The sequence below is a fragment of the Balaenoptera ricei genome, chromosome 12, assembly GCF_028023285.1.
Source record: "Balaenoptera ricei isolate mBalRic1 chromosome 12, mBalRic1.hap2, whole genome shotgun sequence".
NCBI lineage: Eukaryota > Metazoa > Chordata > Mammalia > Artiodactyla > Balaenopteridae > Balaenoptera > Balaenoptera ricei.
Window position 1 is genome coordinate 56,934,305 of NC_082650.1, and position 144,179 is coordinate 57,078,483.

General features: G+C 34.6%; 1 pseudogene; it reads right to left on the reverse strand.

Annotated features, from left to right (window-relative positions):
- Positions 1–26,233: 26,233 nt before the first annotated feature.
- Positions 26,234–94,251, reverse strand: LOC132376095 (cerebral cavernous malformations 2 protein-like; annotated as a pseudogene).
- Between the last annotated feature and the right edge of the window lie 49,928 nt (positions 94,252–144,179).

Consider the following 144,179-nt stretch of genomic DNA (forward strand, 5'->3'; position numbering starts at 1 on the left):
AATACACTGTAGTTACTATTATCATTAATGTTACGGTTACTTTTCAATAAAAATATAGAAACTTAGCACAGCTTTCCCTATTATGTCTCTATATTGTGAAATTATCCTATCAAAAAAGTATTCAACTACAATGAACTTTCTCAAAACTCCAAAGTTTATATCTGTGTTATTCTCTACTAATAGAAAACATAAAGTATTAACATTCCTGTACTTTCTGTCTATAGTGAGTGCTCTTGATTTTTAGTTTATCCACTCAACAGACATTTATTAAGTGCCAACAATATGACCATGTCTCTCTCTCTCTCTCTCTCACACACACACACACACACACACACACACACACACACAGAAGGGTCGGGAGGGAGAGGGACAAAGAGAGAATGTGGGGCCCAAATTGGAAAACATATTTTAAGTGAAAATATTGCACAAGTAACTCATTTTTAATATTGTGATAAGTGCTAAAATGGAATATATGGTATTGTGAGTTTTGGGGAACAGGGTCATTGAGAAATGCCATTACGACTTGGGCATAAAGTATGAGTAAGAGTTAACCAAAGAAGGGGTAGATTATTGGGAGAGAGGCAAACATTTCAGTAAGGGGAATGATGTGTGCAAAGTCAAGTCGCTGAAAGCCAGCCAGTGTGAGTACACAGTGAGAGGGAGAAAACCTGATAGAAAACAATTCTGGAATAATAAAAGCCTTGGATTATACCCTAAACACAATGGTCTGACACTAAAATTAGCAGTGTGAGAAATGACTCAATGAAACTTGGACTCTTCAAACATGAGTAGGCACACACTTCTTCTGGTGGTTTCATGGAGATGGTGAAGTGCATAGCATTTAATATCTATTCTGAAAGCAGATTTATAGGATTTAGCGATCATCTTGATTTGGGAAATTTTTCTTAGAGAAAGTCCATACTTCTGAGCAGAAATTTGGAAGAGCCTGCCTTATCTAGTAATTACAGCTGCTTGCAAGATGTGGTAGTCATTTCCAGTAAGAGGTTTTCTGCATAAGAATAATCAAGCTGATCTACTGGAAAACTTTCACTAATTTTCTTCCCATTTTTAACGGTAAATCATGATAATGGTTTTAACTGTTTCTTTAAAATGTCTTTTTGAGCCATCTGGGTTTGCTGTTGAGAAACCAATAATATCACTTGAAATATTTTAATCTATTTGTTTTTGTCTCCCTCCATTCTTAAAAACATGTTGCCCTTGCATCAAAATAGAATCTCAAAAAACAGAAATAAGCTTTCAGCCAGTCTTTCGCTCATTTCAAACTTGATTATCAATAAAAAAAGAAAAGGATCTAGGAATCAAATAATGTTGAAGTCACCAAACCAGACCATAAGGTAACACACTATAAATCATTTTCCCCCAAAATCTCAGTGTGTGATCAATAGAACACAAAGTATGTTACTAATTTATAGAATTAGAATTTAATCAGAAAAGCATTAAATTATCATTTATACTTGGAGTTATTACAGCTAGAATTGATTTAAACTACTAGTTTTGACTTATTCAGGATGACCCCCTATATATACACATATAGATATATAGATAGATAGATAGATAGATAGATAGATAGATACAGACACATATATATACTTTATTTTTGATTGTTATTTATATATATTAACATAGGACATCTATAGGACATCTACATATATCTCTAGCTTTCACTGGTTCTTTCAATAATGAATGTGAAATTAGCCTTTGTGAAGCCTACAATAGTCAGTCTGTTTGTTATGGGCATCAAGGAGATTTTTAATAGTATAAGTATCCATTCCTGGAAATGGAACTGCTAACAGAATCAGGTTTATTCAGGATTTTCATCCAAGGTTTTTATCCTGACAATCATTCTTCTGTTTTCTTCAAATACCTTAAAAATCCCAACATATCCCTGGCTATAGTTTATTCAAGCAACCATTTCTACAAACAAGGGATATGCCTCTCCAGCTGCAATACTGTTTATATTGCCCTTAATGATATCAAATCTTTCCATTTTATTAATTGCATGCTAATATTTATTGTCTATTTCCTCAAAGGCAACTTGAGCCTTGGGAAACTTGACCCTTTGGAAATGAAAACCTGCATTAGGTCTTTATTTTGTTTTCTTTGTGCACAAAAGTTGTCTGCCACTGTGGGTAAAAATACTTCACCAGGACATAAAATAAATAAAAGAAAGAGAAGCCACAAAGGGATAAGCAGTACATGTTGCAGAATGTAGTCAAATCATAACAGCACCATAGAATATGATTGCTGATTGGCTTGTTTACAGTGTGGTTTACTAGTGCCCTTTGATCCAGAGAGTACAGTACAATCTGCAGCTGTAGCTCTCCTACATGTAGACCTTTCCATGGCCTTCTGAGAATCGAAAATAAACATACAATACCCTTAGCAGTTTACTGTTTTTCAGTATACTGGTACTGCTTTGTTTGTTTTTGAAGCAAAACATTTTAAAACAAATTGTGTTATAATGAAACAAAATAGAGGGAGAAAACAATACTTAATAGGATATACTAGAAATGTATTGAGAGACAGAGTAAATAGATTATTCAAGAAAGAGTAAAATTAATAAATGTCAGTAAACTTTATCATTTTGTTTGTCCCACTAATGGATAGAAAAGCATGAGTTTTCTGATGCACATAAAAACAATTTGATATTAAAGATTCATGTGTAGTAGGAGATATCTAATTGTTAAGACAATTTATGGAACTAGCTTCTTTCTAAGCTATTGTTGAACTATACAGAATTAATGTCTCAGATGTTGAACTTCTTGAGAGGTATATCTATATCATGAAATATTCCTGGAAAGACAGTGGGATCACTGTGAGCCATCCATGTTAGCAAAACTGAGAATTTTAGTTATGATGGACAGCATTCCTGGCCTACCTACAGTATTTCCCTTTATCCATGGGTTTGCTTTCTGTGGTTTCAGTTACCTGTAGTCAACCAAGGTCTGAAAATATTATATAGAAAATTCCAGAAATAAACAATTTATAAGTTTTAAATCACAGGCCATTCTGAGCAACATGATGAATCTCGCACCATCCCACTCTGTCCCTCCCAGGAAGTGAAGCATCACTTTGTCCAGAGTATCCATGCTGTATATGCTACCCACCCCTTAGTCACTTAGTGGATGTCTCAGTTACCAGAGCAACTTCGAGGTATCACAGTGCTTATATTCAAGTAACCCTTATTTTACTTAATAATGGCCCCAAAGCAAATGAGTGGTGATGTTGGGAATTCAGATATTCTCTTACTGTGCTTAATTCATAAATTAAACTGTATCATAGGTATGTATGTATAGGAAAAAACATAGTATATATATAGGATTCAGTACTATCCTCGGTTTCAGGCATTCACTGTGGGTATTGGAATGTATTCCCTGTAGATAAAGGGGGGCTACTGTGTTTTATTTGAGTGCAGATTGCTCTCCCCAGCTAAATGTCTGACCTCATAGATAATTAGATGATAAATAGGTAGGTAAATAATTAGAAGATGTTTGTAAGAGAGCAAATAATAAAAAGGAAATGAAATAATAACAATGCAATAGTTATAATACTAAAATTACTTTTGCATACGTTTTGTGTTCAGATATGTATGTATTTGATTTATATCCACTATAGCTAAGATGCTATATAAAAAGCATGGAATTTGGAGAGATGGTAATTTACTCCCTCTCTTTATCTTCTTAACACTTTTTTTTTTTTTTTTTTTTGGCCACACAGTGGGGCAATGCAGGGTCTTAGTAGCAGGATCTTAGTTTCCTAACCAGGGATCGAACCCATGCCCCCTGCATTGGGAGTGCAGAGTCTTTTTTTTTTTTTTGGCTGCGTGGGTCCTTGTTGCTGCTCATGGGCTTTCTCTAGCTGTGGCGAGTGGGTGTTACTCTTCATTGCGGTGCGTGGGTCTCTCATTGTGATTGCTTCTCTTGTTGTGGAACACAGACTCTAGGCACACGGGCTTCAGTAGTTGTGGCATGCAGGCTCAGTAGTTGCAGCACACGGGCCCTAGAGCATATGGGCTTCAATAGGTGTGGCACGCAGGCTCAGTAGTTGTGGCTCGTGGGATCTAGAGCACAGGCTCAGTAGTTGTGGCGCACGGGTTTAGTTGCTCCACAGCATGTGGGATCTTCCTGGACCAGGGATCAAACCTGTGTCCCCGGCATTGGCAGGCAGATTCTCAACCACTGTGCCACCAGGGAAGTCCCGGGAGTGCAGTCTTAACTACTGGACCACCAGGGAAGTCCCTCCTTAACATCTTTAATATCATTAATGTACACTGTAATCAACCTATCCCATACCAGAAGTAGTCTTTCTTTGAGCAACTAATAGCCTCATGATTTTGCTCCTGAAGGTTCTCCTTTTACTCCCATCCAATCATTTAGGAACACTATTTTAGACAAAGCATAAAGAAAGTTTAAGAATATCTACTAATACAAAATTATAAAATGAACCAATACCTAAATAGTGCCAGTCATATTCCCAACCACCTCTTCCTAAATTAATGTGGAGTGAAATGTGTTGAAAATCTCTACATATATTCCATGTAATTATAAATTTACTTATATGTTAGGAAAAATCTAGACTTTTTTTAAAGCAGGAAAATGAGAAGGATCACACAATGTATTGTAAAATCTGTCTAATTGCAATTAAATGAAGAATCAATACGAAATAAAACTACGTTCTTAGTTTACTGTTAATGTATTTTTTTCTATAGTGAATTCTTCTAATGGAATTATAAAGTTTTTTCAAATTAATAGGTCATTAAATCAGGGCCTTATAAAAGAAAATTCACCTGACTTTACCACATAGCTTATTAAAAGATAGGCAACTTAAAAAAAAAAAAAAATTAACATAGAGTATATTCTGGGTAAAGTTAAGTGTATAGATTGAAAAATCTCAGCCGATACTGTAGAAATGCACTGCGCTGCCATAATATGGTAGACATTATTACTTATCATTTGATGTAGACACACAAAAGGCATAAAAAAGACAAGTCCTCCTGGAGGCCTACAATCTTAGGAAGTAAGTTTAGCAAGTAAAGTAGGTGAAACAAAATTACTTCACGTGAAACTTTTATTCCCATTCTCCCTTTGTCTTAACCATCTGTTAAAACAGCAATTTGAACGTAGTTCTGCTTTAGAGGAATGACCAGTTAGCTACAGACCTTGATACTATAGGTACTGGAAGTTTGTATTTAGTGAAAAGGGTACCCTTGAGCTGCAAAAAAGCACTGGTGAACTATTCTTTCAGAAGGCAAGATTTTACGGTATTAAATTATTTTCTGTAACATTGAATGACTCAGAAATACACTATTGATCACTGTGGCTATAACATTTCAGTTCCAGTGGAGACATTTGCTCCACATATGAAAACTGAATACAATTGCATATATTACAACTAGAGAAAAGAATACTGAAAATTGTTAGTGAGACCGGGAGTCAGTAAGAAATGAAAAACAAAGCAAAACAAAAAATTTCAAGGAGAAGTGACACTTGAAGAAGAGAAACTGGGACAGAAATGACCATAGTGGTTTGTGGAAAAGTGAACAGACTGACCTGAGTGTGATGAAAGGATAATTATGAGAAGTGGGAAATAAATTTGGAATGCCAAACAGAGTAATAGTTTGGGGGATCTTAGAACCAGGACAATGAGATTATGGGCAACTCCTGTCACCCCTCTCATTGTCAGGAGAAAGGATAAGTAATATATTTAAGGTAGCAATTCTTAGAGTCAGTCTCATATTAAAATAAATGGATATTCCTTGAGGGTAAGATTCCTTGGTTTAATATCGTTGGATATTCTTTTAGGTGAACTTGATTTGAGTTCGATGAATCATATTTTAGCACAATATTAATTGATAAGACAGGAAAATATTCTGTGGCTAAAACAGAGCAGTAGAAGTTGTGCTCAAATAGAGATACAGAATTTATTCAATCCACTCAGAAACACACAGAAGCATGTATTCACACACAAAGGGACTTAGATATACAGGATGTTTTATATTAAAAGGGCTAACCAATTGCCAAATTGTGTAATAAAAAATAGCTTTATATTATTTTCTTTCAGTATATATAATTGGTATAATGATATAAACTGAATTGAATCAATATGTGAAAGTATAATATATATAAAAATATATTATTGAAATAGATTATTATTTGCAAAGCCTGTTCCTATAATGAGTCTGCGTACTATATTAGTAAGACTTTTCTGAGACAAGTAATCCTAATTGCACAGCTCAGTCATTTACTACCTTTGTGTATTTATTTTTGTCATTATTTAATATGGGAATTGCACTAGATAATATTGTCTCATTCTCAGTATCAATATATTCATGTATATAAATTTACCTGATTAAATATCATCTTGCATTATTTCCTTGTTTAGTATTTGTGAATTTTGCCTTCCGGATTGATTTTTTTAGGTTTTTAGTATTCATGAACTATAACTTCTGGTCACTTTTCTTTGCCTAGAATATAGATGTGCATGAGTTTCACACTTTTCTCCCCGAAGGTTAATTATAGGCATCAATATTCTATCATCAATTAATTCAAAACTACCTACTGAGTCTCTCCTAGTTGCCTGACGCTATATCAAGTTCTGGAGCTCTGAAAAAATTGGCAAAGCCTATACTCTTGAGAAACATATTTTGTAGAAGGAGAAACAGACAAAAAACAGATGTGTACATGGTTTTACATAAGTCTGATATAAAGCTAATTTAGAAATCCGCAAATTGTTATCTAAGGTTTACAGGCAACAACATAAGAATCTGATAAAAATTAAGGTGGTGGAGGAGCTTCAAGATGGCGGAAGAGTAAGACGCGGAGATCACCTTTCTCCCCACAAATACATCAGAAATACACCTACATGGGGAACAACTCCTACAGAACGCCTGCTGAACGCTGGCAGAAGACCTCAGACCTCCCAAAAGGCAAGAAACTCCCCAGGTACATGGGTAGGGCAAAAGAAAAAAGAAAAAACAGAGGCAAAGAATAGGGCCGGTACCTGCGCCAGTGGGAGGGAGCCGTGAAGGAGGAAAGGTTTCCACACACTAGGAAGGCCCTTTGCGGGCCGAGACGGCGGGTGGCGGAGGGGGGGAGCTTCGGAGTCACGGAGGAGAGCGCAGCCAGAGGGGTGCGGAGGGCAAAGCAGAGAGGTTCCCACACAGAGGCTCGGCACCGACCAGCACTCACCAGCCCGAGAGGCTTGTCTGCTCACCCGCTGGGGCGGGCGGGGGCTGGGAGCTGAGGCTCGGGCTTCGTAGGGCGGATCCCAGGGAGAGGACTGGGGTCGGCTGCGTGAACACAGCCTGAAGGGGTTAGCGCACCACAGCTAGCCGGGAGGGAGTCCGGGAAAAGTCTGCAGCTGCTGAAGAGGCAAGAGACTTTTTCTTGCCTCTTTGTTTCCTGGTGCGCGAGGAGAGGGGATTAAGAGCACCACTTAAAGCAGCTCCAGAGATGGGCGCGAGCCGCTGCTATCAGCGCGGACCCCAGAGACGGGCATGAGACGCTAAGGCTGCTGCTGCCGCCACCAAGAAGCCTGTATGCGAGCACAGGTCACTCTCCACACCGCCCCTCCCGGGAGCCGGTGCAGCCCGCCACTGCCAGGGTCCCGTGATCCAGGGACAGCTTCCCCGGGAGAACACATGGCGCGCCTCAGGCTGCTGCAACGTCACGCTGGCCTCTGCTTCCACTGGCTCGCCTCGCATTCGTACCCCTCCCTCCTCCCGGCCTGAGTGAGCCGAATCAGCTGCTCCTTTAACCCTGTCCTGTCTGAGAGAAGAACAGACGCCCTCAGGCGTTCTACACGCAGAGGCGGGGCCAGATCCAAAGCTGAACCCCGGGAGCTGCGCAAACAAAGAAGAGAAAGTGAAATCTCTCCCAGCAGCCTCAGGAGCAGCAGATTAAATCTCCACAATCAACTTGATGTACCTGCATCTGTGGAATACCTGAATAGATAACGAGTCATCCCAAATTGAGAAGGTGGACTTTGGGAGCAATTATATATATATATTTTCCCCTTTTCCTCTTTTTTGAGTGTGTATATTTATGCTTCTGTGTGTGATTTTGTCTGTATAGCTTTGCTTTTACCATTTGTCCTAGGGTTCTGTCTGTCCTTTTCTTTTTTTCTAATTACTTAAAAAAATTTTTTTTCTTAATAATTATTTTTTATTTTAATAACTTTATTTTATTTTATTTTACTTTATTTTAATTTATTTTATCTTCCTCTTTCTTTCTTTCTTTTCTTTCTCCCTTTTATTCTGAGCCGTGTGGAGGACAGGCTCTTGGTGCTCCAGCCAGGAATCAGGGCTGTGCCACTGAGGTGGGAGAGCCAAGTTCAGGACACTGGTCCACAAGAGACCTGCCAGCTCCACGTAATATCAAATGGTGAAAACCTCCCAGAGATCTCCATCTCAACACCAAGACCGAGCTCCACTCAACGACCAGCAAGCTACAGTGCAGGACACCCTATGCCAAACAACTAGCAAGACAGGAAGACAACTCCATCCATTAGCACAGATGCTGCCTAACATCACCATAAGGCCACAGACACCCCAAAACACACCACCAGACGTGGACCTGCCCACCAGAAAGACAAGATCCAGCCTCATCCACCAGAACATAGGCACTAGTTCCCTCCACCAGGAAGCCTACACAACCCACTGAACCAACCTTAGCCACTGGGGACAGACACCAAAAACAATGGAAACTACGAACTTGCAACCTGTGAAAAGGAGACCCCAAACACAGTAAGTTAAGCAAAATGAGAAGACAGAGAAACACAGCAGATGAAGGAGCAAGGAAAAAACCCACCAGACCTAACAAATGAAGAGGAAATAGACAGTATACCTGAAAAAGAATTCAGAATAATGATAGTAAAGATGATTCAAAATCTTGGAAACAGAATGGAGAAAATACAAGAAACGTTTAACAAGGACCTAGAAGAACTAAAGAGCAAACAAACAGAGATGAAGAACACAATAAATGAAATTAAAAATTCTCTAGAAGGGAAAAATAGAAGAGTAACTGAGGCAGAAGAATGGATAAGTGGCATGGAAGATAAAATAGTGGAAATAACAATTGCAGAGCAGAATAAAGAAAAAAGAATGAAAAGAATTGACGACAGTCTCAGAGACCTCTGGGACAACATTAAACACACCAACATTTGAATTATAGGGGTCCCAGAAGAAGAAGAGAAAAAGAAAGGGACTGAGAAAATATTTGAAGAGATTATAGGTGAAAACTTCCCTAATATGGGAAAGGAAATAGTTGATCAAGTCCAGGAAGCACAGAAAGTCCCAAACAGGATAAATCCAAGGAGAAACACACCAAGACACATATTAATCAAACTATCGAAAATTAAATACAAAGAAAAAATATTAAAAGCAGCAAGGGAAAAACAACAAGTAACAGATAAGAGAATCCCCATAAGGTTAACAGCTGATCTCTCAGCAGAAACTCTGCAAGACAGAAGGGAGTGGCAAGACATATTTAAAGTCATGAAAGAGAAAAATCTACAACCAAAATTACTCTACCCAGCAAGAAGCTCATTCAGATTTGATGGAGAAATTAAAAGCTTTACAGACAAGCAAAAGCTAAGAGAATTCAGCACCACCAAACCACCTTTACAACAAATGCTAAAGGAACTTCTCTAGGCAGGAAACACAAGAGAAGGAAAAGACCTACAATAATAAACCCAAAACAATTAATAAAATTGTAATAGGAACATACATATCGATAATTACCTTAAATGTAAATGGATTAAATGCTCCAACCAAAAGACATAGACTGTTTGAATGGATACAAAAACAAAACCCATATATATGCTGTCTACAAGAGACCCACTTCAGACCTAGGGACACATACAGACTGAAAGTGAGGGGATGGAAAAAGATATTCCATGCAAATCGAAATCAAAAGAAAGCTGGAGTAGCAATTCTCATATCAGACAAAGTAAACTTTAAAACAAAGACTATTAACAAGAGACAAAGAAGGACACTACATATTGATCGAGGGATCAATCCAAGAAGAAGACAGAACAATTGTAAATATTTATGCACCCAACATAGGAGCACCTCAATACATAAGGCAAATGCTAACAGCCATAAAAGGGGAAATCAACAGTAACACAATCATAGTAGGGGACTTTAACACCCCACTTTCACCAATGGACAGATCATACAAAATGAAGATAAATAAAGAAACACAAGCTTTAAATGATACATTAAAGAAGATGGACTTAATTAATATTTATAGAACATTCCATCCAAAAACAACAGAATACACATTCTTCTCAAGTGCTCATGGAACATTCTCCAGGATAGATCATATCTTGGGTCACAAATCAAGCCATGGTAAATTTAAGAAAATTGAAATCATATCAAGTATCTTTTCCGATCACAATGCTATGAGACTAGATATCAATTATAGGAAAATATCTGTAAGAAATACAAACACATGGAGGCTAAACAACACACCACTTAATAACCAAGAGATCACTGAAGAAATCAAAGAGGGAATCAAAAAATACCTAGAAACAAATGACAATGAAAACACAATGACCCAAAACCTATAGGATGCAGTGAAAGCAGTTCTAAGAGGGAATTTTATAGCTATACAAGCCTACCTTAAGAAACAAGAAACATCTCAAATAAACAACCTAACCTTACACCTAAAGCAACTAGAGAAAGAAGAACAAAAAAACCCCCAAAGTTAGCAGAAGCAAATAAATCCTAAAGATCAGATTAGAAATAAATGAAAAAGAAATGAAGGAAATGATAGCAAGATCAATAAAACTAAAAGCTGGTTCTTTGAGAAGATAAACAAAATTGATAAACCATTAGCCAGACTTATCAAGAAAAAAAGGGAGAAGACTCAAATCAATAGAATTAGAAATGAAAAAGGAGAAGTAACCACTGACACTGCAGAAATACAAAGGATCATGAGAGATTACTACAAGCAACTATATGCCAATAAAATGGACAACCTGGAAGAAATGGACAGATTCTTAGAAATGCACAACCTTCTGAGACTGAACCAGGAAGAAATAGAAAATATGAACAGACCAATCACAAGCACTGAAATTGAAACTGTGATTAAAAACCTTCCAACAAACAAAAGTACAGGACCAGGTGGCTTCACAGGCGAATTCTATCAAACATTTAGAGAAGAACTAACACCTATCCTTCTCAAACTCTTCCAAAATATAGCAGAGGGAGGAACACTCCCCAACTCATTCTACGAGGCCACCATCACTCTGATACCAAAATCAGACAAACATGTCACAAAGAAAGAAAACTACAGGCCAATATCACTGATGAACATTGATGCAAAAATCCTCAACAAAATACTAGCAAACAGAATCCAACAGCACATTAAAAGTATCATACACCATGAACAAGTGGGTTTTATCCCAGGAATGCAAGGATTCTTCAATATACGCAAATCAATCAACGTGATACACCATATTAACAAATGGAAGGAGAAAAACCATATGATCATCTCAATAGATGCAGAGAAAGCTTTCAACAAAATTCAACACCCATTTATGATAAAAACCCTCCAGAAAGTAGGCATAGAGGGAACTTTCCTCAACATAATGAAGGCCATATATGACAAACCCACAGCCAACTTCATCCTCAATGGTGAAAAACTGAAACCATTTCCACTAAGATCAGGAACAGGAGAAGGTTGCCCACTCTCACTACTATTATTCAACATAGTTTTGGAAGTTTTAGCCACAGCAATCAGAGAAGAAAAAGAAATAAAAGGAATCCAAATCGGAAAAGAAGAAGTAAAGCTGTCACTGATTGCAGATGATATGATACTATACATAGAGAATCCTAAAGATGCTACCAGAACAGTACTAGAGCTAATCAATGAATTTGGTAAAGTAGCAGGATACAAAAATAATGCACAGAAATCTCTTGCATTCCTATACACTAATGATGAAAAATCTGAAAGTGAAATTAAGAAAACACTCCCATTTACCACTGAAACAAAAAGAATAAAATACCTAGGAATAAACCTACCCACTAGGGAGACAAAGTACCTGTATGCAGAAAATTGTAAGACACTGGTGAAAGAAATTAAAGATGATCCAAATAGATGGAGAGATATACCATGTTCTTGGATTGGAAGAATCAACTTTGTGAAAATGACTCTACTACCCAAAGTAATCTATAGATTCAATGCAATCCCTATCAAACTACCACTGGCATTTTTCACAGAACTAGAAAAAAAAATTTCACAATTTGTATGAAACACAAGAGACCCCGAATAGCCAAAACGATCTTGAGAAAGAAAAACGTAGCAGGAGGAATCAGGCTCCCTGACTTCAGACGATACTACAAAGCTACAGTAATCAAGACAGTATGTTACTGGCACAAAAACAGAAATATGGATCAATGGAATAGGATAGAAAGCCCAGAGTAAAACCCACGCACCTATGGTCACCTTATTTTTGATAAAGGAGGCAAGAATATACAGTGGAGAAAAGACAGCTTCTTCAGTAAGTGGTGCTGGGAAAACTGGACAGCTACATGTAAAAGAATGAAATTAGAACAATTCCTAACACCATACACAAAAATAAACTCAAAATGGATTAAAGACCTAAATGTAAGGCCAGACACCATTGAACTCTTAGAGGAAAACATAGGCAGAACACTCTATGACATAAGTCACAGCAAGATCCTTTTTGACCCACCTCCTAGAGAAATGGAAATAAAAACAAAAATAAACAAATGGGACCTAATGAAGCTTAAAAGCTTTTGCACAGCAAAGGAAACCATAAATAAGACGAAAAGACAACCCTCAGAATGGGAGAAAATATTTGCAAATGAAGCAACTGACAAAGAATTAATCTCCAAAACGTACAAGCAACGCATGCAGCTCTATATCAAAAAAACAAACAACCCAATCCAAAAATGGGCAGAAGGCCTAAATAGACATTTCTTCAAAGAAAATATACAGATTGCCAACAAACACGTGAAAGAATGCTCAACATCATTAATCATTAGAGAAATGCAAATCAAAACTACAATGAGATATCATCTCACACCGGTCAGAATGACCATCATCAAAAAATCTACAAACAGTAAATGCTGGAGAGGGTGTGGAGAAAAGGGAACCCTCTTGCACTGTTGGTGGGGATGTAAATTGATACAGCCACTATGGAGAACAGTACGGAGGTTCCTTAAAAACTAAAAGTAGAACTACCATATGACCCAGCAATCCCACTACTGAGCATATACCCTGAGAAAACCATAATTCAAAAAGAGTCATGTACCAAAATGTTCATTGAGCTCTATTTACAATAGCCAGGACATAGAAGCAACCTAAGTGTCCATCGACAGATGAATGGATAAAGAAGATGTGGCACATATATACAGTGGAATATTACTCAGTCATAAAAAGGAACGAAAGTGAGTTATTTGTAGTGAGGTGGATGGACCTAGAGACTGTAATACAGAATGAAGTAAGTCAGATAGAGAAAAACAAATACCGTATGCTAACACATATATATGGAATCTTAAAAAAAAAAAAAAGGAAATGGTCAGAAGAACCTAGGGGCAAGACTGGAATAAAGATGCAGACCTACTAGAGTATGGACTTGAGGATGCGGGGAGGGGGAAGGGTAAGCTGGGAGAAAGTGAGAGAGTGGCATGGACATATATACACTACCAAATGTAAAATAGCTAGTGGGAAGCAGCTGCATAGCACAGGGAGATCAGCTCAGTGCTTTGTGACCACCTAGAAGGGTGGGATAGGGAGAGTTGGAGGGAGGGAGATGTAAGAGGGAAGAGATATGGGGACATATGTATATATATAACTGATTCACTTTGTTATAAAGCAGAAACTGACACACCATTGTAAAACAATTATACTCTAATAAAGATGTTAAAAAAAAATTGATGGTGGTGGTGTGTGAAGAGAGTCTACATACATAGGACAACTATGGAAGGTCTCTCTGAGGTGTGACAACTAAAAGGTGAGGAGGATCAATCATGCTTGAAATGGAGAAAGAACATTGGTATTATAAAGGAACTGACGAGCTACAGATTTGAGAGCTGGGGAGACTTGTATATGATGAGCTTGGAAAGAGTATGATGAAAGTGTCTCAATGTCCTCCATAGCTTTCATTTTTGTATTTTTCCAAAGATATCTTCATTTTCCGTTTTCAAATTCACCCCTCTTCAAACTCCCCATGAAGGTTGAAAATGTTTACCCCACCTTGACCTCTGAGGTAGGCCAAGAGTATCTTCAACCAAACATTAAACTGAATTATGTTGTTCACAGTGATTGGGTCAGGAAGTTTATGACCCGGTTCTGGCCAGTGAGAGAGAAAGCATCACACAGTATCATGGAAAAAGAGAAAGAGACTCCCTTTTCCTTGCATGATGTTTGCTGTTTGTGGCAAATAATATTGTATCAGATGGAGAGGGAGTGGGAGGAAACCTATTTTGAAGAACCATACTACCTTTGAGGAAAACAATTATTTTTAAAATAAATATAATATAGCTTGGTATATTTTAAAGCTCCCAATTAATGCTGATTAACTTTAAATCTTCTTATTTATACTGACCATATGAGAATTAGTAAGTAGCATAATAGAAAAATCATTCTGGTAAATATTCATATACTTAGTCAATTGCTTAGCCTGTCTTTAATACTGAGTCTGATATTTTTCTGAGGCTGATGTAATTTTTAACCTGGAATCATGTTTAAAATTTTCATAAAATATTTTCGTCCTAATATTTTGTCTTTTAAATTGTCTTGTCATTTAAAATTGTGTATATAATGTATTTCCAATACACAAAAAGCATAGAAAATAATATGACACAAATGGAGGGCTGATTATAGGTCATATGCTAATTTTCAGCTGTGCTGAGGGTTGGTGCCCCTAACTCCAGCACTGTTCAAGGTCCAATGGTATTTTGGATATTAATCCCTTATCAGATAGATGGTTTGCAAATATTTCCTCCCATTTTTTAGACTGCCTTTTCATTATGATGTTTGTTTCCTTTGCTGTGCAGAAGGTTTTAGTTTGATGTAGTCTCACTTGTTATTTTTGCTTTGTTGACTGTGCTCTCAGTGTCATATCCAAAAACGTCATTGACAAGACCAATGTCAATTTTTTTTTCTTCCTTTCTTGGAAGGGAGTTTTACAGTTTCAGGTCCTGTGTTGAAGTTTTTAACTCACTTTGCATTTATTTTTGTGTATTGTGTAACAGTTCAATTTCATTCTTCTGCATGTGGCTGTCTAGTTTTCCCAACACCATTTATTGAAGAGATTTCCCTTTTCCCTTTGTGTATTCTTGGCTTCTTTGTTATACATTAATTGACCAGACACATGTGGGTTTATTTCTGGGGTCTGCATTTTGCTCCGTTGGTCTATGAATCTATTTTTATACCAGTGCCATATAGTTTTGATTGTTATACCTTTGCAGTATAGTTTGAAATAAAGAAGTGTGATGCCTCCAGCTTTGTTCTTGCTCAAGAAAGGCTGTTCAAAGTCTTTTGTGATTTTTTTGCTGTTTCTGTGGAAAATACCATCACAATTTTGAAAGGGATTCTATTGACTCTGTAGATCACTTTGGTAGTATGGGCATTTTTTTTTTTTAATAAATTTATTTATTTATTTATTTATTTTTGGCTGTGTTGGGTCTTCGTTTCTGTGCGAGGGCTTTCTCCAGTTGCGACGAGCGGGCACCACTCTTCATCGTGGTGTGCGGGCCTCTCACTGTCGTGGCCTCTCCCGTTGTGGAGCACAGGCTCCAGACGCGCAGGCTCAGTAGTTGTGGCTCACGGGCTTAGTTGCTCCGTGGCATGTGGGACCTTCCCAGACCAGGGCTCGAACCCATGTCCCCTGCATTGGCAGGCGGATTCCCAACCACTGCGCCGCCAGGGAAGCCCTGGGCATTTTAACAATATTAACTCTTCCTATAAGCTCAGAATATCTTTTGATTTATTTCTTTTTATTTCAATTATTTTTATCAATGTCTTACAGTTTTCAGGGTACAGATCTTTTACCTCCTTAGTTAAATTTATTCCTAAGTATTTATCTTATTTTATTTTTGATGCTATTGTAAATGGGATTGTTTTCTTAATATCTTTTTCAGACAGTTGTTGTTAGTGTATAGAAATGCAACTAATTTTTGTATGTTAATTTTGTATCTTACAACTTTAATAAATTTGTTTATTAGTTCTAATACCTTTTGGTGGAGTCCTTAGGGTTTTCTATACATAAGGTCATGTCTTCTGAAATCAGAGACAATATATATTCTTCCTTTACAATCTGGATGTCTTTCATTTATTTTTCATGCCTAATTGCTCTGTCTAGGACTCTACGTACTATGTTGAATAGAAGTGGTGAGACTGGGTGCCCTTGTCTTGTTCCTAATCTTAGAGATAAAGCTTTCAGATTTTCATCTTTGAGTATGATATTAGCTGTGGGCTTGACATACATAGCCTTTATTATGAGGAGGTATACTCCTTCTATACCTAATTTTTTGAGAGTTTCTATCATGAAAAGATGTTGAATTTTGTCAAATATTTTTTCTGTATCTATTGAGATGATCATATAATTTTTATCCTTCATTCTATTAATGTGGTGTATCACTTATATTGATTTGCATATGTTGAACCATCCTTGCACCCCAGGGATTAATCCCACTAGATTATTCTGTATGATCTTTTAAATGTACTGTTGAATTTGGTTTACTATATTTTGTTGAGAATTTTTGCATATATGTTTAGCAGGGATATTCTTTTCTTGTAGTGCCCCATCTTGTTTGATATCAGAGTATTCTGGCCTCATAAAATAAGTTTGAGTCTGTTTCCTGTGGCATAGGCATGCATGACTCCTCCAGGGTCCCTCTGTGGGTGGAACTGGAGACACAGTCAAGGCCAAACAGAGATGTAGCTGAGTCCATAGGGAAATGAGGCTATTTCTGTGTCTGTAGCCAGGATCATAGTCATTAAGTTTGCCACCAGAGCATGGACCCATCTTCTCAAAGTATCTCTCTGCAGTCTTGGGCTTTGTCAGGTTTCATAACCTCTTACCTGGATCTCAATGCTCACACAAAGGCACTTTTGTCCATGGATAGATGCTAAGTTATTATTGCTCTGGGGAGACACAAGTGGGGAACCTCCTATTCTATCATCTTGCTGACATCACCCCTCCTTTATTAACACTTTTCAATAACTTCATCGAGTGTACATTTTCTAGTCAGGACTATGTTATTGCAGTAATGTGCCTATGTGCCTGTACCTATCTTGGTGGATATCATTTTATATATGATTCTAAAAGTTAGTATGCATTATGTACTGTAAACACAAAACAATTTCATCAATTTATCAGAAGAAAAAAATTGCTTACCCTATTAAAAGCTATCTACTTGAAATTTATAGCATACATAATACTCAAAGTTGAAAAGTATATGCATTCACAATTACAAACAAGGCTGGCATTTATCACTATTACGGTTTAAGATTGAAGTACAGGTTCTGGGGCAATAATACAAAAGAAATAAACCAGTAAATACAGAAAAAAAAAAAATCAAAAGCCATAAAGAAAGAAACTAATGAAAAGCAACTCAACTACCAATCTTACTCATAAATGCAACTGTAAAAGTAAAAATAGCATATGATCCAATGAATCCAAACAGTGCTTTGAAAGAACATGTCATATCCAAAGTTTATCCTACCAATATTCAAGGTTGATTGGACTACTTTTTGTGCAATTGGACAACATGTTCTCCATTTGCTGCTTCAGAGACTTCTCTACCCTTCTGTTCCCTATTCTAGGCCTAGGGCGGCTGACAACTATTGATCACATGACTTTTTTCCGGGCACTCTGGCTGCCCTTTGTGTTTGGCTAATGGAAGAGGCTGACAAGAGAATCAAGTGTACTTATTTCCTTGATTCTTCTTTCTAGGGCTGCAATTTTAGCAGGATCCATTCCTCTTCCAGTGGCTGCAACTCCTGGTAAGGGATTTATTTTGCAGACTTGAATTTTTCCCAAGTTCCAATAATACAATTCTTTTTACCTTCCACTTATGGGAGGTAATGGAGTTCTTCAGTTTTTAGTCCCTAGGGGCCTCACCAACTGTGGTTTGTTCCTTTAATCCTAACCACAAATCTATGTATTGAATTTTTGTTTAATTTATTTTCAATGATCTTACAAAATTATTGATATATGCATGTATTCTACTTATTCTTCAGGAATTTTTTAATTTATATTTTTCACTGAATTAAGTCCTTTCATCTCTATTTTAAGATTATTAATGTAAACATTTTATAATTGTTTATTTAAAATCTCATTGCCTTACATTTATCTACTTTCCTTTTTGAAATATTTATTTTTTTCACCCTTTTCTTAGTTCATAAGTGTCTATGCAGCTGCTTAATTTATACAGGTTTTCTGATAAAATATTTTGGTTTTGTTGATGAGTTATACCCTGTGATTTTCCTTCATGTCAATATATGTTCATATTTCTTTAATTTTAAGGTTTATCTTGTCATATTTTTCTAACTCCTTGAGTTAATGTCTTTGTGCATTATTTTAATTTTTTCTTATGTTTCAATAAAGATATTTAAGTCTGTAAATTTCCACACAAGCTCTGCAATAAAGTTTTATTTATTTCAAAAAATTTAAACTCTATTTTGATTTCATTTTTATATAAAATACATACTTGGCTTTTGCCTGTTACTTGCATTAAATACCTTAGTGGGAAGATTTTGTTGTTTGGCTGTCTCTTTGTTGTTAATCCTAATATAATACTAGTGAATTCTAGTCAGTGAATGTGTGTTGTAAGATTTTTCCTGTTTGTAGGTTAATGGTTTATCTTCACGATCAAATGTATGGTTTTTGTTTGGATTTCTTGTGTATTTGCAAGTCCAAGTTTTGCATTTGTCCTCTATGTCTTATTTATTTTAGGTCTGCTTGAAGATTTTTTAAGGATTTGAAGTTATCTCCTTTTTTAGTTTATTTTTACTTTCATATGTTTTGTTCAAGCAATCCAGTTTCATTAACATTTCTTCCTCAGTTTATACATTTCATGAGTTTTTTAATTTATTGAACGGAATTTTTCACATTGCACTTCAAAATCTTTTCATGGGTTGATTATGCTAGTAGTAAAATGGCCTAAATTAAATATTGCCGTTCTTCCAAAAATAGTACTACTAAATAAGAAATTATGAGAAAATGAAAATTGCAACTAAGAAAACTTAAGATAATTGAGAAACTCGTTTGTAATAGAGCTAAATAAAAACTCACTTTGACATTCTAACACAGTGTGTGCAGTCCTCTGTAAATGACCAATGATGTTATTCTGTCATTATTAATTGACTGTGACTTTTGAACCAATTTCCTAATAGTTAAGATGATTTTGTGTTGACCTGAGCACAGGGTCCTATTCAAGCTCTCCTGCAATGTATAGCTCTCATTTTAGGGTTAGACAAGGTTGTGTCATCTATGGCCATGGCTTAATTTGTCGTGGCACTGCAGTACACTTGGTGCCAGTACTTTTCTTTAAGTCTATTTTCTGCATGATTCACACTAGTACATGAAAGGATTATAGAATGTCATAACAGAAATGCAGGAATTTTTTTTAATAGATCTTTATTGGAATATAATTGTTTCACAATACTGTGTTAGTTTCTGTTGCACAACAAAGCGAATCAGCCATATGCATACACGTCCCCATATCCCCTCATCCCCTCCCTCTTGAACCTCCCTCCCATCCTCCCTATCCCACCCTTCTAGGTCATCGCAAAGCACCGAGCCAATTTCCCTGTACTATGCTGCTGCTTCCCACCAGCCAACTATTTTACATTCCGTGGTGTATATATGTCGATGTTACTCTCACTTCGCCCCAGCTTCTCCCTCCCACCCCATGTCCTCAAGTCCATTTTCTATGTCTCCCTCTTTATTTCTGCCCTGCAACTAGGTTCATCAGTACCATTTTTTTTTTTTTTTAGATTCCATATATATGTGTTAGCATACGGTATTTGTTTTTCTCTTTCTGACTTACTTCACTCTGCCTGACAGACCCTAGCTCCATCCACCTCACTACAAATAACTTAATTTTGTTTCTTTTTATGGCTGAGTAATATTCCATTGTATATATGTGCCACATCTTCTTTATCCAGTCAAATGTAGATGGACATTTACGTTGGTTCCATGTCCTGGCTATTGTAATAGTGCTTCAATGAACATTGTGGTACATGACTCATTTTGAATTATGGTTTTCTCAGGGTATATGCCCAGTGTGGGATTACTGGGTCATATGGTAGTTCTATTTTTAGTTTTTTAAGGAAACTGCATACTGTTTTCCAAGGTGGTTGTATCAATTTACATTCCCACCAACAGAGCAGGAGGGTTCTCTTTTCACCATACCCTTTCCAGTATTTATTGTTTCTAGATTTTTAAATAATGGCCATTCTGACTGGCGTGAGGTGATAACTCGTTGTAGTTTTGATTTGCATTTCTCTAATAATTAGTGACGTTGAGAATCTTTTCATGTGCCTCTTGGCCATCTGTATATCTTCCTTGGTGAAATGTCTATTTAGGTCTTCCACCCATTTTTTAACTGGATTGTTTGTTTTTTTTGATATTGAGCTCCATGAGCTGTTTGTATATATTACAGATTAATCCTTTGTCTGTATTTTCATTTGCAAATATTTTCTCCCATTCTGAAGGTTGTCTTTTTGTCTTGTTTATGGCTTCCTTTGCTGTGCAAAAGCTTTTAAGTAAGTCCCATTCGTTTATTTTTGTTTTTATTTCTGTTACTCTAGGAAGTGGGTCAAAAAAGTTCTTGCTGTGGTTTATGTCAAAGAGTGTTTTCCCTATGTTTTCCTCTAAGAGTTTTTATAGTGTCTGGTCTTCCATTTAAGTCTTTAATCCATTTGGAGTTTATTTTTGTGTATGGTGTTAGGTAGTGTTCTAATTTCTTTCTTTTACATGTAGCTGTCCAGTTTTCCCAGCACCACTTATTGAAGAGGCTGTCTTTTCTCCATTGTATGTTCTTCCCTCTTTTGTCGTAAATTAGCTGCCCATATGTGTGTGGGTTTTTCTCTGGCCATTCTATCTTGTACCATTGATCTATATTTTTGTTTTTGTGCCAGTACCATACTGTCTTGATTACTGTAGATTTGTGGTATAGTTTGAAGTCAGGGAGCCTGATTCCTCCAACTCCATTTTTCTTTCTCAAGATTGCTTTGGCTACTCGGGGTCTTTTGTGTTTCCATATGAATTGTAAAATATTTTGTTCTAATTCTGTGAAGAATGCCATTGGTATTTTGATAGGGATTGCATTGAATCTGTAGATTGCTTTGGGTAGTATAGTCATTTTCACAATATTGATTCTTCCAATCAAAGAACATAGTATATTTCTCCATCTGTTTATGTCATCTTTGATTTCTTTCATCAGTGTTTTACAGTTTTCTGAGTACAATTCTTTCACCTCCTTATGTAAGTTTATTCCTAGGTATTTTATTCTTTTTGTTGAAATGGTAAATGGGATTGCTTCCTTAATTTCTCTTTCTGATTTTCGTTTCTGGTGTATAGGAATGCCAGAGATTTATGCACATTTATTTGTATCCTGCAACCTTACCAAATTCAATGCTTAGTTCTAGTCGTTTTCTGGTGGCATCTTTCGGATTTTCTATGTATAGTATCATGTCATCGGCAAATAGTGACAGTTCTACTTCTTCTTTTCCAATTTGTATTTCTTTTATTTCTTTTTCTTCTCTGATTGCTGGGGTTAGGACTTCCAAAACTATGTTGAATAAGAGTGGTGAGAGTGGAGATCCTTGTCTCGTTCCTGATCTTAGTGGAAATGCTTTCAGTTTTTCACCATTTAGTATGATGCTTGCTGTGGGTTTGTCATATATGGCCTTTATTATGTTGAGGTAGGTTTCTTCTATGCCCCTTTTCTGGAGAGTTTTTATCGTAAATGGGTGTTGAATTTTAGCAAAAGCTTTTTCTGCATCTATTGAGATGATCATATGGTTTTTATTCCTTAATTTGTTAATGTGGTATATCACATTGATTGATTTGCATATATTGAAGAATCATTGCATCCTTGGGATAAATCCCACTTCATCATGGTGTATGATCCTTTTAATGTGCCGCTGGATTCTGTTTGCTAGTATTTTGTTCAGGATTTTTGCATCTATTTTCATCAGTGATATTCGTTTATAATTTTCTTTTTTTTCGATATATTTTTCTGGTTTTGGTATCAGGGTGATCAGGGCTTCGTAGAATGAATTTGGGAGTGTTTCTCCCTCTGCAATATTTTGGAAGAATTTGAGAAGGATTGGTGTTAGCTCTTCTCTAAATGTTTGATAGAATTCACCTGTGAAGTCATCTGGTCCTGGACTTTCGTTTGTTGGAAGATTTTTAATTATGGTTTCAATTTCATTACTTGTGATTGGTCCACTTGTATTTTCTAATTCTTCCTGGTTCAGTCTTGGAAAGTTGTACCTTTCCAAGAATTTGTACATTTCTTCATGGCTGTCCATTTTATTGGCATATAATTATTTGTAGTAGTCTCTTATAGTCCTTTGTATTTCTGCATTGTCAGTTGTGATTTCTCCTTTTTCATTTCTAATTTTATTGATTTGTGTCCTCTCCCATTTTTTCTTGATGAGTCTGGCTAAGAGTTTATCAATTTTGTTTATCTTCTCAAAGAACCACCTTTTAGTTTTATTGATCTTTGCTATTGTTTTCTTTGTTTCTATTTCATTTATTTCTGCTCTGATCTTTATGATTTCTTTCCTTCTACTGACTTTGGGTTTTCTTTGTTCTTCTTTCTCTAGGTTAGATTGTTTATTTGAGATTTTTCTTGTTTCTTGAGGTGAGATTGTATTGCTATGAACTTCCCTCTAAGAACTGCTTTTGCTGTGTTCCTTACGTTTTGGGGTTGTCGTGTTTTCATTGTCACTTGTTTCAATGTATTTTTTTATTTCTTCTTTGATTCCTTCAGTGATCTCTTAGTTATTTAGTAGCTCACTGTTTAGCCTCCATGTATTTTTGTTTTTTCATGTAATTGATTTCCAATCTCATAGCGTTGTGGTCAGAAAAGGTGCTTGATACGATTTCAATTTTCTTAAATTTACTGAGGCTTGATTTGTGACCCAAGATGTGATCTATCCTGGAGAATGTTCCATGTGCACTTGAGAAGAAAGTGTATTCTGCCACTTTTGGGTGGAATGTTCTATAAGTATCAATTAGATCTATCTGGTCTATTGTGTCATTTAAAGCTTGTGTTTCCTTATTTATTTTCTGTTTGGATGATCTGTTCATTGATGTAAGTGGGGTGTTAAAGTCCCCTCCTATTATTGTGTTACTGTCAATTTCTCCTTTCATGGTTGTTAGCATTTGCCTTATGTATTGAGGTGCTCCTATGTTGGGTGCATAAACATTTATAATTGTTATATCTTCTTCTTAGATTGATCCTTTGATCATTATGTACTGTCCCTCCTTATCTTTTGTAACAGTCTTTATTTTATAGTCTATTTTATCTGATACGAGTATTGCTACTCCAGCTTTCTCTTGATTTCCATTTGTATGGAATATCTTTTTCCATCCCTTCACTTTCAGTCTGTAAGTGTCCCTAGGTCTGAAGTCGGTCTCTTGTAGACAGCATATATATGGGTCTTGTTTTTGTATCTATTCAGTGAGCCTGTGTCTTTTGGTTGGGGCATTTAATCCATTTACATTCAAGGTTATTATCAATATGTACATTCCTACTATCATTTTCTTAATTGTTTTGGGTTTGTTTTTGTGGATCTTTTTCTTCTCTTGTGTTTCCCACCTAGAGAATTTTCTTTAGCACTGGTTGTAAAGCTGGTTTGGTGGTGCTGAATTCTCTTAGCTTTTGCTTGTTGGAAAAGCTTTTGACTTCTCCATTGAATCTGAATGAGATCCTTGATGGATGGAATAATCTTGGTTGTAGGTTTTTCCCTTTCATCACTTTAAGTATATCCTTCCACTCCCTTCTGGCCTGCAGAGTTTCCGCAGAAAAATCAGCTGATAACCTTATGGGAATTCCTTTGTATGTTATTTTTTGTTTTTCCCTTTCTGCTTTTAATATGTTTTCTTTGAACTTAATTTTTGTTAGATTGATTAATATGTGTCTTGGTGTGTTTTTCCTAGGGTTTATCCTGTATAGGATTCTCTCTGCTTCCTGGACTTGGGTGGCTATTTCCTTTCTCATGTTAGGGAAATTTTCAATTATAATCTCTTCAAATATTTTCTCAGACCCTTTCTTTTTCTCTTCTTCCTCTGGGACCCCTATAATTCAAATGTTGGTGTGTTTAGTGTTGTCCCAGAGGAATTTTTGAAAATCAGTACTTTAGATTACTTGAAATGACAATATAAAAGAAACAGTTACAGAGGAAACACTTCAATATTAAAGAAACAAGGTTCCTAACCCAAAACCATATAGAAATAGAAATTTATCTCACATGTGCATATATCTATGTATGTATGTGTGTATATATATATATATGTTTCTGTGTGTGTTTGTTAAGTATTTATTTTTTTCAATCTGAAAGAAATGTATCCAGAGCACGTGATATTATCTACTGAAAGTAATATCAGAAGAAGAAACAACAATTGTTTATAAACTAAAAAAAACTAGCAGTTTTACTCAGCTTTCTATCTCTTTCAAACTTATAAATCTGGGGATCTGCTAGTACAAGTGAAGAGTATAGATAAAAACAAGAATGCCCTGTGTAAGAGAGGATAATGAGTCACATAATTTTCTAGCAGTCTTGAGTAAAGGCATAGGAGTATGGAGCCTCGTTATGAATTTCATTTATCTGTCACTTCTCCCAAGCCATGACCTTCCTTGCCTTCAGGGAAATTTGCAAAATTTGGAGAATGGCCTTTTGTGGAGAGGGACACACACAGTGCCCATTTGGAATAACAGTTTTGCCTCTCTTAAAGCCATTTGGCTTGATTTTAGAGGAAAGAAAATCCTTAGTAGATTTTAATGAAAGTATCAGTAAAGGGCCCATCTTCTTCTGATGATAAATTTTCACAAATTTTCTGATGTAGAAAGGAATCTCAGCAAAGAAGAGTAGATATACTTTATGCCTACTCCACTCTGTGGAATCTCTTCTGGTGTTAATCATAGATTGAACCAATAATAAAATGTTTAGTTACATAGTGCAATGAACTATTTCTTGATGTAAAAGTCTGATTTAGAACTTTCTATTGTTCGTGTATTAATTGATGCAAAGTCAGGACTAGTACAATAATTTTTGATAAGCCTAGGAAGCTTTCACTATAACATCACCCCTCTACCTCTACCAAAAACCCTGCACTTTAGGAATCTCATTGATTTTTTGTCAGTTAACTTGGAAATAAAGAATTTTTACTGCCGATATCTACATTTTTCGGCAATGAACATGTCAACAAAATATATATTTCTCCAAAATTGTGATATTACCTATGGGACTATCAGAAAATTTTCTTACATGAACCCTCCTCACACATAACTGGTATCCAAAGAATTCTTCTTGAACAAATAAATTAATTAAAAATATGTAGCACTGTATCTTTACAAAATATTTTATGGAGGATGTGAGTAATAAGGAAGGATTTCTAAAATGAGGTGGCAGGAGAAAGAATAATTCAGTCAATGTAGCAGGAAATGAAAATATCTGCAAAGTTTAGCTTAATATGATCATAAATGAGTTATTTTATATTGCTTTATATATTGTTTCTCAATATAGAAGTGCTCCTTAACAGCAGAGGGACACCTGTGCCTGGAATTTGTCACCCAGCCCCCAGCCCAGCCCAGGGATAGGAAGTGTGGATACACAGAGGTCACAGGAACCTCTTCCTGGGAAGGATGGGCCAAGACTAAGGGAATGGGTGGGGACGGCAAAGTGCCCAGGCCTTACCCCTACCGTGATGATGCATGCGGTCACCGTCCATCACCCTGATGGTCTCCAGGAAGTCCTCCAAGTGCTGGCTGTCTTTCTGAGGGATAAGGGGCCTCAGCCACAGCAGCAGGAACTTGTGGCTGTCTGCATTGAGCTGCCGCTTGTGGATGGCGAACTCTGGACTGAGGCCCTTTGTGGTACTGGGGCCCCAGGGCAGCCAACTGCTGGGTCTCCTGGGAGGAAAGCTGGGTGTACTGCGTCAGTGCAGAGGCCATCAGCAGCTAGGGGTCCAGCGCTCTGAGCGCTCTCATTGGTGGTCAGGGCACTCTGCGACGTCCACACGCAGGAGGCCAGGCAAGGTGCCGCCTGTGCACGCACTTACTTAGGAAGGTGCCTGCTTCAGCCTCGTGGGGTCCTCTAATGTTCACTTTTGTGAGAAAACCTGTCATTTTTGTGATGGGACAGAAGTGGTGGTAGGTATCGAGACCCCTTCCAATATTGCTCTGCCCTGAAAGTCCATGGTGGACTCCACATAAAGTATGTGGAAGACTTGGTGGAATGGGAGCCAGGATCACCAGGCAACTGGGTCCACAGGCCCCACTCTGCTCTCGGACACGGAGCCTTCCCTGAGGCCTCTGGAACTTTCCACAGACAGACTCGGGCTGAAGGAATGCCAGGGTCCTGGGCTCTTCAGTCTCACCAGGTGCAAGGCATCATACTGGAGGTGGGAGATGGAGACAGTGTCATGGATAGGACCTGAGATGGTGTCCTGCTTGTCCCACCAGGCCAGCCGGACATTGTAGGCAGACAGGCTAGTCATGGCATCGTGCTTGGAGAGCTGGTGGGCTCTTTGCACCATCAGTGAAGTGCAGGATTTCCTTACTACTGGAGGCAGTCAGGTGTTCTGGTACATATTGTACGTTAACTGACCTCAGCGCTTCACTTCCTTCTCCGGGTACTGGCTCAGCAGTACGTGGGGCTTGGCGCGCTTGGCAGGGATAGCACCACTGTGTCCAGGTCTTTCTGTCACCTTCACCTAGGCTTTCTCGTCTCCATATTTTCACCTTTTAGGAATACTCATTTAAATGGCAACACAATTCCAGGTTTCTTGATTTTCTTGCCCCCTCTTCCATGTCTCCGCAAGCGGCCGCAGGTCAAAATTGAGTGAGATTAGCATAAATTTTATTCATCAAATTAATACATTAACCGTGTCTCAATTCAGTGTTTTGTCCTAGTCATAGAGAGGAGGATTTGGGGCTTTATTATAAGGAGTACAGTTTTTACAGATCTTATATACAAAAGGCAGTTGATAGCAGTTTGCATGTTTGGTAGTTTATAAAGTTAAAAACTCCACAGTTCAGGAGTTCTGTACCATTTTGTCTTTAATTTCATTTTAAGTATACAGATTTAATCTATTCATGGGCATAATAAAACTAACACACTGAGGCACACAAAAGATTTTTTGTAACAAATTTAAAAGACATTCTTAGATATCAATATTTACTATGATAGATTTTAAATATTTTCCAGATGTTAAGCAATAATATGTAGAAAAGTTTTTAAAAAACTGATGAATTAATATGTTGCTACTAAACCTGAACTACCAAGTATCTAAAATTCATTGACAGAAATAGTATTATGTTATACATTTTAATTTTACTTAACAGGATAATATGCATAATTTCCTCTTCCATTGAAGTCCCCCAACAATTAAGTCTAGTAAACTGAGAAAGAATGAGGCACTATTTAAATAAAATAACTCAGATAATTCAAAATTATATCAACATATTATAGTTTCTATTTAAATTTTTTCCAACATTAATAGAAATACTTTTATCTCATGAAAAAAATTAATTATAACCTTTCCAATTTTTTTCTCTGCTATGTAATTTAGATTCAAATTTTTAATGAAAATTATAAAACTTAAAGATTTTTTCATCTTTAAATAAGACATTACCCAATATTGACAATGATGTTTAAAATAAAATGGTAAAAATTTTAAATTAAAATTATAATAAATGATGTTAAGCAGTACATATTTAGTGTTTGAATAGTTATGTCTAAGAGTAGTTCATTATTACACATTTGTGAGTCATTTCAAATCCTCCTGATTCCAAAACATTTCTGTGGTTTTATTGACATCATTCACCAGGAATTTATAATATAATTTACTGTTTTTGTGTATTTCTGTAGTTTTTTCATTATACTCTGATTTTTTAATATCAATGAAATTTTCCATCATGTTATATATGTGTCTATGCAGTCTTTTATTTAAATGAACAAAATAATTATCATTTTAATGTTGAAGAATTACTTCAATTACTTTAAATAACTTTATAGAAATATGTAATTTCAAAACATTTTTCCATGTCTACATTTTTGCTTTAGTAACCTCACTATAATTTAAGTAGTAAATGTGTACTTTGATGCTATACATTTATGCGATAAAACTTTTCCTGACAGAAAATTTTTTTTACTCTATGAATATGTTAATAAAAAGTAAAAATATGTCTGAACAGATGCTTATAAAAATAATTCTTAAGACAGTCTATGAATAAAATATAAATTCAGAGTATTTTCAATCATACTGGTTATATTTTACTTTCAAAATTGGAATGTGGTGTCTTCATTAATTTGTCTTAGTGATGTAGAGAAGAGCATAAAAATACTTTTCAGAGTATTTTTACATATACCATATTGGAAATCAGGGATCATAAACAATATGGAAATTCTCATGGCATTCTGTTTTTGCATTTAAACTCTCCACATATGTTATTACCTTACAAAGAGTGCTATTTCATCTAAATGTTTCACCCTATTTGTTTACTAACCATTTTAAATTGGTTATGGTTAATTTCTTTATTTTCATTTTACCTACTAAAAAAGCAAATAAATACATACAAGAGGTCAAAGATAACATATGATTTTGGAAACATTTTCCAAAGAAACCTGTTCTAAGGATCAAACCACTGAATGCTCAACCTTGAACATAATGCAGATAGCTAAGCATAATGCAGTTTTTCAAATTTGGAATTTTTCAGTAGTACATGTAAAAGGTGTGTGTATGAAGAAGGGACCAAAAGTAATGAAAAGCCAAAATTTGATAAGTGTCCAGAGAATTCAAATTCCTGTAGTCAGTTATTATTACTTTAATTTATTCCTGGCATAAGCCTTGGGCCACATCTAGGACTATCAAGATCTCTCTTGCATGCTTAAGATTGGTTTAAAACTAATTTGCAATCCTGCTGGCCGCTGTTAAAATGTTTCTGCATAGAAGCCCTAAGGTCAGGGGAGTCATACTGGAGTATGTGTAGGATAGAGCTGATTTTCAGCTGGTCTGGGAAAATTCTATCCTTATCTCTGGGGATACTGGAGGTTGGCTTTGAACAAGAGAAGCACTGTGGGATTTATCATGCGTAGTTTAAAGTCTAAAAATCTCCTAGATACTCCTAGGGCTTGGTTTACTGATGGTTTTTACCTGGTATAGCCTATGAGCTATGGCAATGTTTAACTACATTTCCAGACATGTGTAATCGCCCTTCCTTACTTCTGCCTTGAGTGCTCATGAGACCCAGGTTCCTTGCACAGATCTTGATGGCTCAACTGATGTTGAAGCCTGACCCATGTGCATTAAGGATTCTGGGGAGATTGTACCTGAATATATTTCAGACCTCCAAAACTTGCCTGTACTCTCTTTCTATTGTTATGTCTTATTGATTCTTTCACCTTTAAATAAAGAGCATTATGTGAGTATGCTTTGGGAAGCCTCGTGAGTCCTTTGAAACATCCAAACTTGGGAAATCTGTGTAGTATTTAATTCAACTTTTCTTGTTCAGGACTAGGGTGAGGCCAGGCAAGAGCCTAGGACACAAAATTTAAGGAGGCACTCACTTTCAAGAATCTGAGAGTACCTCCTTTAATTCTGTACCTCATTTCTTATCCTAGTCCAAGACCTGCTATCTTTATAGTCTCAAGTATCTTTCCAATTAAATACTTAGGATAACTCAGATTTAGACTTCTAGCAACGTGTCTTTATTGTCTTTCCTGCCTTTGTGTTATTACCAAGGTAATCTTTATAAATTTTCAACCACTTCTTCATTTAAATCTATTGATATCATATCTATTAATCCTCTCAACACCACTGCCATTAAAACAATTTTAAACACTCTGTTGAAATAAATAATGCTAAAATTTTAGTGAGAAAAAAATTGTTTAGAACCTGCCTCAATGATTTTGTTAATTCTAGAATCCTTTATTTAATGGCTGAATCTAGATACTATTCAGCCATTAAACAAAGGAAATTCTGCCATTTGCAACAACATAGATGAACAACATAGGGCATTGTGGTTTTTGTTTCTGATCCAGAAGTTTGATGCTAATGATGGCAATATCTTGCACAGTCAAATGCTTCGGAACACTTGGGCAAACTATTCAGTGTAGAATTCTACACATTAGAGAGTAGTTTAAAGCCTTGAACTACAAATAATCCTCTTCAAGGTAAGAGCATTAACATCAGGTCTATAGCACTTGTTAAAATACACACGTAATATTTAGCTGATGATTACTGTGTATTAAAATAGAAAATATAATAAACTATAAGAGTTTATAAAAAATGTCACAGATGCAGAGTATTACAGACAATTTCAAGTTTGAAATATTCTTTGTAACCTCTGTTGATATCCTTCTTGAGTTAGTCTCTACAAGGATTCATAAACCTAAGAGATTCATTTTAATTGTGGTGGCATTTTCCCACCATGAGCTAGTCCATTAAAATCACATTGAATGAGATTGCAGGTAAAGTGCTCAGCTGTTGGTTAATTCTTAAGCCAAGATAAAATCATTTAACTCCACATATCCTGCTATGATTTAAAGTAACTATCTCAAACACTAGTCAGTGAAATGTGAAACTGTTAAGTACTTTTCTTGGAGGCTTGATATCTAGCACAGTAATATATTTTCAATTTAGAAGAACATTCAGAATAAAATTCTAGGAAAATATTTCCGTTTTTTATTTTTAGTAATCTATTTAATTCTTAAAATAATTTAATATTACAGTTTACTTCAACCTTTTTTTCCCCTAGTAAGAAAGCAAGGATTTTTAAAATTATATCTTTATTTCCTAAATACTAATTTCCCATATAGCCCATCATTTGTCAATGACAAAGTATTTCACATTGATAGAGATTCATTTAAATATATCATGCTTGATACCCATATTCATGATACATAGAATAGTATTCTGATATCTAGATTAGATTATTCTTATCCATGAAGAGTTTTATATCCCCAAAGCACTCATAACATAGATATAAAGTCTAATTGTTAACTATATATTAATTTTATAAACATGTTATGTATTCAATCTTCATTTTTATTATAATGTTTACAGTGCACTGTTACATAAAACACAGAATAAGTATGGAACAATGACATGGATTTTGGAAGCACTAGCTAATTTTCAAACTTCAGTGTATATTTTCTTGGTAAACTTTGTCAAAAATTTTTCCTCCTTGAGCATCAGTTTCTTCATCTAAAATGGGAATACTACCATACAGGAATATTTTAAGATTAGGCTTCCTATTTTGCAAATCATAAGATATTACAGCAATATAAGTGAAACTCATGGAATAAATTACATATAAAAGTAAACAAAAGGAAAAATTATCCTAATAGACAAAATTTATTGAATCCAGTTATATGTGGATGATGAGCTACATTAATGTTTCAATCTTGATTCATAAACTAAATAAAATGTGTATATGAACTTCCATCTTCCACCATGATTTTAGAAATCTGGAGGAAGTGTTGCTAGCACTCTTTCATAAAAAAAGAATAGAACAAACAATTTCATTAACAGATGAATATATATATATATAGATCTAGATACTATTCAGCCATTAAATAAAGGAAATCCTGCCATTTGCGACAACATAGATGAACCTTGAGGATATTATGCTGAATGGAATAAGTCAGAGAAAGACAAACACTGCATAATCTCACTTATATATGGAATCTGAAAAAACAAATGAATAAAAACAGAGATCAAGATGGTGGTTGCCAGAGGTGTGGGTTAGGGTAAGATAATGGGTGAAAGTGGTCAAAATGTACAATGTCCAGTTATAAATAAAATTTGGGGATGTAGTGTACAACATGATGACTACAGGTAACAATACTGTACTATATATTTGAAAATTGCTAAGAGACTAGATTTTAAAAGTTCTCAACACAGGAACGAACAATTTTAAGTATGTGAAGTGATTGATGGATTTAAAGATTCAATATCACTGATATACTAGTCTTCCCCATTTGATGTATAGAGCCAATGGAATTCCAATCAAATTCCCACCATATTTTTGGACCTTGAATAGCCTTAACAACTTTTCAGAAAGAAAAATAGGGCTTCCCTCGTGGCACAGTGGTTAAGAATCCGCCTGCCAACGCAGGGGACACGGGTTTGAGCCCTGGTCCGGGAAGATCCCACATGCCGCAGAGCAGCTAAGCCCATGTGCCACAACTACTGAGCCTGCGCTCTAAAGCCTGTGAGCCACAACTACTGAGCCTGCCTGCTGCAACTACCGAAGCCCATGTACCTAGAGCCCGTGCTCTGCAACAAGAGAAGCCACCGCAGTGAGAAGCCCGTGCATCACAACGAAGAGCAGCCCCCTCTCGCCACAACTAGAGAAAGCCTGCGCCCAGCAACGAAGACCCACCGCAGCCAAAAATGAATAAGTAGATTTATAAAAAAAGAAAAGAAAAATAAATATGAAAGACTCAGAGTACCCACTTTCAAATCTTATTATAAAGTTATGGTAATCAAGACTATACACAGGAAGAACTAAGGGATTTTTTTTTCCTTTCTTTTTTTTCATAGTGAGAAGCTGGTGGGGATCCCGAAGGTAAAACTCATGGAATTTTGGTGGCCTCCCTAACACTGGGATCCCCAGAGGTCATAACTTTCAAGATACTCCACACTGAGCTGCCAGCAGTTCTTCAATTATAGTTTAAGCCTGCCTACTTGTACTGGTGCCAGAAGTGGCTTCTGCTCCAAGTAAGTTGTGATTTTCTGTGATTCTCCATATCTGAGTCTATTCAGGTTTTTGGGCAGCAGCTTGCCCTTTGACCTCAATTCTCTGAGTTGTTTTTCAGCTTGTTTAGCATTTTTTATTGTGAGGATGGAAGTGCTAACATCCACACTATTTACATGTCAGAGCAGAAATATAGGCATTTATTTTTTAGAAACAAAATAGTCAAAGAGACTTAAAATTTTCAAATGTTATTCTATGGAAAATATTTTTCAGTGTATCACAAAAGCTAATAATTGAATGGACGCTTCTGATTTGGTGTTATATGTATTAATCACATGTATACCTAAGAAAGCTACACAATGTGGAAAGTGCTGCTTTAGTTTGTTGACTATCTGGAAAATTGAATCTAATTTGCTGATTCATTAAAATTTTTTAAAAATTATCTATTCTATGCAAGTTCAAAGGGACTATTGCCATTGCACCAGATTTTTCTTATATATATACATAATCCCCAATTTTAGAATCATCTTCAAATGCTTTACATTTTATCTCTGCCCAGATATCTTTTATTTACCCTCAAGGGATTTTATTTTAGTTTTTAATGTGCAAAGATGGTGTTAAAGTGAAATTCTTAGTGAGGAATGAAGTAGAATGTTCAATTCTTCATTGGTAACATATCTCCACCTACCCCAATTTAAAGAAAATCATAATCACATCAGGAGAAGAGAAAACAGTTCTGAGATCTTGACAGATACTGAGGGGATTGGCAGTTTTCTGCTAAAGCAGGGGTACCCATGCTATTCTGGATATCAGAACTACCAACAGCCATAGCAAGACTGATTGTAGTCTTTGAGCCATAGAATATATTTGGAGAGCTGACCATTATGAGCTTTAGAGAAAAAGCCATGTAGTCAGTAATGGTTACATTTTACATTTTACACACACACACACACACACACACACACACACACACACACATATTGGTTTAGGAAAATTGAAACAGAGTATTTTGCCTTCTTAAAATAATATTTCTATTATCAGCTTCTCATATTAGTATTGATAAAGTCTTCTCTTATTAGTATCTATACCAATAATAATTATGTAATTGTCACATAGAACTTGTTTTACCTACTGTAGTTTCTTGATATTCCAAATTAGACTATGTAATGCCAAACCTTTCTAAAATTCAGAAATGATCAAACCCACTCCCAAGATGCCAAACTAAAATCCAAAATTCTTGGCCAGTCATTCAAGTCTTAATGATCAGATTTCTGGTAACCTTAAGTTTTATTATATAGTGAAACTACAATTCACATACACCATGAACACCCATTCTGAAATATAGGTTCTTCCTTATACCTAACTCAAATTTATTAGACTTTTTTTGTAATAATAAAATTGTGTTGTTTTCTTTATATAGATCTTAAACAATGTTCTTTACTGTTATTTCTAGGTATTTTATAGTTGGTGCTGCTGTTGAAATGGGGAATCATTTTCCATTAAATTTTCTGTTTAATGCATAAAGATATTTGCGTATATTTATCTAATCTCTGGACATTTTAATAACATTATTTTGGAAGGTTAGGTTGATTTCCTTTTGTTTCATAGGTCAACAATTATTATATCTCTATCCCTCTATAGATAGAGTTTCAGTTTCAAGTCAAGGGAATTTAATCTAATCCAATCTAATACAAAATTTCAAGAAAAGGAGTTCAACTCTCTCAGTTTTCTAGGTAGACCATGCTCCCTATAGCAATTATATCTTCCGAAGAATTTTTTAGAGAGACATTTTCACTTGATGGTTTTCTAAGCCTATTAGTCCAAAATGACATGTACAGAGCAAATAATTTATTTAGAAATCATCTCAGGAGCACAGTGAGGAACTAGGGGAGTGATATAGTCATTCAAGGGTATGATAGTAATTAAGTTAACACATTGGAAAAATAGGGTTTTATCCCACTAGTGACCCTCGGAGAGACTTATAAAATTCACCTCAGAATTATCCCACCTAAAGTCAAAAAAGTTGTGGTATTTACCCATCACCTCCTTCCTTCATTATTTGAGGGCTTCTCCTGGGATTGTCAGCTCTTAGGCACTTATAGACCGTAAATTTTCACCATCAGAGATGCTTTTAGTTGGATACATACCAGTATTTGGAATAGGAAACCATCAGTAATTATGTTTTGCTACATTTCACTTCTTGCAAAATTCAGATCCACTCTCTTTACTTACTGATTCACTGATGCTTGTAGCCAGTTGCAGTTTTAAAAGAGGATAATTGAAGAAACCGTTGAGAAGTTAGTTTCCTGTATGCAGTTCATCCTGTGGCCATAGTTTATATATATCATCTCTCTCTTCTACCTCTCATTCTGGATTTCCTACAACCTCAGTCAGTACTTCTGCTAATAAGTAGTTTGCCCAGTAAGATGACCCTGACTTCTTTCTCCAAGGTAACTGTGCTGTTGCCAGTTCCTGGTGCTTATAATTTTCTCTTTATGGTTATCTCCATAAATGGAAGCATGCACAAGCACACCAGTAAATCTCTGGAGATGCAGCCATATTCTTCCTTCTCCTGATTTAATAGCAACAGCTCTATTTCATCATGAAAATCAGAGTCAATTACCTCTATCAAAGTAGGAATAATTTGTCTGTCTTCAGATTTTTGGTGCAAACTGTCCAAAGTAACCAGGTGTAGGTTAGTTGAACCCTTACTGTATTTCCAAGTAGAAAAGCCTGTCTCCAACAAATCAAAGCCCCAAGAAGTTAAAACCTAAGAATTAAGTCAAAAATAAAATTTTAATACAGTCTAAAATAGTGGGGATAAATTCCCCAATGTGTCACTGAGAGGGGCTGTTATTTCCATTCCTAGGTTCCAGACCAATAATGTTGAAAAAGTATATTTAGTTCACACCAATATATTGAACTAACTTAGCCATTAAATGGACCTAGAATTTTTCCTCCTTTGATATCTGGTCTTAGGGAACTACCTGTAAAGTGTGAGGGATAAATATCAATGCAACAGATATAGATGACATGTGAGTCTAGGACACCTATTTATGTAATATACTTTGTCCTTTCTAATTGCCTGAGCTATACCTCAAAGACTCTCTTTCCATTGTATGATGAATTGGTATTAAGTCTACTCAAACTTATTATCTGGTATTTCAGAAAATATGCATTTCATTGTGGGCATCTTCATGTCCTCTAGTCACCGAAAGACTCAAGGCTAATGTCAAGGGCTTATGAGTCTATGATAGATCCAATAACTGAATTGAAGAATAATTCTCAGTTGCACAAATCATGACACTGCTTGAGAATCCCAGAAGTCTGTGCTATAAATATCCACATGGTGCCCTGATTTCTGTAGATGTTTTTCTAGCATCATGGCATCTACAAAGCCATATGGTTCAAGTGACAGTACTACTTAGTACCATAATTTGAAATGGATACAGTTTCCTCTCTTGCTATTGACCTACTCAAAGTCCCAAAATTGATTCAGTTTTTGTCAATATGGATGACATACATGATGTTCTGTACATTGACTGCAGGATCTAGCCTTCTTCATACTTTACTGTGACAGAAAAGGAACATTAATATAGCTCTAAGGCTAGTAAATGTGTACTGCTGTCTGTCCTAAAGGATTGTAAATGGCTTCTGATTCCCATTCTGGGTTGGGGTTGATCATAACACACCAATAGTCATTTGCCAAGGTTCAGCATTGTGTGATATGTTTCAGTAAGATACTACATTCATTACAGCAGCTATGATTGTGGCTATCACATGGTTAAAGTTAGAATACACCACTGTCATCTGCTTTAATCTATCTGCTTTTTCAGGGGCCAAAGTATTGAATTAAGTGGGGATATGACAGGGACTATCATCCTTGCATCCTTTAGGTTTGTAAAGTTTGCACTGTACTGTGCCATTTCACTGAGTGTTGCTGTTGGTACTCTATTTTGAGTAGGGGTAAGAGGTATCATGGATTTCTATTGAGCCTTTTCTACAATAATGGCTCTGAAATCCACAAGTCAAGAAAACAAAATGAGATTCTGAGAGCACTTACCTATATTCATCTTGATCATGCATTCAGAGACCATAGAAATAGCCTAGGTCAACAGACCTACTGGAAAAATTATGAGATGGAGTTGGACTGGAATTTGAATTATCACTCTAAACAGGGGGTGAAGGGATGAGGAGGGCTCATGACTTTTGGATTCCCTGGTATCAGTTCAGTGTCAGCTTAAACTCTGCATCCAATATCCCTGTGAAGATCTGAGTATTCAATTTTCCCAGTATTTAGTTACTATGAGAAACAGCTGTCAGCTCCTTTGGAGAAAAATTATTGACCAGTATGGTATATGCTTCCTGTGGGATTATAGGGCCTTTCTTCAAGGTGACCCAGCCTCCCATTAAACCAATGAGCTCTAGGTCTCAGAAGCAGTTTACATCTGAAAACTGGCACAGCCAGAGTTCTTTCTGGTATTACATGTCAGGAAATATTTGTATGGGGTCCACATCCGTCTTGCCTCCTGAAGCACCATGTTTTCTTCAAATTATCACAGATCCCTGTAGGTCAGGTTGCTGTGGATTATATTCTGTCTTTGCTATCCATCACATTCATTGTACGTACCTCTTACCACTAAGTGTTGCCAGTTAGTCTGAGCTATTCTGAAATGCTCATTCCCACTGATAACAGGGAGCTTAATTTCAGAGCAGCATAACATACATCAACCCTGGTCTACAGTGATGCTGAGGAAAAAGAGATAAAGACAAAGAGAGACATAGATAAACAGAGAGAGACCCAGAGAGAGAGAGAGAAGGAAGGGAGAGATTGAGATTTTAAGGAATTGTCCCACACATTTACAGAGGCTTGGAAAGTTCAAAATCTGCATGGTGGATTGGTGAGTTGTAGACCCAGAGAAGAGCTGCAGTTCGAGTCCAAAGGCAGTCTTCCAGCAAAATTCCCTCTTTTTCCAGAAATGGCATCTTTTTCTATTAAGGCCTTTGACTGAGTGGACAAGGCCATCTTGATTTGAGTGTTCATTTCATCTAAAAATTACCTTCACAGAAACATCTAGAATAATGTTTGACCACATATCTGGGTGTCATAACATAGCCAAGTTAACACATGGAATGAGATGAACAATCACAGGTGATGAAAGCATGAATTCTGAAACCATATTTTTTCTAGGTTCATAATCCATTTAGTTTTTCCACTTTATGACTATAGACAACCTACTTCATTTTCCTGTAATTCAAATGTTTCATTCATAAAATGTGGATAAGAATAGCATCTATTTTTAGAGGATAAATATGAAGATTAAAGGAGTTAATATGAATAAAGGTCTTAACACTGTGTATGGTACACAGTAAATGCTCCAAAAATGGTATCTCTGATTGTTGTTAACAGTTTAGAAGAAGATACCTTTGGAAAACTTTTCTGCAGACTAAATGTCAAGTTTTGATATAATTGTTTTACTAATTCCATATGATTAATTCATTGACTTTAAGCCTCTGTGTGATTTATCCTTATCTTGGTGTAGCTTATACTTAAATGTATAGAAACAATTTGTCTAAGGAAGCAAATGGAGCTAAATATTTTAGGAAATTATTCTTCAACAATTAATTCCATGCTTAATTGTATTTCTATTAGTATAGTTATTTTTTATTCTAGTTTAAAATTTATAATCATGTAGTTAATTTCATAGTGACTTTTCAAGTTATTAAAATATAATTGTGAATTATACATTTTATTTAATAATACCCCCATAATTTTGACTAAATCACCTTTATAATTTTTATTAGAATGTATTTTTAAAATTTCCTACTCAATTTTATTTGTAGAAGGAGGGATAAATAGTGTTTAAATATTTCAATTATTTTTATTTATACTAATACATTTCTTTCTGCCTTAAGCTTTATTATTATGCTTGTTTTCATAAAAACTTTTACTGTTTCTGATAAACTGTTTTATATTTAGCTTGTTTTCATGATCCTTCCGTATTTAATCACTGCTCGTAATTCTTGACACTTCTCATGAGTTTTGCCGCATAAATTACCCACCTTTATTACTTTGCATTGTCTAGTATTTTCATTTCTTATTAGAAAAATGTTATTCAAGAACAGGTAGTTTTAGAGACTGGAAGATTAATTTCTATTTTTGTTGCTTTATGGTCAGAGAATACAGACTTTTTTTTGCATAAACATTCTTCATATTGCTGCAAACCTTTGGTTAATTTCCAGATTTTCAACAAAGTTCATTGTGACAGTTTTTGCCAGTTTTCTCACTGTTTTTATGGAGGAGAGAATTTATGGAGAGCCTTGTACTTTCATTTTCATTGATGTCACTCTTTCACTTTATAATTTTTTCTTTCTATTAATTTTTGAGGATGTTTAACATATTCTGTATACAATTCCTTTGTCATATAGGTTCTTTGCAAAAAAAAAAAGTTTCTTGGCTTCTCATTTTTAACATAGTCTTTAGGAGAGTAAAAGCTTTATAATATTTAATGCAATTCAATTTATTAGGATTTTATCTTCATAGTTTGTGAATTTGGTATTTCTTTGTGCAAGATTGTGAGAACTTTTTCCTATGTTTGATTCTAAAAAGTTATTGTTTTTCTCTACACATTGACATGGACCACCCATTTTGTGTTAGTTTTTATATACATTGTAAAAATTAAATCTAAGTTTATGTTAGAGTATATATGTCCAATTATTCTAACACCATTTACTGAAAGTGTTAGTATTTATATATTGCAATACTTTTACATTGTTGTCAAAAGTTATTTGGCCATACTTGTTTGGGCATATTCTGTTTCTGATTTGTTCTGTTCATCTATGTGTTTATCTTCTTTACCAATAACACAGAGTAAGTCTTTAAACAGATATCTATTTTTAGGTATTTTATTCTATTCTGTCTACTTTGGCTTTTTATATAAATTTTAGATTCATATTGTAAATACGTACAGAATCCTTGCTGATTTTATAAATTAAGTTGTAGAGAATTGATGTCCTACTAGATTGAGTCTCTCAATTCATTAATAAGTTATGTCTCGCCATAATTCAGGTCTTTCATTTATTTCATCACATTTTTCCATTTTAAACATGCAGTGCCTGTACCTTATTTTATGAGAGACTGTACCAGATAGGTTTTTTAATTATCATTTTAGTTTTAAATTATTAGCACATAGAAATATGATTTGTGTGTATTCTATTCCTCTATTTGCAAGCATGCAAAACCAACTTATTAATAGTAGGAGGATTTTTTTTTGGTAGATTCCTTGGTATTTTAATTAAAAAAAATTCTTTTTAAATTTTTATATTTATTTTTGGCTGTGTTGGGTCTTCGTTTCTGTGCGAGGGCTTTCTCTAGTTGCGGCAAGTGGGGGCCACTCTTCATCACAGTGCACGGGCCTCTCACTATCGTGGCCTCTCTTGTTGTGGAGCACAGGCTCCAGATGTGCAGGCTCAGTAGTTGTGGCTCATCGGCCTAGTTGCTCCACGGCATGTGGGATCTTCCCAGACCAGGGCTCAAACCCGTGTCCCCTGCATTGGCAGGCAGATTCTCAACCACTGCGCCACCAGGGAAGCCCCTCCTTGGTATTTTTTATGTAGAAAACTGTGTCTTCTTCAAATGGGGACAGTTTATTTCTTCCTTTCTAATCTGCATGATTTTTACTTCTTTTTCATGCCTTATGGCAATGGTCTAAACTTCTAGTACAATGTTGAATAGGAATGGTGAGCATGAACATCCTTGCATAGTTTGTGACACCAGGAAGACAGTATAAAGTAATTTACTCTTAAGTATCTTATTGCTAAGAGTTTTATTGCTGTCCCTTATTAAGTTGAGGGAGTTGTCTTCTATCCCTGGATTGACAAGAGTGTTTATCATAATTGAGGGTTGAATTTTGTCAAACTTTTTTCCTGTATTAATTGATATGATGATGTTCTTTTTCTTTTTTAGACTGTGAATATGGTTACTTTATTGATAGATTTTCAGATATTGAACCAGCTAACTTTCTTGAGATAAATCTTACTTGGTCATGGTATATAATGATTTTATGTATTGATGGATTTTATTTGCTAATATTTTGTGGGGAATTTTTATGTGTATGTTCATCATAGTTTTATTTTTTGTTGTTCTTTTTTTGTTGTTTTGTTGTTTCCTGATTCTTTTTCTTTTTTTTGTACTGTTTTTGTGTGGAGTATTGGAGTAATGCTTGCCAAGTGAAACGCTTTATATTTCTATTTTACAGAAGAGATTTTTTGTTTAATTGCTGCTATTTCTTCTTTAAGATTTTGACAGTTTTTATGTCACATTTTAAAAATATGTAAAATGTGACATCAAAAACATAAAACATGGGATGGGGGAGTAAAAATGTAGAGCATTAGAATATGTTCAAACTTACGTTATCAACAAAATGAACTGTTAAAAATATAAGTTGTTATATGTAAGTTTCATGGTAACCACAAAGCAAAAAACTATAGTAGATACACAAAAAAATAAAGAGAAAAGAGTCAAAGCATACTACTCAAGAAAGCCATCAAACTACCAAGTTAAGCAAGAAAAGAAGAAAAGAACAGAGAGGAACTAAAAAATAACCAGATAATATTAAGTACATACCTATCAACAATTACTTTAAATATGACTGGACTAAATTCTCCAATCAAAAGACATAGAGTAGCTGATAGATTAAAGATAAGCCACATCTGTATGCTGCCTACAAGAGACTCACTTCAGATTAAGGACACACACAGACTGAAAATGAAGGATAGAAATATATATTCCTTGCAAATGGAAATGTGAAGAAAGCTGGGGTAGCTATACTTATATGAGACAAAATAGACTTTAGTACAGAGACTGATATAAGAGAGAAAGAAAGGCATTACACAGTGATAAAGGGCTCAATCAAACAAGGGGATACAATGTTTGTAAATATTTATGCATCCAGTATGGGAGCACCTAAATATATAAAGCAAATATTAACTGACATAAAGGGAGAAATAGACAGCAATATAAGAATAGTGGGGATTTTAACACCCCACTTGCATCAGTGGATAGATCATACAGACAGAAAATCAATAAGGAGACATTGGCTTTAAATGACATGTAGGCCAGATGGACTTAACAGATATATACAGAAAATTTCATCCAAAAGCAACAGAATACACATTCTTCTCAAGTGCACCTGGAATATTCTCCAAAATAGATCATACGTTAGGCAACAAAACAAGTCCTAATATATTTGAGAAGATTGAAATCATATCATACATCTTCTCTGACCATAACGGTATGAAATTTAGAAATCAATTACAGGAGAAAACTGGAAAATTCACAAATGTGGAGATTAAACAATGTGCTACTGAACAACCACTGGGTCAAAGAAATCAAAATAGAAATCCAAAAATACATAAAGAAAAATGAAAATGGAAATACAACATACTAAAACTTATGGGATGCAGCCAATGCAGTTCTAAGAGGGAACCCTTCAAAACTCATTTTCCAGGCCATCGTTACCCTAATACCAAAACCAGACAAAGATGCCAATTACAGGCCAATTGAAAATTACAGACAAATATCCTTGATGAAACATACATGTAAACATTCTCAACAAAATATTAGCAAACCAAATTAAACAATACGTTGAAAGGATCATATACCACAGTCAAGTGAGATTTATTCCAGGGAAGCCTGGATGGTTCAACATCAACAAATAAATCAATATGATACACTACATTAATAAAATGAAGGATAAAAGTCATATGATTATCTCTATAGATGCATAAAGGCATTTTCCAAATTCAACATCCATTTATTGTAAAAACTCTCAAGAAAGTGGGTATAGAGGGAACGTACCTCAACGTAATAAAGGCCATATATGAAAAGCCCACAGCTAACATCATGCTCAATGACGAAAAGCTGAAAACTTTTCCTGTAAAATCATGAACAAGACAAGGATGGCTATCTCTCCACTTTTATTCAACACAGTTCTGGCCAGAGGAATTAGGCAAGGTAAAAAAATAAAAGGCATCCAAATTGGAAAGGAAGAAGTACAACTGTCACTATTTACAGATGACATGATACTATATATAGAAAACTTAAAAGAAGTCACCGAAAACCTGTTAAAACTAATAAATGAATTCAGTAAAGTTGCAGGATACAGAATCATTATACAGAAATCTGTTGCATTTCTATACACTAATAACTATGAGAAAGAAAAAATAAGAAAACAATCCCACTTAAAATTACATCAAAAAGAATAAAACACCTAAGAATAAATTCAACCAAGGAAGTAAATGGCCTATATATTGAAAACTATAGTTATTGAAAGAAATTGAAGAATACACAAGTAAATGGAAAGATATTCCATGTTCATAAATTAAAGAACCAATATTGTTAAAATGTCCATACTACTCAAAGCAATCTACAGATTCATTGTAATCCCTATCAAAATTCCAGTGGCATTTTTCAAAGAACTAGAACAAATAATCCTAAAATTTGTATGGAACTACAAAAGACCCCAAAGAGCCAACACAATCTTGAGAAAGAAGAACAATGCTGAAGGCATAATGCTCTCTGATTTTAAAATTATATTACAAAGCTGTAGTAATGAAAGGGTATGGTGATGGCATAAAAACATACATAGATCAAAAGAACAGAATAGAGAGCTCAGAAATGAATTCACACATATATGGTCAATTAATCTATGACAAAGGGGCCAAGAATATACAATGGGGAAAGGACAGTCTCTTCAATAAATCATGTTAGGAAAACTGAACATCCACATGTAAAGTAGTTAAATTAGACCACTATCTTACATCATACACAAAAATAAACTCAAAATGGATTAAAGACGTGAACTTAAGACTTTAAACCATAGAATCCCTAGAAAAAAAAAAAAAACACAGGTGATAAGCTCATTGACATAGGTCTTGGAAATGATTTTTTAGATCTGACACCAAAAGTAAAGGCAACAAAAAGAAAAATAAACAAGTAGGACTAGATCAAACTAAAAAGCTTCTGCACAGCAAGGGAAACCAACAAAATAAAAAGGCATTCTCTGCTTAATGGGAGAATATATTTGTAAATCATATATCTGATAAGGAGTTAATATCTAAAATTTATAAAGAACTCAGCTCAATAACAAAAAACCCCAACAAACAATCCAATTAAAAATGGGCAAACAATCTGAATAGAAATTTTTCCAAAGAAGATATGCAGATGGTGAACAGATACATGAAAATATGCTCAACATCATTAATGCTATGGGCAATGAAACTCAAAATCATAATGGAATATCGTCTCATACCTGTTAGAATGGCTAATCAAAAAGACAAGAAATAACAAGCGCTGGCAAGGATGTGGAGAAAAGGGAGCCCTTATGCACTGTTGGGAATGTAAACTGGTGCAACCACTATGGAAAACCATATGGAAGTTCCTCAGAAAATTAAAAATAGAACTACTCTATGATCCAGCAATTCAACTTATGGGTATTTATCTGAATAAAATTAAAACACTAATTTGAAAAGATATATGCACTCCCATGATCATTGCAGCATTATTGACAACAGCCAAGATATGGAAACAAGCTATGTGTCCATGGAAGTATGAAAGCATAAAGAAACTGTGATTTATTTTCATGCTTCTACCTCTATCCTGAGGCTAATATGTGAAGAACAGGGAGAATGAGGAGCAGTAAGAGCATCATTAGTTGGCAATGGTAGCGCTTATATAAAGTATGTGATACAAGCTCACTGGGCGTTAGAATCAAGAACACAAGGAAAAAAGAATTAAGTGTAAATAAAGGAAAAGCTAATATGAGATTATTTAAGGAACTTGCACTATTGATTTGTTTTCTCTTATGTGAGAGAAAAGAAAAGGAGAAAAAATTTTGGCTGAAAAAAACGGAAAAAAATGACCCAAGTCCAACTAGAGATTTTCTCAGCTTAGCATTTTACAATGAGTTGCCCTGTGACTTTTTTTTGGCCTTTTGAAAAAAAAAAATTGATTAATTTATTTATTTATGGCTGTGTTGGGTCTTCGTTTCTGTGCGAGGGCTTTCTCTAGTTGTGGCAAGCAGGGGCCACTCTTCATCGTGGTGTGCGGGCCTCTCACTATTGAGGCCTCTCGTGTTGCGGAGCACAGGCTCCAGACGTGCAGGCTCAGTAATTATGGCTCACGGGCCCAGTTGCTCCGCGGCATGTGGGATCTTCCCAGACCAGGGCTCGAAGCCGTGTCCCCTGCATTGGCAGGCAGATTCTCAACCACTGCGCCACCAGGGAAGCCCTTGGCCTTTTTAACATTTTACTTTTTTTGAAATTCTGTGTTCTTTGAACATATTTTGTACCCTTGGTTCAGTTCTCATCGTATGGAGATTCTGTTTCTTCCCTGGAGTCCACGTGTGAAGTGAGCTAAAGGATTATAATTTTGCCTCCTCTCTTTCTGAGATCCTGAAAAACTTGCCCAGTAAATGTAGTACTTATTCACTGACTTCCTGTAAAGACCAAGTCTCTGTTAAATGTTGATAAAAACTTTAAAAAAAACTAAGTATCATGTTACTACTAGAAATTCAACCACCCTACATAGAGAATCAAGATTTCCACAGGAGACAGTAAGTTCCAGTAGGACTGACACAAACAGTGGGAGGAATAGTAAGGGAGCAGGGTACACTGATGAAGGTTACATGGATCTCTCTCTATTGTTAGGCACTTCTAGTTTTAAACTTCAAATAAAGTGTTCAATTTTTTGAGACCTTCACATTTTCTTAGTGTTATCTTGGCATCTTATGATGAAAGAAATTATGAATTGGAATTTTTTATATTTAGTGACTGGTGGACAGGAATGAGTTTGATAATTTTTCTCAGATAAATTAATGTTTTTCTTCAATAGATATTGCCTCATTAAATGAACTATATACAGTATTTTGGTGATGCTAATGTATGCAATATTTGAACGAATATTTGATCAATAATGTTTTTCCACTTATTCAAAAAAAAATAAGTATGTATCCTGCATTAGAAAAGATTGCACTAACTACAGTGAAATCAGGTATTGATTTGAACATTTTGCTTTGAAATTATAAAACTGAAAGGGGCCGTGTCCTTATGTCTCTCAGCTACTGACCTCATTGATTTTTGTCTGACACATGAAATCTATGTGTGCTATTCTGTTACCTTTCTTCTGCCTATCTTAATTCCTAGGGATGTATGCTTTCTTCTTGTATGAAAGACTGTCTCAACCATTCCCACTTAGTAAAACAAGGTGAGTTCAATATCGTATTTAATAAAACTAGCAAATATTCTGCTTCGTAATTGTTGCCAATTTCTCTTTTTGGTGCTAACCCTAAATTCTGATCTATAAGGTGGAAATTATAAATAGAAGAGTGTGTAGTGCATAGGCAACAACATGAGTTTTTCAAGAGAAGGCAGAAAATAAACGTAAAATATTGTTTGGGTTTGAGGAACAAATAGGAGATAACTGCAACTGGAGAAAAGACCTTGTGGTTAGCTGATATACGTAAAGCTACAGATATTATAAGCAGAAGAAACAATATACTAGTGACATTAGAGAGAAGAACCACAACATCTGATGGCTGGTTTTATGTGCAGCTAAAGAAATGGAAAGGGCAAAGGTAACTCTTTGTCTGTTTTTAAGTTCCCACTGTTGGCTTCCTTTCCTTAGTCTGTCCCTAAAGATTGGATTGATGTCTCACAGAAATCTGTTTCTGACCTATTTCTCTTCTTTCTCAATATTCCACTAGCACACAATTCTGTGCAACCTTTTGTTTTTCTACAGCTATGTGCTCATACCCCCAAATTTGTATTTCTAGTTCAGACATCATATTGAATGTTAATCAGTTTAACCCAACTAACCAATGGTCTTCTGTACTTGGATTTTTATCAAGACCTCCAATTTAACACAAAAGGTGTTTACTACTTATCCTCCAAATCTAGTATTCTTTCAATATTGCTTTTTCAGCATATAGCAACAGTATTTTTTCAGGATGAGGGAAGATTATTGTCATATCAATAAGGAACATTTTCATTTTTATATGTTTGTTTGCATGTTGTTTTGTATACAAGTTTTGATGCTGTTGTAAATCAACCATGAAAACTATCCTTTATGTATAACAAAAAAGGGGCTAAAATATTAACATAATATTTCGGTGACAATTGGAAATAGTTGACAGAAAACAAATAATTAATTCAGATAATTCTGTAGATATTTGATCACTTATAACGTTTTTTAAGAGAATTGACTCAGATTTTTCAAAATGAAAAATGTTAAATGAAATTACTGATTTAAGTTATTATTTCAATTATTCTTATTAACCGTAACCTTAAATATCAACTCTAATCTTAGTTCAAATATTCGTGGCTGCCAATATCCTGGTATTTTACCTGATATTAGACATTTTATTAAAAAATTAAAATATTACATTTTAAATCTTTTCCTGGTTACTTTCTTTTCAGTTGCAGCTTAACATATTAGGTCATTATCTTTGAGGATTTAGCTGTCACACTGTGATCTTACTGCAAAGAGAGGGAGAAGTGTTTGTTATTACTGACAGTTAATTAACGACCTTAGGAATGAAGTGGTTTGGAAATATTTAAAAACACAAGGAAAACAAGCATGAGGAAAATTGTTTTTAAAGGAAATCACAGAAAAGTCTTCACTGTAATTCAAATATTTCTACAGGTAATCTTTTATATGATTGTGAAGTCAAACAGTGGTTCTATTTGCTGTACTATCACTGTTCATGATGTAATGTTGTTTATTCTAACTTCTGAAAACTGCAAACTGCGTAGTCATGATACCTAATAAGACATGATCGATACATGATAAGATATGATCTAATCTTGCTTTTGTGTATATGAAAGTCAGCAGCAGAGTTGATTTCTTTTCAAAACATATTCCAAGTTGTTTCATAAAAAATTATGATAATGATGCAGGAAAAAGATAATTCATAAAATGATTCTGAATTAGTGACTATTTATATAAGATAGTTTAAAAAAGTCTATCAAAACTTTAGATCTTCTTTGGAAGATTCTCAACAACCTCAAAGTCTGAGATATCATTTATGCAATCAAAGCTTATAAGAACTGAATATTATTCTCCTAATAATAAATTAGGGAAAAAAACATCAGTTGGACCCTATCAATTGAATTCCATTCACAATTGGTTGAGACTACATTCCCTATTTTTAACTGATCAAATTTCATTTTCATATTGAATTCTTTATTGACATTTAGAATAAATTTTAATTTTTTAACTGTTAGAGATATATATGAAATTATTTTAAATCTACCTTTCATTTATGGAAATCTAGCCTACTATGTGTTTGTAACCCTACAAACATATGAACTAGATTCAATGTGAACAAAAAAGCAGACAAAAACCAAAGCTGGCTACAACAGGTATTCATATTTTTACTGTGGGTTCTACTAAAATCTGGGCATTAATCTATCTTTCCACAGTTTGGTTCTTGTCAACTTGGTGTATGATTGGTTTTATATGGAAATAACTATACTACAATGATAATGGGATCAGCCTCTCTGTTTTTGCTCTTATGTTCACCATCTTTCTCACCATGGGTGAAAAACTTTCTTTCATACTATGTCATCCTGTGCCATCTTTCATACTTGGTGCAACTTATATTTCAATTGGTTTATCTTCTCTTTCACTCCCACAATTCAGACAAAAATTACAAAGAGGTCATATTAACAAGATGACAGACTTTTTTTTACACATGTCTATTCTTAAAGGCCTATTCTAAAATTCTCCCATGATTTGGTCACCACTTCTATTATAGTACCATTGTTGCAGCCTTCAAATTTAAACCGTGTCCCCTCTCTGAAAGGTAACTCTAATTTCTCCTATTGGAGAACACCCTCACAGATCGCTCAAGATTGTTCACCCCATGTCTTAACCTGGACGTTTAAAACATCAAATGTGTACTGGCCTGGATGCAGCATCTATTTCCGAAATTCCATCCTCATAATGAATTTCATCCCATGCTATTTTTGTTAGGCTCCATCTCAGGACTGCTGGTGTCTCCTTTAGAGAGGTTGGATGGTCCATGTTATCAGGGAATGTGAGGAGGTCACTCACTCCCTGTTTATGAGTCTAATTGTAAACATATTCATGTTGCATTCTCCAGGCTCTGCCTCCAAGCTAACTTGACATTGTACAAGTACAAAGCTGATAGAGCAATAGAGCTGGAAATAATTTGCTAATTATCTACACTATGAAAAAATAATTTAATATTGTAAGTTTTATCTTAATTAAGATGCCATTTAAAATAACACTTCTGAACAATGGTATCAATCTTTCTCTGTTAATAAGTGGATAATATAATGAGAGATTTCTTGCTATAAGGAAATCAAATCTTCAAAAACATCTTAAATCTGGATATATTTGTTTTTAATTTTAATTTTTTCCTTGATTACCATTTTATTAAATGTAAATTTTCCCTTCAGTGTGATCATATTTTCTATTATATGACCTCACACAATTTGTACATGAAGACTTCTGTTTGTGAAGATTTTTCTACCTACCAGTGCTTACATATTGGACCAATACTGAAACTGAGAGCTAAGACAAATATTTCAGCTACTGGTAATGAATATTTAGATGTTTTATTTCTAAGACATTTAAAAAAATAATTAAACTTTATGTCTTTACTTGAAACATCTAAAAAAAGAAATATATAAGATGTTGTTAGAGTTTTATTTTACAGTCATTCTTAGTAAGAAGACAAATATTATTTCCTTTAGAAAGAGATGGCCATATATTTTAAATTGTTACACTCTAACAATTTTATTTTGAAGTTTACAGCACAGATAAATATCCATATATTATTTAAAGTTGGGTATGGTTAACTATATATACATACACATACTTGCACACACATACACACATATATACTCATATAAAGAATATAAAAAGATGTGTGTATATATATATATATACATATATACATGAACTAATCAATGACAACCCAAGTCAATAACAGCATAAGTCAATGGCAGCCAGTATATAAAGTAAGACTAATTATTTACTTCCAGAGCCACAAATCTGTTCATATTTAAGAAAATAAAGCATATTTTTCATGTTGTTACCCTTTAAATATTCACTATAATGAATTCATTTTATTACTCATATTTTCTTACTTTCATGAAAGTTTATCATATTTGTTATTCACATAGAAACAAGGATGACTTCTAATGAGACTTATACGTAATTCTGGAATGGCACAATGAGATTTCACTGCAGGTTGGGTTAGGGTTGTAAATCTTTTTCTATTCTAAGAAAGATCATACCCAAAAAGGAGATTTCTCAGAAATGGCAGAAAAGCCTCCCGTGACAGATTGGATATCACATGTTCAGCAGAATCTCTTTGTCTTGATACCTAGTTTTAGAAAAGCCAAATGTGTCAAATGTTAAAAGAAAAACCTCTAAGGGGGTGCTTTAAAGAAACTTCAAGGCTTTTGAAGGTCTAACACTTAAAATGTTTATCACAACAGTTTGTCAGACACCCTATGACTTTTTCATTTTTCTGTACTCACAAAATTATAAGAAAGTATTGATGAACCAGATATAGTTATGGATATAAATGTAGGTAGACATATTTAAAAGCCATAGTAAAATTAAAAAGAAAATAAGTGCAAACACAGCAAAGCTTACTTTTCAAATGAACATTTTCCAAACACAATAATATTCTCAGGTTCTGAAAACCAGTTCCAATCTAAAAGAAACCTTAATCTCAGTCATAAATGTTATGGATTTGTCTTAATTCAGACCCAGAGTAAAGGAAGATTCCCTAAAACTTTCATGACAATCTCTTTTAATTTTTAATGAAATGTTTTCTAACCCTGGATTTTATGATAACAGACTCTCTTCCCTTTCTACCTACATATCTGACCATTTTTTCCCCAGTATTCATCACTTTTGCCCAGCCCTTAAAAACCTGGCCATTTCTTCTGCCATTTCTTCTTGGGTCTCCTAATCTGCTTTATCTCTCTAATTTCCCAGAGTGTTCATCTCCACTGCCAGATCTTCAATTGCCATTTATAGAATGTGTAGATGAATAACTGTAAAGTCTAACTCCAAAGGAGAGCCCAGTTTCTGGTCTCCAGATCCAAATCCAGCTATTGTGTATCTCTACTAGGTAGTCTGACAGTTATCCAGATAGAATTCATTTTCTTTTCCAAACCACTTTCCCTTTCAAAATTTCAATATCTAGAAAACTGGCAAGTACCCTCATGTTCTATCACTCCTCTTTTTCAGTTGATTCTCAAGAAATAAAATAGTAACAATAATGGATATGGTGAATTAAAGATGGCCAAAAAAAAATTCCTTGGCATGCTTCCCATAAAGAGTCAGAGACAGTGATCCTTCCTCTTGCATCTGGGTAGGTTTGGTATCTGCTTTGACCAACCTATATGGAAAAAGTGATAATATGCCCGTTTCCAGGCCCTGGAATTAAAGGCAGTGTCCACTTCATATCTGTTAGAACAGTCTCTCTGAGGGAATCCAACTTCCAGGGAAGAAGTCTAGCTACCATGTTATGAGGAAGCTAAGATAGCACGTGGAGAGGACTTACGTAGAGAAAGAGAGAGAGAGAGAGAGAGAGAGAGAGAGAGAGAGTTGCCTTAAAAGCTCCCGGTTAGTTCAGCCATCACAGCCCTTGTGTCAGATATAAGCATAAACATCCAGATGATTCCAGCCATAGCTGCCATCAGTCTGTCACCAAGATCTTAAGTGTGAACTGCTCAGCTGAGCCCAGTTTAGCTCAAGAACCCTGAGAGATAATCATAAATTTTTGCTTTATGCCACTGTATTTTGAGATGTGTTCTCCAGCAAAAAGAACCTGAAATATGATTTTTAACACAGGTCATACCAGATATAATGTGATTTCTCCTCCACATTCCTTCAGTCACCAATTCTAGACTGTCCCTCAGTAGATGTTTAATTCTTCAATCCGTCTCTCCATTGTCAGTACCTCAGAATTAGACTACTGTTATTCTAATTATGTAGAATAAGTTCTGGATTGTTCTCATTCGAAACCATTCTCTATCTTAGACCTGGAGTGACCTCTCAAAAATATGTATAAACTATGTTTAAAACATGTCAATTACTCTCATTAAAAAGTTGAAAAAATGTAAAGTGACATAGAAAAGGCACTTTGTAACCTGCCTCTATCTGCATTTTAGCTTCATCTTTCACTATTCTTTTCCTGTTTGTTTCAGTTTCTATTTCCCCAGAATTTTAATTTCATTTCTTAATGTACTGCTCTCACATAGTGTTTATTTTTTGAAATACAATTTTCCTTTTTTTTGAGATTGGTGTTACTAAGAGGCACTTCCTCTAATAGGACTTTAAAGTCTCCACAAGGCTGAGGTGCTAATATAGGTCTCAGAACATCTTGTGAATAGAGCTGTCAAAGACTTCACCATCTGCATTGGATGTGTGTTAATCTGTTTATCTTCCCTACTATACTGTGAGCTTCCTGATCTCCCTTAGGGTAAGGTCTGTGAACTTCTTACTGTGACATGTTCAACATTCAGCAAGTACTTATCACACATTTTATATATGCTGCAAAAATAGGTGGGGAAGAAATAAGTAAATAAATGAATGGTGAGACTGAAAAATTCACAATGTAAACAGACATTAAAGTGTAATTTTATAAACAAAAACACTAAGAGAATTGAATTTTTTAAGAAAATCATTTGCATTAATTTTTATAAAGTGCTTTCTAATATATATTTTGTTCAGTATTAATAGCTAACATGCACTGAGTGTTTACTACTGCTTAACCTGGGGCCTGTGCTCACTAATTGAATCCTCACAACTCTATATTACAGGACTTTTCTGTCTCCATATTGTAGATGAGGAAACTGAAGTTCAGACAAGTTAAATAGGGTGCCTGAGGTCACATAGCTTCTCACTGGCAAATCTAGGAATAAACTGAGGTCATCTTTCTCAAGACTACACCCTCTAAACTTGACTGCCTTTGTTTTAAATACAAAAATATATAGATTTATTTTACATAAGGTGAGAAATACCCATCATACAGAATTTTATTCTTTTGGCTTCTAGGGGTATAGTTCTCTCAAGCCATGCTCTTTATTATACAGAGGTATGATTTTAAGAATATGAAGACATAAAATGTTCTATCCGTTATAATGAAGTGATACTGTAACTCTGAATAACAGATATTTGGAGTTCTCTGCACATACCATCAGTAATTTTTATTTTATTTGTAATAGGTGATAGGCTTCAGATATATACAAATATCTGGTGTGATCTAAGTAGTAGTGAATAGTTTTCCTGGATTCCTAAGAGATACTTTGATTTTGAAATAATTGGGAAAATTTGTGTGCAAACTACTGGATCAGGTTTGAAGTCAACTACCCTGTTCCTGCCTGTATTCATCCTGTGTTGCTAGTCCTTATTTCAGTCAGTTTTTCTCAATTATGGGTCTAAATGAATAGAAAATGTTCAAGATCACCTTTTCCAAGCTTTTATCAAACCATGTGTAGACCAGCTCTGTGCAGCATGGCAGTCTATTTAGAGGCATGTTGTTTTCCTGGTCCTTGTTTTTGCATTATACCTGAGACACTTTGACAGGTTCTACAAGAGGTATCTGATACTCTTCCTGGGATCAACTAATTGAGATTTATAGTGTCATATCTCCATTGAAGGAAAAGAAAAAGAGATTCTGCTTAATGGCTACCTGATACCAAGTCCTAGAATCGTTTCTCCCACAACTCTACAACTTGAAATTTTACAAATAATTATATTTTTTCTTAGGAGCTTCCACATGCATAATCACATTTGATTTTCATATAAATCTTGAAAAATTCTTAAAGTCATAGGAATTCAGGTTTATATTAGAAATCTGAGCCTGAAAGTAGAATGACTTATCCAATATCATATTACAGCCAAGAGTGGAACTCAGAACATCTGCCTGTTAATGTAGAATCCCAAAAGATAAAATAAATGCTCAGACACATACCTGGTGCTTTGATTACCACAGTGACTCAAATCGTGGTGTTCTTATAACCATCCATGGGTAGTACTGAGACTGAATACACACCTGGCAGTTTTTTAAAGGTCATCAAGGGAATAACAGATATCCTCAAAAACAAAAGTGCAAAAATATTAAATTTTTCATGTATTTGATAACTTTGCATTTTCTAGGCCCGTCTATTTTGAGTTAAAGACCTGTGTTTTATTTTGTTATTATTTATAATCCAGAAAGCTAGAAAACCTTGTTCACACACTTAAACAACAATCATGAAAAATGAAGTATCATTCTTCAGTTGACAGCATCACATAAATACACAAGTGGAATAAACTCCTATTATAATAAACGTGGTTACTTAGATGTTAATATATACACTGTATTTTACTGATTACATTTCAAAGTCAATCAATGTCATTTGGTACAGAAAACTATTGAATCACTAAGTATATCACAGAATTAATAATTTCCTGTCAGATAGCTGAAGTTACTTTTGTAAAATTTGGGGGGAAAGTGCATTAGTCTGACATACAAATTTGACTCCTTTAAACAATGTGAAAACCACTTGCACTCAGACATTAGCAATAATTTTCCCTCCGTAGGCGAGATTACCTATATGAAAGACAAATTACCTATTGTCATTGGAATAAAATTTTTCTCTCCTTGTAAAGTTATTTCACAAATCTGAAAATATGTGAATACTGTCATTTGCATTCAATGAGAATTTTACACGTGACAAGAATCATTTAATGAGGCATAAAAACTTAGCAAATAGCTCATAATTTGCAAAATTTTTCCAAAATTAAAGATGCTTTTTCACTGTACTCTTGTCAGTCCAGTAAGAAGATGTAAATTATTCATTATATGGAGATGACTCATTCTACTTAGAATTTCACAAAAACTGTTAAGTGATTGACAAAGGGGGAGGAAGTATATACGTCATATAGAGCTAAGCGTTGTATAATACTATTGCCTACATCAAAATACTTGCCACTTCTGCCTTATTAGACTGATATAATTAACTCCAAATTTAAAATGGTTAGATAAAATATATACTAATATAATTATCATTGGACTTATAGTAGTTTGAAATCAACTACTAAGCAATTTTAAATGGACTAATGATTTTAATCACTGTACAGCTTATTTGAAAAATGCTGTATCGTATCACTCTGTATCAAAGATATCAGCAAAAGAATTATTTGTATATCACTCAAATACCTGCCCAGAGAAATTATACCAGCTCTTTTAACAGAATAATATTAAATAAAAATTGTTTACCTAGTGTGGAAGCACCAAATAATAAAAACAGAAGACACTAACAAAATAACACAGATGTAGTGATTGTAGGATATGGCTACCAAAGCAAAGGGAAGAGTCTGGAGTGACTAACCCTGAGAAGCCTGCAGGAAGGCTCTGCAGAGCTTAAACTTAGGCTCAGGAAGGGGGTGGTGCTGCTATGCTGTTGCTGGCATCTCTGAACTCAAAGAAGGTCCCCATGGAGCTGAGTTCCAGACTTCTAAGAAGTGAACACTGGCCTACTGGTATTGAGATCTGCAAGGAACAAAATAAGACTGGTTCTAAGGGTATAGAATATTTGCAAAATGGATTCAGCTGCTGCTATGCGATTATGGGAACAGACTGCCACCTCCAGGATGAAGAATCATTGCCAAGGCGATGCCTATACAAACAAAAAGCAAAACAGGAACAGGAAGAAAACTAGAAGGAGCAAATCCATTCTCCTTTCTCAAGTTTACAAATCTCCTTCTATTAGTGGAAACTAACCAAGAATAGCTGGCAAAACAGAAACTGATTTGGAGAGTCCCAATCCCAACATCATGAAGTTGCATATAGAAGGGTAGATTTGAAGCTGAGAGAGGCAATAGCTTATAATATATAAACACACAAATACATACTTAGGAAAGTATATGTATATATTACTAAAACTATAGATAGATATATAATTATGTATATCTATTCATATGTATATAAAACTCTTATAGATATGGCACATAAATGTCAAATTCAGAATATGCTTGGTCTATAAGTAGTCTCTTGACATATTAGGATGACAGCTGAAGACTCTACAAAAGGAAAAATGATAATGATATACCGTCTATCAATTTTAGAAAATACAGGAAAAAACCCTAAAATTTTATTCAAGAAATGTTACTTTTAAATATGCTTGCTCTGGGGCTTCCCTGGTGGCGCAGTGGTTGAGAATCTGCCTGCCAATGCAGGGGACACGGGTTCGAGCCCTGGTCTGGGAAGATCCCACATGCCGCGGAGCAACTAGGCCCGTGAGCCACAACTACTGAGCCTGCGCGTCTGGAGCCTGTGCTCCGCAACAAGAGAGGCCGCGATAGTGAGAGGCCTGCGCACCGCGATGAAGAGCGGCCCCTGCTTGCCGCAACTAGAGAAAGCCCTCGCACAGAAACGAAGACCCAACACAACCATTAAAAAAAAAAAAAAAAAAAAAAAGCTCAGCTATAAATATGCTTGCTTTAATCAATAAAGATTAGATCCAAGCAGAAAACTCATGTCATATAGGGTTTTGCTAACATATTCAATGTCACAACCTTTAAAAAATGGTTGAGCATCTTTTCATGTGCCCGTTGACCATCTACATGTTCTTCCTGGAGAAATGTCTATTTAGGTCTTCTGCCCATTTTTGAATTGGATTTTTTGTTGTTGTTGTTATTGAGTTGTATGAGCTGTTGGTATATTTTGGAAATTAAGCCCTTGCCAGTTGCATCACTTGCAAATATTTTCTCCCAGTCCGTATTTTAAAAATCACTCTTAAATAATTAAAAAACAGATAAAAAGTGAGTTAAGTAATACAAAATTAGAACACTATCCACCAAACCTGACCTAATTCACAAGTTAATATTGAATGAATGAGGAAAACATTTTTTCAAGGTGCATAGGAAACATTTACTGACTGTAATAACCCTATGCAGAAACATTAAAAAGTCTCAGTATATTTAAAGTATTTAAGTAATATAAATTATACCCTCATACATACTGAAGGTAATTAGACGTCAATAAAAATAAAAATCTAAAGCATCAACCTACACTTGGTAGATGTTCTATATTTGTGGCTCCAAAAAGTAGTCACAAATATTTCAAACTAAATAATAACAAACCCCCAAATGTCAAAATTTGTATGATACAAAGTTAAGGCACATTTTAAAGAGCAAATAAAACACAGATTATTAATTGAAAAGAAACAGTAAATACAAAATGTGAAATGAATGACATTTCAAAAATAGATAAAAATAAAGAAAGTAAAACAGTTAAAATCCTAGCCATGCTAATCAAGAAAAAAATAAACAAAATTAACAATATCACACATGACAAAGAGGGCATCACTAAAAAAATCCAAAGGCAGCAAACATATATATATTTATGAGAAAAAATATGAAAACTTACATGACAATGACAAATTCTTAGAAAACAAAATCTACCAAAATAGATACAAGAAGATATAGAAGTATAATATATAATGTACACATGCATGTTTGTAGTATAAGCCCTGATAGTTTGGTTTTTCTTTTTTTGTAATGCAAGTGCCTGACTTAAGCTTTCATTGCCCAAACATTCACTACAAAAATGGCTATCTTGAATATGTACATTGCCATCCACTAAATAAAGAGCCAGACCCACCTACCCACCCACCTCACACAGCTTCTTTGTTTTCGAGATCTTGGTTGATTTAGATAAGTGACCACTTGGGGTGGTTGTTTTTCTTTTCCTGTGCTTTAAATTCCTGCTCTTGTGTTTTAAATTCACCAATAAACAGTGAACCCATGAAATCCTAGACCCCCATCCTTCACCGCAATAAGAACAGAACTTCAGACCCACACACTCTCTCTTTCTCTACCAAGACTTCACTGTGTGGCCCCCAGGTGTACCCTGTGCTTTCCAGGGCCTGTGAGTAATAAACCTTGTCTTTTGCAAAGTTTCTTGATGTTTATTGCTGAGGGCAGCTTGTAATCATAATAAGAATTACAAGGGCTGGTACAGCCACAACACTGGTTATCTATAGGCTGAGACCTAGATACAACAGCATGTTCATTATACATATATATATATATATATATATATATATATATATATATATATGGAATCAACCTTCTTACAAAAAGTTTATGTCTAAATGTCTTCACTAGTAAACTCTATCCAATATCTAAGAAAGAAACTATACCAATCTTTTAAAAATTTGCCAAAAGAGGAGGAGGAAGTATTTCTCAAAGTTTTTAGAGGCTAATATAACCTAATGGCAAAATCTGACAAAAATATTCCAACAAGACATTTACAAAGCAATATTCCCCACGATATTTGTTACAAGATTCTTATCATATAATTAGAAAATATAATCCAAAGATATACAAAAAGATTAAAAAATACATACAAACCACTGAGCTTATCCAAAGAATGCAATGTTAGTTAAGCATTTGAAAATCATTCAATATTAGTCACCATATTAACAAATGAAGGAGAAAAAAATACATAAAATACATAATCATTTCAGTAGGTGTATAAAAAGCACTTGACAAAATTCAATATTCAGAAAATTAAGGATAGATAGAAACTTTAAAAACTTGGTCAAGATTATTTATGAACAATCCACAGATAACATCATACGTTAGGATGAAAAACTTATTTTCTGCTAAGATATGTAAAAAGACAGTGATGTGTATTCTTACTATGTCGAAACAAGATTTAATTGGCGGTGTAGGCAATGCAATAAAGCAAGGAGAAAGACAGGAATTTTGACAAGAAAAGATGAAGTACATCCATCTCTATTCACAAATGACAGGAGCTTTTACTTAGAAAATCCTGGAGAATCTACCAAACAACTACTGGAATTAATAGATGAATTTAGAAAAATGTATGGAACATAGCATTAATGTGCAACACAATTGTTTGAAATGTATAACTTAGCAACAATGTCAAAATTAAATTTTAGAAATGCAATTTAGGTAGAATAAAAAATAAAATTCTTAAATTTAACAAATATAAGGTATTTACTTTGAAAACTTCAAAATACTATGGTGAAAAATAAAGAAAACCTAAGCAAGTATAACTATATAACATGATTCTGAATAAGAAACTCAATTGTGTTAAAATATCACTTCTCTCAAAATCTATTCTACAGTTTTTTATTTGGTAGAAATTGATAAGCTGAATCTAAACTGGGTATGGGGAAAAAGATTATAGAATAGCCAAACAATCTTGAAAAAGTATAAACTCTTAAAAAATAAGGCTTACCACAAAGCTACACTAATCAAGAGAGGAGTTACTAGAGTAAAGCTGGATAAATAAATCAAAGGAATAGAATAAATGTCCAGAAAGAGGCCTTGACACATATGGTTAGTTTATTTTCCAAAAGTTTTAAAACAAAGGGGAAAAAATTGGTACTGGAATAATTAGATACCTATAAGGCAAAATAAAAACCTAAACTTCTCCACACAATATAGAAGAAATAACTTGAAAATGCTTATATATTTAAGATGAGTTAAAATTTTACAGCTTCAAGAAAATAATAAAGGTAACGTACGTATGACTTTGTAGTAGCTAATAATTTCCAAGGCAGAAAAAAATCGAACTTCCTCAACCTGATAGTAAATATCTACAAAAAACCTACAGCTAACATCATACCAATGGTGAGAAACTCAAACTTCCCAATAAAATCAGATACAAGGCAAAATATCCCCTATCATAACTCCTTTCAACATGGTACTGGAAGTAATAGCTAATACAGTAAGATAAAAAAAAAAAAAAAAGAAATAAAATGTATACAGAATGGTAAGGAAGAAATAAAACTGTCACTGTTTGCAGATGACATGATTATCTATGTAGAAAGTGCAAAAAAATAAAAAATAAAAAGCCTTCCTAGAACTAATAAGCTAATATAGCAAGATTACAGAATACAAGGTTCATATACAAAAGTCATATATACTATATACTAAAAATGAACAGGTGGTATTTGCAATTAAAAACACACTAGCATTCACGTTAACATCCACAAAAAATGAAATACCTTAGTATAAATCTCGCAAAATAGGTACAAGGTCTGTATGAGGAAAAATACAAAACTTGGATGAACAAAATCAAAGAACTTAATAAATGAAGAGATAGTCCACATTGAAGGATAAAAAGTCTCAATATTGTAAAGTTGTAAGTTCTTACTAACTTGATTTATAGATTCAGTGCAAGCCCAGTCAAAATCCCAGCAAGTTATATTTGGCTATCAACCGTGTTTGTAAAATTTACATAGAAAGGGAAAAGAAGCAGGACAGCCAACACACTACTGAAGTAGAAGAACAGGGTTAGAATACTGATACTGCCTGACTTCAATACTTACTAGAAAATCTATAGTAATCAAAATATTATGATATTGGCAAAGGAGTAGACAAATAGATCAATCGACCTATCAGAAAGCCCAGAAATAGAACTACATAAGTACAGTCAACTACTCTTTGACAAAGAAGCAAAAGCAATACAATGGAGCAAAGATAACCTCTTTGAAAAATGGTGCTAGAATAACTGGGCATCCAAATACAAAAAAAGAATATAGACAGAGACTTTACACTCTTCACAAAAATTAGCTGACAGACATAAATGTAAAACACAAAACTATAAAACTCCTAGAAGATAACAAAGGAGAAAACGGACATGACTTTGGATATGATGATGACTTTTTAGACACAACACCAAAGACACGATCCATGAGACAAGTAATGGATAAGCCGACCTTCATTAAAATTAAAAGCTTCTGTCTGTGAAAGACAGTGTCAAAAGAATGAGAAGACAAGCCACAGCCTGGGAGAAAATATTTTCAAAAGTCACATCTGATAGGACTGTTATCTAAAATATACAAAGAAGTGTTAAAATTTAACAATAAGAAAACAAACATGATTTAAAAGTGGGCTGAAGACCTTAACAGACACCTCACCAAAGGAGATACATAGAAGGCAAATAAGCATATGAAGGCAAATAGTCACTGTGGACAATGTAAAGTGAACATATGGACTTTGTGATGTCTCTGGACAGTGTTGTGAAGGCACATTTGAAATTGGTCAGCACCTGTATGGCTTTTGTGTGATTTTTCTCTATTCCTGGGTCCTTAAATGAGTCACAGAGAAATCAAATATTTGGATTCATCAAAAGCTGAAGTTTTTCTAGACAAACCCAACCAAAATTTAGAGAAACAAGGGAGTTTAGGACACTGGTAAGGATGTGTTACTGAAATTAAAGGCCATGGGATATTAAATTAAATAGAAGAGAAGTGAAGAAAATAGAGGAGTGGTGGATTCAGAGAAAGTAAAAAGATCAGTACTTTTGTGATTGTGACCTAAATTTTGACTGTGGGCATGGGTTACTCAAGTGGAGAAAAAGAGGTCACTTGAAATGAGATCGTGAAGAGGTTAACAGGGAAGGCTTTGGGATTTGTAATCCAATTAATTTGTGGAGTGCCCTAAAATAATGGCAGTGCTTGAGGTAAAGATGAAAACTGAGCCAGAGTTCAGTGGATGTGGTGAGCTGGAGTATATGAAAAGGAAAAAGGGAGAAAGTAGCAATGTAGAATGGAAAGTGGTGGTATAGCACTCAGTAGAACTGGTTTCTATAAGTATATAATTGTAATGAAGTAATGGGAGTTGAGAAGGATCAAGTACACTTATTACCCATGAGGCACCAGGCAAATCTATGTACTTACCATCTAAGGAGATTGCAGGGAAGCAGTTTCCTCAGGGAAAATTCGGGTTTCTTTTACGAAAGGAAAGAGGAGAGAGCTTTTGACACAGAGGATTTGCTGGTTTGGGAGAGCAGTTCCAGAGAGCACAATGAAGAATTTGTAAATGGGGAAGGAGACTAAAGGGGTTGTGGACCAATCAGATAAATAAGGATTACTGCTATGGTCGGTGGGTGTCGAGGATTACTAACTGACTAGGATGAGGGATTTGATGCATTATTCTCTACCAATACTTTGATTTATGAATAGTCTGAATAAAAGCTCAGGATAAAATTAACCTTTTAATTACCAAACACATTTTTATTATTCAGAAAATCCAAGAAAAAGCTTAAAATTTTTGTTTGTATAAATTTCTTTTGGTTTCAGCAATGCTCTGTACTGAATTTTTGTAGTCTTGTTTAATAGGAACTTTTGGCTGAATTTTTGTTCTAAGAATCATTGGCCACTGCTTTACTTCTTTTAGGTATTTCTTTTGAAAACAGAGAAAGAGAAAAGACAGTGATGGCATAGGCAGGGGGTTTTCTTTTCATTATCTTGAAAATATAAACAGATGTCAAGCCATTAATAAACATGGATGTAGTAATAACACGATAACAGAGAAGAGATTTCTTAAGAAAAGTTTTCAACATTTTTAAATTACAGAAATAAACTCATTACCCTTACATGGCATCTATACTTAAACATGCAGCCTCTTTTGTTTTCTGTCACTCTCATCTTTTTTCCTCTTGTCGGTCTTGCTTTGATTTTGCAGCTGCCTGTTCTTTCCAGCTACTATTATCTTCTTGATATCTGTGGTCCCTGAAGAGGCAATTTACACAAGTACCCAGGCTTTCAGTCATCCAGTTCTCATTTTGATCTCTCACAACCCACTTTCAGCCTTTGTATCCTCACTTAAGACTTCGTTAGCTACTGCCCTTATGAAATTAACTGGTCTGTGTTTTCTCTACATTCCTAAACTCTCAATCTCCTTATATATACCTACTCATGATCTCCGTAATTGACACTACTTTGTTACCTGTATCATATCTTTATATTCTTATTACTACTTCACTTCAAAAATGTCTCAGTCAGATATGTATTCAAAATAAAATAATTCCCTTTCTCTTTCCTGTTATCAGCAACTTCCCCAGTGATTTCTAAGTTTTACTCACTCTACGGAATATATTTACCATTTATCACCCTTTCGTGTTCTCTTCTATTCTCTCTTTCCACTGGTCTTTATCTTTTCCCATGTCTTCAATTACCATCCGATCAATTCCAATTCCATGGGTCTCTCTACCCATGACATGTTCTGCTTTATTCAATTCTCTATCTATACCTTTACTTGTGGCATCTTCCTGTATGTTCCATTGCCATCTAAAACTTAATGTGACAAGGCCAGACTCTTGAAATTTCCTGCTAAGCACACTTCCACTCTTCCCAACTCCATTACTCTCGCAATTTTATCATCGTGAAACTTGGGCATTAACCTTAATGCTTTTTTAATCTCTCCCTCAAGGCCTTATTAACTGTTTTGCCCTGCATAATCTCTATAAAGATACTTCTTTCTTTATCCCTCGATTAAAACTCTACAAATACCATTTTTATGCTTGGGTATTGTGTATTCATTTCCCCCGTTGTTCTGATTTCTCATCTATTATAGTATTTTCTCATAATACACTTACATATTTCATTATTGAAGTTAATATTGTTTTCCATAAAGAAATACACCTTAATTATATTTTATAATTTTTAAAATAGTTTCCTACAGGAAAAGATGTACCTTCACTTCTTTAGTTCTGCATCTATTCATATATATTCCTATACATATTAATATTTTCTAATAATATATTCTTTGGTATCTCATGGCCTCTATATATATATGATCCATAATATATCAGTTATTTTTTTTTTCTCTTAGTGACATCTCATTTAAGTAAAAATAATCCATGGGATTTATTTATCCTTAAATAAATTCTACAAATGCAGTTGTTCTACTGCAAGACTCCAAATGTTTCTAAGATATGAGAATATTCAATAAAGTTTCCAACTCCTATAAATGACTCTAGATATTGAAATAGACCTATTTGAGCGTTTGTGAACGTGTGTTTCTTCGGATAAAATATACCAATTCTTTTCTAAGTTTTATTTATTAATACTCTAATTCTATTCTATGATTTTTACAAATTATCTTGGGACTCACTCCTATTTTTTATTGTTTTCCTGCTAGAAGTATTTCATAAATATCACAGTTTAAAAATTAATTTATAACATAAGCTTAAATAATAAAGCTCAGAGAAAATCTCTAAGCAGTGTCATACTGCTTTTTGAAATGTAGGTAATAAGTTGAATTCATCTAGAGAAAAAGTTTGAATTTTACTTTTATGGATTGTCTTGAAATGTCTAAACGATATTTATACTAATATACCATAAATAGGTTAAGTGTTTTGTTTTGTAAAGAGAGAAAGTATTTATGACTTGTAACAGAAAATAAAAAATTTATGTAAAAGTCACTCCTAGGTCTTATTGTATTAATAAAGTTTAATTCTGACTACTACAAGAACCCTCACAGACTTTAATATTAGAAATGGTTTCAGAACACCTTATATATAATAAGAATATATCAGTATATTTCATCTTAATATTTGTTTTATGTGGGGATACAGATGTGTGTGTGTGCATGCATAATTATTTATACATAGTTGCCAATCGTGTAGTATTGTTATATTGCTATAGAAGGGATATAAAGCCTCTTTATATGTAGTAATCTAGAAAAAAAATAGATTTACTAAATTATTTCCTTGTCCAAAGTGCTGCTAGACTTAAATAACCTGTAATTTGCAAATACCCAATAACATTTTAGGCCCTGAATTTGTTACATTCTAGTTAGAATTAAATTTTGATATACCTCATCTAAAATATTACCAAAATTAATGCCTACTTTGTATATTATAATTGAGAGAATAGTACTTGATAGTCTCATCAAGTAAATGAGTTCTCTTCCTTCTTTATCTAATTACACCAAAGAACTAGGATATTTAGCAGTTCATCTATGCTTCCAAACTTCCCATTCATGAAAAGTTGAGCTTTTTAAAAAAAATACAACATTGGAAAAGGAAAAAGTGAGTCAAATTTCAGAAATTTCACTAGGTAGCCAAGTATCTGGCATATAGTAACATCTATAGATGTTTCTTATATGAATTAAAGGAAGGAGACCCTCTGCCTACCTCTGGAAAGCCATATATATATACTCTAGCTCCTTCAGTAAAAGCTTTCAATTGAGCTCTGGATAAGTATTATAACAGCTGTATTTTAAGTTGGCAGAAAATGAACTTAGTCATTTCACAGTGTTAATTTGCTTGCATAATGTAAACATAATTTTTGGTAAAGTATTTTCATTTTAGTATACAACCTGCCAAGTCAACAAAGATGTGTGAATCTTAGTTATAGGACCTATTTTCTTTAAAAGATTTTGTTTTATAATTCCACACCCAGGAATTATATTTTTTATTCTTTTTCTTTTCCAAAACAAATTGAACATGTTTTTCAAACTGGTTTACAAGGTGAAATTTAAATATAGAAAAAACTAGACAGTGCTTAGCCATCACATTCTGTCTTATTCTTATAGCCTAGCAAACTTAACCTTATTCGTGCCTTTTATACACTAGTTGAGGAATTTGGAATTGTGTATATTTTTTCAGGCTTTACAAAATATTACTTAAAAACTAGAGACCTTGATTTGAGGTATTAAATAAGAGATGACATGAAAGACCACACTGTGAAAATGTTATTTGCTTAGAAAAATTTCTAAAAGATATTAGTCATTTTCACTATTATTTATTTATAATTGTGTATTAATATAAAGTGTGATTCTGCAATTATTATGTACCTCTTAAGGATAACATGAATTTGGCTGTTTCATATTTTACTCCGACTCATTCTTTTAACTCATCCTAAATATCACATCATAAGGGATATCATTTCTAACCTTAAAACTAGATGAGTCCCTCAGCCCCTTTTAAGCTGCACAGCACTTCCTACTTCCCCAACTGTGACTCACCAACCTTGAAATTCTTCTGAAACATGAGATTCATATCGTTCATATTCACTTGTCACCTATGATCAGGGATTAAGATAAGATTTATAGGGACAGTCATGAATATATAGAACAATGCTATAATCTATCACACTTCTCAATATTCATCAAAATAAACATTGTAATGATTTTGACTCAGAAAATAAATCCATGGATTCATTCATAAAATCATGAGAAAGACATGTATAAGGATGTTTGTTTCATTACTGCTCCAAAAAAAGAGGCTAAATACCCACCCCTATGTTATATATGTATGTATTATGTATGTATGTATTTTTAGTGAAGTGTGATTGACTTACAATATTGGATTAGTTTTAGGTGTACCACATAGTGATTCTGTATTCTTATACATTACAAAATGATCACCATGATAAGTCTAGTTACCATCTCATCTGTCACCATACAAAGTTATTACAATATTATTGACTATATTCCCTATGCTGTACAATGTGTTCCTGTGATTTATTTACTTTATAACTGGACAGCTGTTTCTCTTCTATTTTTTCTATCTGCCTACCAATATATTGCTCTCTGTATGTATGTGTGTTACAGTTTTATGTTTGTTTAGGTTTTTTCATTCTTTTCTGTGGCTGATATGTGTGTGTGTGTGTGTGTGTGTGTGTGTATCTCACATCTTCTTTAACCATTCATCTATGGATGGTGGACACTTAGGTTGCATCAATATCTTAGCAACTGTAAATAATGCTACAATGAACACCAGGGTGCATTTACATTTTTGAGTTAGTGGTTTTGTTTTCTTCAGATAAGTACCCAGGAGTGGAATTGCTCGATGGTATGGTATCTCTATTTTTAATTTTTTGAGGAACCTTAAAAAAATTTATTTTGAGGAACCTTCATACTATTTTCCTTGACTTAAATTATTTGCTTTCCCACCAAGTGCATGAGGGTTCTGCTTTCTCCACATCCTATCAAACACATGTTATTTGCTGTCTTTTTGATAATAGCTATTCTGACAGGTGTGATGTGATATGTCATTGTGATTTTGATCTGTGTTTCTCTGTGATTAGTGATATTGAGCATCTTTCCATGTGTCTGTTGGCCATCTGTACGTCTTCTTTGGAAAAATGTCTATTCCTGTCCTCTGCCGAGTTTTTAATTAGGTTTTTTCTTTTTCTTTTTGCTGTTAAGTTGTATAAATTCTTTATATATTTTGGATATTAACCCCTTATTGGATATATCATTTGCAAATATCTTCTCCCATTAGTAGATTGCCTTTTCATTTTGTTTATGGTTTTCTTCACTGTGCAAAAACATTTTACTTTAATGTAGTATTATTTTTGCTTGTGTTGCCCTTGCATGAGGAAACATATCAAAAAAAAAATATTGTTAAGACTGTTGTCAAAGAGTTTATTGCTTATGTTTTTTCTAGGAGTTTTATGGTTTCAGGTCTTACATTTATGTCTTTAATCCATTTTGAGTTGATTTTTGTATATGGTGTAAGAAAGTGGTCCAGTTTCATCTTCCCCATGTAGCTGTGCAGTTTTCCCAGCACAATTTATTGAAGATTCTGCTTACCTCCATTGTCATAGATTAATTGGCCATATAAGCATGGGCTTGCTTCTGGGCTCTCTGTTCTTTTCCATTGATCTATGTTTCCAATTTTGTGCCAGTACCATGTTGTTTTGATTACTATAGCTTTGTAATATAGTTTTATTAAGAAATGAAAGATCCTTATCAAGAATGCAGAATACAGTGTTGTGAAAAGCAACATACAAGTCTGATTTTCTTGCAATTTCTAATTTTTATATCATGGAATACCAAAATGAAAGTAAAATATATGGGATGTATGCAAATTTAGATAAAAACATATGAGTGAAATGTTTTTTACATGGACACATTTATCATTGTAAACGTCCTTAAACAAATACAATTCATTTGATAATAATTCATTAGTTTTTGTTTTACAACATCTATAATGTCAATTTGATGGATGTGGTAAATTTTTCTTCAAGTTGAATAATATTCCTATGTATGTGTAGCAAATGCTTTTCTGTAGCAAATGATTTTTAGTCTTTCCACATCAAACACATAGTCATTTTGGAACTGCATGCATGCAAATGAGAATTACATACATGTAAATTTGCACTTGAAATGACTAAATTTTCTTTCCATTTCCGTTCTTTATTCTCAACAACAAACTGTTTTGCTTATCTTAAAAGAATATATTGATTCTAAGCTCAGGATTTTATGACATTAAAGCCAAAGCAGATGTTTACATCCAAGTAGTAGAACCAGAACATGTTTTTGTTATAATGGCCTACTTGGCATTTAAACTTAAAATCATTTAGAATAAAGGGCTTAGATTTCCATAGGCCAAAATTTTATTTGCAGTTTTTTTTCTAGAGCAAAATGATGACAACTATCATATCTAAACCACAGGTATTTTATAAATTCAATGTATTTCTAACAAAAAGATGTTTCCTTACAATATCATGAAAGGCAGAAGGCTCAAGAACTCATGAAAATTGCCAAGAGGTATATACCTAATGTTAGAAATTAATTAAAATTATGTTCTTATTTTCAGTTATAGAAATTCCCAATTAAATGCTTAATCTAGATTAAAGAGTAGCTCACATGAAATTATTTAGTGCCCTATTATGTCCTAAGAGTTTTATTTTTTGTGATTTTTAAAACTAATGAGCATTATCACAAGGAGATGATCTGAAGTTACAGAATTCTTCAATTTTTTGTCACTATTTATGCTATAAATATGTTGAAATTCAATGTGACAAAACAAATATATAGCTATGGATACAGATTCAGTTATAAAGTATTAATATAGTGATTGCTAGAGTTAGACTTTCAGAAAGAGTAAAAAGACCTCTGAGGCAAAAGTAGAATAGGAACACTGAGGGCATAAGAATTAGAATCGATCAAAACCAGAACATGAACCCCAAAGACGGAACTGTTAATTTAATACAAGGGTCAAACTAAAGAGGGTTCATAAGAGTAAAGCATGAAAGAGTTTGCAAATACCTTCCTCAGGTCCCTAGCATGATCCCTGAATCTAACTTAATGATTCATATTTTTTGAATATGGTTTTCCAATTGTTCCAATATTATTTGTTGAAAAGATTATTTTTCCACTAAATTATGTTTGCACTGTTCTCAAAAATGAGCTGTCCATATAAGTGTGGGTTTACCTCTGGACTCTATATTCTGTTCCACTGATGTATGTATTAATCTTAATTTCAATACCACACTTCTTTTATTGTTATACCTTTATAAAAAGTTTTGAAATCAGGTAGTGTTAACCCAACTTGCCTTTCCTAGTTTGTTCCATCTGTTCTACATATTTTTTCATTTCTATGTGAATTTTCAATACCACAAGAACTTAAAATCTTACTAACAACCTCATGAGGGAACTTGGAAGTAAAACCTTCCACAATCTAGTCTTGTAATGACTACAGTCGTAGCTGACATCTTGATTGCAGTCTGTGAGAGACCCTAAAAATGCTACCTACAAAAACTGTGAGATAGGAATTTCTAGTATCTGGTCTGGCATGTAAGAAGCTTGAATCACCACTACTTTCTAATAATAAGTAAAAAGCTAAACAGATTGAAAAATTAACAATTCTTCTTGGATCCCTTAAATGGGGAAAGACACAGGACAAACGCTTGCCCTGAAGACTGGAGAGTCAAGCAAGGGAATACAGGGAGTCACAGCTTAACAGAGCAGAGGCCCTTGAAGAGAAACCACCACAGGAGCCTCAATAGTAATTGATGAGTTGCAGAGGTTCAGTGTGGACAAAACTAAGAGTTAAAATCTCCAGGTGGACTCAGTCTTAGGGAGACCTCCACAATACAGTGAGGTTTGCCTTCAGGAGTTTGACCAGGTTCTCACAGTAAATATCAAAGAAAAATCTCCTGTGGCTTCTGATTGGGGGAAGGAAAAAGGGACCATTTTGAAATACACCAGAGAACTCTGTTCTTAACAAGGCATTCTCTTAGAGGAATCTAGTTAACCAAGAGCCTAACTTGCTGGAGTATTATCAGAGGCTAACTGACCTGGAAAAAGGGAAATACCAAACTCCAGGCCACTCTAGATATTTTGTTCCATCAAAGGGAGGAGAAAAACCTGAGACACTCTTGTGAAGTGCACAGTCTAGAAGCATAGACTCATCAAAAGACTGAGACCTAATCATAGGACTATAGAATGCTTCCTTTCCCCACATTCCTCACCACCACATGGCTAAAAGCTGATTTACAGCAGTTGCTTTTACCTAGTACATCACCTAGGTACTATCAAGAAAAAATTCACAAGACACACCAATGGCATAAACTATCTATCAAGAAACTATCTACCTATCAAAAAAAAAAAAAAAATCACAAGGCACACTAGTGGCATAAAACACAACTTGAAGAGACAGAGCCAGTATCAGAACCAGACACAGGAGGAATGTTGGAATTATCAGACTGGGAATTTAAAACAACTATGATTAACATGCTAAGAGCTCTAATGGATAAAGTAGACAGCATGTAAAAATGGATGGGTAATGTAAGCAAAGAGTTGGAAATTTTAAGAAAGAAGCAAAAAGAAATGTTACTGATCGAGAAGGTGGAAGCTTTCGGAGAAGCTGTGGTCCCCGGCTGCCCAGTCGCACCCTGCTTCCTCCCTCCCACTCCGCCCCTCTCTCCAGCACCCCCACCTCTCTCCCCGAGTGACTGAGAGCCTAGCAGCCCCACCCCCGCCACATGGCATGGAGCCCAGGTCCCAGCACAGCCCTAACTCCCCATTTGGCATCTCTTCCCTCAACAGTCATTGAGCTGCCCCAGAGCCCGAGCAGAGTGCAGCATGACCCCCTAGGCTTGCCGCGGCTGTGCCCATAGCCACACCTTCACTGCACTCTGGTTGGATCCTGCCGGCCAAGCCCAGTCTGCCCTTGGGTCACCATGCCATCTGTGTGGCTGACAGGGTCTTGGTGCTATGGCCATGTGTCAGGCCTGTGCCTCTGAGGTGGGAGAGCCGAGTTCAGGACATTTGTCCAACAGAGACCCCCTGGCTCCACATAATATCAAATGGTGAAAGCACTCCCAGAGATCTCCATCTCGATTCTAAGACCCAGCTCCACTCAACGACCAGCAAACTACAGTGCTGGGCACCCCCTGCCAAACAACTAGCAAGACAGGAACACAACCCCACCCATTAGCAGAGAGACTGCCTAAAATCATAATAAGTTCACAGAAACCCCAAAACACACCATGGGATGTGGTCCTGCCCACCAGAAAGACAAGATCTAGCCTCATCCACCAGAACACAGGCACTAGTCCCCTCCACCAGAAAGCCTACACAACCCACTGAACCAACCTTAGCCATTGGGGGCACACACCAAAAACACCGGGAACTACAAACCTGCAGCCTGCGAAAAGGAGACCACAAACACAGTAAGTTAATAAAATGAGAAGACAGAGAAACATACAGCAGATGAAGGAGCCAAGTAAAAACCCACCAGACCAAACAAATGAAGAGGAAATAGGCAGTTTACCTGAAAAAGAAATCAGAGTAATGATAGTAAAGATATCCAAAATCTTGGAAATAGAATGGAGAAAATACAAGAAACATTTAACAGGGATAAGAAGAACTACAGAGCAAACAAACAATGATGAACAACACAATAAATGAAATTAAATATTCTCTAGAGGGAATCAATAGTAGAATAACTGAGGTAGAAGAATGGATAAGTGACCTGGAAGGTAAAACAGTGGAAACAATTACTGCAGAGCAGAATAAAGAAAAAAGAATGAAAAAAATTGAGGACAGTCTCAGAGACCATTGGGACAACATTAAATGCAACAACATTCAAATTATAGGGGCCCCAAAAGAAGAAGAGAAAAAGAAAGGGACTGAGAAAATATTTGAAGAGATTATAGTTGAAAACTTCCCTAATATGGGAAAGGAAATAGTCAATCAAGTCCAGGAAGCACAGAGAGTCCCATACAGGATAAATCCAAGGAGAAACATGTTAAGACGCATATTAATCAAACTATCAGAAATTAAATACAAAGAAAAAATATTAAAAGCAGCAAGGGAAAAACAACAAATAACATACAATGGAATCCCCATAAGGTTAACAACTGATCTTTCAGCAGAAACTCTGCAAGCCAGAAGGGAGTGGCAGGACATATTTAAAGTGATGAAAGGAAAAAACCTACAACCAAGATTACTCTAACCAGCAAGGATTTCATTCAGATTCAATGGAGAAATTAAAACCTTTACAGACAAGCAAAAGCTAAGAGAATTCAGCACCACCAAACCAGCTTTACAACAAATGCTAAAGGAACTTCTCTAGGCAGGAAACACAAGAGAAGGAAAAGACCTACAATAACAAACCCAAGCAAATAAGAAAACAGTAATAAGAACATACATATCAATAACTACTTTACATGTAAATGGATTAATTACTCCAACCAAAAGACATAGACTGGCTGAATGGATACAAAAACAAGACCTGTATATATGCTGTCTACAAGAGACCCACTTCAGACCTAGGGACACTTACAGACTGAAAGTGAGGGCATGGAAAAAGATATTCCATGCAAATGCAAATCAAAAGGAAGCTGGAGTAGCAATTCTCCTATCAGACAAAATAGACTTTAAAACAAAGACTATTACAAGAGACAAAGAAGGACACTACATAATGATCAAGGGATCAATCCAAGAAGAAGATACGACAATTGTAAATATTTATGCACCCGACATAGGAGCACCTCAATACATAAGGCAAATGCTAACAGCCATAAAAGGGGAAATTGACAGTAACACAATCATAGTAGGGGACTTTAGCACCCCACTTTCACCAGTGGACAGATCATCCAAAATGAAGATAAATAAGGAAACACAAGCTTTAAATGATACATTAAACAAGATGGACTTCATTGATATTTATAGGACATTCCATCCAAAAACAGAATACACTTTCTTGTCAAGTGTCCAAGGAACATTCTACAGGATAGATCATATCTTGGGTCACAAATCAAGCCTTGGTAAATTTAAGAAAATTGAAATCGTATCAAGTATCTTTTCCGAACACAGCACTATGAGACTAGATATCAATTACAGGGAAAAATCTGTAAAAAATACAAATACACGGAGGCTAAACAATACACTACTAAATAACCAAGAGATTACTGAAGAAATCAAAGAGGAAGTCAAAAAATACCTAGAAACAAATGAATGAAAACACGATGACCCAACACCTGTGGGATGCAGCAAAAGCAGTTCTAAGGGGAAAGTTTATAGCATTACAATCCTTCTTCAAGAAACAAGAAACATCTCAAATAAACAACGTAAACTTACACCTAAAGCAATTAGAGAAAGAAGAACAAAAAAACCCCAAAGTTAGCAGAAGGAAAGAAATCATAAAGATCATATCAGTTATAAATGAAAAAGAAAAGAAGGAAACAATATGAAAGATCAATAAAACTAAAAGCTGGTTCTTTGAGAAGATAAACAAAATTGATAAACCATTAGCCAGACTCATCAAGAAAGAAAGGGAGAAAACTCAGATCAATAGAATTAGAAATGAAAAAAGAGAAGTAACAACTGACACTGCAGAAATACAAAGGATCATGAGAGATTACTACAAGCAATTATATGCCAATAAAATGGACAACCTGGAAGAAATGGACAAATTCTTAGAAATGCACAACCTTCCGAGACTGAACCAGGAAGAAATAGAAAATATGAACAGACCAATCACAAGCACTGAAATTGAAACTGTGATTAAAAATCTTCCAACAAACCAAAGCCCAGGACCAGATGGCTTCACAGACGAATTCTACCAAACATTTAGAGAAGAGCTAACACCTATCCTTCTCAAACGCTTCTAAAATATAGCAGAGGGAGGAACACTCCCAAACTCATTCTACGAGGCCACCATCACCATGCTACCAAAACCAGACAAATATGTCACAAAGAATAAAAACTACAGGCGAATATCACTGATGAACATAGATGCAAAAATCCTCAACAAAACATTAGCTAACAGAATCCAACGGCACATTAAAAGGATCATACACCATGAACAAGTGGGTTTTATCCCAGGAATGCAAGGATTCTTCAATATACACAAATCAATCAACGTGATACACCATATTAACAAATGGAAGGAGGAAAATCATATGATCATCTCAATAGGTGCAGAAAAAGCTTTTGACAAAATTCAACACCAATTTATGATAGAAACCCTCCAGAAAGTAGGCATAGAGGGAACTTACCTCAACATAATGAAGGCCATATATGACAAACCCACAGCCAACATCATTCTCAATGGTGAAAACTGAAAACATTTCCTCTAAGATCAGGAACAAGACAAGGTTGTCCACTCTCACCACTATTATTCAACATAGTTTTGGAAGTTTTAGCAACAGCAATCAAAGAAGAAAAAGAAATAAAAGCAATCCAAATCGGAAAAGAAGAAGTAAAGCTGTCGCTGTTTGCAGATGACATATTACTCTACATAGAGAATCCTAAAGATGCTATCAGAAAACTACCAAAGCTAATTAATTAATTTGGTAAACTAGCAGGATACAAAATTAATGCACAGAAATCCCTTGCATTCCTATACACTAATGATGAAAAATCTGAAAGAGAAATTATGGAAACACTCCCATTTACCATTGCAACAAAAAGAATAAAATACCTAGGAATAAACCTACCTAAGGAGACAAAAGACCTGTATGCAGAAAATTATGACACTGATGAAAGAAATTAAAGATGATACAAACAGATGGAGATGTATACCATGTTCTTGGATTGGAAGAATCAACATTGTGAGAATGATTATATTACCCAAAGCAATCTACAGATTCAATGCAATCCCTATCAAACTACCAATGGCATTTTTCACAGAACTAGAGCAAAAAATTTCACAACTTGTATGGAAACACAAAAGAACCTGAAGAGCCAGAGCAATCTTGTGAAAGGAAAACGGAGCTGAAGGAATCAGGCTTCCTGACCTCAGGCTATACTACAAAGCTACGATAATCAAGACAGTATGGTACTGGTACAAAAACAGAAATATAGATCAATGGAACAGGATAGAAAGCCCAGAGATAAACCCATGCACCTATGGTCACCTTATTTTTGATAAAGGAGGCAAGAATATACAATGGAGAAAAGACAGCCTCTTCAATAAGTGGTGCTGGGAAAGGACAGCCACATGTAAAAGAATGAAATTAGAACACTGCCTAACTCCATACACAAAAATAAACTCCAAATGGATTAAAGACCTAAATGTAAGGCCAGACACTATAAAACTCTTAGAGGAAAACATAGGCAGAACACTCTGTGACATAAATCACAGCAAGATCCTTTTGACAAACCTCCTAGAGAAATGGAAATAAAAATAAACAAATGGGACCTATGAAACTTAAAAGCTTTTGCACAGCAAAGGAAACCATAAACCAGACGAAAAGACAACCCTCAGAATGGGAGAAAATATTTGCAAATGAAGCAACTGACAAAGGATTAATCTCCTAAATTTACAAGCAACTCATGCAGGTCAATATCAAAAAAAAAAAAAACAAACAACCCAATCCAAAAAGGGGTGGAAGACCTAAATAGACATTTCTCCAAGGAAGATATACAGATTGCCAACAAACATATGAAAGGATGCTCAACATCACTGATCATTAGTGAAACGCAAATCAAAACTACAATGAGGTATCACCTCACACCAGTCAGAATGGCCATCATCAAAAATTCTACAAATAGTAAATGCTGGAGAGGGTGTGGAGAAAAGGGAACCCTCTTGCAGTGTTGGTTGGAATGTAAATTGATACAGCCACTATGGAGAACAGTATGCAGCTTCCTTAAAAAACTAAAAATAGAACTACCATACTACCCAGCAATCCCATTACTGGGCATACACCCTGAGAAAACCATAATTCAAAAAGAGTCATGTACCACAGTGTTCATTGCAGCTCTATTTACAATAGTCAGGACATGGAAGCAACCTAAGTGTCCATCAACAGATGAATGGATAAAGAAGATGTGGCACATATATACAATGGAATATTACTCAGCCATAAAAAGAAAAGAAACTGCGTTATTTGTATTGAGGTGAATGGACCTAGTGGCTGTCATACAGAGTGAAGTACGTCAGAAAGAGAAAAATAAATACTGTATGCTAACACATATATATGGAATCTAAAAAAAAAAAAAAAGTGTTTCTGAGGAACCTAGGAGCAGGGCAGGAATAAAGACGCAGATGTAGAGAATGGACTTGAGGACACGGGGAGGGGGAAGTGTAAGCTGGGACAAAGTGAGAGAGTGGCATGGACATATATACACTACCAAATGTAAAATAAAGAGCTAGTGGGAAGCAGTCACATAGCACAGGGACATCAGCTCGGTGCTTTGTGACCACCTAGAGTGGTGGGATATGGAGATTGGGAGGGAGAAGCAAGAGGGAGGAGATATGGGAATATATGTATATGTATAGCTAATTCACTGTTATAAAGCAGAAACTACACACCATTGTAAAGCAATTATACTCCAATAAAGATGTTAAAAAAAAAAAAAGAAATGTTATCCAACAAAAACAGTGCAAAGGAATGAAGAATGCCTTTGATTAGCTTATGAATAGACTGGACAAAGTTGACAAAAGAATCTCTGAGGTAGAGTGTATATAAATAGAATCCTCAAAAACTAAAAGGCGAAGAAATCAAAGACATTAAAAAACAGAACAGAATATCCAAGGACTATGGGACATCTACCAAATGTGTAACTTATGCATAGTGGAGATACTAGAAGAAGGAGAGAAAAAATCAGAAGAAATATTTGAAACAATAATGACTGAATATTTCTCCAAATTAATATCAGACACTAAAGCACAGATTCAGGAAGCTCAGAGAACACCAAGCAGAATAAATGCCAAAAACATGTCATTTTGATATTACTTAAGATCCATAATAAACTCCTGGAAGAAGCCTGGAAACTGTCTCAAGGACATTAACGGGGTTATTAAAGGGCCCACATTGGATATTTCTTCTCTCTCAGGCATCATTCATTGTCTTCCATCACCTGATGGCTACTATCTTGAAAACAATTGTTTCATATATGTTATCTTTTATTGTGTGAAGTTATATTTTTAAATAGAAATACCTGCATATATAATAGTCAGCAATATTATCTCTTGGAGTTCATTGGTAAATGTGAACAAACTTTCGAACAGAATTTTTTTTTCTTTTTAACTCAGAAGGTATTCTATTACCTAATTTAGTTAAAAATGGTCTTGCAAACTTAAGTTCTTCTCAGAATAGTACAGACTTTTCTTTGTATTTACAATTACCCCAAGATCTCTAAAACTTATTTCTACCAGTTAACTTTGTTTTAAATAAATTTAAAATACTTATATGTACTTCCTATTTTCAAAGAAGTGAAATCCCATTTTAATTACAAAGAAATAGAAAAAAGTACAATTTTCTTTAATAAGCATACTAAATGACTTAGGTGGTTACAGTAATAAATACTAAAAGTTCATGATGAGAAGCTCCACCCTCCCCATCCTGACCTTACCTTAAGGAGAGAGTAAGTTTCAGTATGACAAAGAGAAAGATTCAGTTTTGTTTTCCTCCTGAGATCATGAGAGAAAGAGAGAGAGAGAAACACTAGATAATGGAGAAGAAATGGGAAAAAAGGGGAACTGATTAACTGACGAGATGCACAGATTACATTCAAGGACAGTAAAATTGCTTTAAGTTTGCAAAAATGAAAGAAATATGGTCCTTGCAGTGCCCATTACTGTTGGTTTTATTACTGTGATATAAACCCCTTTTCTATCTGCCTTCAGATTTTCCAGAATTTGAAGATACAAATGCTTGCTGAGAAGAATTGTTGTTATAGAAGCTAAATTGACCTTGATCATCACACTGATAATGACATGAAGAAGTGTAGCAGCCACAAAGCCTAGAGTAGAGATAACCAGAAAGCATAAGAAATTTTAATAAAATGTTATGAGACATTGAAATGCCTTGGTATATGAAATTCAAGTCATAAAGCAATGTTAACTGGATCTCCATAGATGGAGAAACCGTAAGTAATTTATTTATACAGGTGAAACTCCAATAGTTACAGCACCCAAATGGAATTTGTACAGTTTGCATCTTTTGTAATGAAGAGATTCCACTTATTTACTAAACAAAAGCACTGAACCAGAGGAGTAGCAACAAGATAATAATCTATTGACTATACTAGAAGAAAATAAACAGAGATTTTGTTAAAATTATAGGTTAACTTATTCTATAAGTTTTCTTCCATTTTTATAATTTTAAATGTATCCACAGTCACCAATAGTGACTTACTTGAAAAATCACGTATAACCAATGACCATATGGCAAAGAATGGGTTTTTCCAGATATATTAATATGTCATTTTGAGGATATACATATAAATAAACTGTAAAGGTAGTGCTGCCTTAGACATAATATTCTATTGCATCTTCTTACTTGCATGACTTATATAGCACTTTCAAAATTGACAAGTATGTCATGCAGAGTCTAAATCCCCATGTTTTCATCCATTTCTAGTAAAATTGTTAAATTGACATTGCATTTTCAGTTCTAAAAAGCCTTTATGTTTTGAAATGTATAATACTAACTCAAAGAAATAGGAAAATTGAAAGCTGCTGAGAAGATGCATGCAGAGATAAAAAGACATTTAAAATTTTGAGTAGAAAATGAGCAATAGAAATATTCTTTAAATATTTAATACTGAACATATCCTTAGAATTAGTGGAACCTTACCATTGAAGCCAGTAGTTTACATTTCTTTTGCATTTAATCCTCTATTTCATAATTGTTCTTTGCTCACTTCAGGAACGTTTCAGAATTCTGATGGCCTTTGACCAGCAAGATAAAAAAAATTGCAGAAAACCTACACCAGTCATACAGTTGTGACATGCACACCTGAGACAAAAACCCAATCAGACAAAAACAAATGCTCCTGGTAGTTGGCATATGATTATTGAAAACTTTTGGTTAAAAGCATAGTGTATCACTTGTGTAGATGAAAATATGCATCTGAATGAATATTAATCCTCAAGTTAGAAATGTTAGGAACATAGTTGAGCATTTTGACAGTCATATTCTAAGCAGAATTTTCTAATGCAGAGTTTGAAGAACAGAATCTTTCACAAAAATTTATAAGGTTCTAAGGCTAATAATCCAGCAAATGAAGCAGTGTAAGTTTCAAAAACTTCAGGATTTTCTTTGATTAACTGCCAAAGTTTACAAGAAGCTCTTTATATATATATAATATAAAAACTTACTGTACTTTAGTAATCTTACAGAGTTCAATGACTTTCAAGCTTAATGAATTTAAAATGTTATTTGTTACTTCTCTAAAAATCCTACCTTATCCATGGTGTAACTCCAAAAGTATATGGGATTTTAAAGATTTCTGACACAGGGAGAGATTTCCTAAGCTTTTCTGAAACAACCAAACAAACACTGAAATTCTGAAATAAACCCAGGGCATCATATGGCTCATTTATAATTCTCTTCTTGTAACAAGCAGGACAAAAATCTTCCTTCAAGTATTTGATTTTATTCAGTACTTGTACCTCATAGAATTTCTTAGTTATATAGGATCATCTCTGTCGGTTGAGGGGGATGGTGCAGAAAACAGATGATCATGATCATCATTTTAAAAACAAACAGGTTTATTTTACTTACTTTACCATACAATTGGAGTGTACTTTGTTCCTTTTTTAATGCACTCAATTCAACAAATATTTTATACTAATGTCCTACTTTGGATGTTGTGGTACACAAAAATAAAATCTGTTCTCAAACAACTGATAATATACTTAGGAGTATATAATGATCTTTTCAAATAAATACACTGCAAATTAAAATATGGTCCTTTAATACAGAGGAGTAAAATTGTTTTGGGCTTCTGTGATAACAGTGAATGTTTCCAGTTCAGAAAAACAGGAAAGACCTTAAACAACTATCATTTAGGTTGGTTCTTGAAAGATATGTAGCATTTCACCTTATATCATAAATGATCTGTTCTTACTTTAGGCAGATTTTGCTAAAGTCTCATGAAAATTCAAGGACTCAGGAGCACATATAATTCTTAATTCCCAAAGCTAACCTTGCTTCCAGACACAAGCTGCCTGGTTGACATGTGTACAAACAGTGTTACTAATATTTGTTTGAAGAATATATCACTAACTTATATACAATCTCCAAATATATACTTACTATTATTTTAAGCAGATGAAGAAATTAAACTAATCAATGCAACAGTATGAGATGACAATGCAGCAGAGCAGAAACACACATGATGGAAATTATAATTTATCATATGGTTTTAACTGTAGTGAAGTAGTTAAAGACATGATATCTAGTAACATAATTGTCTGCAATCATGGTTCCATATTTGTTACATATTCTTGGTTTTATCATTGGCAAATTACTTCCTCTCTCTGTCTTTTTTGTTCCCTCGGCTATAATAGCAGCCATATTGGTGATCTATCCATTAAGTAAATATTTGTTAAGCACTTAGTAGACACTATTCAAGGCATCAGTGGACAAAATAGGCAAAAAATTTGCATATGTGGAACTTACATTCTAGTGTAAAGGAAACAATAAATAATAAATAAATAATATAGTACACATAAAACAATCTAAAAGGGTTTGGAAATACTCAAGGGAGGTTTTTTTTTTTTTTTTTTTTTTTTGCTAGTATAATCCAAGTAGGCTTTATTGAGAAGTTGAAATTTCATCTAAGCCTCAAAAGATATGATAGACTGAGCACTGCTATATCAGGGAAAACAAAATTCCAGGCAGAGGAAGAATGTCTGACATGCCTGGAGAAGAGCAAGGAGGGAAAGATAGAAGGAGGGGGTACAAAAAGAAAAGGAAGTCGGTTGGGGTATCAGACTCTTTGGGGCCGGGGTATCAGACTCTTTGGGGCCTTGTTGGCCATTTTTAATATTTGACTTCTATTATAAGATAAGTAGAGAGTTACTGAAGGGTTTTGAACAAAGAGTGACACAGTTTGACTTATATTTAATAGTATAACCCAGAATCTAGAGTAGGAAGTAACTAGGTAGAAGGTAGGTATGATAGTGGTTTAGACTGGTGTGGAAGCAACAATACTGCTAAATGGTGATCAGATTCTTGAGTTAGAAGTGATAGGATTTCTGATGGATTGACTATAGAATATTAGGGAGTAAGAGGAGAAGCATGAATTCAAAAATTGGGGCCGGAGGAAATGGAAGGATGGATTTGTCATTGAGATATAGAACACCATTGGTGGAGAAGGTTTGGAAAAGAATTTCAGAATTTTTCTTGTCAGTTTGAATGTCATGTGGCAATATTAATCAAGAAATGTGAAATTGGATGTATATGTCTGGAATTCAGGGGAGAAGTTGTAATTTAGGAGGGAGATATACATTTGGAAGTTGTCAGTAAAGAGCTATTATTTAAAGCTATGAGATTGGGTGAGCTCATTAAATTAATAGGTAGAAGATAAAAGTTCTAGGATTGAGTCTGGAGGCACTCCAATGATTGGAGAGTTTGGAATATAGAAGAAAAAGAACCAAAGGGGTCTTTAAAAAGCAGTCAATTCAGCAAAAGAAAAAAACAAAAGAGCATGGAACCTTAGAAGCCAAGTGATGAAACTATAGCCAACCAAAGAATTTATATCCAAGTGGGAGTGATAAACTACGGCAAATGCTGCTGATAATCTAAATAAGATGAGGGCTAAGACGTGATCTTTGGGTTTAGCAATGCATAGGTAATTGGTGACTTTGACTGGAGTGGTTTCAGTGGAGTGATGGTAGCAAAATAATGACTAGAGTCAGTTTAAAAGAAAAAGGGAAGAGAAGACTTGAAGACATTAAATATGGAAAATTATTTTCAGGAAATTTGCCGTGAACTGCAATAAAGAAATGAGGCAATAGCTAAAGAGTAAATGGGTCAAGGAAGGATTTTTTAAATGGGATTGTTAACATAATATCTATACATTGATGGAAATACTTGAACAGAGAGGTGTTGAGGATCTGGGAGAAAAGGGGGAATGTTCTAGCCAGGTTCTTGAGCTAGAGAGGGTGGGATATAATGCACAATAGGAGGAACTATTATATATAGGTGCAAAATAGTTCATCCTTGATGACTGCACATGTGGCAGTGAAATAAGAAGCAGGTATTTTACGGGAGATTTTTTAAATAAGATCTCTCATTATTTCAGTTTTCTCATAGTAGCACAAAGCAATATCATCTGCTGAGAGTGAGGATAGAAAATGAGGTGTCAGGGATTTAAAGAAAAAGATTATATAAAATACCCGTGTAGAGAAATGAAAAAGTGGATTAAGTGACTTCATGAATTTAAAATGAGAACAACCTCCATGGTACATTCATTTTTCTAGTCTTAATCAGCTGCATAGATACAGAATACAAAGAAAGTGTATTTTAAGTAGAAGTGTCATTTTGACAAGCTAGTTTGTGGAAGTAAAAGGGGACCAGAAGAGGGAAAGATGTACACAAATGTTTGATGATACAGTACGATTTTAGTAGGGCAAAATAGGAAGAAACGCTATTAAAGGTATGTGAGAAAGTAGAAACATAGTAGAATAAGTCAACTTTGTTATACATGAAGAGCATTATGTCTATTGTATAAATCAACCTTATTCCTTACACATACACACACATTTATAAACTAATCAGTTTTGATCGTCATTTATGTTATCACTAGTATGTTCTGCAACTTTTACACAGGTTATTTGAGTTTTAACCATTTCTAAGAAAGGTTTTTTCAATAACTTTCTCAAATAAACATCACTTTCTTCATTTTAAAAATGAGAATAAAAAAGATTAAGAAATATGTCAAAGCCCATACTTGTATCTATCTAGTAGAGTAAGGAGTAAAATGCAGATTGCTTTTACTCAGTGCCTATGTTATTTCTATTTTACCAAATTGCCTGTCCATTGTGACTCAAGATTTTCAAGATATAGTATGTTGAAAAGAAAAAACAAAATACACTAAACTACTATGTGGAATAACGATTCAAAACTATTTTTCTTATGTGAAAGCATAGAATAATTTTAACCTATAGATAATAATAATGTCTAACATTTGAATATTATTTACTAGCTAAAGAAATAGTTTAAAAAGTGTCCGTTCCTATTCTAACAATTCAGTTAGATGAGTTATATTATCTCTATTGTAAAGATCCTAAAACTGTTAAGTGTAAAAACTTTTACAAATGCGCATAGCAGAAAGAAACAGTCTTTGTGGCTTTAAATCTCTAGGTTGTTCCAGTATACCAAAATGCCTTTCAAGTAAATTGGCACATGCAAAAAATGCCATCAGATACATTTAATACCATAAAGATAATAAGCTAAAAGAAAGTTTGAGTTTAATATCTTAGAAATGTGTGATTACACACCCATTAAAAGAAGGTTTGTGTGGTTTTAAGGAAAATAAATAAATGATATTAACCGTTTAGAATACTTCAAGTTAATTATTCTTGCCTCTTTCATAGAACAGTTCTGTAGGTCCACAAATTTATTTGCAATTCATCAAAATTACAAATAGTGTTAGAAAGTGACATATGCATACGTTTTGCATATGCTATGCAAAAAAGTCCAATTATATTAATTTACAAAATATATAAGAAAAATGTGTGTAAATTCTGGAAGCATTTAAGCAAAAACTTGTACTAACATTAAAAATTGAACTGTATGTTTATGTGTGCAGGGGTTATTTCTTATCTTTTATTACTTTAAGTTAATTTCTTCACAAATCAGAAATCAAAGTTAAACCCTAGTTTGTTGCTTCTTTTATTTTATTTCAAATAGCACATGTCAAATTCATACTATATAAGAAAGTGCCCTATAATATGCTACACAGATGGTAATTATTTTTTATATGCCATATACCATTATAACAAAGCAGCATCCATTTTGTTGAGGAAAACATTGAGATCTAATATTTAATTGGAAAAAATCTTTATTGCAGACCTATTTTTTTTAATTAAAACAAGATTCTAGGGTTTTTTCACATTCATATTACTTCTAAGAATTTTATGAATCTTCTAACAATTTTTGCTTTTACTTAATATGTTTTACCTAAGAATCCCTGAAGTTGATTTAACTGTGTCATAAAGACAAAAAATACCCATTTATAGATAAGTTTTATATGAAGCCAGACTTTACAAAAAAAATGCTTAGATCATTAAACATTTTAAGTTTACTTTTTGTGATTTCATCTCCAGTTTTAACTACAAGTGTAAATTGTTACTTCTAAAATAGCTGTTCCTTAAGAAAAGAAAACTAATTGCCTTGTAACTAGTTGCCAATGTGCCTTTAACATGAGTTAGAAATTCACCCAACTCAAATTGTTTTAGGAAGAGAAAATGGAATTTATTGTTCCACATAGTCTGAATCAAAACCGAGAATTGGCATGATAACTTTGCTTCTCTCATTACACAAATTTAGGATATGTTTCCTGATTTTCACTCTATCTATAACAACCACAGAATAAACGTAACAATCATAAATACTTCTGTTACTTCCGCCAGTACTGCATCAATAATAACCATCCACATCTGTTAGTGCTACAGGAACTTCTTAAGCGGAGACCATTGTCCCACAGGACCATATTTTCTCTCATGATAAGGGCAACAACTGAAAAGATTTCTTCTTGAAGATATTTTTGACAGTAAACAGAGAATAGGGGATTCTCAAGACATTTTTTTTTTCAGTTCCTAAAATAAGATTCTTGAGAACACTGTTAGATCACTCAGAAAATATCTATAATGTTGGTAAAGACAATGTCAAAAATGACTGTGAAAAGTCATAAAAAATGCTTTATGGAAAGAGAAAAGTAACACTCTAAGTGAATGTATTTCATATAATATATGATTTTAAATATTACATGTAAAATATTAATATAATATTGTAAATACATATTAAATACTATTTATATCCCTAAAATTATGCATTCAGTTTGTCTATTTTAAAACAATTCCTAATTTTAAAAATGAAGCATTTTCTTATATTGTGGCATACATAGTAATCCCAATATAAATACAGAAATGATGGAAAACATGTATGAATGATGAAAATTATTATTATGGCCCCTTCCCAATAATGTACATATGGTATATGCTGTATGTTTTTTTGGAGTGTGTGCTCATTATTATAGGTTTAAACCTTGGTTCTTTTATTTATTTATTTTCTATCTACACTCACATGGTGAACTTATCCAGTCTTATGATTCTAGATATCATTCATATGCTGGTAACCCTCAAGGTTAGATCTCCAAATATTTCTCTCCACATTCCAGCCTCATATATCCTATTGCTTACAGTATATCTCCACTTGTATGCATAATATCTATGCCAAATTTAATGTACCTAAAACTGAAATCCTGTTGATTCTCCAAAACCATCTCCATTTGCAAACATTTCCATCCTAGTTGATGTAAGTACCATCATCCCAGGTATTTTGTTCAAAAATCTTGGACTCAGCTTGAGTCATATTCTTTCTCTTGCTCTCTCCTTGAAATCAACTAAGCAGAAAAGCTTGTATCTACTACATGCAAAATATTTTCTAAATCTGACTACTTCTCACCCTTTTTAACCCTTTGTTTCCCATAGCATGCATTACCTGCCAATATCATGTATTACACCTATTTATTGATGGCTTTTAATATTAAATCTCCATGCTAAACTATAACCAGTGAGAGGGCAAGGATCTTTGTTAGATTTATTTAGTGATATATACAAAATGCCTAAAACCTAAGTCAATGAATATCATCTCTTGAATGAATAGAGTTGTTATTTGTATTATGCTGTCACTCCTTAGCCAGTGTTGAACACAGGATTTGAAATATAGCAGTGAAGTATTTATGAAAAAATGAATGAATGAACACAACGAATTGTGTGAGCATTCTAAACTGCACTCAACTTGAGTAAAATACACTTAGCTACACAGACCACTTATGAAATATGTTTTCTGGCATCATAAAACAGTATCTTTTTTTCCTGACTCTATTAAAACTATCTATATTCATATTCTAAATCATATGACCTTTTTCTCCTCTGTCTTCTTTCTATTAGTGTTTAGCTTCTCTTCCACTCCATTTGTTTAAGCAAGTATTATCAATTACGCAATGATACAGACACTCAGACAGACATTATCTTGACAAGCCTCACATTCCCAAGCATAGTAACAGTCAGCTGCTTGTTCAGATTCCATTCTCTTACAGAACCACTTATGCTTATCTGCTGATTCTGAAACAATAGAAAGAAAAATTTAATTAATATTGCTATGTCGATCAAACTGAGGTTCCCTTGCCCTGAGAAGAACTAAACAGTTATATATTACTCTTTCACTTATATACACAGTTGTGAGCTAAGAAAACAGTCCACACTGAATCCTACTGCCATTTCAATATAGTTTACAAGAGAAATAATTCTTTTTCACATCAATATAAAGTATGCCATTTTTACTTAACTTTTCTGAAACATTTATTTTGATTATAAAGAGCTTAATTGATATTTTCTTAATTGGGAATGAGTAGCATAGACCACCAGTCAAAATGATTTAAGAGTTTTAATTTTAAAAAATCTGTTCATTAAAAAATATCCAATATCAATCTATCTATCTATCTATCTATCTATCTATCTATCTATCTATCATCTATCTACTTACCTACCTACATATTAATCTATATTATCTTTCCAGAAATAGTACTTTGAAACTTCCTGAGAAAGCAATAAAATATTCTTCTTTTGGCTATTTTTTCTAATAATTTTTCAGTCAGAATTTAATACATGCTGGTGACAAAGTCCAATAACTTTAGCACTTTAATGTTCTTAAAATAGTGATGAAGTAGCATAACATTTGGAATTTATGAAAGCCTGAATGATATTCTTGAAGACCAAATTTTCAGATTGAAGAAGGAATCACACACCAAAAAAATAGACTTAAATTTGTATCAGTCAACATAGAGGCATATGAAGTATTTACTGATTTTTTTCCTGTATTTTACAAAGTTACATGGAAAGTCAAATTTCTATTATTACACTGATGGCTTTTGTCTCTGAGTAAAATATGGAGGTCCAATGACTGACAATATACTTGTTAGAAACAAGCCACATCACTTTGCCTGCTAGACCAGGTACCATTGCAACACCTGGTTAGTGAAAGTTGAAGGAATATTTTGTACTTTTGCATCTGTTAGAGCTGCTGGACTATAACAGATATGTATTAATTGGAAGTAGATGTGAAGCTTGCAGCAGCTAAGATAGGAAGCAAACCATCAGCACCTGTCAAGACTAAGGACTGAGAAAAGATGAATCAAATGCTGTGATGTGTGACTTCAAACACAGTGTCACTTTTGTGTACTCATCATTTGTAAAAAGTGTGGGGAGGTGTGGGATTTTGTTAATATGTAAATATTTTCATCAGTGTCTTAAAGATATGAAAAAGAATCATCGCCTGTCAAGTTAAAAAGGAGTAAATTAGAAATTCAAAAGAACACATAAAACTTTGACAGTTCTAATCAAATACCATCATCATGATTTCACAGTGCAAGATGCACGGATGCATGAAAGATATAGGGATTGGCAGTTTTAGTATGAAACAACATTGCCCTTTTTTTCTGACGGATTAAATGTGATCAGACAATTTTAAATAGCAAAGCCCTCCAAACCTAAAATCATATTTTCATGCCCCTCAATGATAGAAAACAAATTTTATCAATAGAGTCACTTTTCAATATGCTGAAGAACATAAGATATTGTTTCTGTTCTTTTGCCAGTGCATGTTCTACAAATGTATCTAACAATTTACTAATAAGTAGGTAGAGGAGACTCCTATTTTCATAATTCATTTCATTGTTAAACAACATGTTTACACTATTATGCTTTTTACAGGCAGGTTTTTTTTCTTATTAGTCATCCATTTTATACACATCAGTGTATACATGTCAATCCCAATCTCCCAATTCATCACACCCCCACCCACACTCCCCGCCACTTCCCCCCCTTGGTGTCCATACGTTTGTTCTCTATGTCTGTGTCTCAATTTCTGCTCAGCAAACTGGTTCATCTGAACCATTTTCTAGGTTCCACATATATGTGTTAATATACGATATTTGTTCTCCTCTTTCTGACTTCACTCTGTATGACAGTCTCTAGATCCATCCACGTCTCTACAAATGACCCAATTTCATTCCTTTTTATGGCTGAGTAATATTCCATTGTATATATGTACCACATCTTCTTTATCCATTCATCTGTCGATGGGCATTTAGATTGCTTCCATGTCCTGGCTATTGTAAATAGTGCTGCAATGAACATTGGGGTGCATGTGTCTTTTTGAATTATGGTTTTCTCTGGGTATATGCCCAGTAGTGGGATTGCTGGGTCATATGGTAATTCTATTTTTAGTTCTTTAAGGGATCTCCATACTGTTCTCCATAGTGGCTGTATCAATTTACATTCCCACCAACAGTGCAAGAGGGTTCCCTTTTCTCCACACCCTCTCCAGCATTTGTTGTTTGTAGATTTTCTGATGATGCCCATTCTAACTGGTGTGAGGTGATACCTCATTGTAGTTTTGATTTTTATTTCTCTAATAATTAGTGATGTTGAGCATCTTTTCATGTGCTTCTTGGCCATCAGTATGTCTTCTCTGAAGAAATGTCTATTTAGGTCTTCTGCCCAGTTTAGGATTGGGTTTTTTGTTTTTTTAATATTGAGCTGCATGAGCTGTTTATATATTTTGTAGATTAATCCTTTGTCTGATGATTCATTTGCAAATATTTTCTCCCATTCTGAGGGCTGTCTTTTCGTCTTCATTACGATTTCCTTTGCTGTGCAAAAGCTTTTAAGTTTCATTAGGTCCCATTTGTTTATTTCTGTTTTTATTTCCATTATTCTAGGAGGTAGATCAAAAAATATTTTGCTGTGATTTATGTCAAAGAGTGTTCTTGCTATGTTTTCCTCTAAGAGTTTTATAGTGTCCAGTCTTACATTTAGGTCTCTAATCAATTTTGAGTTTATTTTTGTGTATGGTGTTAGGGAGTGATCTAATTTCATTCTTTTACATGTAGCTGTCCAGTTTTCCCAGCATCACTTATTGAAGAGACTGTCTTTTCTTCATTGTATATCCTTGCTTCCTTTGTTATAGATTAGTTGACCATAGGTGCATGAGTTTATCTCTGGGCTTTCTATCCTGTTCCATTGATCTATATTTCTGTTTTTGTGCCAGTACCACGTTGTCTTGATTACTGTAGCTTTGTAGTATACTCTGAAGTCAGGGAGTCTGAATCCTCCAGCTCTGTTTTTTTCCCTCAAGACTGCTTTGGCTATTCGGGGTCTTTAGTGTCTCCATACAAATTTTAAGACATTTTGTTCTCGTTCTGTAAAAAATGCCATTTGTAATTTGATAGGGATTGCATTGAATCTGTAGATTGCTTTGGGTAGTATAGTCATTTTCACAATATTGTTTCTTCCAATCCAAGAACATTGTATATCTCTTCATCTGTTGGTATCATCTTTAATTTCTCTCATCAGTGTCTTATAGTTTTCTGCATACAGGTCTTTTGTCTCCCTAAGTAGGTTTATTCCTAGGTATTTTATTCTTTTTGTTGCAATGGTAAATGGGAGTGTTTCCATAATTTCTCTTTCAGATTTTTCATCATTAGTGTATAGGAATGCAAGAGATTTCTGGGCATTAATTTTGTATCCTGCAACATTACCAAATTCATTGATTAGCTATAGTAGTTTTCTCGTGGCATCTTTAGGATTCTCTATGTATAGTATCATGTCATCTGTAAACAGTGACAGTTTTACTTCTTTTCCAATCTGTATTCCTTTTATTCCTTTTTCTTCTCTGATTGCTGTGGCTAGGACTTCCAAAACTGTTGAATAATAGTGGTGAGAGTGGACATCCTTGTCTTGTTCCTGATCTTAGAGGAAATGCTTTCAGTTTTTCACCATTGAGAATGATGTTTGCTGTGAGTTTGTCGCATCTGGCCTTTATTATGTTGAAGTAGGTTCCCTCTATGCCCACTTTCTGGAGAGTTTTTATCATAAATGGGTGTTGAATTTTGTCAAAAGCTTTTTCTGCATCTATTGAGATGATCATATGGTTTTTATCCTTCAATTTGTTAATATGGTGTATCCCATTGATTGATTTGCATATATTGAAGAACCCTTGCATCTCTGGGATAAATCCCACTTGATCATAGTGTATGATCCTTTTAATGTGTTGTTGGATTCTGTTTGCTAGTATTTTGTTGAGGATTTTTGCATCTATATTCATCAGTGATATTGGTCTGTAATTTTCTTTGTTTGTAGTAGCTTGGTCTGGTTTTGGTATCAGGGTGATGGTGTTCTCGTAGAATGAGTTTGGGAGTGTTCCCCCCTCTGCAATTTTTTGGAAGAATTTGAGAAGGATGGGTGTTAGCTCTTCTCTAAGTGTTTGATGAAATTCACCTGTGAAGCCATCTGGTTCTGGACTTTCGTTTGTTGGAAGATTTTTAATCATAGTTTCAATTTCATTACTTGTGATTGGTGTGTTCATATTTTCTGTTTCTTCCTGGTTCAGTCTTGGAAGTTTATAGCTTTCTAAGAATTTGTCCGTTTCTTCCTGGTTGTCCATTTTATTGGCATAGAGTTGCTTGTAGTAGTCTCTTAGGATGCTTTGTATTTCTGTGGTGTCTGTTGTAACTTCTCCTTTTTCATTTCTAATTTTATTGATGTGAGTCCTCTCCCTCTTTTTCTTGATGAGTCTGGCTAATGGTTTATCAACTTTGTTTATGTTCTCAAAGAACCAGCTTTTAGTTTTATTGAGCTTTGTTATTGTTTTCTTTGTTTCTATTTCATTTATTTCTGCTCTGATCTTTATGATTTCTTTCCTTCTGCTAACTTTGGGTTTTGTTTGTTCTTCTTTCTCTAGTTCTTTTAGGTGTAAGGTTAGATTGTTTATTTGAGATTTTTCTTGTTTCTTGAGGTAGGCTTGTTCATCAAAAGAGCGAATAAGAAACAGGAATATGAGGTGGGGAATGGGAAGGCAAGTCAATAGATGGTATTCTAAGACTGATTAATGAATTAATAATTATCAGAATTGGGTAGACTAAGGGTGAATATATCTGAGAATGTAAATTCTGCGGTTTTGAATTTAGCAAGAAAAATGGTTACTTTTTGTTTGAAAATTGCATCTTTTTGTCTCACATGGATTGAAGAAACATTCATACCCTTTTTCATTCCTTCACTTGTTCAAAACTAAGTCCTTCCCTTATTGACCACAGTCAGATTTACACAGCTCAGAATCCTTGTCAAGGCATGACATTTTCAGTTTTCCATCACGATCCTGAGGTGTACTTCAGATTATTTATGTTGTAGTGTCACTTGATGAATAATCTGCTAGGAGAGATATTGAAAAAAAGTCTTTAAGACATTGGAGAGGATATAAAAATTAAGGCATATGATAAAGAAAAAAAAGAGAAGAATTATTAGCCATATTTGTGCAATTCCTGTTAACAATCATCTGAGATTTCCAAAGATAAACAGGGGAAAAAATGCTACAAGTTACACGTTTGACAATTTTCAAAGTTATGTCTAGTGAAAGGAAATGATTTGTGAGTTATGTGAGCTACTTAGTAATATACTCATTAGTAAACAGCAGGTAAGATTTAGTGATATCTCTCAATGGACCAAATATGTCTCTTGGCATCAAAGAAAATTATGGTTTTAGCTTTACTCAATGTGTTGTTACAAATGTTGTATCCTTCAAAGGGACTGTACAGGTGGTTAGAAAGACATAGTATGCCTCACAGCTGGGGAAGCGATGCTCTATAGAGTAAATACTTTAGGATTCTATATTTTCTTAATTTGATTCCTGTTGTGACAACCAAAATGTTCATGGATGGATGAATGGATAACAAATTATGCAATACTCATACAATGAAATTTATTTTTATTTCCTTCCTCTCTCCCTCCCTCCCTTCTTCCTTCCTTCTTTCCTACCTTCCTTCCTTCCTTTCCTTCTTTTCTTTCCCCTCCTCCCTCTCTCCCTTCTTCCATTTTTCCTTCCTGTCTCTTTTTTTTAAAAAAAATTAGCTTCATGTGAAAGAAACACTGGGAGAAGTGCTTGTTCCTCTTGACCCGAATTCTGATGAACAAGAAAACAATATTGATCAAACTATCAAAAGTATATGAAATCATTTATTAAGTTGTAAAATATAAGTTAAGGCTTTTTTGTTGTATAACAGTATTCAAATTACAATAATACAGCCATTTTTAATTTATAAGGAACAACAAAACTAAAGTAAATTATTTGTAACCATGTATACCTTAGTGACTGTTACAACTAATTGCTAACAACATGCCTCTCAAGTGATAAATGGGACCATATGACTAAGGGACAAAACCAAATTTTTGCTGAAATCTCTTTTGAGTTTGGCTGCATCACTGATTTTAATTTCAACAGAACACTCCTGCTCCATAACACACCTTATTATTAGAAATACTGTACATTCATTATCTTGGTGTTGCCCATCCCTGTGTACATACAGTTTCTATGAGTATCTAAGAATAGCTGTTGTCTGGATGACTTTCTTAAAAAAGTCTATCTACCCTTCAAAATAGAACTAAATTTTAACTGTTACACAGAATCAGATGTTCCCTTTTCAGGGATGTTACCCATTTTATTTTATTGTGCAACCTATATCATCTCCATCCCTGGCAAACTTGTGAGCTACTTGAGACAAAAAAATATATAATTATCATCTTTAAATCTTGTTGTTCAACCCTAGGCCTTACTATACTTTACAGGCACTCAATAAAATTTTGTTGAAAGTAAATGAATGTGAGACTAGTAAATCTATATTTTAAATTTGAAGAAGAATAATTTAAACAAAAGTAATTTTAAAAAGCAGAATGGATGAATGAAACAAAAGTATAGAATTATGCTTCACACATTAAATTATATACCCAATAGATATATAAAATATGATGCCATTAACATCTGCATTTAAAGGCAATGCAGTTGTTTTTAATTCTACTTTATTTTTTTAAAATTCTACATTCAGTGCCCATAAATAAAGTTCTATTGGAACACAGCCACATTCGATCATTTACAAATTGTCTAGAATTCCTTTTTTTTCTGACTTTATTGAGGGATGGCTGAAAATAAAAATTGTGTATATTTAAGATGTACAACGTGATGATTTGATATGCATACACATTGTGAAATGATTACCACAGTCAAGTTAATTACCACATATAGTTAACCTTTTGTGTGTGTGTGTGTGATGAGAACACATAAGATCTACTCTCTCAGCAAACTTCAAGTATACAGTACAGTGTTATTTACTATAATCACCATGTTGTACATTAGATCCTCAGACCTTATTCACCTTATAAATGAAATCTGTATCTTTGACTAATGTGTCCCCATTTCCTCCACTCCCACAGTCTCTGGCAACCTCCATGCTACTCTTTGTTTCTTTGAGTTTCACCTTTTTTTTTTTTTTTTTAAACATTCTGCATGTAAGTGATATTATACAGTATTTGCCTTTCTCTGACTTATTTCATTTTAGCATAATGTCTTCCAGGTTCATCCATATTGTCATAAATGTCAGAATTTCCTTTTTTATTGGTGAATAATGATGGAATATTATTTATATTTATATATTTATGTAATATATATATCTATCACATTTGGTTTATCCATTCATCTGTAGATGAACACTTAGGTTGTTTCCATGTCTTGGCTACTGTGAGGCAAGAACAATGCAATGAACATGAGGGTGCAGATGTGTCTTTGAGAGGACTCTAGTTATTTCTACTATCCTGATAACATACCTGCCACTATTTATCAGTGTCATTTGAGTAATATTTCTATAAGACCTCTAATTTCTGGAGTACCTTAGATATCTTCTCCATCATATCCCACCTCTATGTAATCTCTTGTCAATCTTCATAACTTGAAGTATAATCTATATGCTCATTTTATGTTCCTCCTAGAATTTTCCATTTAGCATAAACCTCATATATCCAAGTGCCTACTGGACACTTCCATTTGGACATTTGAAAAACGTGTCAGAGCTACTTTGCGCAAAAAACTTAATTATTAACATTCTCCTACCAAAACTTCCACCCCCAATTCTGCTGCTTCTTAAGATATTTCCATTTCAGTAAATAATGCCACAACATTCCTTGTTTCTCAGACCACAATAGAAATGAGGCATCATACTAAACTCATATCTTTTTAGTCTCAAATACAGGCCAAATCTCTTGTCTTATTGGCTGTAATTTTAAAGTATGTCTAAATCTGGCAATATATCTATCTCCACTGAGAGCCTAAATACCACCATCAATCACTGTATTAAACTTTCCCTGATGTTCCTCCCTGTCTTTATTGCTATCTTCCCCTCCTTCACAGTCCATGATCCATATAGCAACCACAGTGGTATTTCTCAAGCATGAACCAGAAAAAAATTTTCTTTAAAATTCTTCAAAGAATCCATATTATATACAGAAGAAAACCTAAATATTTTGTCCTTGCATGCAAAGTTTACATGATCAAATTCTTGCTTGATCCGAACATTATCTCAACTCATCCTATCAATCCTGGAGAATTTTTATGTACAATTTCCAGAACAAGATATTGGTGAACTAGATTAGGATACTTGGCTGCATTTCTGTTTTTATTTCTTTGTGTTTATTTTTTAAATTTTTATTGAAATATAGTTGATTTACAGTGTTGTGTTAGTTTCAGGTATACAGCAAAGTGATTCAGTTATATATATATATATATATATATATATATTCTATCTTTATATTCTTTTTCATGGTAGGTTATTACAAGATATTAGGTATAGTTGCCTGTGCTATACAGTAGGTCTTTTTGGTTATCTATTTTATATACAGTAGTCTGTATATTTTAATCCCAAACTCCTAATTTATCCCTCCTCCTCTTCCCCTTTCGTAACCATAAGTTTGTTTTCTATGTCTGTGAGTCTATTTCTGTTGTGTAAATCAGTTCATTGTAATTTTTTTAGATTCCACATATAAGTGATATCATGTGATATTTGTCTTTGTCCCTCTGGCTTATTTCACTTAGTATGATCATCTCTAGGTCCATCCATGTTGCTGCAAATGACATTATTTCATTCTTTTTCTATGGCTGAGTAATATTCCATTGTATATCTTCTTTATCCATTCATCGTAGATGGACACTTAGGTGGCTTCCATATCTTGGCTATTGTAAATTTTGCTGCTGTGAACATTGGAGTGCATGTGTCTTTTCAAATTATGTATTTTTCCAGGTATATGCCCAGGAGTGGGGTTGCAGGATCATGTAGTAGCTCTATTTTTAGTTTTTTAAGGAACCCCCATACTGTTTTCCATAGTGGCTGTACCAATTTACATTCCCATCAACAGTGTAAGAGGGTTTCTTTTTCTCCACACCCTCTACAGCATTTATTGTTTGTAGAGTTTTTGATGTTGGCCATTCTGACTGGTGTGAAGTGATACCCCAATGTAGTTTTGATTTGCATTTCTCTAATAATTAACAATGTTGAACACCTTTTCATGTGCCTTTTGGCCATCTATATGTCTTCTTTGGAAAAATGTCTTTTTAGATCTTTTGCCCATTTTTGTCCATTAGGTTGTTTGTTTTTTGATATTGAGCTGTATGAGCTGTTTGTGTATTTTGGAGGTTAAGCCTTTGTCAGTTGCATTGTTTGCAAATGTTTTCTCCCATTCTGTAGGTTGTCTTTCTGTTTGTGGTTGTTTTCATTTTTAGCCATTACTTAGGTTTTAAGCTAAAAGGATTATTCCTATTTCATATGTTACCTAACTCTACACACAAATGTGGAAATTTCCATAGATATTTGAGCAAAATCCAATATATTTTAAAAAATGACATTTTTTCCTCCCTAATTCCTAGATAATTAAATTTCCTAATTAAATTTCTCTCAAAGATATTATCATTGAAAAGCACAAGTGATTCACAATGAGAGAAAATTTGAGAATATGTCAACATTTTTTCAAAAAGTTAAAGTTTTAAAGCTATTACATTCTTGCTCTTGCTTATTATCTCATGTGCAATAAATATTTCTCCAAATTAAATGTAGTGATGTTAATATTATCAAAAAATTATTTCAGTTAGAACTAAATGCTTGTATTGAATGGATGCCATTGTCTAACTATCTGAAAAGCCTACTGAAATTTGTTTAATGGTAATTAACCTAAATGATTTCCACAAAATTATAGAGAGCTAATTGTCACTTTCTCTGGAAGACACAGATGTTAATTAAAGACTACAGAGAAGAGAAATATACAAACAAATGTCTTTAATGAGGTTGGAGGTTGAAAAGGTTTTGCTATCTTCCAGTGATTAACAATTTTTTAAATTTAACAATATCATGTTAGTGTGAACTCATAATTTGTTTCAGGTATCACCTTTTCAGGAGACACCTTCCAGACTTTCTAAAAAAATCCTCTAGTAAGCATTTATAAAAATCAGCATTCATTTTTATTAACAGCATTTTTTTCTATTTTATCAGGAAAAATGGCTTATACTTTTATAAAACGTGGGGTATGCGGAGTAATAGATACTCAATAATTATGTATTGAATGGAGTATTCATTTTTATTATTCTGAGAACATTTTTATTGCTCCTTATAATTTTTTGTTTTGCTGCATAGTAAAATGCATTAAAGAGACAAGGAATGTAGGCAAGGTCATGGCCAAGCAGAGAAATTTAATCAAATAACTCCTTTGAAGTTTAAAAGTCTAAACAGTTTTTACACTAAAGTTTTTTTACAGTTGGCAGTTTTTTACATGGAACAGATGAGCCTATTTCTTAGATATGACTGAATTGATGGATTGACTCAGTGCTGCCGTTGTTTAAAATATACAATTGATTAGACCATAACTACTACTAAATAGTATAAAGAATGTTATCAACATGATAAGAAATGGTATGTATTTTTAAAAATTTTTACACAAAAATATATGAGCAAAAAAGAGCAAATATTCAGTTGGCTTAAACAGATTTTATTCTATGTAGACATTTAAGTTTCTAGCTTTCACTAGTCTGCCCATCAAACATAAAAAGACAAAGCCAACTCATAAATTTTATAAAACATTAGTGTAAACAGACCTTGGATATTGTCTTCTTGAGACTCCATTTTATTGTGTTCTGTTCCTTTTATTACTTTTTGCAAGTCGTTTTTTGAATAGAAATGGCTGAAATTTCTGTGGGGCCAAAATAAATGATAAAATATTATACACATTGATAAAAAATGTTTTCTCTTTAGTAATGATAATTAAATCACACCAAACACTCTGCTACAGAGTGATATATTCTGCAAATGATACCTTCTGACAGAAACAATACAGGAAAATCAGATTAGTAAAATATTCAGTTAAATTAAAAAGAGATGGGTAAAAATTAACATGATTATATAAATAGATAGATGATAGGTAGATAGATAGAAATATAGATATATGATATAAATGTACATATTCCTGCAGGAACAATGAGAAAACCTATTACCCAAACTAACTTGGGTCTGCTCACCAGATCCACAGCAAAGCCAATCTACTGACACTGGGGTTGTGGTGAAGAAAAGTACAGCATTTATTGCAGGGTGCCAAGCATGGAGAATAGGCAGCCTTGAACTTCTCAGTGGCTTTCAGGAAAAGTTTTTTAAAGACAGTGTGAGGCAGAGGGTCACTGATTTGTGGATGGTGAGAAACAGGGAGATGTTATGGGAAACTCAATCATCAACTTTCTTGTTCTAACCCGTCTGGGGTCTACATGCTTGTAATCAGCAGTTTCCATCTGGTGGGAGTCTTGTTTCTGTAAAAACAATTTAGGAATGTGCATCACACATTGTTACTTATGGCCTTCACAGAGGAACTAAAGGTCCTGTGACTCTGCTGTATGGTTGATCTATTGTTCAAATTGTTACCAATTCTCCTGCCCCCCCACCCCCACTCCCGGCCCTGCCATTCTTTGTCTCTGCAAGTTCTCACTTCTCTAGTGATTAATCCTTGGGCCAGACTTTTTGAAACTCAGAGAAAGTTCAGCAGAGTGAAGTGTTTTCTTTAAGTCAGCGGTGGGTAACAGGAAGGGGTCTGTTAACAAGAAAGCCTGTCTTTCTTGTTTGCTTGGTTTCAAACCTAGGTAATGTAATGTAAAAGGCAGTCATGTTTGTGAACCAATCAGAGAGCTAAAGTTGAAAAACAGTGAACTAAGCTGAAGTATAGGAAGAAACAAGAGGAGATGGGATGCAAGTATTGGCTCACCAGAGCACAGCAAGTGAGACATTAAGTATTATTTACCTCAGTATCTATTACGCTATATACAATGTTGGCTTTAATCCAAAATTTATGAGACATATGAAAATGCAAGACAAAAATAATATCAAGAAACAAATCATTTAACAGAACAAGATTCAGATAAGACATATATGTTGGAACTATCAGGTAGGGAAATTAAATACCTGTAAGTGATATGTTAGACATTATATGGAAAAGGTAGACAACATTCATGGACAGATGGGGGATTTTAGTAGAGACATAAAAATTATAAGAATGAGTCAAATAGAAGCAAGAAATTTAAAATATGGTAAAACATATTGAGAATACCTTCAGGGAGCTCATCAGTGAACTAGACATAGCTGAGGAAAGAATCAGTAAACTCAAAGATAGACCAATAGTAATGACCCACACTGAAACACAAAGGGTAAAGGAAAAAATATATTATATTTTATATATATATATATGTATACACATATATATGTATATATATACATAAAACAGAGTTTCCAAGATGTGTAATACAATATCAAACTGTCTAACATATATAATTGGGTTTCCAGAATGCAAAGAGAAAGATAAGTTTCGAAAAAATATCAAAATCAATAACAGCAGAGAATTTTTCAAAAATAAGAAAAGACATCAAAATACAAATTCATGCATCCAAGAAACCTAAAGAAAACAAATCAGAAAAATATCAGGGAAACAAAACCACTAAATCAACAGCAACAGCACCGTAGTAAATAAAAGGAGCTAGACTAAAAAGTGTTCCATACTATATGATTCAATTTATCTGACCTTGTGGAATATCAAAAACTAAAGCAGAGACTGACAAAACAATTGCATCACACACTGCAAATATAAAATAAGTTTTCATAGGAAAAATCTGCATGGAAATGTACTCAGGTCTGGCAGAGCTATATCTATGTTGAAAAGAGTTCTGACAGAACTATGTAACTTCAATAACCTTCACTGTATTTCTACTTCTTGGAAAGATTCTAGTTTACTACATAACAATGGGACCTACCTGATACAGAAAATGGCCCAGCAAGGACCAACTTAGATGTTGGAATCAGTCTCTTCTTCCGTTAACCTGACTCAGACCTGCCAAAATAGATTAATTTTATGCTATTTATGTAAATGCAGATTTTCTAAGTTAGATATTAATGTTTTTTCTTAACATAGTCATTTAACTGTTTTTTTCCCTGTCTTATATAGTATTGCCTCTAGTACATTAATTTGAAAATTCTTGAGGGGATGATCATATTCAATATTCTATTTAGCTTTACAACATTGTGAGCAACTTACCAAAAATTAAGATGCAATCAGAAATGCAAGTTATTACATTAATTTATTTCTGAATAAGCTCTTCTATTTATTTCTTAATAAGATAAATTTTCCATTAAATGCCTACTGTGAGAAAAGTACCATGTCAATAACTTTGGAGAATAAAACACGACCTGCCCTAAAACAGCTTAAACTTTGTAGGTAATTTGGTATTTAGTGAACAGATTTCAATGTACTGAAAAATTCATCAATTTGATTTTCCACCTAAATTATTAGTGATGTTAAACTATTTGATACGCTTACTCTGAAACAGATATGCTTTAAATTGATTTCTAGCCAAAATATAAACAAATATATACATGAATGAATGATTAGTCTTGTGCCAACTTTTACATGGGAGTGTGGTTGGAAAGAAGCAAGAGGAATAAAAGGAAAGCAAAGCGAAAGGAAAAAGCAGTTTTCTGTGACCAGTTTCATTCTGAACTGTTTCTTGCACCATAAGGCTGCTTTCTAAGTGCTTCATCCCACAATGTTTGCTGCTAAAATTCATCCACAAAACATTATTTGGACAATTTTATTTTATTTTTTAAGTTTAATACTACATTAAATTGCATATGATATTAACATCTTAATATGTTCTTAGAAATGGAAGCATTAATGGAGGATCTGAGTCTCCTGCAGGTAAACAACAAAAACACATATGGTGTGAAGCACGTTAAATATTTAACTTTTCACATAAAAGATCTCACATTCAGTATCACTTCTAATTAATTAATATTCATGGGGAAACCTTTAATATGGTATCATCACCTATAAATACAATAAAAAATGCTTTTTATTGCCATACCATCACTTATAAAATATGAGAACCATTCTGACAGCATCGTGTTGATTTAAGCTATATTTCAGTGAAACATTCACTCCTCAAGATCCATCCTGTAAATCAAGATTGGTGAAAATCTATGAGAAAATATCAATAAAAAACTTAGACAACTTCTTACCATTCTTTTTTATTTTCCTGGCATTTGCCATGTCTCAAATATATACTGCTTTTCCCTGAAAATGGATGTAACTGAGGCATAGGTGACATGGGTAAATAGCAAAGGTACGGAATCATTCAGAAAACATTACAGTGGAATAGATAAAGGTGACTTTAAAAGAGTCAACATTGTTGGTGCAGACACTATGTATTACCTGATGACTCTAGCTTTTGTTGAGGTAAAAATCAACCCATTCAAAATGATATTCTCTTATTTGTTTATACAAAATGGAAACTCTATGCTATAAGTAAAAAGCTATAACCAAACACTAAGGCAGTATACCCAAATTCTATGCCATATTTTGAATATAAATTCATTCAAGTAAAATGTTCATTTATCAAACACTTGCTCTCAATATAACCTGAAACAACTGCATTTATGCACATAATCACACATACATAAACACACACATATGAAATACAGAAATAATCTTTCATAGCTAATATGGAATGAAGGGAAATATAAGCAAGTATTGTACACAGAGTTTAAACCATGGAATAAATTATCTAATTTCAGACAGAAGAACTACCCTGAAAAAAAAAAAAGTTAAAAACAAACACTAAAAACTTCTCAGGGACAAGGAAAATGAGATTGGTCAAAAATTATAACCTACATAAAGAATGAAAGAGCATAGGAGAAGGAATAAATAAAAGTAAAATAAAATCTTTTACTAACCCTTAATTGATCTAAAAGATAAATTTTGGTTAGAGTAAAATATTATCGATGTATTGGGTGATTATAACATATGAATAAGTGAAGTGAATACCAGCGATCTCTTATGGGATGGGAGGGAAGAATTTGGAATACTGTGTTACAAGGAATCTACACTACATGTGAAACAGTATAGTGTTATGTGAAGTGACACATAGCTTAATTAACATTGTACATTTCAAACTTTAGGGCAATCACTAACAAAAATTTCAAAAAGAAGTATAATTGATATGCTAAGAAAGGGCATAAAATGCAATCACATAAGATGCTCAGTTAAAACAAGCAAAGGCAGAAAAAGAGAGGGAAAAGGAACAAAGAACAAATGCAATAAATATAAAACAGTTGCAAACACATTATATATTAATCCAAATATATAATAATAGTTTTATATGTGAATGGTTCAAATATACCAATTAAAAGACCAAAAGTATCAGAATGAATAAAGAAGATCAAACTATGTGGTGTCTAAAAGACACCAACTTTAGGGACTTCCCTGCTGGTCCAGTGGTTAAGACATCGCCTTCCAATGCAGAAGATGAGGGTTCAATTGCTGGTTGGGGAGCTAAGATCCCACATGCCTCCTGGCCGGGAAACCAAAACCTGGAATGGAAGCAGTGTTGTGGCGAATTCAATAAAGACTTTAAAAATGGTCTACATCAAAAAAAAAAACTCTTACAAAAAAATAAAGAAAGCCACTTTAACTATAAGGACTCAGATAAGCTGAAAGGAAAGGGATGGAGAAAGATATACCTTGCTAACACTAATCAAAGGAAATCTGGATTACTTATATTAATTTCAGACAAAGTAGACAAACAAAAATGGGCAAGGAATAATGTCAGGGATAAAGAAAGACTTTACATAGTGATAAAGAACTCAATTCTCTAAGAAGACGTAACTATACCTGTATGTATACATGGATACACACACATACACAATATTCATAGTGTGCTATATACACTTTGTTATAATATCTTGCCAAAACATTTGCAGTAAAATGTGCTAATATTGATTATTTATTGGCAGTAGAGCATCAGTATCAAAATTTCCAGGAGCTAAGCATAGAGTGAAGAGGAGAAGAAATTTATAATGTAGACTGACAAACATCAGATTGAATTTTAATATTTTACTATCACTTAAACTCCTATATGGAGAATTGAAAGGGAGATATACTGGATGTGTAGTGACCAATTAAGTGGCTAAAGCCACTTAAACAAGGAATCAAACAAGCCATCAAAGAATACTTCTTTAAAAAAAAAACAAAAAACTACATTTTGTCAATATAAATGGAAAGAAGTGGACAAATAGGTATGTTAATGGGGAAGCAATACAATTGGATAAGAGGTGAGGGAGAGGCAAAGGGAGTTGTTAATGATATTTTTCAGTTTTCTGGCTCAAGCGAATAAAGGCATTCTGACAGAATTAGCTGAAATAGGGAACATTAAGAAGGGTAATTTGGGAAAGAAGTGTTGTATAATGATTTGACATCTGTTTTGAACAAAGTATGTTGAGGTCCTCTGATTCATCCATCCAAAAATTTTGAGCATGCACTTAGATATATAAATCTAAAACTCAGAAGAGAAGTGAAGACTGGAAATGTAGGACTGTGTGTAAACGCCTATAAATTCTCATTTACACCTAGGGAATAGAATCAATCACCTGAGAAAAGATCTATAATTATAAAAGGATTGAGGGATTCTATTACTTGACAATTGTCTTGAGGAGGAAAAATTGGCAACAGAGACATAATAGGATCATCAAGATAGGTAAGGGGAAAACCAGGAGCCTATGTTGTCCCTACATACTAGGAAGGAGTATGTTTAAAGAGAAGTAGTCTGCTGTACTAAATGCTGCTTTGCAATAAAGCAGGTTGGACAATGAAGTCTACCTGTTGGACTTAGTGATATATACATTATTGGTTGTCTTTTTTCATTGAAGTATAGTCGATACAATATATCAGTTTAAGGTATACAACATAGTGATTCAGTATTTTTATAGATTATACTCCATTAAATGTTATTACAAAATAATGTCTATAATCCCCTGTGCTGTAAAATACATCCTTGTTGATTATCTATTTTATACATACTATCTTGTATCTCTTAGTCCCATACCCCTGAAGTGCCCCTTCCTCCTCCCCTCTTCCCACTGGTAACCACTAGTTTGTTTTCTATATCTGTAAGCCTGTTTCTGTCTTGCTATATGTATTTGTTTGTATTATTTTTTAGATCCCACATATGAATGGTATCATACAGTACTTGTCTTTCTCTGACTTATTTCACTAAGCATAATATTCTCTAGGTCCATCCACGTTGCTGCAAATGGCAGAATCTTATTCATTTTTATGCCTGGGTAATATTCCATTGTGTATATCAATATATACTACATCTTCTCTATCCATTCGTCTGTTGATGAGCAGTTGGGTTGCTTCCATATCACAGCTATAGTAAATAGTGCTGCTATGAACATTTGGGAGCGTTATCTTTTTGAATTAATGTTTTAGTTTTTTTGTGGGTATATACTTAGGAGTGGAATTGCTGGATCATATGGTAGTTCTATTTTTAGTTTTTTGAGGAACCTCCAAATAAGTGAATACTGATATTCACTTATTCCATAGTGAATGCACCAATTTACATTCCCACAAACAGTATACAAGGAATCACTTTTCTCCACATCCTCTCCAACATTTGTTATTTGTAGACTTTTTGATAATAGTCATTCTGACAGGTGTGAGGTGATATCTCATTGTTGTTTGATTTGCATTTCTCTAATAATTAGTGATGGTGAGCATGTTTTTATGTGTCCATTAGCCATTTGTATGTCATCTTTGGAAAAAATATCTATTCAGGTCTTCTGCCCATTTTTTGATTGGGTTCTTTGTGGTTTTTTTAAATTGAGTTGTATGAACTGTTTATACATTTTGAATATTAACCCCTTGTAGGTCATATCATTTGCAAATATTTTCTCCTACTTTGTAGATTGTCTTTTTGTTTTTTTGATGTTTCTTTTGCTGGGCAAAAGCTTTTAAGAGTAATTAGGTCTCATTTTGTTGTTGTTGCTGTTGGATTTTGTTTTTGTTTTTGTTTTACTTTTATTTCTTTTGCCTTAGAAGAGAGATCCAAAAAATATTGCTACCATTTATGTCAAAGAGTGTTCTGCCTATGTTCTCTTCTAGGAATTTTATGGTTTCAGGTCTTACATTTAGACCTAAATTTGCAGATGACATGATATTGTATATAGAAAACCCTAAAATCCCCATCCAAAGACTATTAGAACTAATAAATGAATTCAGTTAAGTTGCAGGATAAAGGATTAATATGCAGAAATCTGTTGCTTTCCTATATACTAATAATGAACTATCAGAAGGAAAGTTTTTTAAAAATCGTGTTTAAAATCACATCAAAAGAAATTATTTTTACCTAGCAATAAACTCAACCAGGGAAGTGAAAGACCTGTACTCTGAAATCTATAAAACATTGGTGAAGGAAATTGAAGATGATACAAAGAAATGGAGAGATATCCCATGCTCTTGGACTGGAAGAATTAATATTGCTAAAATGGCCATACTACCCAAAGCAATCTACAGATTTAATGTAATCCCTATCAAAACACCCATCACATTTTTCACAGAACTAGAACAAATAATCCTAAAATTCATATGGAACCACAAAAGACCCCAAATTGCCAAAGAAATCTTGAGAAAAAAGAACAGAGCTGGAGGTACCACCCTCTCAGACTTCAAACTATACTACAAAGCTACAGTAATGATAAAAGCATTGTAGTGGCACAAAAACAGACACATAGGTCAGTGGAACAGAATAGACAGCACAGAAATAAACCCATGCACATATGGTCAACTAATTCACCACAAAAGAGGCCAGAATACACAATGGAGAAAAGACAGTCTCTTCAATAAGTAGTGCTCTGAAAACTGGACAGTTGTCTTTTTTGAGAGCATTACTTATAAGCCAGAGAAGACCTTTTAAGTAAATATCTGGTCCCTCTGCATGAAGATTCTCTTGTGTCCAGATGAAAGAGGTAATGATCTTTGGACACAAAAATCAGAGACAATTCAGGATACTATATTTATTTCACTTAAAAACAAGCAAATACTACCAAAACAGATGAACCACATGACCAAAACCACAAAACTACCTCCTCCAACCCTTCATTTGTTTCACCCTTTTTTTCCCAAGAAAAATTTCCAAAAAGAATGGAACTATAAAAAGGCTTTCAAACTGGGATATTTACCATAAATCATTATCAAATCAAGCTAACCTTATAGTGTTATCTATTTTCAGAAACTATTTCCAGCGGAATTTATGAGGAATTGGTACAAATTGATGATAAAGTTCTCTTTCAGGGGGTTAGATTGTGTGTTGGATGATACATAAAGGAATAATTTCAGTCAAATAGATAAACAATCTGGAATATATTATTTTTTCAGCTGTCCCTTGTGCATCATTTTTGTGGATGATTACAGGCAAATGAATATTATCTTATAATTTTCACATGAGCACCAGAAGCTTTTCTGTTAGCTCCAGATTGCTATGTATTATCTAATGATATTTTACAGAATCTTATCAGTCTGGAGGGAAAGCTCAGGGGATCCTCAGTGATAGCTAGAAGGTTCTTTTTGTTTTCTTCCTTTTCAAATTTGCATATCTAAAAATTCAGATATTCAAGAGAAATAGCTAATTAGTTGTTATATTTTGGTAATAAGTGGGGAAAAGTAGGCCTAGGATCCTCTTTTGTCTCTCTATATTTGTAATAAGGATTTGTTTTGAATTATTTTCTGCTACCATCCCACCCAAAGAGAAGGCTACTTTTTTTTTTTTTTTTAAAGATAATGTTCTTTTCTTTTTTTTTTTATAGCTACTTTATTTATTTATTTATTTATTTATTTATTTATTTATTTATTTATTTATTTATTTTGGCTGTGCTGGGTCTTCGGTTCGTGCGAGGGCCTTCTCCAGCTGCGGCAAGCGGGGGCCACTCTTCATCGCGTTGCGGGGACCGCTCTTCATCGCAGTGCGCGGGCCTTTCACTATCGCGGCCCCTCCCGCTGCGGGGCACAGGCTCCAGACGCGCAGGCTCAGTAGTCGTGGCTCACGGGCCCAGCCGCTCCGTGGCACGCGGGATCCTCCCAGACCAGGGCTCGAACCCGCGTCCCCTGCATTAGCAGGCAGACTCCCAACCACTGCGCCACCAGGGAAGCCCGAGAAGGCTACTTTTTTAAGCACAGAGTTAACATGTAATTCTGCCCTTGGGAATACCTTTAGTCTAATTATTATAAATTATTCCTCTTTAAAAGTTAAAATTATCCAGGGCAAAATTTCCACCAAAATTCACAATATTTTCAAGGCTGGAGAAGTCTTAAGCTTTGCATGATATACACTAAATTCAACACTTCTTCAACTCTGTTCAGAACTTGATCTTAGTTTCACTTGCAATTCCTGTTCTTTCTCCTGAAATCAAATTAAATTTTGTTTCTTTGTTCATTTATGTTTTGTTTTTGTACTTTGGTAAATTCTCTCTTAACACCTCTTTCCATTTGGACCTCCATACTACAGGATTAAGATACGCAATTCTTTCGTTTTTTTCTTCTTTTTTTTTAAAGAAGATAGAATTTATTAGAGGGGAGGGTCACTGCCATATCAGCGGGCCAACTTCCTAGTAGTCTGGGAGAGTCGAGACTGAACATGTGCTATTGATCAGTTTTTATAGCCAGAAAACAAAGGAATGGTCCAAGGTGAAAATTTCGTTTACTGATTGGTCGAGGCGCATATATATTCCTTCTATAAGGTGGGAGTGAGACAGGGCATATGCCTTTCCTTATTTGGGACAGGTCCCGCTGCCCAGGTGGGCGGCACCCAGGTGGCCTCAGGAATTTCGTAACCATCGCAACATGGTGGGGAGGGCGAGTAAGTCCGGTGGGGGGTGTAACGCTGACACTTTTTCAGGCAGGGTCATCCTTTGTCCTTGAAGCACCATTGTCCTTGGAGCACCACATTCCCCCCTCTCTTTATTTATAGGGCCAATTCCTTGGCCCTGTTGGACACCTGGCTCATATCTACCTAACTGCCTAATTCCCTCTCAGGCATTCGGGAACCCCTTTTGTGAGAAGGGGCGACGGAACTCTCTCTGGATGCTTCCTGCTGAGTGGGGGCATCTTGGGGCCCTGGGTTCCCGTTGCCTGCTTTCTGTCAGGGTGTATCTAGGGAGGAATGTGGGCCCCATGGAAAGGGATGGCGGCTTGTTCAAGGGTTGTACGAGTGTTTACTGGCTGGTATTTTTGTTGCATCCTAACTACCCGCTGCATCATGAAGAAAAGGCCAGGATCGGGGCCTTGGCTCAGGCCTGGGCAGATGAGACACATGCTCGAAATCCTAATGAGAACCGAGCAGGGGCAGAGGCAGTTCCACTGGCAGACCCAGGATGGAGATACCAGGCAAATGAAAATGGGGCAGCAGGAGGGCTCACTGGGAGAAATTACATGATTACCTGTCTACTAGAAGGTATGAAAAAGGCAGTCATCAAACCTGTCAATTATAATCAACTCAGAGAAGTCACACAGGAACCCTCTGAGAATCCAGCCCTTTTTCAGGCCTGATTAGCAGAGGCTATGAGGAAATACACCAACCTAGACCCTGAGACCCCCGAAGGTCAGGTTATTCTTGCAGTTCACTTTATAAGCCAGACATCATCAGACATAAGACAGAAATTACAGAAACTAGAGCAAGGGCCACAGACCCCATTTTCTGTCTTACTTGACACGGCCTTTAAGGTTTTTAACAACAGGGAGGAGGCTTCCAGGAACAGACGAGAACTAAGAGAGGAGGAAAAATTAACATGGCACGCTCAATATATGGCTCTTGCCATTACTCAGTCCCTCCCAATCAGGGACCCATGGGAGCCCCTCTCCCATCTCAGAAACCACCACTGACCTACTACCAGTGCCGTCAGCAGGGGCACACTGTCAGGAACTGCCGCACCCCACCACTCGATATCCTGTGCCCCTACTGTCATCAAAAGGGCCACTGGAAGAGGAGCTGTCCCTCCCACCCTCAAGCGGGTAGGCCAATTCCACAACCACTCAACACCCGGGGTATTTCGGGTCTCGGCCTCCTGAGCCGAGGTCAAGGCCGATTGCCCCTGTCGGTGGTAATTGACTATCAGGAGCAAGAACCGGATTGCGCTCTAGACCTAGTGCCCCTGGATGCGGATGACTGCAGGTGCCCAGGGCTCACCCTACAGGCCCCTATCTTCCCCATAAGACCGGAGGAGCCCCAGGTAACCCTGGATGTGGCAGGAGCTACTATAACCTTTCTAATTGATACAGGGGCTACTTATTCAGTCCTGACCTCCTTCTCTGGTCCCGCTCGCCGTTCCTGGATCCTCCTAACAGGAATGGGAAACAGGCTTAGCTGGACTTTTAAACTCCATTTTCACTGCCCGACAGCTCTCTCCTGAACTCACACAACAGATTGCCAACCTAGCAGCTCAAATTAACATGCTACAAGAGCAAATAAATTCTCTAGCAGGAGTGGTTTTACAAAATAGAAGAGCTCTGGACCTCCTAACAACTAATCAGGGAGGGACTTGTGCAATGTTAAAGGAGAATTGCTGTTTTTCGGTCAACCAGTCGGACACGGTCCAGACCAATCTTTGGGCCATGTATTTTTAACCTCCTTGTTAAGTTTGTCTCTTCCAGAATACAACAAATACACCTCCAAATGGTGATGCAACAAGAATACCGGCCAGGCAACACTAGTACAACCCTTGAACAAGCCGCCATCACTTTCCATGGGGCCCACACTCCTCCCTAGATACGCAATTCTTAATGCCTTCTTGTGTTCTATTCCATAGCCCTTTGCTAGTCTCACTCTTCAGCAAAAACATCATAGAGGAATTTTGCATCACTAATTATAGTGTTATGCATTCTTGGGTAATTAAAAATGTAAGATAATTAAAGGGTACAACTTTACTTCTCATAGTATGATATAACATATATATACATACACATACATATATGTGTGTCTGTAGTAAAACATATTTCATAAAGATATTTTATATGTTTTACATACAGGTTTTGGTTAATACAATGTATATTTTGCATGCTTACATGTTACATGTTACATAACATGTTAACTTTACATACACACATACAGAAACACAGAAACACACACGTACACACACACCTTACTCCCACTAATAAATATTTGTCAAGTGCTTATTCAGGTACTGCATAGTTTTCAAGACACTTAGGAATTGTTCTGCATTGTTAGCCCATTAATCAAATGACAGGCCATTTATTGTCTGAAAAATCCACTTGTTTATTATCAGCATATCCAATATGCTGTGTCCATATCCAAGCATAAAATTCTCAAAATATGTATTAATCTAAATTATTTGATTATAAAATAATGAGATATCTTGAACCATGAGTCATTGATACCAATCATCTTAAATTATAACAATAGTCAAACTTCAATTCCACCACAACTATATAACAATAAAATTAAGGTGAATAGATTATTAGCTCATTTCTATGAAAAACTGCTAGGAGAGAATATATTGAATAGGTGAAAATATATAATAAAATGAAAGGACATGGTAATTTTAATTTATTTTGGCCATTTAGAGATAGAATTCCAGAAACTACAGTCTTCTTTATTAACACACCAAGTTTCATGCCACCTATTTTGGCTTTGTGCCAAAGTAGATGTAACTATATCAGAGAGCACTTCTTACACGTGCTCTTTTACGTTTAGATTGACATATGTTCCCAGTGCCTGAATGCTTTGTCTCTGTGTTCTTTATCTTTCCTAGATGTCTACTCCTATTGTATTATACTCCAATTTTCTTGTTCTCTTTAGCAATTCCTCAGTTCATTTTATTCTAACGTTTTCAAGAGTTTATTATTTTTTACAATTTGCCAAGTGTTGTGATACCATGGAAACAGGACAGGGTTTGGAACCAAGAGGATGTGATTTCAAGAACTTGCTTTAACACTACACACATTTCAGTAAGTCTCTATTTGTGACCCTCATATTTTCCCTCATTAAAAAAATGAAAATAATACTGCTTTTATAGAGCCTTGTTTAGGATAAACAGTGAATAAAAAAGTAAAACTGATATCTGAAAAAGTATTATGGAATTTAAACCTGTCAGATTTCACATTTCAGACTATTTCAGGGCCATCATTATAGATATTGGGTAATGTAATTCTAATTGTATTAGAGATGTGGAGATTTTGTTCCTAGAGTTTCAATTAATCAAATAGCATATAACAGAGTTCCCTTAAACTCCTTTAAACTCATATTGAACATATGGATTTTACTCCCATCATCATGGCTTAAATATGAGTGATTATATCAGCAAGTTGCCAGCTTGTTCTACTTCCACATTGCTGCCAATATTTTGTTGATGGCACTCGATTCTTTGCAATATTTAAATGCATTGTAAGCACAGTTGCCATAAAGAATATGAGGAAGGAATTTTCTTCTATTGGTTGCTACTCGTCATGCATAGTAGCATATCACATTGGACACTTCAGTGTGGGCATGATTGGGCATTAGTATTAAGATATACAGACCTGCATGACGAGTATCAATTAGAGTATCAATTCTATGCAGTCATAGAGTTTGTATGCATTTTATGTAAACTAAAGGTCACTTACCTGCTATTTTTTAATCCAAGTCATAAATCTATTTTTAAAATTCCTAGTTAATTTAGAAAATGAACACAATCGTCACATACTGTGCTTCTCCAAAACTCACTATATTTTTCAAAATGAGAGATATCTCTCCTGGAAGGGCCCATTATGGTTTTCTTCAAACGAATTTCCGTCTTGACAAACAATCTCATAATGGAGAAAAGTTTGTTTTAAAAATACACAAAATATGTTTCTAATACATGTATCCGGTAAATTTACCATGCTTAACATATAGTATTCTCATTATTTGCATGTTGTAATCCGGGTTTAGTTGAATTGCCTGCTGTTTAACAGACTGCACACCACCATTTCATAGTGGCAACACAGCTGGATTCATTTTTCAGGACGAAAGATCACCAACTATAAAGTTGCACTGCTGGTGAGACTGAAAAATACTCAGATGTAAGCTTTAAATTGGCTACAAGAGTGGACATTTCTTTGCAATCCCTGTGTAGTATATTAAGCAGCACTGAAACATTTAATTTTAATTAGAATATTGAATTAGATTCTAAGTCAAATCTAGGACAGAGTTACAAAGGAAACTGTCTCATTGTAGTTGAGTGTTAAAATTAATATACTGTATCCCAAATAGTACCTTTATAGAATTTCAACTAGAAAGCGATGATGGAAAGTGACTAAGAGATACTAGAAATTACCCCATGGGCAGATAAATATGAAGGATTATAATTCTTCAAAAAGAATATAAATAGGCATTTAGATAATAATTTTCCATTTAAATCCAATCATACAAGAAGTTTTAACCTTGATATTAAAACAGTTTTCCTCAATTAACCTAAATAATATAATCTATGGTTAATATCCTTGAAGCCTAAGAGTCTAATTGATTGTATTGCACAGGTCTTACAGTCCTTTTCAAATCCTTTCTTTCCCTCTTCCTACTCCTGTCGCCGCTCTGGTCAACCAGCTTCAAAGCAACCCAACAGTTCTTTGCATTTGGACTAGAGCCATGTAACTTCTGCTTTTTTTTCTTGTGCTTGTTAGAGATAAGGAAATAGGATACCCAGGGTAACCCGTTCAGGACCAACATACGAACAACTTAGACGCTCACAATCACCTCTGAGGTCTCTTTGACAAATGATGAATGAAGGCCAATGGGTGTATCATTCTGAGACACTTATTGTTTTACTCAGGTTTCATGGAATGGAACACTGGTCCCAGAGAAGTTGACAATCACCATAAAGTTTTGTTGATTAAACTGATTCTCTATCCTTCCTTGTTTTATATCCCCTGTCACATACTACTGCTTCTTGGAATAATTTCCCAAGTAAAAAAAACTCCCATCCAAGCCTGTGTCTTAGAATCAACTCAGAGACCCCAAGATGAAATATATTTCAGAGAATAAGCAAAGATTTAAATGAAATTGTTAAATTTATAATGACCACAATATTTATTGATACTTAGAATTTGTGGTTAAGACCCTTATAAGTCTAGGCGATAAATATATTTTAATATTTCAACTTTAATATTTCTTTTTTTACATTTATCAAATTTATCTGTAAATATTTTTTGCATGTTGGAAATAATCAGTTTATTGCACATTTATCATATTAAGGTAGTTTATGTTCTTAAGAAAGTCATTGCAAATCAAAAGATATTTGCCAAAATTGAATTTCCACAGAATCAATGCTGTATGCTGCAAAATGCTTCCTTTACTGGGCAAGAGTGAAAGTAGTGGGGATAGGTATGAACTCTGCCAGATGCATTGTGCTATTTCTGAAATCATATCCTACCCTTTCTGCTTGAACTGATTGTGATTGCAGAGGTGGTTGCTGATCCTCCTGAAGAGGGCAGTCAAAATTATAAGTATACAGTTTGAACAGGTGACATATTTTGTTTGTAGTATTTATTGAGAAATGATACTGCTCAATGCACTGCAAGGAACACTATTTTAAATTTCTATAACAGGAGGCAGCTTCAAGATGGCGGACGAGTGAGACGCGGAGATCGCCTTCCTCCCCACAAATACATCAGAAATACAGCTACATGTGGAACAACTCCTACAGAACACCTACTGACGCTGGCAGAAGACCTCAGACCTCCCAAAAGGCAAGAAACTCCCCAGGTACATGGGTAGGGCAAAAGAAAAAAGAAAAAACAGAGGCAAAGAATAGGGCCAGTACCTGCGCCAGTGGGAGGGAAGCTGTGAAGGAGGAAAGGTTTCCACACACTAGGAAGGCCCTTCGCGGGCGGAGACTGCGGGTGGCGGAGGGGGGAAGCTTCGGAGCCACGGAGGAGAGCACAGCAACAGGGGCGCAGAGGGAAAAACGGAGAGATTCCCGCACAGAGGCTCGGCGCCGAGCAGCGCTCACCAGCCCGAGAGGCTTGTCTGCTCCCCCGCCGGGGCGGGCGGGGGCTGGGAGCGGAGGCTCGGGCTTCCATTGGATCCCAGGGAGAGGACTGGGGTTGGCGGCGTGAACACAGCCTGAAGGGGTTAGTGCGCCACGGCTAGCCGGGAGGGAGTCCAGGAAAAAGTCTGCAGCTGCCGAAGAGGCAGGAGACCTTTTCTTGCCTCTTTGTTTCCTGGTGCGGGAGGAGAGGGGATTAAGAGCGCAGCTTAAAGGAGCTCCAGGGAAGGGCGTGAGCTTCGGCTATCAGCGCCGACCCCAGAGACGGGCATGAGACGCTAAGGCTGCTGCCGCCGCCACCAAGAAGCCTGTGTGCAACACAGGTCACTCTCCACACCTCCCCTCCCGGGAGCCTGTGCAGCCCGCCACTGCCAGGGTCCCGTGATCCAGGGACAACTTCCACGGGAGACTGCATGGCGCGCCTCAGGCTGATGCAACGTCACGCAGGCCTCTGCCGCCACAGGCTCGCCCCAAATCCGTGCCCCTCCCTCCCGCCAGCCTGAGTGAGCCAGAGCCTGCGAAGCAGCTGCTCCTTTAACCCCGTCCTGTCTGAGCGGGAACAGACGCCCTCAGGCGACCTACACGCAGAGGCGGGTCCAAATCCAAAGCTGAACCCCAGGAGCTGTGGGAACAAAGAAGAGAAAGGGAAATCTCTCCCAGCAGCCTCAGGAGCAGCGGAGTAAATCTCAACAACAAACTTGATGCACCCTGCATCTCTGGAATACCTGAACAGACAACGAATTATCCCAAAATTGAGGCGGTGGACTTTGGGAACAACGATATATATATATATTTTCCTTTTTCTCCTTTTGTGAGTGCATATGTATATGCTTCTTTGTGTGACTTTGTCAGTATAGCTTTGCTTTTACCATTTGTCCTAGGGTTCTGTCTGTCCATTTTTTTTTTTTTTTTAGTATACTTTTTAGAACTTATCATGGGTGGATTTGTTTTTTTATTTGGTTACTTTCTTCTTTCTTTTTTTAATTACTTTTTAATTTTTTAATTTTTAATAATCATTTTTTATTTTTTATTTTAATAACTTTATTTCATTTTATTTTTTTTCTTTTTTTCTTTCTTGTTTTCTCCCTTTTCTTCTGAGACATGTGACTGACAGGGTCTTGGTGCTCTGGCCGGGTATCAGGCCTGTGCCTCTGAGGTGGGAGAGCCAAGTTCAGGACATTGGTCCACCAGAGACCTCCTGGATCCACATAATATCAAACAGCGAAAGCTCTCCCAGAGATCTCCATCTCAACGCTAAGACCCAGCTCCACTCAACGACCAGCAAGCTACAGTGCTGCACACCCTATGCCAAACAACTAGCAAGACAGGAACACAACCCCACCCATTAGCAGAGAAGCTGCCTAAAATCATCATAAGGTCACAGACACCCCAAAACACACCAACGGATGCAGTACTGCCCACCAGAAAGACAAGATCCAACCTCATCCTCCAGAACACAGGCACTAGTCCCCTCCACCAGGAAACCTACACAACCCACTGAACCAACCTTAGCCACTGGAGGCAGACACCAAAAACAATGAGAACTACGAACCTGCAGCCTGCGCAAAGGACACCCCAAACACAGTAAGTTAAGCAAAATGAGAAGACAGAGAAATATGCAGCAAATGAAGGAGCAAAGTAAAAACCCATCTGAACAAACAAATGTAGAGGAAATAGGCAGTCTACCTGAAAAAGAATTCAGAGTAATGATAGTAAAGATGATCCAAATCTTGGAAATAGAATGGAGAAAATACAAGAAATATTTAACAAGGACCTAGAAGAACTAAAGAGCACACAAACAGTGATGAACAACACAATAGCTGAAATTAAAAATTCTCTAGAAGGAATCAGTAGCAGAATAACTGAGGCAGAAGAATGGATAAGTGACCTGGAAGATAAAATAGTGAAAATAACTACTGCAGAGCAGAATACAGATAAAAGAATGAAAAGAATTGAGGACAGTCTCAGAGACCTCTGGGACAACATTAAATATACCAGTATTTGAATTATAGGGGTCCCAGAGAAAAATAGAAAAAGAAAGGGACGGAGAAAATATTTGAAGAGATTATAGTTGAAAACTTCCCTAATATGGGAAAGGAAATAGTTAATCAAGTCCAGGAAGTGCAGAGAATCCCATGCAGGATAAATCCAAGGAGAAACACGCCAAGACACATATTAATCAAACTATCAAAAATTAAATACAAAGAAAAAATATTAAAAGCACAAAGGGAAAAACAATAAATAATATACAAGGGACTCTGCATAAGGTTAAGAGCTGATCTTTTAGCAGAAACTCTGCAAGCCAGAAGGGAGTGGCAGGCCTTATTTAAAGTGATGAAAGGGAAAAACCTACAACCAAGATTACTCTACCCAGCAAGGATCTCATTCAGATTCAATGGAGAAATTAAAACCTTTACAGACAAGCAAAAGCTAAGAAAATTCAGCACCACCAAACCAGCTTTACAACAAATGCTAAAGGAACTTCTCTAGGTAGTAAGCACAAAAGAAGGAAAAGACCTATAATAACAAACCCAAAACAATTAGGAAATGGTAATAGGAACATACTTATTGATAATTACCTTAAATGTAAATGGATTAAATGCTCCAACCAAAAGACATAGACCGCCTGAATGGATCCAAAAACAAAACCCATATATATGCTGTCTACAAGAGACCCACTTCAGACCTAGGGACACACACAGACTGAAAGTGAGGGGATGGCAATAGGTATTCCATGCAAATAGAAATCAAAAGAAAGCTGGAGTAGCAATTCTCATATCAGGCAAAATAGACTTCAAAATAATGATGATTACAAGACACAATGAAGGACACTACATAATGATCAAGGGATCAATCCAAGAAGAAGATATAACAATTGGAAGATATAACAATTGTTGGTTGTTTATACAACCAACATAGGAGCACCTCAATACATAAGGCAAATGCTAACAGCCATAAAAGGGGAAATCGACAGTAACACAATCATAGTAGGGGACTTTAACACCCCACTTTCACCAATGGACAGATCATCCAAAATGAAAATAAATAAGGAAAAACAAGCTTTAAATGATACATTAAACAAGATGGACTTAATTGACACTTATAGGACAGTACATCCAAAAACAACAGAATACACTTTCTTCTCAAGGGCTCATGCAACATTCTCCAGGATAGATCATACCCTGGGTCACAAATCAAGACTTGATAAATTTAAGAAAATTGAAATCGTATCAATTATCTTAACTGACCACAATGCTATGAGACTAGATATCAATTACCAGAAAAAATCTGTAAAACACAACGAATACATGGAGGCTAAACAATACACTACCTAATAACCAAGAGATCACTGAAGAAATCAGAGGAAATAAAAAAATACCTAGAAATAAATGACAATGAAAACACAATGGCCCAAAACCTATGGGATGCAGCAAAAGCAGTTCTAAGAGGGAAGTTTATAGCAATACAATCCTACCTCAAGAAACAAGAAATATCTCAAATAAACAACCTAACTTTACACCTAAAGCAATTAGAGAACAAAGAACAAAAAAACCCTAAATTTAGCAGAAGGAAAGAAATCATAAAGATCAGATCAGAAATAAATGAAAAAGAAATGAAGGAAACAATATCAAAGATCAATAAAACTAAAAGCTGGTTCTTTGAGAAGATAAACAAAATTGATAAACCATTAGCCAGACTCATCAAGAAAGAAAAGGAGAAGACTCAAATCAATAGAATTAGAAATGAAAAAGGAGAAGTAACAACTGACACTGCAGAAATACAAAGGATCATGAGAGGTTACTACAAGCAATTATATGCCAATAAAATGGACAGCCTGGAAGAAATGGACAAATTCATAGACAAGCACAACCTTCCAAGACTGAACAAGGAAAAAAGAGAAAATATAAACAGACCAATCACAAGCACTGAAATTGAGACTGTGATTAAAAATCTTCCAACAAACAAAAGCCCAGGACCAGGTAGATTCACAAGCGAATTCTATCAAAATTTAGAGACGAGCTAACACGTATCCTTCTCAATGTCTTCCAAAATATAGCAGAGGGAGGAACACTCCCAAACTCATTCTAAGAGACCACCATCACCCTGATACCAAAACCAGACAAAGATGTAACAAAGAAAGAAAACTACAGGCCAATATCACTGATGAACATAGATGCAAAAATCCTCAACAAAATACTAGCAAACAGAATCCAACAGCACATTAAAAAGATCATATACCATGATCAAGTGGAGTTTATCCCAGGAATGCAAGGATTCTTCAATATATGCAAATCAATCAATGTGATACACCATATTAACAAATTGAAGGATAAAAACCATATGATCATCTCAATAGATGCAGAAAAAGCTTTCAACAAAATTCAACACCCAGTTATGATAAAAACCCTCCAGAAAGTAGTCATAGAGGGAGCTTACCTCAACATAATAAAGGCCATATATGACAAACCCACAGCCAACATCATTCTCAATGTTGAAAAACTTAAACCATTTCCACTAAGATCAGGAACAAGACAAGGTTGCCCACTCTCACCACTATTATTCAACATAGTTTTGGAAGTTTTAGCCACAGCAATCAGAGAAGAAAAAGAAATAAAAGGAATACAGATCAGAAAAGGAGAAATAAAGCTGTCACTGTTTGCAGATGACATGATACTATACATAGAGAATCCTAAAGATGCTACCAGAAAACTACTAGAGCTAATCAATGAATCTGGTAAAGTAACAGGATACAAAATTAATGCACAGAAATCTCTTGCATTCCTATACACTAATGATGAAATATCTGAAGGAGAAATTAAGGAAACACTCCCATTTACCATTGCAACAAAGAAAATAAAATATCTAGGAATAAACCTACCTAAGCAGACAAAAGACCTGTATGCAGAAAACCATAAGACACTGATGAAAGAAATTAAAGATACAAACAGATGGAGAGATATACCATGTTCTTGGATTGGAAGAATCAACATTGTGAAAATGACTATACTACCCAAAGCAATCTTCAGATTCAATGCAATCCCCATCAAACTACCAATGGCATTTTTCACAGAAGTAGAACAAAAAATTTCACAACTTGTATGGAAACACAAAAGAACCTGAAGAGCCAAAGCAATCCTGAGAAAGAAAAATGGAGCTGGAGGAATCAGGCTCCTGTACTTCAGACTATACTACAAAGCTACAGTAATCAAGACAATATGGTCCTAGCACAAAAACAGAAATATAGATAAATGGAAAAAGATAGAAAGCCCAGAGATAAACCCACACACCTATGGTCAACTTATATTTAATAAAGGAGGCAAGAATATACAATGGAGAAAAGACAGCCTCTTCAATAAGTGGTGCTGGGAAAACTGGACAGCTACATGTAAAAGAATGAAATTAGAACACTCCCTAACACCATACACAAAAATAAACTCAAAATGGGTTAAAGACCTAAATGTGAGGCCAGACACTATCAAACTCTTAGAGGAAAACATTGGCAGGACACTCTATGACATAAATCACAGCAAGATCCTTTTTGATCCACCTCCTAGAGAAATGGAAATAAAAACAAAAATAAACAAATGGGACCTAATGAAACTTAAAAGCTTTTGCACAGCAAAGGAAACCATAAACAAGAGGAAAAGACAACCCTCAGGATGGGAGAAAATATTTGCAAATGAAGCAACTGACAAAGGATTAATCTTCAAAATTTACAAGCAGCTCATGCTGCTCAATATCAAAAAAACCAACAACCCAATCCAAAAGTGGGCAGAAGACCTAAATAGACATTTCTCCAAAGAAGATATACAGATTGCCAACAAACACATGAAAGAATGCTCAACATCACTAATCACTGGTGAAATGCAAATCAAAACTACAATGAGATATCATCTCACACCAGTCAGAATGGCTATCATCAAAAAATCTGCAAACAATAAATGCTGGAGAGGGTGTGGAGAAAAGGGAACCTTCTTGCACTGTTGGTAGGAATGTAAATTGATACAGCCACTATGGAGAACAGTATGGAGGTTCCTTAATAAACTAAAAATAGAACTACCATATGACCCAGCAATCCCACTACTGGGCATATACCCTGAGAAAACCATAATTCAAAAAGAGACGTGTACCACAATGTTCATTGCAGCTCTATTTACAATACCTAGGACATGGAAGCAACCTAAGTGTCCATCGACAGATGAATGGATAAAGAAGATGTGGCACATATATACAATGGAATATTACTCAGCCATAAAAAGAAATGAAATTGAGATATTTGTAGTGAGGTGGATGGACCTAGAGACTGTCATGCAGAGTGAAGTAAGTCAGAAAGAGAAAACAAATACCATATGCTAACACATATATATGGAATATAAAAAAAAAAAGTGGTTATGAAAAACCTAGGGGCAAGACAGGAATAAAGGCTCAGATGTAGAGAATGGACTTGAGGACATGGGGAGGTGGAAGGGTAAGCTGGGACGAAGTGAGAGAGTGACATGGACTTATATATACTACCAAATGTACAATAGATAGCTAGTGGGAAGCAGCCACATATCATAGGGAGATCAGCTTGGTGCTTTGTGACCACCTAGAGTGGTGATATTGGGAGCTTGGGAGGGAGACTCAAGAGGGAGGAGATATGGGGATATATGTTTATGTATAGCTGATTCACTTTGTTATAAGTCAGAAACTGACACACAATTGTAAAGTAATTATACTCCAATAAAGATGTTAATTAAAATTTTTTTAAAAAGAGTAAAAGAAAAAAAGGAAAAGAAGTAAGGAGAGAATACAAAGATTGGAAGGGGAAGAACAAAGCCAGTGTGAGGGAAGACTTCAAGAAAACCATTTAAATGAAAAAAAAAAAATTCTATAACAATGATGTATGATGATTACTATTTTATATTAAAATAATACAAAGCAAAAAGAAAGTTAAATTATGTAACTACTCCATATTGGTAGAAAACAGCTGGTCGAGATTCAAATTTGCCTTTATCAAAGGCAAGAGATCTTTCCTCTGCTCTTGCTTTAGCTGGGTGTTGGTCTATTAATTTCCATAATATGCATGATTTTCCATAACAGTTTTTATTTTGTAAACTGGAGTTGTAATTCATAGTTATCTTTTACAATAGCTAATGGAAAAGTATCCTATTCATCTCAGAAACCTCTGGGTCAACTAAATGTGTAGAGATGGATGATTTGTTGTTCCTATTCACCTTGCACTTGTTTAATACTACTCAATTTAATATAAATATAAAAGCAGTAATGCTACCCTATATTTCACCATAGGACTATCATCATGAAGTCTGGCTAATAATTCCTATTAACTTTATAAATAATTGCAGTTTCAGATGATGAAAGCAATTTCGTGAAATCTTCCTTTTTATATGTGGAGGCAGTTTTGATGTCACTTTCAAGTCAACTCATTAATTTCTTCTGATATCAGATCTTTTCTTCCCAGTCAAATGCGTTGACATCTGTTCTAACTCCCGTTTTATGTGGACTAAGTTTTCCTACCTGATTGGTGCTCCAGGAGACATTATCAACATTAATTTCATGTGAATTGGACACATGGTGACACATAAGTTCTCCAGGTTTTTGGAACTTTTTTTTCTGGGATAATCACTTATTAGTTGGTGATTCTGGACAAGCCATGTACTCACTGATGCCACTGCTTTATAGAGAGGGAGTTACAATAAGATCCTTCAAGTTTTATTTCAGTTTGGTCCAATTTAAATTATACCTAACGACACATTTATTAAGTTTCATACGTATGGATGATAAGTCGAAGTTCTTCCTATTTTGTATCATTTGCAGACTTCATTGAGGATATAAGAGAGCAGAATAAATAGCTGTGGGAGCAGTGTGATTTACTCAATTTTTTTTTCAGGCATATCTTTGTCAAAGATGTTTACAGTCACTATTTATTAGGCTTCCTTAGGAATTTCAATGGCTTTTGAGACACTAACGTAGTTTTCCCTTCCTTTTTCTCTCTTGAAACCAACCTGAATTAGAAACAGACTTTAGATACCAAGTCATTGCATTTAATGCTGCTTAGGGTTGACATACAGAAGTCAAACTGGAAAGACTGTGGCATCAGCAAAGTTTAATAATTACCTATATAGAAATTCTCATTGAGAAACAAAACAGGAAGGATCAAAAGTAGGAGATTTACTAAGACAAAAATTGAGGAACATTGCCAGTCATATACCGAACTTGGGAGTGTACTACTAGATACAGATATATTTTTTAGGTTATTTATTTTTATTTTTCCCCTATTCAGACAGAGGAGAAACAATCCCCCTTTTGGCTATGATCTTGTGAGAAATGCATGGAGGGCATTCTTCATAGTGATCACCTAATATGAAACAACAAAGGTTGGAAGGATGGGATGACAGTAAGAGAGATTTTTGACATCTATCTGCTAAGCCATGTTACTTAGTATATTAAAATAGCATACTGATGCTTAGGGACAACACTAGAAAGAATAAAATGCAGTCATAAAATGTTTTTTTGTGTGTTTAATAGTTAAAACTTTGCTAATTAAGAAGGTCAAAATGTATACAGAGAGGTATAGACAGGAGACCCATTTACTTAGAACTAACTTCATACCATTGTACTTTTCTAGAACACAAATTCTTCCCAAAGCAGCTGGTTAACCCCTATACAGGGATGCATTCTAGAACCAGAAGAACATCTCTGCCAAATGGCAAAGGTCCCTAGGCCAACTCAGTGAGTAAAAAGTGCCACAGTATGTACCAGGAATAGAGGCTATTTTAAATAGAAAATTTGGCAGGCAAAGTGGTAGTTTGTGGCAGACTAACTGAAAAACAGAAAGCTCTTTTGAGGAGAAAGTACTCAGACAGAGGTTTATCAACATGATACTAATCTTGGCCAACCCCTGAGGTTGATGGAAATTTGAACTACTAATAATACAGCCCCAATCATCAAGTTTTTCTACTTCTAAAGTTTATATTCTGATTAGCTGAATTGTACCTTTACCTCTATAAGATACAGTTTTCTTTTCAATATTCAGGAAATAATAGTAGTATCTATTTAACAGATTCATTGAGAGGAATTCATATGTTAAAGCTTGTAACGTTCTCAGTATAGTGTATAGCATACAGTAAATAAGTTGTTTATCATTTTCTATGAGAAAAAGTAGTACAAACATAAATGTTCTAAAATAATGAGTTACTCATATTTTACATGTATATACTGCAATGATATGTGCAGTAGTTAAAATGATAACATGGATATTCAACGTATTGACATGGAAATATGTTCCTTTTAAACTATTAACTAAATAAAGTTTAGAAAATATTATAAAGTTTTCTTTTAGTGTAAAAGTATGTCTGTATATGTTTAGTTATGTATTCATGTATACATGCATAAAATAAATTTTAAAGATTATACACCAATATTTTGATTCTGTGTTTTAATTTAGCTGCTGGAATAACCTTAGCTTCTTCTTACCCTTCTGTGTGTGTGTGTATGCATGTGTGTGTTTACAATGATCATATATTATCCTTAAAATTACAAGATAGCTACTTGGGTTTATTAAATTTATTTATTTATTTATTTATTTATTTATTTTTTAACATCTTTATTGGAGCATAATTGCTTTACAATGTTGTGTTAGTTTCTGCTGTATAACAAAGTGAATCAGCTATACGTATACATATATCCCCATATCCCCTCCCTCTGCATCTCCCTCCCACCCTCCCATTAAATTTAAAATAAAAACATTCTAATCTGAACTACGTGGTGGACATTCAGTAAAATAACATCAGATCGTCAACAGTTTTCACATGTCTTAAGAAAATTAAGATGAGAGATGACAGCAACTTTTGTCATTTATAAACTATAAATGACATAGTTATAAAATTAAGAGGTTCAATTTTAAAGATAAATTGGAGTTCAATGCCTGCATGTTCTTATAATTTTTAATTAGATTATTTAGTTTTATAGTAAAAGTTACCTTTTATTACAAAATTGAACCGTTGGTACAAAGCTGAAAAAATTATAAAAGAACAAACACACCCTTAAATGTATACACACACGTGTAACCAAATGTTTGTATCCTATACCGATTTTTCTCCTTTTCTGCAATTAACAATACCTAGGAGTTTATTCCAAATAAAAACAGGTAGAGTTGCCTCATTCTTTAAAAATTGTGTAGTATTCCATTAAGTAATTTTACTACTGTTATTTAATCAGTCATTAAATCATTTAGGTTGTTTTCAATTTTAGTATTACAGAAGATGCCACAATGAACATTTTCACACAAACAGAAGTTCATGCATTTGCAGGCAAATCCGTAAGATAAATTTCTCGAAGTATAATTGCTGGTATATTTCCATTTTGACAAACATTGCCAAATTTTTCTCCACAGAAGTTGTACCAACTTACTTTCCTACTAGCAACATATGAATTTCTCTACATCAACAGCAACAAAGTAAGTGGTCAATATTGTTATTTTCATCAATCAGATGATGTTTAATTGTAATTTTATGTGTATTCATGAGTGAGGTTGAAAAATTTCTAATGTTTAAAACACATATTTTTTCTATTTATATCTTTCCCAGTATTCTATATTTATATTTAGTATAAATACTAAATTACTCTGTAATTTTAAGAGTTATTTGTATGTTAAATTGGTACTTTATCTGTATTATTACTTGAAAATATTTTTTTTCTCAAATTCATTTTTCCCTGGAATTATTTCTGTTTAGTTTCATATAGACACATTTTAACATTTTATGTAATAAAATATCAAATTTTTGTTGTTTCTAGATGTTTTTTAGTCATACTTTCAAAGATATTTCACATTTAGATTTCTTTTTCTGTGTACTCTTACAGTATATTCTTGGATTTATTTGTAAGAAAAAAATCCTCAATCCATTTTGAATGGTTTGAGGATAAGTTGACTTTACAGATTCAGTTATTTTTTCCAATATGACAAGCTGGTTGTCTCAGAATTTTTTTGAGTAATCCATCTTTTCCTCACAGCTTTATATATCTGGGCCTAGTCCTAGATGCTGGCTATATATGCACTCTGATACATTGTTTTAACATTTTGGATGTATGATATTTTTAATGACTGGGAAAGTCATCTCTCATACATTAGTCCTTTATAAATGAATTTTTCTGTTTATATTTAATTTTTCTCCACAAGCATTCGAATCTGCTTAAGAAAATCTTGCTGATGTAACCGTTTGTATGTACCAACTTATATGTTAACTTAGGGAAGTATAAAAATGTTATTAATCAAAATAATCATATCCAAAAACATGCAGGCCTTTCAATTTGTTTAATTCTTCTTTGGTGTCCCTCATTAGCCACAAAAGTGAATTTTAACACATAGAAACCTTGCGAGTTCTTGAGTAATTACAGTTTTGATTTCCTTCTCATAGGTTATTTTTAAATCGTGATATTATGTTTTTATCCCTATGCAGAATGCTTATTTTTTATAGATATTTTGTCATGTTTAAACTTTAATTTTGTATGTATAAAGACAATTGATTTATATACACATATTTTGTATCTAGACTCTAATAAGAATTCTCTTATCTTTTCCATATGTCCTCCTCATAATTTCACTACAGTTTTTTCTTACTATTTTGTTCTCTTTATTTTCTAATTTCCTGAATGAATGATGAAAATATATTCCCTTTAAGAAGATATTTCACTGAAAAGTTTTACTTTTCCCGTATACTTTCATTTTTATTTCTTCCAACTATATAAATCACTGTCTTATCAAGTTTTCATATAAACTATCCATAGGTAGGAAGTTATGCAGGATTCAAAATTACAATTTATCATTAGGAAGTATTTCTGGATTCTAACCTTGTACATTCCATATAGTACATTTGTCTTCTACTATAATTCCAGAGGTTAATATAATTTATTTTTTCAATTGAGGTGATTTTCTAACATAACATTTTGGTTAATATCCTTATAAAATAAGTAACATCCTCTTCCCTTCCATCATAACTCTTGAATAATAAATTTGAAACAGAAAATCTTCATTGAATTTTGGCATAATTTGGAAATATTTAATATTATTAACCTGTGCCTATTACAAATAAATGTTCATTTTGCCCTCAAATCTATTAATCCCATTTTATTCTATGAGGAACTAAACCTTTTTTTTCAGCCATTTTTCTTAGTTTTCAATAAGGTTTTTGGATTTTTTAATGGAGTTGTTAGGACAGCTAAAGAATATTAAAGCATTTTATCCTAGAACATTGATGACAATGTCACTTTTTAAAAGTCTTAGTTGTAATCCATTTTTTTTCTTTTGTATCACTTCTTACATTTGTGGAAATTTCACAAAACATTTTTTCTGTTTGTTTTAAATTTTTCACTGTAATAAATACTGACATTTTTGCCTCTTCTCTGTCTTTACTGTGTTAGTACTTTTCCTCATTTTCCTTCTGTTCCCTCTTTTACTTCTGTAAGCTAGTCTTCTTTCCATTCATATTAGAAGTGTCTACTTATTTTGTGCCTTTTTCATGGAGTATATTCTTTGTCAAATGTTAACATGTGATACCAAGACTTTAACACTTTGTTACATATGTGTATATAACTTAGGAAAATTGTTTTCAATCTTCCTAATCTTACAGTCTTTCTACTTATAGCCTCTGACCATCCAGCCAAGCCATTCACAACTGATTTTGAATCCATATACATTTTAAACTCCAGCCACTTCTCTTTCCACATAAATTGGATGACCAGATCCACCATTCCCTGACCATTGGGAGTACTTTTCCTTGCCACTGTCTTTTAGTATCATCGATAAGTGGAATGGTTTTGGAATGGCTTTCTCTTTTTGGCTTGCATCCATCTATCAAGCTGGCTCATCTGTGAACCAAGCTTGAACTTTCCTTCCTTCATCAATTGGTTGTAAAACATTCCCCATGTAACCTTATGTGTGAGCTGAAAGAAGAGCATTGCTGTAACATTACTGGATGATACAAGGATCTGCTACACACTCCAGGAGCTCACTTGTGCTCTCTCGTTCTATTTATCTTAAAATTCCATAATTGTCAGTTCTAATTTACAGTAGACTGTCTTTGGGCCTGACTGATCCTATAGTTTTTTGAGTCTGACAGAAGCTAGGTCATGATAGGCAATTGTGGCCATATGGTCACTTGATGCCACATGGTCAGTCATTTCATTTTCATTGAAAATCAGTAGCAGTGCTAGTTGTTTTTCAAAAGGTATGTAATTCTCTGCTGCAGATGCTTCTCTGTCTCTGGAAGTCTAGGTGTCTGCACTGTGATATTCTCTTAGAGGCTTGCTGTACACTACACATGGCAATTTTTCACATTGTTGATGTACCTAGTACCAGAGGATCTGCTATTTGTTATGGCTCATTCAGGACTGCTTGCACTGCAGCTTGAACCTACTGCCAAACACTTTCTATTCTGGGCCCCATTTGGTTCAGGCAGACTTTTATGTCACCCAGTACATAAGTCAGAATAGTATCCCCAGGTAAGGAATAGCTGCCTCTAAAACCCAAAGAAGCCTGTTAGGCACTGTGTTTCCTCTATCATGGTGACAGGTGCAAGATTCAATAGTGTATTTTATTCTTTTGATAGTTTGTCCTGGCATGCCCATAAGGATTCAAGCCCTAAACGTTTTACAGAAATGTCAGGCTCCTGAATCTTTTTATGGTTTGTATCTCACCTTCTGGAGTACATGCATATACCGAGGCCTTAAATGTGATATCCTCCTCTTCCTCCTCTGGTCCAATTAACATGACATCATCAATATAGTGGAACAAGGTGATGTTCTTTGGACTATCCAGAAGGTCTAGACCTCTTCAGACTATTTATAAAAGATAACGGGATAGTTTTCACAGCACAGAATAAAAGTACAAATGTATATTGTCCATTTCATGTAAATTTGTACGGTTGTGATAGTGATAGAAAAAACAATTGTGCAATACAATATATATGAAGATTTATCAATTTGCTCTAGTAAAGGTATCCTGGTGGCTACTATTTTGGGTTATTTTTGGTTGAGTTTGTGGTAACCTACTTTGATTCATCAGAATCCTTTTAGTTTTTACAGAGGTGAGATTTGGTGAATAAAATTATGACAGTGATCATCACCATGTATCCTTTAGATCTCTAAAACTGGCCAAAGTCTTGGTATATAATATGGTTTTATTTAATCTTTCAGCCAGTGGAGGGTTAAAAAGTGTCAGAGACTTTCACTTGGAAATACAAATATAATGACCTTTTTCTTGAATTTTATTTTCTTGTGTAAGAACACAACATGAAATCTACCCTCGTAAATCTTTAAGTGCACAACCCACTGTCGAGTATAGGTATAATGTACAACAGATTTCTAGAGCTTATTCATCGTCCTAAAATGAAACTTTTTGCCTGTTGATTAACAATTCCCTATTTGCCCCTCTCCCCAGACCCTGGCAACCACCGTTCTATTTTATGCTTCTATGAGGTTGACTATTTTAGATACCTCATATAAGTGGAATTATGCAGTGCTTGTCTTTCTGTGACTGATTGATTTCACTTAAAATAATGTCCTCAAGGTTTAACCATGTTGTCTCATATTGCAGAAGTTTCTTCTTTTTAAGGCTGAATAGTATCCCACTGTATGTATATACCACATTTTCTTTCTTTTTTTCTTTTTTTTTTAAATTTTATGACCTATGGTTTATTTACCATTGTTACAGGAGAGGCATATATTAGTTTGGTTTTGTGATTTTTCATGCTGATTCTGAAATCAAAGACACTTGGTGAGATTCTTGGCTCTACCATTTATTGTGTGAACTTGGACAAGCTATGAACCTTTCTGAGATCAATTTCCTCATCTCTAAAATGGTAAGAACAATCACTACCACCCACAATTGCTGTGAAGATTGAAATAATTCACATAAAGCACTTAACACAACAGCTCCGATGGAATAAGTGCTCAATAAAAGGCAGCTTCTAACATTCATACCATCTTCCTCTGAAAAGGGTTTGATGCTTCTCAAAACTGAGTATTCTTCTCTGAAATGGGGCTGTATGGTGAGCCTCTGACACCTCTGTGAGGGTGGACCATCAGTTTCTTAAGTTGTCACTTCCATTGCCTGAAACCAGAGACTGTTATAGTGATGGAATTTCTCATTGTGAACCTTATTTTACCCCCTTTGAAGGATGAGGAGGAAGGCTTATTTTTGGTAAAAATGTGAATCATATTTCTGAAGGAAGTGCAATTTGGCTCTGTTCCCAATCTCAGATGCCACCTGGCAGAGGCTGATAAATCTTGTGTATCTAGAAACCTAGAATGAGATGATGCTGGTTTAAGTTGAGAAAACAAAATAGAATGAGGTCAAAACAGAAGCAGTGATTTCACATGGTGGGCAGGACCTACGTGGGATTTTTACTCACACCAGTGGTACAGGCTGAATATGTACATATAAATAAAACTATCCATGTAAACTCAAAAATGATATATTTTTTAAAATAATTATGTACAAATTTGTATATATTTTTAAAAATAATTATGTACAGATTTGAGTGGGGACATGATCCCAGTCTTTTAGCAATGTGTCCTTAGTTCCTCTGTGAATGCTTCCTGCCCCAATAAACCAACCATTCTGTGACAGCGGGAGTGTTCTATACACTTACTGTCCAATTGGTAGCCGCATGGCCACATATGACTACTGAGCACTTTGAATGTGGCTAGTGAAACGGGCAATTGAAAATTATATTTTATTTAAATAGCTGCATATGGCCAGGGGCTATTGTACTGGACAGCACAGTTCTAAATCTCTGGTCTACTCTCCTGTAGCTTTTCTGATGTTCACTACGTTTTCTTTATCCATTCATCTGCCAGTGGACACTTAGGTTGTTTTTACATCTTGGCTACTGTGAATAGTGCTACAATGAATATGAGAGTGCTAATATATTTTTGAGATTCTCTTTTCAGTTCTTTAGGATAAATATCTAGAAGTGGGATTACTGGATCATGTGGTAATTCTATTTTTAATATTTTGAAGAATCTCTATACTGTTTTACATAGCAATGGCACAATTTTGCCTTCCTACAACATTGTTCAAGGGTTCCAGTATCTCCATATCTAATACTTGCCTTTTCCTTTTTTGACAATAGCCATCCTGATAGTTGTGAAGATATATCATGTGGTTTAGATTTTCATTTCCCTGATGATTAGTTATGTTGAGTGTTTTTCATATATCTGTTGGTCATTCTATGTCTTCTTTAGAGAAATGTCATGCAAAAGATGAAACCGGACTCTCTTCTTAGACCATGCACAAAAATCAACTCAAAATGGATTATAGGGTTAAATACAAGCCATGAAACTATATAACTTTTAGAAAAAACCATACAGGAAAAGCTTCATGACATTGGTCTTAACAGTGATTGCCTGGATATGACAACAAAAGCACAGGAAACAACAACAACAACAAAAGATAAACAAGTACGACACCAAAGTAAAAAGTTTCTGCACAGAAAAGAAAATAATCAACAGGGTAAAAAGGCAACCTGTGAAATAAAAAAAAAATTTTTTTAAAACATATCTGATAAGAGGTTAATCTCCAAAAAATATATGAACCTCCTACAATGCAATACGAAAAAAAAAAAAAAAAATCTAATAAGTTGATTGAGAGTGAACTAAGTAACCAAATGTAATGATTCTTCTCCCAGAGGCTAAAGACCCAATATGAGGTTTTTGCTCATTTCCAAGCATGTTTATTCTAATTTTATGTTCAAGGAAACATAGAGTGGAAACACTGTAATGGCAGATGCTGGCCATGATTCTTTTTTTTTTCTTTTTGCACCCAACCCCCAGCTTATGTTGAGATGTTAATCATACTGATGCCTTGAGTCTTTTGGCATTGATGCTAACTTAGACCCTTGGTGCAGTCTCTTAAATAGTTGGATTGCCCCCTTTCCCTAGTTCCCTGTTATCTAAATAAATGACTACAGATCCCTTAGGAAAAGGACTAGGTGATCATTATCATGTATACTTACTACTTCCTCTTGGAGACAAGGCCTTTTTCAATCAGTTGGTTTCAGGTTTTGAAACTGGTTCAGGTTCATTAATTGGGCAAGGGATTATGCCTTTTTACCTGGGGCACTGCTCTCAGCCTACTAAACCTTCATCCTTGATTTGTTTTGATGATACAAATTGAGTAATACCCTGTGGGTCCATCTGATTTACTTATAGGAATGCTGATTTCTAATAAACATCTCTGTAACCTCTATAAGTACTTAATATCCCTCCTGGGCTTTACCAATTGATCCTCCATTCTTGCCACCAATTATCATAATTATATTTTCATTGATTCAATTAGTTCAGGGCCACCAACTGACCTTTATAATTTCAGAATCCTATTAGACCCATTATTATCTGTGAGTCTAGTTTTGTAAGGGTGTATCTTACCTCTAGCCATGATCTATAGATGTGAGTCACAGATTGCATGCACACTCTTCTAGTTCCTGGTATGTTTTTGGCTTTAGGTTTTGTAGTTCCTTTGCAGTATAATCCCTTTCATCCTTATCAGACACAACACATCCTTGCCTAGATTATGTTGTGACTTAATCTTAGTTTTAAGCCCAATATTTAGTAGGGAAGGGGAAGCAGATTTGTTCATTCATATGTCTTGAAGGGAAAAGCCTCAGTAGTGTTTCCAAGAAAGTGGTGAGTACTAGCTCTTAATTTGGAAGGATGGGCCACCTGTGTATGCTCACAGCATTCAGAATAATCTAGGTATTCAAAGTTTTCTGAAGGATCAACAAAATTGTGTCCATCTCACAAATATCAGCATCTCATTCTTTTCCAGGCAGGACCATGAGCTTGGCATAGCAGACCTGTCTTGGTGGAGAATTTAAGTTTCTTTGGTGCTTGTATATTCTGAAGATTTTGAATTGGACAAGGTACTTTATATTTCTTTGTCCCTCAACTGCAGTAAATGGGATCCTACTTGCGAGCTACCAAGAAGGCTCACCAGTTGTCACATTTATCCTTTAATTAGCAATTAATTATTCTCAGCTTTTCATTATCATTTTCCAAAGCATTAATCAAGCTCAGCAATATACAACTATTCCAATGCCCTCCTAGTTATTATTTCTTCCATATTTCTCAAAAGCCTAGGTAATCACACCTGGTGAGGTATACTCTTTTATCAACTTACTATTTCAGTTTACCAACAGTGAAAGTTTTAGTTACCAGCTTGTGCCATGAAATATCTATGTTTTCCCTTAACCAATGATGAGGTCTTCATTGTCAGCCAGGTGTCAATAATTCTCATCTAATATCCCATCCTTATGCCTTCTTTCTTTGATCTTTCCTGGTACCACATGTCACTGGTTTATATACCTGAGGAATAGCCTCTGGGATAGTGTAGTGTTCAGGATACTTAAGAAGCATCTTTGGGATCAGTACTTGTGGAAAGGAAGGGAAGAAAGCAAGGTTGTAAAGAGAAAGAAGGTGAGCCAAAATCTAAGGCACAATAAGAGTGTTGACTGACTTCATAGGAAGCTCTGGACTTTCAAAGCTGTTCCTACTTGTGTACTCCCACATTGATGGTCATTGAATGTAGCCCATCCCAGGAACAAGAGCATGATATTGAATTAAATGGATCTCTATGGCTGAGGCAGTTCCTGAGGAAGTTGACAGAAAGGCTGTGTATTAATATCAGTCCCAGAAGTTGTGTAAATAACTCCTTCATAAACAGTGTTTATCATATATCTAACAAAGGGTTTCTACTTAGAATATATGAAGCATTTCTAAATAACGAAAGTACAAAAAATGTAGCTTAAACCTAATTTTTAAAATGGGCAGAGACACGAGCAGGCATTTCATGAATGAAGATATACAGAGGGCCAATAAACCCATGAAACAGTGAACATTATTAGTCTTCAGGAAAATCCAGATTACATCAACAATGACATAGATACCTACTAGAATGGCTAATGTTGAAAAAAACAACAACAGAAACACCAAATAACTAACAATATCAATTGTTGCCAAAGATGTGGACCAAATGGAACTATCAAACTTTGCCATTGGGTATATAAAATGGTATAACATATGGTCTTAGAGGCTAGTGCTGAAATTTGTAGTATAAATCACTTCTGCAACTTTTATTGTCTAGAATTAATTATATAACATTAGATTATGTTGATAGATATAGATGTAGATATAGATATAGATATAGATATATAGATATAGATGTTGATAAAGACATAGACAGTCCAGCAAGGAGGCTGAATATATAACTTTTCTGCATAAACAGGGAAGAGAAAAAGAAGAGTTTAGCACTTAGCTCTTCTCAACCAGAGGATAAATATGTTATTCCCTTTTTTATAATAATCATGTTAGAGAGTAATAAAGCACATACGTATTCTCATGCAAACTGAAAGAGGTCCTCCTACAAATATAAAATTAGTAGCAAATATTTTGATTAATGTAATGGAAGAAAATAAACAAACTTAAAAACCTTGTTTATGAAGAATTGGCAACAAAAATGGCATTTAATCTGAATTTAGAGCAATTAAAAATGTATAATAAATTTAAAAATAATAACGTAACTCAAATTTTTTCAGTCATGAAGAGTCTGTGGGTGGTAATGATTTCATATTGGTATTTGAAATACCAATCCTAAAAGAGAAACAGATGGCCACTGATGTTTTGCTGCCAGTTTTCTGATGGCCATCTAGTCTATATCCTAGACACCAAAGTTACCACTGACACTCTGTCATTAATTCTATTTTTTAACTGAGTTAAAATTGACATATAATATTAGATTAGTTTCAGGTGTACAACACAGTGATTCAGCATTTTTATACATTATGAAATGATAATCACAATAAGTCTAATTACCACCTGTTACCATGCAGAGGTATTGCATGGTAATATTATTTTATTGACTATATTCCCTATGCCATAAATTACACTCTTGTGACATATTTACCTTGCATCTGGAGGTTTGTCTTTTAATCCCCTTAATCTCCTTTGCCCATTCCCTCAACCCTCTCCCTTCTGGCAACCACTAGTTTGTATCTATGAGTCTGTTTCTGTTTTGTATTATTTGTTTGTTTTGTTTTTTTAGATTCCATATATCAGTGAAATCATATAGTATTTGTCTTTCTGTATCTGACTTATTTCACTTATATATTAGCATAATACCCTCTATATCCATCTGTGTTGTTGCAAATGGTTGAATAATATTCCATTTTTACACAAACACACAATTGTAATACATATATATTATATATATATTGTGTGTGTGTGTATACCACATCTTCCTTATCCATTCTTCTGTTGATGGACACATAGGTTGCTTCCATATTTTGGCTTTTGTAAATAGTGCTTCAATGAATATAAGGGTACATACATCTTTTTGAATTAATGTTTTTATTTCTTTCAAATAAATACACAGAAGTGGAATTGCTGGATTGTATGGTAGTTTATTTTTAGGTGTTTGAGGACCCTCCATACTGTTTTCCATAGTGGCTGCACAAATTTACATTTCCACCAACAATGCAGGGGATTCCCTTTTCTTCACATCCTCCTCAACACTTGTTGTTTCTTGTGTTTTTGATAATAGCAGTTCTGACAGGTGTAAGGTGGTATCTCATTTTGGTTTTGATTTGCATTTCCCTGATGATCAGGATGTTGAGTGTCCTTTCTATGCCTGTTGTTCAGCCCTATGTCTTTGACTAGAAAAAAATGTCTATTTAGGTCCTCTGCCCATTTTTTAATTGGGTTGTTTGGCTTTCTGATTGAGTTGTTTAGTTCTTCGTATATTTTGTATATCAACCCCTTATCAGACATATCATTTACAAATATATTCTCCCCTTTGGTGTGTTGCATTTTCATTTTGTTGATGGTTTCTTTGGGAGTGAAAAAGATTTTTAGTTTGATGTGGTGCCATTTGTTTATTTTTTCTTTTGCAGCTCTTGCCTCAAGAGACATATCCAAAAATATATTGCTAAGACTGATGTCAAAGAGTGTACTGCCTCTGTTTCTTTTAGGAGTTTTATGGTTTTAACTCTTACATTGAAGTCTTTAATCCATTTTGAGTTTTTTTTGTATAAGGTGTAATAAAGTAGTCTAGGTTGACTACAAAATTCTTAACTAATATGTTGTCTTCTTAATAATTATTACAGGTGTCAATAGAGATAACTATTTGGACTAAAAGGACTCTGTATAAATATTAAAATTAATATTCTGATGTCCAAACTTTGAAAGGTTCTTATAACTTTTTCCCACAACATACAAACATGTATATGTGTTGTGATTATTAGGCATGCCATAAATAATTTGTTGTTATTGTTAGTTAAAATATCAAATGTTATAAAACTTACTACTTTAAATAAGTTAAGCAGATTCAAGTTAACTCACATTTTGTTGTTCTTTTCTGTTAAGCTATCTTAAGTGAGAAATGGTTAAAGTCATTAATGGAGGGAAAAGACAATATGAAAGTATTAAGAATAACTGCTATATATATCATTACTTTAATGAAAGTTGTTCAATTAAAGTAATGATATGATTATGCTTGAATGTATGATTAACATTACATTTTTCATTACATTATCTCATTTAAATCTGAATAACATATTCACTATCTTCTTGCGTGGGATTGTACCAAAGCCTCCCTGTTCTTCACAGGAGTAGTGCCTCATATTCAACCACGAACCTAGAGTCTGTGATTTTGCTCTTTCCACATTTTATTGCAGTTGTTCATGATTTAGGTATAGTCACATTTGCGATCCTCTGTCATAACTGAGACAGCAACTACTAGTGTGAACTTAGCTGTTCACTTATCAATATGGACATATTCCTTTGTGCTGTCCCCTGGTCATCCTGAATTAATTTCACTTATTTAATATTACATTTTCTGGGAAAATGGTTTTAGCTTGTCTCTGTACATTTGTTCGTAAATAGTATAACATGGAGAGACTGGGACATTCCTACAATATAGTTATTTTGTTTTGTTTTATTCAAAATATTAATGGGTATTTTGCATTACTTCACTCATTCAATCAGGTAATATGAAATTCATTTGCTAATCTAATTTTTCACCTTCCATTTTCTTTCAAATAAAATTCAAAATGAGCAATTATAGTTATTATTTTGATCAAATCAAAACTTAATGCTTTTAAAAATTTTAATTTTGTTGTATTTGTGTTTTAATTTACACATGATCAAAACATAGTTTTCTAATGAAAAGAGACTTTTTTGTTTTTTACTTTATATGAAGAAAAATCTAAAATTGATGCATAGGCTTTCGGTTTAGGGTTGGTACCAGAAAGTGAACAGTCCAGACTTATATTCTTGGAAATAATCCCAAAGTTACAGGAAAATATAAGACACAAAAATCTTAACTCCATGTTCAGTGACACAAGGAAATATTTAAAATCTAAACCATGACATAGGCTAAAAGCTCACAAAAGGAAGTACAAATCATTGAGCAGGGTTCCTTTTGGAGGAAACTGAGAAAGGTATCAAGGGACAGTGGTACTTTGCTTTAGATTCAGAAATAACCAGAAAAACTATAAATTACACTTGCCAAAGTAGGCAGACACAGTGTGAGACACTAAACCTAATTTTTCCTTAGGTTGCAACAGTGGGAATAGTAAATACAGACTACAGTGAGTAATGGAGCAGGCAGGAAATTTCCTCAAAGAAGTGTGGTTCCCAGAAGTATAAAATCTGTACCAGTTTCAACAATAAAACAAAAACAAAAAAAGAAGAATCAAGGAACTTGAATTCATGTGGCAGAGGGGGAATATGTACTAGAAAACTATTGTCATGAAGCAGATATAAAATGTGACCAAAAACTTTAAAAGCAAAAGCAAGAAACAGAAGACTTAATCATGTAATCATCTCTATGAAGTAGAAGCACAAAAACAAGATGCAAGACCTCAGGGAACTGATAGCAGGGCAGTAAGAAAAGATGAAACATAACTAAGAAGAGATAAAGATAGATGCTAAAAAATACATAACATCAGAGCACTAGAGGTAAAACTGGAAGGAAACAAGAGAAATCAATCACTACTGATAAATAATAATAATAATATAATAATAATAAAGTAAGAGTTTGTAGCAATTCAAAATGAGGCAATCAAGTACAGTGAAAAACAAAGAGCTAAAAATGATCAGCAAAAATGATAGATATGAAAGTTAAGATACAAAATATTTATACTTGAAGTTCCCAAAGGAAAAAAATGCAAGATAAAATATTTGGATAAAACTTGCCAGTGCATATTGAAAAGGTATGCTAAGTCCAAAAGAAAATTGACCCCAAACTGTTACCATTGGCCATAGCATAGTAAAGTCATGGAACTCTAATGTAAATAAAAAATCCTTTGGGGTGGATGCTAGGCCAACAAGTCATTTATAAGGAGAAAGCACTTAACAGCAATATTTAATACTAGATGACACTGGAGCAACACTTACCAAATCATTTATACATGAAAGCAACAGAATGTTAATTTTTAACATATTGAAACTAACAGAATATTATTGTAATAAACCCTTCACAATACACCACGTAGCAACAACAGAATAGATGTGTTATATTCTCTGAATATGTAGAAATAAAATAATTTTTTAAAAATTGAGATTTAGGTGATAACTGAAGGTTATAGTTAAGTAGATATGCTGAGTTCTTCTTCATTTACAGCTGACTGTCAAGAATATCATTTAAGAGTGAAAATGTATGCATTGATATATTTCAGATTAAAAAGATAAACAATTTAATAAAATTAAATGGTGAAGGCAAAGTGGAATACAAGAAATTTATTAATGCCATAATTGGTCATAGTGGGGAATTTTTATATATTGTTTAAAATTAGATAATTAAGGTTATTACATAACTTACAGTTGTAAAAATAATCACTGGGATGAAAATGCAAAAACTTTCTAAGTAACAAAATACACATACACGAGGGAAGAAAAACAAAACACACCAAATAGTGAAATATTTCTAAACTAAAAAATTAAAAAGCAGAACACAAAAGTATATGCTAGAAGTAGTGTAAATATAACAGTATTCTTATTGCATTAAATTTACCTATTATAAGACAAAGACTTGCATTTTGTCTAACAAAAGTAAATCTATTTCTAAACCATATACAATCATATACAAAAAAAAAGTGAAGTGCTATATAAGGTTTGAAAATAAAATAAAAATCGATTTGCTTTTCTAACTATGGCCTCACATTTAAAAGCTGTAAAGAAAGTAAGAGCCAAATCCCACTCTTAAAATAATGGGGGAAAAAACCTGATAAAATGGAGAAAACACATACACATTTCACTCAAAAACCTTCACATGTATACGCATGTGGAGACAAACTTGCAAATGGCCTCATGATAGGCTGAAAAATGGCCCTTTCCTACCAACTTACAGGTATACCTCATTTTATTGTGTTTTGCTTCTTTGTGCTTCACAGATACTGCACTTTTTACAAATTGATTTGTGGCAACCCTGTGTCAAGCAAGTCTATTAGAATCATTTTTTTCAACAGTATTTTCTCACTTTCTCTGTGTCACATTTTGGTAATTCTCACAATACTTCAAATTTTATTATTATTGTTGTTGTTGTTGTTGTTGTTATGGTGATCTGTAATCAGTGATTTTTGTTGTTACTATCGTAATTGATTTGGGGCGCTATGAACTGCAGCCGTATAAGACATCGAACTTAATATTGCGTGTGTTCTGACTGCTACTCCAACCGGCTCTTTCCCATCTCTCTCCCTCTCCTCAGGCCTTGCTGAGACATAATATTGAAATTAGGCTAATTAATAACCCTACATTGGCCTCTAAGTGTTCAACTGAAAAAAAAAAAAAAAGGGTTGCAGTTCTCTTACTTCAAATCAAAGCTATAAATAATTAAGCTTAGTGAGGAAGCCTTTGTCAAAAGCCGAGATAGGTTAAAAGCTAGGACTCTTGTGCCAAACAGTTAGCCAAGTTGTGAGTGCAAAGGAAAAGTTCTTGAAGGAAATTAGAAGTGCTGCTCCAGTGAACGCACAAATGATAAGAAAGTGAGACAACCTTATTGCTGATATGGAGATTACTGGTCTGGATAGAAGATCAAATAAGCTACAATATTCTTTTAAACCAAAGTCTAATGCAGAGCAAGGCCCTAACTCTCTTCAATTCTATGAAGGCTGAGAGAAGTGAGGAAGCTGCAGAAGTTTAAAGCTAGCAGAGGTTGGTTCATGAGGTTTAAGGAAAGAGGCCATCTCTATAACATGGAAGTGCAAGGGGAAGCTGCAAGTGCTGATGTAGAAGTTGCAATAATTTATTCAGAAGATCTAGCTAAGATAATTCATGAGGGTAATTACATTAAACAACAAATTTTTAATGTAGACAAAACAGCCTTCTTTTGCAAGAAGATGCCATCGAGGGCTTTCATAGCTAGAAAGGAGAAGTCAGTGCCTGGCCTCAAAGATTCAAAGGACAGACTGACTCTCTTGTTAGGGGCTAATACAGCTGGTGACTTTAAGTTGAAGCCAATGATCATTTACTATTGTGAAAATCCTAGGGCCCTGAAGAATTATGCTGAATCTTCTGTGTTCTATAAATGAAACAACAAAGCCTGGATGACAGCACATCTGTTTATAACATGGTTTACTGAATTTTTTAAGCCTGCTGTTGAGGCCTGTTGCTCAGAAAAAAGACTCCTTTCAAAATATTACTGTTCATTGATGATGCACCTGGTCACCCAAGAGCTCTGATGGAGATGTACAAGAGATTAATGTTGTTTTCATGCCTGCTAACACAATATCGATTCTGCAGCCCATGGATGAAGGAGTAATTTTGACTTTCAAGTCTTATTATTTAAGAAGTATATTTTATAAGGCTATAGCTGCCATAGATTGTGATTCCTCTGACGGATCTTGGCAAAGTAAATTGAAAACCTTATGGAAAGGATTCACCATTCTAGATGCCATGAAGTATGTCTATGGTTCATGAGAAGTCAATATATCAATGTTAACAGGAGTTTGGAAGAAGTTGATTCTAATACTCATGACTGCCTTTGAGGGGTTCAAGACTTCAGTGGAGGAAGTAACTGCAGATGTGGCAGAAATAATAAGAGAACTAGAATTGGAAGTAGAGCCTGAAGATGTGACAGAATTGCTGTGATTTCATGATAAAACTTGAACAGATGAGGGGGAGGAGTTCCTTCTTATGGACGAGCAAAGAAAGAGATGAATCTACTCTTGGTGAAGATGCTTTGAAGAATACTGAAATGACAACAAAGTATTTACATGAACTTAGTTGATAAAGCAGCAACAGAGTTTGAGAGGATTGAGTCCAGTTTTGAAAGAAGTTTTGTGGGTAAAATGCTACCAAACCGCATTGCATGCTACAGAGAAATCGTTCATGAAAGGAAGAATCAGTCAATGCAGCAAACTTAATTTTTATCTTATTTTAAGAAATTGCCACATGCACCCTAATCTTCAGTAACCACCATCCTGATCAAGCAGCAGCCATCAACACAGAGGCAAGCCTCTACACCAGCAAAAAGTTTACAATTCACTAAAGGCTCAGAAGATGGTTAGCACTTTTTAGTAATAAAGTCTTTTTTATTTAAGGCATGTACATTTTTTTAGACAATGCTATAGCACACTTTATAGCATAGTGTAAACATAACTTTGATATGCAATGAGAAATCAAAAGATTTGTGTGACTCAGTTTATTGCGATATTTGCTTTATTGTGGTTTGAAATCAAACCTGCAGTATCTCCAAGTTATGCTTGTAATTGCTTTGCAGCTGTGATTAAGTGAGGGCTTTTTGAGATGAGGTGAGAATCCTGAATTATCAAAGTGGGCCCAATGTAATCTGCAAGGATCCTTATAAGAGAAAGGCAGAAAGCTCAGTGTAAGAGAGGAAATGTGACAACATGAGCAGAGGTACAACAGAGAGATTTGAAGATCTGATTTGAGAAAGGACCAAAGATAATAAATTTATACTGTTTTAAGTCACTAAATTTGTAGTATTTGTTATACTAGCCAAAGAAAGCTAATGCAATCAATATATATTGAAAAATTTACTCTTCAAAAAATACCCATTTAAAAAATGAAATAGACTACAGAATAGGATAATAAAATATGTTCCTATCTCTGACCAGTCATTGTTAGGATGATAAACCAACAAGATAACAAAGTGATGCCATCACATACTCACAAGTATTGCTGTAACTCAAAAGCTTAAAAGACCAAGTGTTGGCAAAATGTGGAAAAACTGAAACTTCATACATTGCTGGGAAAGCAAAAATGATTTGGCATTTTTAAGGAAAGTTAAATATGTTTACCATATAACCAAGCTTTTTCAATAGGGGATTGCCCAAGAGAAAAAAATATATACGTCCTCAAAAAATTTGCGTTCAGATATTCAGAGCAGAATTATTCACAATAACCAAAAAAAAGAAACAATCAAAATGCCCATCAACTGATGAATAGATAACCAAAAATGATAAAACCATTCAGAAATAAAATGAAATGTACTGCTGATACAGGCAAAATTGTAAAATCCCTATGAAGGGGGATTTGGCACGGTAATAATTATTACTTAATTATTAAAATTAAGTTTAACTTTAAATTTAATTAAAAGGAATAAAATTAAAATTAAGCATTTACCCTATATTTCAAATAGAAGCAATAGTTAGGTAAAACAAATAACCCCAGTTGTTGAGGGGGATTTTTAACTATCAAAAAGAATACCAGATTAAAAATTAAGCTGAAATAAATTAGAGGATTAGAAAAACATCATTTTACAACTTCTAATGAAATTCTTATTCCAGAAAGGATTATCAAGTGACAGTAAAACCATAAGGCATATGGTTAGAGGAGAAATAGAAATTCTATTAATACCAAATTATGACCACACAAAATACTTTTTGATCCCTAAATGAAAATACAATTTTAGTAGAGAGATCATGGTGTTACACCATCCAGTGATTAATATTAGTATTAGGAATAGTAGAAAGGCAAAATATTATGTGTCTGCTGATATAATGCAACATGAATTATATCACACCACATTGTTTTTCTGAGCCAAGAATATTTATGTTTAATCTAATTAATCCTTTATATTCAACTTTTAATTAATAGAAAATACAGGAAGTGGAGAAGCAAGATAAAATCACAGGAAGCAGGGTCCTGAAAAAAATAGACTCTTTAAGTAAAAATAATAGAATTGCTGGTCAAATCATCATTGCCTGGATTGAATAATTATCATTATTATTTTAGTTTTAGTTTTCCCCTGTGATCACTTTTTTCTGTTATTTTGATCTTACTCTTTTACACTGTGAGGGTTCCTCAAGTATCTGGAGATTCTTTTTTTTTTTTTTTTAATTATTATTTATTTATTTATTTTGGCTGTGTTAGGTCTTCGTTTCTGTGTGAGGGCTTTCTCTAGTTGCGGCGAGTGGGGGCCACTCTTCATCGCGGTGCGCGGGCCTCTCACTATCGCGGCCTCTCTTGTTGCGGAGCACAGGCTCCAGACGCGCAGGCTCAGCAGTTGTGGCTCACGGGCCCAGTCGCTCCGCGGCACGTGGGACCCTCCCAGACCAGGGCCCGAACCCGTGTCCCCCGCATTAGCAGGCAGACTCTCAACCACTGCGCCACCAGGGAAGCCCCTGGAGGTTCTTGATTGCCTAAAAATATTCAATGATGAGGCAATAGAAATTCTGCTGTAAACCTTAAGTTAAACGGTTAGAGTTTTTGACTGAAAGGTTCTGCTTTTGAGTATGGTTAGATGGCCCTCAGTAAAGATTCAAAAACATTTGGGGTCATTTTTGGTTGTCACAATTATTAGAAGGCACTGCGAATGAAAACAGTGAACATTCATTCAGTCCTTATAATGTTCCTTTACATGAAAGTATATTTTCTTCAATATTTTATCTAATTTAATCCATAAAACTGCCCTATGAGATAGATAGCGATATTTTTGCTCTTTTTAATTGAGAACATTTGGGTTTGGCATGTAGTGGGGCAGGTGCCAGACATTCTTATGTGTAGTAAAATCTTCCTCTCCCCTCCCCAGTTTGGAATTGGTCTTCTCCAAATGCCTGTTCCTTCCACAGAGTAAATGAGTGTGGGGATGTACCTTTTATTTGGAGCTCCTGTTGTCCAGGAGTTTAAGATTTTCTACTTTGGTCTCACTACCCACCCCAAATGTTCTGTTACTTCTCCAGATGACTGATCTAATTTACAAAAAAGAACACTTCTTTTTTGGCCTGTGGAAAATACAATACTGGCAGCAGGTCATTCTAATCAGGAAGGTGAATGAACTAATAATGTATATGAAAAGTTTCAACTAATCCCTTGTTATAAGCTCTACTTCCTATTGTTGTTCTCCATTTTACTTGATTTTCAGACTCCATGTCTACAGTTTGTATATGAGAATTGGGCTTGCTCCATGCCTGTGACTCTGGTATGCATAAATTTGGCTTAACTTCTTTAAAGTACCACACCAATCATTATTGAGCCATCTGATTTCCCTTGTTAAGCAATCTTTTCAATCATATATAAACTAATGATATTTTCTACTCTTGTTCATTGTAGTGGGTCAATACCTTTATCAATTTCTTTTCCATGACTTTATTAGTATCTTGAGGAGGTGATATATACGAATGATATAATGGACTATCTTCAACTGAAACTCATTAAAAATCTTGACAATATTCTTGAGCCACTTCTCATCCTATATTTTGAAACTTTGTACTGCCACTTCTAAGATTATGGGAATGCTCAGAAGTAGAAGTAAATTATATTCTTGGTTAAGATGTTTAAAAATATTGTAGTCTGGGAAAAACAGTGGAAAAAGGATATTATTTTTACTCAGATGTGTAGACATTTGACCTGTAATACTCACTGAAGTTAGAAGATGCATATTCACACTATGTTTACCCAACTGTTATCTAATCGCCTCCTTCTCTTATTACCTTATGATTTAAAAATCAGCTTGATTTATCAAAAAAGCTTATAAGTCAGAGATAAATGATTGTTTATAAAGGCCCATAAGAAAAAATTTTAAGGAAAAAAATGTTTTACTCAGTCTTTCTTTTATATCTAAATTTTGTATATTCAGTAATTAAGTGGAATAAGTAAAAAATATTTTACTCTTTTGATCTATTCTCATACTAGTACTCACTAAACTTAGAAATAAACCAGAATTGAGAAACCTAAATTGAACACTATACAATGAGCATTTATTCATTTGTTCCACAATCAAAAGTAAAGGCATCCTGCATTTTTAAAATAGATGGTATATAATTTTATGTCCTTTTGCATTGTTACACATGTCTGTTAATATACTGGAAAGGTTTTCAAAAGCTAAGACATCGAAGGAGAGTGACCTAAGACTAGGCATTCTATTACTGCAATTGCCACATATATATATATGTCATTTTTGTCATATTTCTCATTATATTTTAGTGCTTTGTTTTTACTGCTGTCTCAGCCTTTTTTTACTCCGACTGCGTTGATTTATATTGCTTAACGCAATAATTACTTACATTATACTGATTTCTATATGCCCAGTTGCATGAATTCCTGCAAGATAATTGGCTAACATTGGAATATGCTGAGTAGTATTGCAACCCATTTAAAACTTGGCTGAAGAATGTGATCTTTTTCCCAAGAAAAAATGCGACATAGGTTATGTTCCCTGCATTTTCCTTGTCAATCATCATTATAGGAAATTGAATAATGTCTTGTTAAATATTTTCCTCTTAAATAACCACCCAATGCTAATAAATATAATATTTTTAAGTTATTTTTTAAACAAAAAGTTTTTAAATTATGTCTTTTTTAATATAATTAAGGGTTAATTCTTCTTTATTATTTAGATGCCATATATATGTAAAGATTTCTATGTAAAGGTCATGTTTTACAAAATATTTTTAGTATTAAAGAAAG